Below are 125620 nucleotides of genomic sequence, written 5' to 3'. Positions count from 1 at the left end.
TTTTTAAAACAGATTCAGTGATTGATGTGCCACCATCACTACAATCCAGTTACAGAACCTTTCCATGAATTTCAAAAGGTCCCTCCTGTTTGTTGGCAGCCCAGCTCCCAGCTCTAGCCCTAGACAACCATCCATCTGCTTTTTTGTCTATAAATTTGCCTTTTCTGGGCATTTCTTATAAATGATATATGGTCTTTTGCTTCTGACTTTTTTCATTCAGAATAAAGCTTTTGAGGTTCGTCCATGCTGTAGCATGTTCTGGTAGTTTGCTCCTTTTTGCTGCTGAGCAGTATCCCATTGTATAGATATACCACATTTTGTTAATCTAGTCAATACTAGTTGATGGTCATTTGTTTACAGTTTTTAGCTATTTTGAATAAGGCTGCTATGAATGTTCATGTGTCTTTGTATGTACCTGTGTTGTAATTTCTCTAGGAGTAGAATTGCTAGGTTGCATGGTAAGTTTATGTTTAACTTCTTGAGAACTGACCAAACTGTTACTCCAAAATGCCCGTACCATTTTACATTCCCATCAGCAGTATATGAGGATTTGTTTACCCATATCCTTATCAACATTTATTGTCTGTCTCTGATTATAGCTATCTGGTGGGTGTGAGGTGGTATATCATCACCATAGTTTTAATTTGCATTTCTCTAATGACTACTGATGTTGAGCACCTTTTCATATGCTTATTAGCCATCCATCTCTCTTGTTTAGAAAAACATCTATTCAAATCTTTTGCCTTTTTTAAAAGGAGATTTTATTTATTCATTTGACAGAAAGCTAGAGAACACAAGCAGGGGGAGCAACAGAGGGAGAGGGAGAAGCAGGTTCCCCGCTGAGCACAGAAGCTGGAACACCTACGGGCTTCATCCCAGGTCTCTGGGATCATGACCTGAGTCGAGGGCAGACGCTTAACCAAATGAACCACCCAGGCACCCTTCTTTGCCCATTTTTATTTTATTTTATTTTATTATTTTATTTTTTTCTTTGCCCATTTTTAAACAAAGATTTATATATTTATTTGGGAGAGTGTGGGCACGTGTGAGAGTGTGAACAGGGGGAGGGGCTAAGGATGAGGGAAAGAATCTCAAGCAGACTCCCCACGGAGCACAGAGCCCACGTGGGACTCCATCTCACCACCTTTGCACGCCCCGGATCATGACCTGAACTGAAGCTAAGAGTCAGCCTCAGCCGCTCAACTGACTGAGCCTCCCAGGCGCCCCACTTTTGACCATTGTTAATTGGTTTGTTTCTTTATTACTGATTTGTAAGAGTTCTTTATATATTCTGGATACAAAGTCCCTAAGCAGATATATGATTTCCAAATGTTTCCTCCCCATCTTTACCAAGTTTTTTTTTTTTTTTTTTTTTTTTAAGATTTTATTTATCTATTCATGAGAGACACAGAGAGAGAGAGGCAGAGACACAGGCAGAGGGAGAAGCGGGCTCCCTGCAGGGAGCCTGATGTGGGACTGGATCCCAGGACTCCAGGATCAAGCCCTGGGCCAAAGGCAGATGCTCAACCACTGAGCTACCCAGGGATCCCCTTTAACAAGTTAGTGATGTCTTTTGAAAGTGCAAAAAATTTTAATTTTGATGACATCTAATTTGCTGAATTTTTTTCTTTTGTCACTTGTGCTTTTGCTGTTGTATCCAAGATCTCTGCCTAACTTAGGTCACAAAGATTTTTTTCCCCTTGGTTTCTTCAGAAGTTTTAGTTTAGCTTTTACATTTAAGTCTATGATTTATCTTGAGTTAATCTTTGTAGATTGTGTGAGATAAGGATCTAAATTCATCTTCTGGAATGTGGATAGTTGATTGTCTCAGAACCATTTATTGAAAAGACTAATCTTTCTGCCACTGAATTGTCTTGGTATCTCTGTAAAAAATCAATTGACCAGAAACGTCAGGGTTTATATTTGGACTTTTGAATCTATTCCATTGATCTATAAACCTATTTGTTGTTGTTGTTTTCTTTAAAAATTTCAGATATAACATACAGACAATAGAATTGGCCCTCTTCAGTGTACCCTTCTGTGAGTCCTACTTAACACACTGTTGTATATCTACCACCATGACCAAGATACGGAACAGCTCTACTACCTTCTCACAAGTCCCTGTGCCCTTTGTTGTCAATTCCTATACTCCTCCCTGCCCCTAGATCTGTTTTTTTGTTTTTTTTTTTTTTAAGATTTTATTTATTTGAGAGAGAGAGAGAATGAGCAGGGGTGAGGGGCAGAGGGAGAGGGAGAAGCAGGCTCCCCACTAAACAGGGAGCCCCATGCAGGGCTAGATCCCAGGACCCTGGGATCATGACCTGAGCCCAAGGCAGATGCTTAATGAACTGAGCCACACAGGTGCTCCTGCTTTCTGTCTTTATAGTTCCACTCCCTTCATTAAAAAAAAGAAAGAAAGAAAGAAAGAAAGAAAGAAAGAAAGAAAGAAAGAAAGAAAGAAAGAAAATATTTTATTTATTTGAGAGAGAGCAGAGAATACAAGCAGGGAGTGGAGGTGGGGAGAGGGGCAAAGGGAGAGGAAGAAACAGACTCCTCACTCAGGGGGGTAGTTCCACCCCTTTTAGAAAGCCATATAAATAGAATCCTATAGCACTCAGCCTTCTGAATCTGGCTTCCCTCTCTAACCCTATCCTTTAACATCTAGAGCGATCTTTTCAAAATAGAAATCTGCCTGCTTCTCTGCGCCTCTGCTTAAGCCCAGAGAGACACCACAGGGTCTGGCCTCAGCCCATAGTTCCTGCCTGTCTGGACAGACAGGATGGATGGCTCTCAAACCTGGTTTAACCACCTGAGGGCTTGTCAATACCACACATTCCTGTGTCTGGGCCCCAGAGACTTGAGATTCAGTAGGTGGGGAGGGGCCCAGGGATCTGTTTTTTCTACAAGCCTAAGGAGATATGGCAGCAGGTGGTCATAGGCCACACTCAGAAACATGGCTGAGTTCGAAGCACTTGGCTTTCTCCACACCTGCTTGAGTTTGCCTGTGTGGCCTCCTCTCCTTCCTCAACCCCACTCTGCCTCCCTCATGCCATGTCCCCTCTCGCTAAGGGCTTTGGCACTTATTTCCTCATCATGAAAGGTACCCCCCTCCCCACATTCCCACCCACCCATCTTTACTTTCTCCCTATTCCAGTTTCCCCTCTGCTTGCTCCTCACTTCTACCAAGAAAGTTTTCCCACCTCTCTGGGTGAGTCATTCTCCCAGATACTTGTCACCTGTCATTTCTTATTTTTGTGTGATTCTTTTTTTTTTTTTTTTTCTTTTGAGAGAGAGGAAGGGCAGAAGGGGAGAGAGAATGGGAGAATCTGAAGCAGGCTCCACCACCCAGCAGGGAGCCCAACACGGGGCTTGATCTCACAACCCTGAGATCATGACCTGAGCCAAAATCAAGAGTCCATCACTTAGCTGAGTGAGTCACCCAGGTGCTCCCCATGGGATTCTTTGATTAACATCAGTCTCCCCAACAGGGCTGCATGAGGATAATGGCAGGGTCGGTTTTTCCTGCTCTTCACTATTTCTCTAGTACCAAGCATGGGGCTGGCATATAGTAGGTACTTAACAAATATTATCGAATGAAGGAAGGAATAATTGAGTGCATTGTCTCCTGTGCTTTGCAAAAGCTGCTCCTTGGCCCAAGTGACCCCTTCCCACTTTTTTTTTTTTAAGATTTTATTTATTTATTATGAGACACACAAACACACACACACACACACACACACAGAGGCAGAGACACAGGCAGAGGGAGAAGCAGGTTCCGTGCAGGGAGCCCAATGTGGGACTCGATCCAGGGACTCCAGGATCACTCCCTGAGCCGAAGGCAGGCACTGAACCGCTGAGCCGCCCAGCTGTACCCCCTCTCCCACTTCTTTGCTTGGTCCACTCATACTGGTTTTTCGAGGAAAACCCCATTTGGAGAAAGTGGAGGCTAAAGCCACTTCTTGACGATCCCCCCAGGGCAGACCTCTTATCACCCTGAAGACTGTTTGTTTACCCACCTGTCACCCACTTTAGGTTGGGAGGTGGCCACTGCCTTGGATCTCTGGCCTTCCAGGCTTGACCCTTGGGTTTGCCTAATGTTGAAGCAGAGAGCTAAAGTGATCGCTCAAAGGGGAGTCTTCTGGCACCTGGCCAGATCTTTCCCCAGATCACTCCTCTCACCATAAGACTCTGCCAAACCCCTTCGATTTCAGATGAAGCTGAGACCCCTGGACTTTGCAAAGATCAGCAATCATACCCTGGGTGCCTCTGAGGGCCAGGGTGCAAGCTGGGTGGTAGCACTGTGGCTGGCAATCAAGGGGCAGACCCTGTTGCTGGACACCCTTCTGGCTGGCTTCCCTCTTTTGCTGAGTGTTCCTTGCCCCATCAGGTGGGATCCAGAGGCGCAAGCAGCCCCCCTCGTGTGGCCTAGGAGCAGACCCCATTTGGTGAGGAGCATGAGGAAGAGTGAGCGCCTTATCCCCTCACCTTCCAGCTCCCAGTCCCTCCCTCCCACGTCACGAGGGCTCTAGATCTTTGCTCTTGAGGCTTCTCAGCTCCGCTGTCTTCCCCGCCTCTCCCCTGGCACCTGCTGCCGGGCTGAGAAGGGCAAAAACAATCCCAGCCAGAGTCGAGTGTCAGGGAGTCCCCGCCCCTCCTCCTAGGGTTCCTCCTCCCATGCTTCTCCCCCAGGCCCCGCCCCCACCTGCCCAAGATAATTTTAGTCTCCTTGGGCCAGGAGCCTGGACACACAGGGCTCTCCCTCCCCCAACCCTCACTTCTACTCCAAAGTCGGGACACCCTCCTAGCACCTGTAGAGAAGAGGGAGTGGATTTGAAATCAAGCCCAGGTATCTGGGGTCCCTAGACAGAACCAGACTTCGGACCCCGTGTCCTGCTACTCCTCCTGGGGCTCCTCCAGGTAAGGTGACCAAGATCGGTCCCAGCCGACAGCCTGCCCCCACCCCCAGCCGCAACAGGGCCCCAGGCTGTGCCCGTGTCAGGGCCAGGGGCTGGCAGGTCGCCCAGGTGGGCGGACGGGCGGCCGCCTGGCTCCCCCTCCTGTTCCCCACCCCCCCAGTGATGTCAGGCCAAGGGCGGGCGCAGGAGGGGGACAGGTAGTTAAGGGCCTGGCGTCTCCCTCCCTAAACCAGTGGCCCCAGCCAAGTGTTCCTACGTCCAGGGTCCAGGTAAGGACCCAAAGGGGGTACTTCATCTTGAGGGTGGGGGGCAGCGGCAGGTCCCGGGGTCACTATGGAAAGACCCCGCCTCCTGCTGTGTTACTCTGGCCGCCTCGCCTCCTTTCTCCAGTCTCCCGCATCCCGCCCCTACCTCACCATCTGCCCTGCCTCTCCCTGTTTTCATTCCCTGTTCTCATTTCCTCCCCTTTGCCGGCCTCCCTCTGGCCCCCGGACAAAAAGCAGCTGATGGGGATGGGGAGGGAAGATCCGATCCTCTCCTCCGGGAGACGCGGCTTTCCCGCTGAAATTAGCCCCTCCCCACCTGCCCGGGAGGAGAGCTAGGAGGGGGGGCCGAAGCCCGAGGGCTGCCCCGAGTCATTCCTTGCTCAGCCTCCTGGTACCCGTTTCCCAAGGCTCCCAAGACTGCCGTCCCCGCGGGGGTGGGAGGGTGGGGGTAGGGGGCGCCCCCAGGGAGGAGGGCAGCAGAGGAGAGGCATCCATCCTCTAAACTGCTAGAGCTCGGCCTCGGGGTTGTTTGCCGGCTCAAAACACCGGGTCCCGCCCTAGGAAGGGAAGGTGGGGGCGGGGCAGGCCCGGGGGTCCCTCCTGGCGTCGGGATGAGGCTCGGAGGCTCCAAGGCTGGGGGGCCGCAGCGCCGGGGGGCCTAGGAAGGTGTGTGTGCGCGTGTGGGGGCGGGGGGCAGTGTTTGGAGAAAGCCCCGAGTCTCGGTCTCCCCGACGCCCGAAGGGGATGGAGAATGCACCTGTCCGCCCTTGGCGGCCCCCCCCCCCCCGCCAAGAATGGCCCCTCTGGGTGGGCGCGTCCTGGACTCTGCTCCCCCCTCCCGCCCCCGGTCCTGCTGGGGAGCCCTCCGTGCAGGCAAGCGCCTGTAATGATTAACTCCGCAGGCGCAATCTAGCATTCTTCCCAAATTAAACTTTAAGAAAGCTCACCCCCCCCTCCTTTTCCCATTGGGTGTTTTTTCCCCAGAGTGAGGGAGTGGGCGGGGCCTCGGGGCCCTGGGCCCTCCCCTCGGCTCCGGGTCACCTGGGGGTTTCCCGCCTCCTCGCTGGGGCCCTCCGGCACCCTCAGAACCCCGAAGGCTGAGCCCTCCCTCCCCACTATACATCCCGCCGGGGGCGGGGCGTGGAGTGCTGGGCCACGCGGGGGCTTCCCGCCACCTGCTGGTCCCCAGCCCAGGCCTCGGCCGCGCTGGCCCCTCCCCCTCCCGGTGAGCGACCGAGGTGGCCTTGTTTTCTCTGGGCCCTAATACTGGGCCCTGCCACCCGCCCTTGGGGCCCGCCAGGTGGGGCAGGATTCAGGAAGTAAACAAGGAGACTGCAGGCCGGGAGGGCGGGCCGGAGGGTGGGGCCGCAGCCGCGGGGCAGGAGAGGCCGTTGGGGAAGCCTCTGTTTGGAGTTGTAGTGGGGGGGCTGATAGATTTGGGGGGTCGGTTTCTTCAACAGAAGCCGCTGGGCCTAGGGCCGCAGTTTGAAAGGTTCAGGTCTCTTGGGAGGGGGATCCCGACCCCGACAGCTAGGATCTGGTTCTCTTCCCATCCCATCTATTTGGTCCTGACCGCCCCATTCTCTTGCCTTAGAAGGGTCTGGAGGGCAAGGTGGAGGGATCAGGAGGCCAAACCCAAGCCTTCAGCGGCCCTCCAGCTCTCTAAGGCCAGACTCCCATCCAATGTTGATTTAAATCTACTCCGGTCACCCTGCCCAAACACTGCCCTGATTCCTCTTCCTTCTGGGATGGAGTGGGACCCTACTTTGGTGTCTGGCTTCCCTGCAGCCTCCCCCCGCCAACCCGCAGTCTTCCTGGAGTGAAGTCATCAGGACTAGTTGCCAGAGGAGAGATGGGATGGGAGTGGGGACATTGTGGCTTGTCGATATTCTGGTGTCTGTTGACGCTCACTGGTGGATGTGTCTTGCCCTTCCCCAAAGGACCCTGAGCCCCCTCCCTGCCACTCCCTCCTGGCCTTTCCTTGTCTGCCTGTCTGTGTCTGTCCTCTCAGGTGTCTTGCTCCTCCTGTACCTGTAGTACCCCTCTGGCCAGGACACTGCAGAGTGTGTTAGGACCCTCATCCCCCAGGGTTGATGTAGATGAGTCTTCTGGGCCCCCTGAGTCCTGGGTGCCAGGGGTGGGGCAACGCAGCAGCAGAATGAAAACCTGGTAGGCCCCAGACGGGATAGGGAGCACTGTGTGGTTTCTTTGGGTGAGTGAGGGCATCACTGGGAGGTCGGCTCTAATCCAGATGGGCCTTTGAATCCAAGCCAGGCCTTTTTCTCTCCTTGGGAGAGGGGGCTCCTGGGCTGGGTGGAGACTGAGGGACCCCAGGGCAGGTTGCAGGTCCCACCCAGACTGGAGGCGGGCCAAGGGTGGGGAGGAGAAGATGATGTCAGAGGAGCTGCGGGGGCCCCACATCTCTACCCCCCCACCTGTCCCTGCCCTGAGCCTCCCCCATTCCTCCCAGGCTGTCAAGGTTGGGGGCGGGAGGGGCCGGAGGTGGGTTGAGGCAGGGCTGTTTGTGTTTCTCCTAAGCCAGGAAGTCGTGCAGATGAGTCAAGGTTGAATAGAGAGCCCCAGGCAGTGCTGTCCCGCCCCACCCTGACTCACCTGTCCCCCAGATCCCCTCACTTAAGGGTCAGGGGCCTGCTCCACCCTGGAGGGTCATTGCCAGGTGCTGCAGGCTGCCTCAAGGCACTGGCCTAGGTCTCAGGTTCTCCCAGGTCCTCCCAGGTTCTAGCCCTGCCAGAGGGGTCTGTGCTGCCTCTGTCCCCAGTGGGCATCTTTGCCTCTGCTCTCCTGTCCTCACTTGTCCTCCTCTGCAGCACCTGTGGGTGCTAGGACGTGGGTGAGACTCTGGCCCTGCCCAGGAGTGCTGGGTGGCTCCAGACCAGTGGGTGGACAAAACAGGTGCGCCTCATTGGCACAGAGTCCAGTGCAGAGAGGGAGCCCTTCAGTCTGAAGGCGGAAAATCCAGGAAGGCTGCTCACAGGAGGTGACTCTGGCATTGGGGCTTCAGGAAAGTTGGGCAGGAGGAGGAGTCTGGAGAGGGCACGCAAGGTTTAGGGGCTGCTGGGGCAAGGGTCCCCAGGCTAGTCCTATCTGAGTCTGCCTCCTGCCCTCCTGGTTCCTGTCCTTTTCCACCTCCTTCTCCCCTTCTGGCCATCACTCAGCACTTGGACAGGCGTTGCCACAACAGGCTCTGGCAACCAGATCTGGCAATAAAGCACTGGAAAAACCCAGGGCAAAGCCCAGAGGAGTGAGTGTCCCATGCTCGGGGCAAGCTCAGAGACAGAGTCAGCCTCGACCGTATGTGGGTCATGGAGTCTGTTGGTGCTGCCCAGCTGGTGTGTGCGGGGGTACCCTCTTAGCTCTTCCCCTGAGCAATGTGGGGCCAACAGAAGAGCACTAGATTTGGAGTCAAAACACCAAAGTTCCACTCATTGACTCACCTGTGATGGGGGCAAGGATGCTTCCTTCTTAGGGACTTGATATCCCCTTCTTGTAAATGGGCTCATGGTACCCTTCCCCAAAGGTTCCAGGGAAACTCCAGTTAGAGGGGGAGCAGTAAGGTGCTGTGTCAACTCGGAGGGGTACCTTGACAGCGGTGTGAAGTCTGGAGGTCTGGGTCCACTTGGCCCTTCTCTGCAGGACAAGGGCACACGAGCAGCTGCTTTCAGTCGCCTTTTCTCCCTTAGATGTTATGGAGCTGGGTCTGTCTCCACCTCATCTCAGCAGCTCCCCAGAAGACCTGTACTTGGCTCCTGGGACCCCTCCTGGGACTCCCCCACCTCCCGATGCTCCTCTGCCTGCGGAAGTGAAGAGGTCCCAGCCTCTGCCCATTCCGACCAGCAGGTACAATGGGGTGATGGAGCTGAGGAGGGGCTGGTGGGGGTGGGGGCAGTCAGTGTTGGGTAAGTCAACAAATTCTCTCCCCATCCCCCACCTTGGGCCACAGGAATCTTCTTCGAGAGGAGGAGCTGCGGTCAACCTCTCTGCCTTCCATCCCCAACCCCTTCCCTGAGCTCTGCAGTCCTCCTTCACAGACCCCCATTCTTGGGGGGTCCTCTGGTGCAAGGGGGCTGCTCCCTCGAGATGCCAGCTGCCCCCATGTGAGTTGTCTTGGGAGAGAGAAGGCAGGGATATGGGGGTGCTATGGGACTGAGGCGGGTAGGGTGCCCCCTCCCTGGAGGGGGGAGGGGAATTCAGTCAGGAGTCCCTGAGGATATAGCAGGCAGGGGAAGGGAAATAACCCCCCTTCACCCTTCCTCAAGTCACCTGCAATTCCTGGGGTGCAGGTAGTAAAGGTGTACAGTGAAGATGGGGCCTGCCGGTCTGTGGAGGTGGCGGCAGGTGCTACGGCCCGCTACGTGTGTGAAATGCTGGTGCAGCGAGCTCATGCCCTGAGTGATGAAAACTGGGGGCTGGTGGAGTGCCACCCCCATCTAGCACTGGGTGAGTTGGGGTGCCAGGGGCTGTCTGGGCAGGGAGGCAATGCTTCACACTTTGGGCTAGGCAGGTGGCCCTCCTGGGAGGCCTGTCTGGTGTCCGCTGACCACTGCTTTCGGCCCTTGACTCCAGAGCGGGGCTTGGAGGACCATGAGTCCGTGGTGGAAGTGCAGGCTGCCTGGCCCATTGGGGGAGACAGCCGCTTTGTCTTCCGGAAGAACTTCGCTAAGTACGAACTGTTCAAGAGCTCTCCGGTGAGTGTGTGTGAAGGGCGTCTGGGCACTGGGACACCCGGGCCCCCAGCCTGACTCCTGACTCTTCCCCCCAGCACTCCCTGTTCCCAGAAAAGATGGTCTCCAGCTGTGTGGACGCACACACAGGCCTATCCCACGAAGACCTTATCCAGGTAAGGGGACACCCCCATTCCATGGCATATTCATGATTCCCCAGGATCGCCTATTGCTTTTTTGGTCCTCAAGCATTGTGCCTCCCTCTATGTGGTGGGGAGCCTCGCACAGTCCCAGGTGACTGGACAAGTCCCTCCTTCCTGGCTGAGTGTCAGTTTCTTGGTCTGTGAAATGGGACAATAAATGCATGTGGAACACCTTCTCTTCTGAAGCTGTGTGTGTGTGTGTGTGTGTGTGTGTGTGTGTGTCTCTCCCTTGTCTCCCTCTTGGCCTCTCACCCTCTTCCTGCTCTCTTCTGGCCTCAGAACTTCCTGAATGCAGGCAGCTTCCCAGAGATCCAGGGCTTCCTGCAGCTTCGAGGGTCAGGACGGAAGCTTTGGAAACGCTTCTTCTGCTTCCTGCGCCGGTCTGGCCTCTATTACTCCACCAAGGGCACCTCCAAGGTGAGGTCTTGAGGGTTGACAGCCTCTGCCCCTAGAATATCCCCTTCCCGGTCCTTCTAGGAGTTATCTGTTGTCTCTTCCCTATTGGAACTCCTGGATCTTTCTCCCCTTGGGACCTGAGACCCTCAGCTGCTCCTCTTTCCCTCCTGACTCACCTACCCTAGGAAGGTAGTGGGAAAGGCAGGTGGAACTGAATTTGAGTCCTGGCTCTACTTCTATTTGCTGTGTGACTTGGGGCACTTCTCTGCTCCTCTCTGAAATCTCCTCACCTGGCTTATGGGGACAATAGTAAGGGGATAGGGTCTGCCTGTAACAAGTCCTGCCTACTTGTTCCACATAGGACCCGAGGCACCTGCAGTATGTAGCAGACGTGAATGAGTCCAACGTGTATGTGGTGACCGAGGGCCGCAAGCTCTATGGGATGCCCACAGACTTCGGCTTCTGTATCAAGGTAAAGACCATGGCTGGGCCTGGGAGGGAATGGCAGGTACTCAGGGCCCAGGATACTACCTAGGGCTTCTGATCTCCATCTGGGATACCCAGACTCCTCTCCCTGCACCTTGCCCTGCCCCACAGAGGCAGGCACCTGGTCCTAATGGAAGATATGGGACCAGCCGGTTTCCTCTCCCTACAGCCGAACAAGCTTCGAAATGGCCATAAGGGGCTGCGGGTCTTCTGCAGCGAGGATGAGCAGAGCCGCACCTGCTGGTTAGCAGCATTCCGCCTCTTCAAGGTGGGACTCTGGGAGGGGCATGGGGGGCTGGCCCCACCCCCGGGGTCCTCTGGCATGAAGGAGGAATTATAAGTCTCCTCTCAGGAATGAGGGGGCATTGTAGCCTTGCTCTCTCAGTATGCCTGGTCCAAGGCCAGAGTCCTGGCTTTGGCTCCAGAAAGCTCCTTATCCAAGGCAGAGATACAGTCTTGGTCTTGGGAAGTTCTGGCATATGGGGGTTTCACAGCAGTTGCTCGACCTCAGGCTCTCTTTCTCCCTCCACCTGCAGTATGGGGCGCAGCTGTATAAGAATTATCAGCAGGCACAGTCTCGCCACCTGCGTCCATCCTGTGTGGGCTCTCCACCTTTGGTGAGTGCACAGGGGCAGTAGCTGGGAGTGGGCACCCAGGCCCCATCCTGGGGATACATGGGCCCTGTTCTGACTCTTCCCCATCCTATGCCATCTACAGAGGAGTGTCTCTGATAACACCCTGGTGGCCATGGACTTCTCTGGCCATGCTGGGCGTGTCATTGAGAACCCCCGGGAAGCTCTGAGTGCAGCTCTGGAGGAGGCCCAGGCCTGGAGGGTGAGGGGCCTGCACCCATCTGCATGTTTGTACGGGGGACCTCCTCTCCATGTGGTTTGAAGGGGTGGGGGCTGAGGAAGAGGGAGAGAGAGAATCTTAGGCTCCCAGCCTGGGGCTCGATCTCATGACCCTGAGATCATGATCTGAGCCGAAATCAAGAGTCAGATGCTTAGCTTGCTGAGCCCCCCAGGTGCGCCTCTCCAAGATGTGGGTTTCCATGGTATGGGAGAAAGAGAGGAGTAAGGCAGGTCCCCAGGTGTGGAAAGGGGCTCTATATTCTTGAGGTGCCAGGTAGCCCTCCAGTCATGTCCTGATCCCCTGTGTTCCCCATTGTTCTACAGAAGAACCATCGTCTCAGCCTGCCCACCCCAGGCTCTGGTACGAGCCTTAGTGCAGGTAGGTGAGCACCCAGCGTCTCCAGGGGTGGGGGCTGCCATGGCTTCTCTGAGCATTCCTGGTAGGGGTGGCTAGTATGGGGGGGTCTCCTCCTCAGAGTGACCACCCTTCTGCCTCCCCCAATTCCAGCCATCCACCGCACCCAACCGTGGTTCCATGGACGCATTTCTCGAGAGGAGAGCCAGCGGCTCATCGGGCAGCAGGGCCTGGTGGACGGGTAAGGGGCCGGGCTGAGCAGGCCAACAGATCCAGAGATAGGAGACACCCTGTGTCAAGGTGGCAGCTGTGTGTCCTCGGGTAATGTTGCCCTGTCTCCCGGCAGCCTGTTCCTGGTCCGAGAAAGTCAAAGGAACCCACAGGGCTTTGTCCTCTCTTTGTGCCACCTGCAGAAGGTCAAGCATTATCTTATTCTCCCGGTGAGTAATCCCTGTCCTCCTCATCAAGAAGCTCTCCAGCCCCCACTGTGTCTGGGGTCTCTTGCTCTCTCTTTTGTCCCTGCATGACCACTGGGGACCTCAGTCCTCCGGCCTCTTCCTGACCTTCCATCCCCTGTGGCTCCCCCCCCCCCCCAGAGTGAGGAGGAGGGCCGCCTGTACTTCAGCATGGATGATGGCCAGACTCGCTTCACGGACCTGTTGCAGCTCGTGGAGTTCCACCAGCTGAACCGGGGCATCCTGCCGTGTTTGCTACGCCACTGCTGTACTCGTGTGGCCCTCTGACGGCATGTGTCTCAGCCCGTTCCAGGCTGGCCACTGGTCCCTGTGCTCATAAAGTGGACTTGGAGGGTACAGAAGGTACGGACAGGCCCATGAATAACTGGAGGACAACTCTACTCCAGAGAGTTTTCTACTCAATCCTTTGCCTCCCTCAGGCAGAAAGTGCTCCCCCACCCCCAATCTCTCTCCTTAAGAAAAAGTACTTGGGGTGGCCCTCCCCTCCATGGAGCTCCTGGGCACTGCTCTGGGGCAGGGCACTATAGGAGTAATGGGGGCAGCCCAGGTGGTCTTAAGCCCCACACTTTGTACAGACTGAGAGGCCAGTTGATCTGCTCTGTTTTATACTTGTTACAATAAAGACTATTTTTTGATACACCCATGAGTTCTGTCTGGCAAGAGCTGGCTAGCTGGGGTAGAGAAGGGGAGTGGGAGATGAGGGCACCAGGCCTTGGTGAATGTGTCAGGTAGGTCAGGGCCATATATCCTCCAGCCTGGATGTTTCTTGAAGGCAGGGTGGTCTTGGTCACCTGAGAGTCTCCAGTGTCCAGCAGGGAGCCTGGTCCATAGTGGCTGCCCAGTAACTTCTTGTTTAATGAATGCCACGTTTAAGGGATTGTCTTCCAGATGAGATCTCCTGACAGGGCCTAAAGCCATGGAGGTAACTCTAACAGGCCTGGGAGCAGGAGCTGAGTTCCACAGCAGGGGCCTTCTGCAAGTCCTGGCCCAACTGCTGGGATGAGTCCTGTAACCATGCTGTTATGCATCTACCATCCCCGGACACGTGGCCCACTACCTCTCCCAGGTCCCCATGACCTCCATTGTCAACCCCACTCCCTCCTGCTTTCTACTTCTATAGTTTCCTCCCTTCAGAAAGCCATATAAACGGAACCCTAGGGGATCCCTGGGTGGCTCAGCAGTTTCGTGCCTGCCTTTGGCCCAGGGCGCAATCCTGGGAGTCCCGGGATCGAGTCCCACGTCGGGCTCCCGGCATGGAGCCTGCTTTTCCCTCTGCCTGTGTCTCTGCCTCTCTCTCTCTCTCTCTCTGTCTATCATAAATAAATAATAATAAAAAAAATCTTAAAAACAACAACAAAAAAAACGGAACCCTGCAACACTCAGCCCTAGGAGTCTGGCTCCCTTCTCCAACCCATCTTCCAACATCCAGAGTGATCCTTCCAAAATACAAGCCCAGATGGGCCCTGCAGGGTCTGGCCTCTCCCCACTGCCCATGCTGGTCTGTTTTTGTCTAAAGAGGTTTTAATCATAGGCAGCCTGGGTAGCTCAGCGGTTTAGCATTGCCTTTAGCCCAGGGCATGATCCTGGAGACCCAGGATGGAGTCCTGCATTGGGCTCCCTGCATGGAGCCTGCTTCTCCCTCTGCCTGTGTCTCTACCTCTCTGTCTCTCTGTTTCTCATGAGTAAATAAATAAAATCTTAAAAAAAAAAAAGTTTTTAATCTAAGAATTTTACAGTTTTAGCTTAGGTGACAGGAGAGCTTTATAATAACTGTATCAAATTGGCAATACCTGGACCTGCCATATGATCTTTAAATAATGAAGAGATAAACCCTCTCTCCAGACACGTGAACTCCAATGAGGCATCATTTCTGCCAAGAAATAAAACCTCAGTTTCATCCCTTGGATCTAGCTGCTAGTTTATCAGAAGTACAGGGGACAGAGGAACATGTGAAATGACACATGCGTGGGGATACAATTACCCAGATCCAGACTAGGAAACTACAGAACAGATGACCCAGCTTCTTTGACAACAAAATTACGAGAAAAGATGAGGAATCTCTAGCTCTCAAGAAATTTAGATATATGTAATGTGCTGACTCATTTGATTAAAATCCAAACTACTAACTGTAAAAAATATTTATGAGCAATTGGGGGAAATTTGAGCACTGATGAGATATTCAATGATATTAAGGAATTATGGTTAACTTTTCAATGGGTGATAAATGGTACTTGTGTGTGTCTTTAAGTCCTCACCTTTGAGAGATTGATTCTGAAGTATTTATAGGTGAAATGATGTCTTAGCTTTGTTTTTAAAATAACCCCAAGGAAAAAAAAAAGAAAATAACCCCAAGGTTAGGGGAGAGAGTCTGAGCATGGTCATGGGTTGCCTATGAGTTGACAATGGTTGAAGCTGTGTAATGGGTATATAGGGATTCATTAAATTCTCTAAATTTGTGTAAGCTTGAAAATGCTATAGTAAAAAAAAATTTTTTAATGGAGAACCTCTCCCCAAATCTTTGGGATTGGGCACAAGGTAGTGGGATCCTGTTTGTCAGTGAGAAAACTGATGGTTCACTGAGACCTGGCCCAAACTACAGTTAGTGGGAGAGCCAAGATTTCAACCTAGGTCTGAATACAGGTCTGGGCTGTTCTGCTACCCCTACCTGGCTGGCTTCCAGGTGGAATTCCTAAGTGGCCTGTGGGGGTGGGGTGGAGTGGGTGGGGTGATGGGATGGAGGGGTGTGGGGTGTGGGTGTCTTCCCCTGAAGAGCCCCTCCCTTCTCTGCAGCCCTGGTTTCTGGCTTGGGGGTTGTCCTGAGGTGAACTTGAGAAGGACCAGCCACCATAGCCAGTCTTTGAGCCAGGCTTGTCACTCCCAACCTTGGGGCTGGGGAGCCAGGCCTGTCAGACACAGGTGGGCCGAGAGCCTCATCCATCTTCCAGCTAAGAACTGTCTGGGTATTTACCCTGAAAAAATTACTGCAGCCAGGCATGAGAGGGGTGCAGATTTTGTTTCTTTTTAGCAGGACTTGAGGAAGCAGGGACCAGAGCAACCTGCTGCCTGCCACTTGCCATGGTTTCCAGAGCCATCCTATCACTGACTTCTCCTGGGGCTGAGTGGACTGGTGCTGACAGTGTGACTGGCCAGGGATGCCCAGGGCCACTTCTACGGTGTGGGTGCTAGGGAATAAAGGGGCCAGAATGACTCACATCTTAAGCATGTCCAGGGATTTAGGCTGTTAAAAAACAGGACCCAGTGTCTCTTCATAGCCTGAGGTTATTATGATATACAAGGACAATGCCTTGTCAATCAGCTAATCAGAATATGTGGGACAGATGCCACTTTCACTTTACAAACAGGAAACTGAGGCTCAAAGAGACTGATCCACCTGAGGTCCTATATGGAGTTGGAGACAGATCAGACTGGGCCCAGCTAGTAGGTGGTAGAACATAGCCCTTCTTTGCCCTTTGTTCTCTGGCCCATCTGTTCTTAGTGGTGGCTATTATGAAGGACCTGGGCCTTTGAGGACCCTTTGAAGTGGCAGCTGGCTTGACCCTGAGCTGGATAATGGACATCAGCAGATGAACATCCTTGCTGGATAGCTGAGATCTCTGGCTTCTTGGAGGAAAGGCAGGAGCTGAGAATGTGGACACAGGGGCCCCTCAAGATCAGCTTGCGGGCAGACCCAGGGCAAGATTCCCCCACTCTCTAGACATGGGAAAGCTGCTGTTTTACTGCCAAAGAGGCTGAAGCATGATCCACAGAGGCCAGACAACAGAGGGGACCTCCAAGGATGGCTGCAGCGTGTGTGGCTAGTAGAGGCTTATGGTTATGATGAAATTTGGGCTACTGGGAGGGAGGCAGGGGCATTGTGGAGAAGGTAGAGGCTGGCACCTAACATACTATCTTTTCAGTATCAAGTTATTGGGTTTGATTTTAAAAAGCATACAGGCTTTTTTGTTTTTGTTTTTAAAGATTTTATTTATTTGAAAGAGAGAGAGAGAGAGAGAGAGAGCAGGAGGAGGGGCAGAGGGAGAGGCAGAGAACTCAGTGCTGAGAACTCAGAGCCTGATGCAGGGCTGTCTCACGACATTGAGATCATGACCTGAGCCAAAATCAAGAGTCAGCCACTTAACCGACTGAGCAACCCAGGTGCCCCAAAAGTATATGTGCTTATTAAAGAACATTTCAGAAATCAGAAGAAGACTTTGGAAAAGAAAAAAGAAAAATCCCTCTTATCTCCCTATGCTGAGGAGGACCCAGGCATTGAGAGGGTGACACAGGGCCCACATCCAGGGGGCTAGCCCTACATGTAGTAGTAGATCACAGACACCAGCTCCTAGGGCTAGCGTGACTGGTGGGAGCCTGGTGCCAGGGCACAGAGCTGTCCTTGGCAGCACCACAGGCCTGTAGGAGGATGGGGCCACAGGGTTCACCTCCCTTCCTGGTCATGTGGAGGGCAGGGATCCTGCTGCCAATTTTATGGACTTTGAGAACAGGTGGGAATGATTCTAGGGAAGCACCCCCCACCCCTGGCCCCCGCCACCTCAGGATGCCCTAGATGGGACATCCAGACAGACAAAGCTCTGGACAACTGACGTTCTCCCTGATTCCAAAATCCTGTTCAATGAAATCTACACAGCCTCCAAGTACCTGGGTGGAGGGCCTGCTGGTGCCAGCAGAGGGTTCAACATTGGGTCAGTGATCCTGCCTGGCTCCTTCCTTGTGCCCAGCGCCAGGCACCCTGAGGAGGGAGAGAGGGAAGAAGAAAAGAAGACAGGCAAGAGAGATCAAGGCCATTTAGAAGGATCCTTTCTTCTAAACTGTCTATATAAGCAGTTTTCTACTGGCATCCTGCAGTCCAAGGGTTCCCGCAGGAGTCAGGGGCAGGTTGCGCTGGGGTTGGGGAGAGCACTACTTTTATATCTGGGAGTTCGGCTTCATGGCACACTTGGAAAAAAGGCTTCCACTACTGTATGACTGAACTGGTCTAGCAGACAGAAGAGAGGGCCCAGAGACGTCAGGGGTTGGTTGGCCCAAGTGGCATCGGGCCTGTGGCAGAGTGTTTTCCTGTCCCGTGCTGTTGGCACAATCTTAGCTTTGGGGCTTGGGAGTGAGGTGCACAGTGTGGCCTCTTAGGACGGAGGATTCTGAGCTTCCTTCTGGGGTAGGGAGTGGAGAGAGTAGGGAAAAGACATATAAGGATCTTGGGGAAGTTGGCTATTGCTGAGGGATCTAGAGCCACGGGGGGGGGGGGGGGGGGGGGGCTGTGATCCATGGAGCTGAAGCTCCATGACCTCCATACAGGAAGGGGTGTAGGAAGTGGGGGTAATGTGTGAGCGAGATGGGTTGTGCTCTCCGGGGGCCGTTAATGAGCTCTGAAATCCAACCCCTTGTGGGGTGAGCTGCGATGGCTCTAGCGTCCTCTTGGCTGCTCCAAGGAAGAGGCGGTTTGGTTTTTTTTTGTTGTTGTTGTTTGTTTGTTTTTTTGCGGGGCACCTGGGGGGGGCAGTTTATTGGAGCTGCGTTTTCACGGGAGGCAGTCTGCTTTTACTAGGGCTGGGTTTATCTCGGAGTGGTTTAGGGGAGAATTAGGGAGACTCCACAGAGCTGGCGCCAAGGACGGATTCCTCCGCATTCACGGGCACACCCCGCGCCGCGATGAGATCCACGATGTAACACTAGTGGGGATCCTCACCGGCCAGCACCTCGACTTTCCGAAGGATTCCCAAAGTCCCACCTCTTGGTTCCCTTCTTCCAGGCCGAGCCAGCGCGTCCCACACGTCGCGGAGGCGCTGGGGGTGGGGAGGGAGGGACGGCGGCCCGCGTCCACGAGGAAGGCAGCAGTCGCGGCGAGGGTCCCGCGGTCGGGCGCGCGGCTGCGGGGCTGCAGGGCGCCGAGCCGTCGGGGTGTCGGCGCGGGAGAGGGTCGGCCCGCCTCGCCAGGGGGCGCGCTTCGCCTCGGGCCGCGGGGAGGAGGCGCGCGGCCTTCGCTCGAGCTGGTGGGCTGCGCGGGGCCTCCGGCGGCGAAGGCCACGGCCGGGCGGCGGCACCTCGCGGGCGCGGCGGGCGCGGCGCTCCTGCTCCCCGAGCCCCGCGCCCCCGCCTCCCGACGGCGCCCGCGCCTCCCAGCCGCGCGGCGGCACTGACACCCAGCGGCCGTGGCGGGGAGTGCAGGCGCCGCGGCGGCTCCGCCGGCAGGGTCGGCGCCTCTCGAGGTTCCCACTCGCGGCGACGGGCGGGCACCCCAGGCGAGGAGGCCGCGCTCTGCAGGCTGCCTCGCGGGGCACTTCCCCTTCCCCTTCCCCTCCCCCAGTTTCCTCCGGGCCAGGCGCCCGAGCGCTGGGAGATCCTGGAGGGCTGCGGTGCCCGGAAGGGCGGGGCGGGGCGCAGCGGCGGCGCTGGGCTGTGACCCCGAGCAGTTTCACTTCTGGAATCCTACCCGGGTGTGATGGGAGAGCATCTGGGGTGGGGGCCGGGGTGGGGGTGATGCTCCCAGGCGTGCCGCCCGCCGGCGCTCGGGACCCCGAGGGAGGAATGGCTTGCCACTCCCGGGGGGTCACGCGCCCCACGCTCCCTGCATTTTCCAACCGGCCCCCCGCCCCGCCACGGGTTCCACTCGCCGTCCCCGGAGCTGCCTCTCCTCCCCAGCCGCCGCCGCCTCCGCGGGGGCTGCCGACCCCCGGAGAGGCCCCGAGCGGCGTGGGCGGCAGGAGGCGCGAGCTGTGAAGCCGCAGGCAGGGGGTTAGGCTGCGGGCTGCTGAGACGCCGAGCAGTTTCTCAGAAGTGCAGCTGCCCCTCCCCTCACACCCCCCTCGGCTCCCACCTCGCTCTGCACCCCTTCCCCCTCCGCCCAGCCTTCGCTCTCTGGGCACCCCCAACCCGGGAATCTGGGGTCTGAGTCCACGCAGGATTAAGAGAGCCTGAGAGAGGACGGGGCCGGGGGTTCAGACAGCCTCGGTGCCGCGGTCACCTCCGCGTCCCCCATACTCCTGTGGGCCCCGATGGGAATTTCATGCAACGCTTTAGAAAGTGACCACTTAGGGGAATCACAGGCGGCTCTAGCCGTCGTTCCAGGCGCCCACCTCCTGTCAGTGCCTGAGTGTGGTGGGGAGAGAAGGATGAGGGCACAGTCTCTTTCTCTCCTCTTGGTCTGGAGTTCGAGGAAGGCCTGGCTTGGTCTTAGCCGGAAGGGACTTTATAGAGATCCAGTTCCAGGGAAACATGAAGGCCCAGAGAGGGAAATGAAAGTGCCCACGGTCACCCGGAGAGTGGCAGGGCTGCGACTGGAAGCCAAGAGTCCAAATGCTCAGCTGGAATCTGTACCAGCCTTTACTGAGACTTCAGAGCTTTGCCGGATTCATTGATTCTGTCACTGGCCCCCCACCCCCACCCCCCACTCCCCCCAGACTAGGGAGGGTGGGTAGGGTATGCGACAGGGAGGTAGAGGTGCTGGGACCAATTCCAGTGGGGGTGGGATGGGGATTGACCTCACCCCCAAGGACAAGCCTGGGGAGGAGGTGACATCTGCCCCCCTAGTTCCCACCAGCCGCCCCCAAGGCTGTGGTTTATTTGACTAGGCAGCTCTTCTAGGCCAGGGGGCCTGGGGGGGGGGGGGGGTGATGGGAAAAGACTGCTCTAGGGCTTCCTGCCCCATCAGTCCTGGGGAAGGGGGGCAGTTTACATCACCCACAGGCCCTCTAACCTCCATAGTTTCCACTGCAGTGCTCTTTCCTTGGGTATGTTCATGTTATTCTGGGGGAAGGCCTGTTATTGGGGGGGAAGGGAGGTAGCTGCCTACTTCACAGGTCAAGACAGAGTTAAAAAAAACCGCAGCAAATGCAACACCCCGTGTCCTTCAGGGACTTTCCATGACACCTTCCTTCCCCCTCTCCCCCAAGCCAGGGAGTACCTCCCCAGAGGGCCTCCCCACCCCAGGTGCAGTGGCTTTTGGCTTTTATGCAAACAACTGTCTGACCGGGAATGCTCTGCAGCCAGAACTTGTGTCCTGGGCCCAATGTGCTCTTCCACCATCCCTCAGCGTTCCTGGCCTTCCCAGAGCTCTCATCTCCACTTTTCCACAAACTCTGGGTGCTAGGGAATGGGAGGTGAGGGAAGGGAAACAGGTCCTTGTCCCCCTCCTTGCCTTTGGATGGCAGTTGCCTGCAGGTGGAGGTTCGGGCACACAGCCTGTGTGAATGGCCTGGTTGTGTTGAGTGCTGGGGGAGGGGGAGGAAGAGTGTGCAGGTGTGGGGTGGCCTCCCCTGCCAGGCCCACTACCCTCTAAAGTGTCACATTAGTTCCCAAGAATTAGGAAAAGAAAACTGTCCTTAGGCTGAAAGCCCATCCAGCCCCTCGCCCAGCTCCAGCCAGCCCCAGAGCTCTCTCCACTGCTCACTGGCAAATGGGATCAGGTCTCTGGTCTCCCTTTCTCTCTTAGTTGCTCCTACTTTGCGAAGGGACTGGGGCTGAGGAGGGCCACATACCACTCTCTCTAAGGCTGAGAATCAGCTACCCAGAAGCCACTTTTCAATGTAGTTAGTGTTATAATACAAAGGCAGGCTGCCACACAATTCCTCTCTCCCTGCCCTGAGTGCTGAGACTGCAAAGCCTGCTGGAGAGCCTCCAAATAATCTGATGCTGCAGGGAGGGAGTTGGTGCTGAGTAGAGAGCCAGAGGAAGTTGCCACCAACCAGGTCCCACCTTTGCTAATCCTAAACTTCAGAAATGGCTTTTTCCTGCCTCTCTCACAAAGGAGGGGAAAGGGAAGGTGTTCTGGAGGAGGCTGAGCAGAAGGTCAGATCACCTCCCAGACTCTGGTCTGACATGTTCTAAGAGAGAACAGAAGATACCAAGACAGGGAGAAAGCTAAATAATCTCTATGCCATTCTCCTAGGACTTTCTCCTCAGCACTTTAGGTTTGGGCCCCCAAGTATCTTAAGACTATATTTAAATGCAGCTGAGGCACCTGAGTAGCTCCATTGGTAGAGCATGTGGCTTTTTGAAAATAATTTATTTATTTAAAGATTTTATTTATTTATTCATGAGAGACACACACACAGACAGGCAGAGACATAGGCAGAGGGAGAAGCAGGCTCCTCGAGGGGAGCCCGATGTGGGACTCGATCCCAGTACTCTGGGACCATGCCCTGAGCCGAAAGCACTCAATAGCTGAGCCATCCAGGCACCCCTCTTTTTTTTTTTTTTTTAAAGATTTATGAGAGAGAGGCAGAGGGAAAAGCAGGCTCCATGCAGGGAGCCCAATGTGGGACTCGATCCTGGAACTCTGGGATCACGCCCTGAGCTGAAGGCAGACACTCAACTGCTGAGCCACCCAGGTGCCTCCAGAGCATGTGACTCTTGACCTTAGGGTTTAATTTTGAGCCCCACGTGCGGTGTAGAGATTACTTAAAATCTTAAAAAAAAAAAAAAAAGTAAAAAAGAAAAACGTGTGGCTGCGTTTAGTGACTGCACTTGATTTTTCCAAATTCCTAAGAAACTTGGATGTTTCTGAGACCCCAGACATGAAAAAGCCAGGACTTGCCTGTCTTCTAGAAAGAAGCTTTGGTGGGAGCAAGGGCAGAGCTGTGTCTTGGAATTGAGAGATACTGCAGGGTTGATCCTGCCAAATCCAGTCCCCAACTTTCTCTGGTCCCCTTAGTGAACTAAGGGCAAGTGGAACCAGAACCCGACTCTAGGAGTATGGGAGCAACAGCAGGATGCCAACGGCAGGCTCAGCAAGGCATCAGAACAGATGTCTTATTCAGTGATAATTTCATTTACCTTGGTACTTGGACTTTAAGAAATAGCCAGAGGGGCTAAATTAAGAAAATAGTCCTAGAGACAGAATTAAACTCTTCCATTTTCTGACAACTACAAAGGATAGGCATGCACAATGACTAATTTTAAACACACCAGTATTTTTTTTTATTTTTCAGTGTAAAAATCAAACATGATAAAGAAACCTCGAAAACTATTAGCAGGTTTTTTTTTTTTTTTTTTTTTTTTAATGTGACGACGCACTCATTATGGTTCTGGCAGGGTTATAGCATTGCTACATTTCAGAAGCTGACTTTCTTTAAAGAGTCTTTACAGAGGAGTAGGATACCTTACGGTACTCCAAATGGTTGGTGGACTGTGGGTAAAATTCAAGAGGAGTTAAGAGGGAAGGTCACTGCTGAGCAAGGAGGGCATTTCTGAGAAACCCAGATGAGAATGCTATGAGCATAGGCCATGTCAAAACCACTCGGTAAGGTCTCCCTCCCTTCCTCTTGGGGAGAAGGCCACCCTGAGCCCCTTTGAACCCCCAAACCAGGTTCCCTTCTTCCCCTATCAGTCTGCAGACAAGGGTCATCCACAGACCACACGTGTGGTGGCTTTGGCAACCAGAAATTAAAAATAAGCTATGGTTTTTCCAGTAGCCAAAATGATCCCTCACCAAAGCTCATAGATGAGAACCTGAGCATGCAAAACCACAGTCTGGGTGAAGGGATGTCTGCTTTTCAAATGATCTGCTAATTCTTTGCAACCCACAGTAATTTGGTTTCTGTGAACCCACAGAAGCAGGCCCACCTAAAAGGGTTTTGTCTGCTAACCTGGAAAAGTCCTTGTGTAAATGAGTCACTGGCAATTGGGATCATTTTTAAGGCTGCCCCATTTTCCTAATATGTTAAAATGTTTGTTCTCAGTCTTTTTAGGAGAGTAAGGAGCAAAGTAGCTTCAGAAGCTAGGCCTCACAGATGTGTGGCACAGGCTTGGGAGAAGGGGGTTGGTTGATATTATGGGACTGCACTCCGGGCTTTTTAGAGTAGGGTGGATAGGGAGATGGAGAGTGAGGACCATTTGAGGAAACTCTTAAATTACTTGGGGAGTTAATAATTGAGAGCTGATGAGACAAGGAGGGAGCAAAGCCATTCTACTTCCCTGGCTGCAATGCCGTGAAGGGTCTGTACCATGAGGTTCACTTGTATTGGTTCTAACAGTCAGCAATATTCTTTACTCTTACTCATTAAAATAGCATGATGGAGACTGTGTGTTAGAGATCAGACGCCTCCACTGCCTTCTGAATTACTGAACTGTGATCCTAGTACGGCCTTTGAATATTTCCATGTCTTTAAATCCACATACCATACATATAGTGGAAAATTTGTAACCATCCAAAATACACCTCCCCTCCCCGTCAAGTAACATCATCTCGTAGACAAAATTACATAAAATATCATAACATCCTTGGGAGGTAGATATTATGTCCTTACATTTTTTAAAATCAAACATTAACATTCCATTTTCAAATGATAACTCAATCGATATCAATGTACACGACACTCCAGTCTTGTAATATTCAGAGGAAACTTGCATTCAACTTTTTCAAAGTGCGAAGATCTGTTTATCATGTTGACAGCATGTTGGGGTACACACTATCTACAGGTTGGGTGAATGGAGCTACAGTCTTGTGTTCTGAGCTTAGGCAAGTCTAAAGGCTACTCTTTTCCTCTAGGCTCTTCTGAGTCCACACTTAGAGGCAGCAGTGCCCAGTCCTGGGTTCACTGATCATTCACAGAGCCATTCGGTCCTTCAGCTTTAGAGAACAGAATCTTTTTCCTAGGGTGTCCCAGGTCTAGCCTTTAGTTTCAGGCCAAAATTGTCTTCTTGCCAGGCATTTAAGTCCCAAATCCATTCTGTTTTTCTGAACTCTGTCTATAGGGAGAGATTCTCTGATCTATACTCTCTGAGCATAAAAATAACTTCCAATTCTTTAAAAGAGATTATCACTGTATATCTCTTCTCTTCTGCACAGCCTGATAGTATTTTCTAGGACAAAATTTTCCTCACTCTACTTTTTCTCTTCTTGAGCTCATAATATCAATTCCAAGTTTTTGTGAAAACGCTTGCCTGTTTCTGAGGATTCAAATCTTGAGTGGCCTGGAGTTTCCAAATCTCCACTAGAGATAAATGAACCTATTCTCTGTGGGGTACACTTTAAAGTTAGGACTCTAAGCATTTAAAACATTTCCATTACGGTCTTACTGCCTATGCTTGGATATGTATCAGCAGTAACGCTTTTTCCTTTAAAACATGCTAAATCTCACATTTAGCAGAGAGGAAAAAGCAGAGGAGGAGAATAAGAACAGTGATACAGAGACTACTTGGAAAAACTTTATGTTGGTGTGAGATTTGTTCATAACACAGTGTTTCAACTAAGCAAAATTTTGTGTTTTTCTTTGCAAAAGAAATCTGAGGTCATTTTATATCTGGGCCACTGTGAGTATGGACCTAGCAAAATGTTAAGCACTGCATTTAAAAGGTGAGAAACGTTGTCACTGACAAAGTCAGAAGCTGAGTCAGGAACAGCTCAGAATGGGTAACAGGGCATAAGAGTAGTTAGCTTATCTGTGTCAAGGCAAGTATCTCTTAGGGAGAATGACTTAAAGAACCTAAAAGCTAATGGGTTTATCAATATCTTTTTTGCCCTGGTGGTGGTGGTGGAGGGTAATGGGGAAGACACTTCTGTTTAGTTCTCTGCCAGTAGGAAATACCTGTGCAATGATTCAAGTGAGGTGATAAGGAATATCTGGAGAGCCAGTTCTCTTCCCTTTCTGCCTCACTCCAATTCTGTCACCTTGGCTGCAAGGAACTTCTCCTGGGGTTGGTTGTTCCTTGAATTGTGGCCTCCTGGTGTGTGGTGGGAAATGATGGAGAGCCCAGACCTATGAGGTGCATGTCAGAGGGACTCTGACTGAGAAAGGAAATGTGCTGCCTGAAGCTGCTGCAGGACCTCACTGTCCAACATGGCCGGATGTGAATCCTGACTCTCTCCTTCTTTCTAAGGGATTTTGCTAAGATTCTCCTTCCCCCTGTCCTCTCCTTCCCACCCTCCCACCCCCCCACCCAGCAAAGGCGAAGGGCTTTTGTATAAGGGGTACCTATAGAAGGAAATGTTTACCTGTGTGGTGGCAACCACTACATACTACTTGGTTTGACTTTAGGATTTAAAAACATGGAATTTGCACATACAAATTTTCTCTGGACTTGGTGTGCTGCGGTCTAGTCCCAGAATGCTACAGTGAAAGTAGCATTTGTGAGTGGTCACCCCACTTAGAAAACTGACCTCTGAAGAATGGAAATAATCTGTTAGTCACAGGGAAAATGAGGGTCATGTCTGCAAAAAAGTCCCTAGGTTAGCGGGATGGGCCTCTTTCATTATCTTAAGGTGCAAAAGTTGGTTTCTTCAGAAAGACTTTTCCACAGCTCTGTTGGAAATGTTCACTTTCCCTAGCTTTCTCTCCAACTAATACTTGCTTCCAAATTCTCTTTCTTTTGTCCTCTGAAGAGTCAACAGGATGCGTGGCATTTCAAGAGTATAATGAGCAGCTCCTTTGCCACAATGGGTGTCAGCAACCTGGCGTAGCTTGGAGTCTAGGATTACAGAAATACAGTGACATGCTGAAGACTATGCACTGAAATACATCTAGTCTTTTAGCTAAAATCTCAAACATGTTGGGACTGTTACCATGGAATTTCACAAAATCTTTTTTTCCTGAGACAGACACCATGTTACATGGAAGGATAAGCCATTTGTGCAGTGTGAGGTGGAACATTTTAATTACTGGCAGCACATAAATTAGTTGAGTTTGAGTCTAATGCCTAAGCCCTTTCAAAATATCAAGGCAGATACATAAAATGTGAATCTACCAGGAATTGGAGATTCTTATTCTTGGCCTTGGTAGAATTGTGCACAAAATTGACTCTTAATTTGTAAATAGGTTCCATGAAGTTGTCCCTGGAAGCAGAATTTATTTTCACTAACACCAGTTCTTAAAAAGGGGGAAAAAAAAAAAGGTTTTGGCAAGCAGCTGCAGGTGCCACTCTGTGTATGTACACTTTGGGGCAAGATCAAAATACCTTCCTGTTTTTTGTTCCTCCCACCATCCTCTTCACATTCACAACTCAGTGGTTAAAGGAAAAATTTAACACTACCATTTTCACACCAAAGAAATGTGAAACAGGTATTCATATACATATTCTCCTGCTTAATACCCATACATTAAAAGGCTTAAAAGATAATTAGGGTTATAGCATAATCACATAAATTTAAAGCTGGAAGGGACCTTAGAGAGTGTCTAAGCCCAACTCTTATTTTATGATTGAAGAAACTCAGTTTTAAGAGTTTAGTGATTTGCCCAAAGTCTTTCAGCTAATTAGCAGCCAATATGGAATGCATAAAGATTTTGGGACCCCTACTGCAGTACTAATTTTACAATTATCCCTGCACTTTTCCTTGATAGCATATCACATAATTTAATGATACAGCTGGCCAGTACATCTGCAGAACCAAGATCTGACTTTCAGGAATCTTTTTGGCATACAGCAGCTCCACTTAAAACAGGGAGAAAAACCCAGTTTGATCAAGGGAGAACCTGTCAGCAGAGGTGTGTCCCTCTTCACCCCATCAGAAAGCTCAGCACTGACCCAAACAACACTCATGATGTCTGTCCTTATGGGGAGGGGGAGACTAAGTTATGCTTTTTGGATTGTTTGGTGGTTTTCTGTAAAAAAAAAAAAAAAAAAAATCAGCAAGTTTGCTTTGGGTCTGTACACTAATGCTCCATGGAGACCAAAACCTTTCAAGTAGCTGCCCCCACCTCCGGGGTGCTGCTAAACCATTTCCCCTTCAGAGTCCAGTTCTGCCAATCTTGATCACAGGAAATGGATGCCACCATCCATAGCTGACAACTTCCTGGAGTTTCAATGATGCTCTATGTTTAAAACCATCAGTTCTTCTGGTACAGAATTTCTTCTATAGATGATTGGTTTAACCTAAAGCAGCTTTTAAATTGATATGGGAGGGTAAAGGGTAGAAGCAGAAGGATCATGAAATGGCTTGATTTTTTCCCCCTTCTGTGATACATGGGTCTGCTATTTGGAGACTGGAGTCTTCAGTTACTGGTAACAGATACTTATTTTATGGCTGTTCTTTTCCTTACTATTAGACTCTAATTTGGGATGAGGAGATTATGTCCTAGACTTTCAGTCTGTGTTGAAGAGTGTGGCTTCCCAGGGAGGTTAGCTGGTGAGCTCTTCTTTGTGGCCCCGGGACATATGACCAAAAGACTTTTCCACATATGGAGGATATATCTCAGGAAGAATGTCTCATTCAGCACAACTGGAGGGCTCTTTTGACTGGCAACAAACTCCAAGGACTGCTTGTTCCATTGCTGCAAAAGAGAACGACCAAATACTTCACTGGCTTTTAAATATTATAAAACTTCAAGTCCCTGATGAGAAAACAAATGTCTCACAAAAATGATAGCATGATATATCTGCAAACAATTTCTGAATGAAGACAGTGTTTCCCTGTTGCCCATGTGAACATGACCCTTTGGACACTAAAAATAGTATGGGAATGAGTTTGGAACTGAGTTTGGAGAATAATTCGTTATGTGGGGTGTCGGTTTTTACAAATGATGTCGAACACTCAGGCGTAAATCATCTCTGGGACCAGATGTTCACTTCAGCATGGCTCTGTGCTCTCCTCTGGCTATGTGAGATGAGAATTCATACCGATCATGGCTTCTATATCCACACATGTTACACTCAAAAGGGTCACGAAAGCCGTGGCAACCCATGTGAATAGTGAACATCACGTAATCCAGGAAGAGGACTCGACAGTGGTCACACCGATACACATCCATCACCTCCCCTTCTTTGTTGATCACTTTGATGGAGTCCCTTGGACAGATAGGTGGGGGCTTGAGGAGTTCATAAGAGCGGGGGATCTCCTTCAGAAGTGGCATCCCATTGCGGGCCCGAGGGGGGACCATGTGATTTTGCTGGTAGATGTGATTCTGGCGTTCTTCATGATTGCTATCAGTGTCCGTGGAGTCATGGCCACTATTGTTGGGGGAGAGGCCTCTTTCAGAAGGCAGGCTCTTCTCTGGCAAGTGGATATTCTTCTTTTCCAGGTCCTGGGGGTTACCATTTGGCATCTCTGCACGGGTGAGGGCTATGGGATACATGCTGCTGATAACTGGAACCATCTCTGATGTGGGAGCAGGTGGGGTCTGGACCAAGGGGCGCAGGGCTTCCGCACCAAGATAGCTGATGGCATTATTGATGGCTTGATCCATTATCCGGGTCTGTATTATCTCACTCTCTTTCTCATACATATAGCTGGGATTATAGTTGACATCAAAGCAATGGCGCTTCTCACCTAGAACAAGTGAAAGAAAGAATTACAAGAGGAAGAACACAAATGCAAAGAGTTTGTAAAAGGATTTTCCAGAGTCCCTGAAAAGGGAGGAAACACATGCCTGTTTAACACCCAGCCAAGGCAGGATGGTTCCAATCGGTGCTGGGGACAGTTGTAAGGGACAGTAACTGACAGCACACGCTTGGACAGTCAAAATAAATTAAGCCAGCAGGCAAAAGGGTGAGTCAGAGATGTCATTAAGTTGAGGCTACAATGTGAGCTGTTTCCACTGCACCCATCAGAGGGGAGTGCTGGAGAAAACAGAGAAAAAGAAGGAAGAGGACACCCGGTCAGGTTCACAGGGAGCCAGGGAGCTACCACTATGCAGGAGCATGGCCACTTCTGCACTTCAACTGCTCATGGACTCTCAACACTCAATGGATTCCTAAACTGTTATTTTGTTTGTTATTTTCTGCTCGTAATACTAGGGACCCTGGGGGACGGAAGTGCTGCAAGAAGTGAGGACCTCAGCAACTGGCCTCTGCAGCTCTTTAAATAGCTACAGAGGCAGAAAAAATAGCCCCAAACCTCCAATTTACCACTCCCCAAACACATTGTCTCCAGACTGAGATTTAAGTAAAAGAACTTCAAATGTAGAAAGTTTTAGAAAAGCTTTCTTGAAAGATCATGGTCTTTGTCTTTTTCATAAAGTATATTATTCTTTTGCTTGAAAAAACTGTATCATTGATACACATGTGATCATTAGGACCCATCTCACGTTTAACTGAAAAATTTATTTGTGGTCACCCTCTCATACTGCTCATGTCAAACTGCTGAGAAATTCTGAAAACAGAGTTTAGCCACCTTTTGGGTGTGTGGGTGTTGTGTGTTAGAAAACAGAGGCTCTCTGGCCACAGGGAAGCCAGGAGCAAGGGTCTGCAGTGATGGCAGGTGTGCTCCATGGTGAGTGGCTGGCAGAAGGAAGAGAAAGCAGGGAGGATGTGTCAAGTACTGAAAGTGAGGCTAAGGTATCGCTGATGTTTTTTCATTCTGTAGACACTAGATTCTGGAGAGATTTACTGAACCATATCCTCTCTTCCGAAACATTCCAAAATGTTATGGTTCCAAAATCTGTCACTGCCATGCACTAAAGGGTCTAATAAAGAAACAACACACACACACACACACACACACACACACACACACACACACACACACACACAAAAGGGATCAGAAGAACTAGTTCCTGTTCTTGAGGTGTCTCCAAACTAGTGGGAGAGAAACAAGTGGGAATTGGAAAAAAAAAATGTTAGAAATTGTGAAAGGGCTACTCTGCTTTGTGGGGACCTTTGATTTTATTATTTTATTTTAAGGATTTTATTTATTTATTTTGAGAGAAAGAGAGCATACAAGCAGGGGAAGGGGCAGAAAGAGAGGGAGAGTGAGAATCTCAAAGAGGTTCTGTGCTGAGTGCAAAGCCCCATGTGGGGGCTCAATCGCATGGCCCTGAGATCATGACCTGAGCTGAAATCAACAGTCAGACGCTCAATCAACTGAGCCACCTAGGCATCCCTGATTTTATTCTAAATGCCATATTTGAGGCACTTAAGCAGGGGAGTGATATGTCTTCTGTAAAAAGAATTATAAGACAAGAGTAAGGCAGTTTGGTACAAATTGTGTATTTAAGTGTTAAGGAAATCATAAAATTCAGGAGTACCTGGGGCAGGGAAAGCATTCTTGGAAAACCCAGATTTTGAGAAGGTTTTTTTTTTTTTTTTTTTTTTTTTTAAAGATTTTATTCAGGGCAGTCCCGGTGGCGCAGCGGTTTAGCGTCGCCTGCAGCCCAGGGTATGATCCTGGGGACCCAGGATTGAGTCCCATGTCAGGCTGCCTGCATGGAGCCTTCATGTCAGCCTCTCTCTCTAAATAAATAAATCTTTAAAAAAATAAAGATTTTATTTATTTGTTCATGAGAGACACACAGAGAGGCAGAGACATAGGCAGAGGGAGAAGCAGGCTACTCACAGGGAGTCCGATGTGGGACTCGATCCGGGGATCATGCCCCAAGCCAAAGGCAGACGCTCAACCACTGAGCCACCCAGGCATCCCAAGAAGGGTCTTGATGAACTGGGACAACTTAGATTTTTCCAAGAGGTAGATGAGACATCCTGATAAGAGGGAGGAGCAACCTGAAGGCAAAGCAGTGGGACTACTTCTACTACTACTACTACTACTACTACTACTACTACTACTACTACTGGACACAAACAGGGGAGAGTAAGAGAGTCTGGGTGTAGCTATATCAGGAAGTATGAAATATAGCATTTCTCAAACTTCACTCATCCTTCACATTCTGCAACACTGACATCTCAGGGTAGTGTCGTGGTTGAGTGCATGAGTTCTTGGATCAGATGGACTGATGCTGGCTCATCAGTTACTGTTTGCATGACCTTGGGCAAGTTACTTGACATGTCTATGGCTCCGAATCCTCATGTGTAACAGGGATTATAATTGTATCTACCTCCCAGGGTCATTGGGAAGTGCTTGGAACAATGCCTGGTACATAGAAAGCACCCAGTAAATGTTAGGGCTTTTTGTTTTGTTGGAATCAGCTCGAATTTTCTCTTTTTTTCCTCTCTCTTTTTATTTCTCTAAAATTAATTTGCTTTTTATTATTTTTAAAGATTTTATTTCTTTATTCATGAGAAATACACACAGAGAGAGAGAAAGAGAGAGAGACAGAGACATAGGCAGAGGGAGAAGCAGGCTCCATGCAGGTAGCCTGACATGGGACTCAATCCCGAGACTCCAGGATCACACCCTGTGCTGAAGGCGGCGCTAAACCACTGAGCCACCCAGGCTGCCCTGAATTTGCTTTTTAGGTAAACTTTCTATCACTAATATAAACAGAAGGCTAGACTCACGCACCACAAATAGAAGGTTAACTATGAAAAATAAAAACAAGGAAACAGAGCGATCAAGTTTTGATCAGATACTGTGACTACTTGGAAACAAAGATCCCCTCTCTTTGTCAAAAACAGAGATTACCAAATGTGAGATTTGTATGAAAGGAGACTAACATCAAATTAAATCTAAATCTTTTCCAAAAAAAAAAAAAAAAAACCAACCAAACAAAAAACTTTTCCCTTGGAATAATCAGCAAGAATGACAGAGAACTAAAAAATGAAATAATTTTCTTGCCCTATGGGTCTCTGGCACTTTGCATCCCACATTTGGGGGAGTTATTGAAAAAATGTTAATACATAGAGGAACCAAAAGATAGACATTCTGAATGACCAACCACAGGATTTTGGATTTGAACAAAGAGCAAACTGCTTCATCCCCTTGAACAAGGGAGGCTTGTGACAAAATGTTATTTTCAGGTTAATGGAACAGCAAAGTGTAAGACCAGAACAGCAAGGAACTGGAGCCTGAAAGACCAGCTAGAAGATCTAATTGAATAAGATGGATTTGTCTTGCATCCCTACTACCTTAAGGCCAACCTGATAGTTTCTAGACAAATACCTGAGAGAAAAAATCTGCAAACACCCTGCCTTAGCAACTCAATAAAAAGCAACAGGAAATTAGACATGTGCCAAAGTCATCAGTGGTTCTTATTTTAAACTTCCAGATTGGATAAATCTTTGATCAAAGCTATTTGAAGGGGAAAAAAAAAGCTATTTGAAAGAGTGAGGCTGAGAACATGAAAGTCAGCTAAGGTCACAAATTCATTCCTCTGAACATGACACAGAAATTATGAACTTTGGTTTCTTGACCTTTTCAAGGTCATTGATGATTTTCCAGTGTGGCTGGCTCTACTCCACTCCTCAAATACCAGGGGGTCCCTGAGAATCTTTTTATCTTTTTACAGAGAGGTTCCAGAAGGTTTCTGGGGGTAGGACAGGCACATCACAAATTCTGTTTTTATCTTTTCTCCCAAGAGTTTGCTTTACTGAACTAGGCCTATAGTTTCACAGTCTCTACCACCTGCAGCACATGTCAGAAGAGAGCTGAGTGCTAAAGTTGTAAGAGGCAAAACAGTAAGAGGAAAATACACCCCTGGATGAGTGGAAATATCTGACTGAGTTCTGTGGTTAAGGCAGACCATTGTTCATTGTGAAGACAGGAGAGCCTCAGATCTTCACGTGCACGCAACCTGCAATCATCAGATCCCCTCATCTCCGAGTTACGGTAACTTGAGTAGTACAGATGATTATCAGTCACCTGTAGACACGATGACTCAATGTGTATGAAACCCAGAAGGGGTTAGCTACAGTAATTGAAAAGCCAACAGCTCACGTTTCTTTAGTAACATACTCATAAAAAAGGTTAGTCAAACCACAAGCGTATAACTTCTCCCAAACCTGCACGGAGCCTCTAGTCCAGCTTGTAGTCAAAATCGTACCACACCTTTGAATGATTAATGATAGCAGCTTCAGGCTGATTAGAGGTTTCCTTCTGATGAAAGTACAACTGGCAAAAGCAAGTCCTGAGTTTAGGAACCAGGGCCATTCCTTACCTGTGCTTCTTTTTTAAAGGTGTCAATCCCTAGACTTTGGAAATTCTAAACTGAGCAGCCGCCTGACTTGAATTGCTGCAATGTGGTGAGGGTATATGTAAGTGTTGTCTTTTTTTTTTTTTCTTAAGATTTTATTTATTTATTCATGAGAGAAACACAGAGAGAGGCAGAGACATAGGCAGAGGGAGATGTAGGCTCCCCAAAGGGAACTTGATCCCAGGACCCTGGGGTCACAACCCGAGCCAAAGGCAGACTCCCAACCACTGAGCCACCCAGGTGCCCCTGATTGTTGTCTTCTAAGTGCCAACTTGAAAGTACAGAATCACCACTTAAGAGCTAAAAGGGACCTTAACTGAACACGTGGATTCAGACCTCTGCTTCTGGGGTCAAGTGACAAGATCCACCACTCTAATGTTTACCTCTGGTTTTTATACTTCACACTACCTAGCACTGTGCCTTATACATAATACTCATAAAAATAGCTCCTATTTATTGAGCCTTTATTATGTACTAACTGCTGTCCTAGCTACTTTTTGCATATTCTCTCATTTGCCTAAGATGAATTAGCACCTCTTACTCAGACGAAAAACCTAACCTACAAACAGGTTAACTTGTCAAGGCTGCTTAAGTTGGTAAATGGAGAACTAAGTTGTAATCTAAGGGCCCATATATATCTGCCTGTGTCTGAGCTTTTTTTTTTTTTTTTTTTTAAAGATTTCTTTCTTTCTTTCTTTCTTTCTTTCTTTCTTTCTTTCTTTCTTTCTTCTTTCTTTCTTTCTCTCTCTCTCTCTCTCTTCTTTTTCTTTCTTTCTTTCTTTCTTTCTTTTTCTTTCTTTCTTTCTTTCTTTCTTTCTTTTTCTTTCTTTCTTTCTTTCTTCTTTTGGAATAGGGAGGGAAAGGTGTAGAGAGAGAAGGAGAGAAAGGGTCTTAAGCAGACTCCACACTGGGTGGGGCTTGATCCCACATGGGGCTTGATTCCACAACTCTGAGATCATGACCTGAGCTGAAATCAAGAGTCAGATGCTTAACTGACTGGGCCACCCAGGCACCCCTGTGTTTGAGAATAAATTATTGTTTCCTGACCTTGCCCATGGCTGCACAATCCCACCACTGGCAGTGACTTCAGATTCTCTGCTGGGATGGTCCCCATAAGCAGTGGACAAGCAACTATGCTTTGTTCCATATGGACCAGCACCGTGCATTCAAGAAGTATTTATGATGCACAGAGTTGTGATGTCTGTAAGTGCTTAACAGAATGCCTGGCATATGTAAGCACTCAATAAGTGATAGATATATATATATTTTTAATTTACTTGAGAGAGAGGGAGAGTACAGAGGGAGAGTGAGAGTGAGAAGCAGATTCCCTCCTGAGCAGAGAGCCTCATGTGGAGCTTGATCCCACAACCCCAAGATTGTGAACTGAGCCAAAGGCAGATGCTTAACCGACTGAGCCACCCAAGTGCTCCTATATCTTTTATTATTATTATTAGCCTCAAATCATGTTAGGTACTTTGAGGAGTACAAATATAATTGCAGTCCAGGAGATGCAGCATTTATACAATTTCATTGCAAATTAGTACCCCAAACGCTATGTGGTAGAACAAAGTATAGAGTAGTCAAGAAAGTGAAGAGAGAAAAATATGGACAGCTTCTCAATATGCCATGTAATGCAGGACAAATATTAACTTTTTTTTTTTTTTAAAGTCTGCTTGTAAGTGATGGTGGTGAAGACAGTTCTATATATTACAAAAAAACTGTGACAGTGATGGTGGTGAAGACAGTTCTACATATCACAAAAAACTTAAACTTTTTTTTTAAGATTTTATTTATTTATTCATGAGAGACACAGAGAGAGAGACAGAGACAGAGACATAGGCAGAGGGAGAAGCAGGCTCCTTGCAGGGAGCCTGATGTGGGACTATATCCTGGAACCCAGGGATCACGCCCTGAGCCGAAGGCAGATGCTCAACCACTGAACCACTCAGGCATCCCAAAACCGTTAAACTTGCCTGAGTACAGGGGAAGAACAGAGCAGAGAGAGAATTCAGGAGATTATGGGAATGTAGACCACATACACTTTTTTTTAAAAAGATTTATTTATTGGGGTGCCTGCTGGCTCAGTCAGTTAGGCGTCTTTTGGGTCAGGTCATGATTTCAGGATCCTGGGATAGAGCCCCATGTTGGGCTTCCTGCTTAGCAGGGGGTCTGCTTCTTCCTCTCCCTCTGCCCCTCCCCCTACTCTTACTCTCTCCCTCTCTTTCTCAAATAAATAAAATCTCTTTAAAAATTTTAAAAATGTATTTATTTATTTGAGAGAGAGAGAGAGAGCACGGAGTTGCAGAGGGAGAAGGAGAGTCCCAAGCAGATTCCTTGCTGAACATGCAGCCCTACTCAGGGCTCCATCTTACAACCTGAGATCAGGTCCCAAGCTGCAACCAACAGGTGGATGCCTAATAGACTGTGCCACCTAGGCACCCTAACCATGTGTACTTTCTATTTTTTAAAAAATTTTTATTTATTTATGATAGTCACACACACAGAGAGAGAGAGGCAGAGACATAGGCAGAGGGAGAAGCAGGCTCCATGCACCGGGAGCCCGACGTGGGACTCAATCCGGGGTCTCCAGGATCGCGCCCTGGGCCAAAGGCAGGCGCCAAACCGCTGCGCCACCCAGGGATCCCCCATGTGTACTTTCAAAGGCAGATGTGAGGGAGGGCATTCCAGGCAGACAGCATGGACAGAACGATTACATACAAGAGGGAAAGTATTACATAGAAGTGTGAGTAGTTCACTGTGGCTGAATTAAAAGCTCAGTTGGCTGAAATGATAAAATTAGAAAAGGTAACTTGGAGACAGATTGTACAAGGCTCAGAACACCTGGGTGGTTCAGATTTTATTCCAATGGGAAGCCATTGAAAGGGTTTTTTGAAGGGGGGATGATTTGAACTTTAGAAAGATAACACATTTCCACTATTACAGGCATACAGGCATCATGAGGGGTGATGAGCAATGTTCAGGTTTTATGTTTCTGCAAGTCACTGAAATGTACTTGCCCTACCTTCCTACCATATCCCATGTGTATTATTGCTTACTCTTACTGCAAGCACATGTTCGATAAAAGGAGGGAGGGGCAAGTAAGGAGGTTAAATGAAATATCTGTGAGGTAATGGCTCTGATCTCAAGCTCAATGAGACTAAAGTGACTAACATTTCTTCCAGGAGGAGGAAAGTAGAAGGGAGCCATAGAACAGGCAGGAAGGGGAGCAAACACAGAGAGAGCCATGGGGTGGGGGGTGGAGGAGAGGAAAATTGAGTTGGAGACCGTGTTTTGTTGCTGCAGAAGCCCTGTCCTTTGTGAGAGGTGCTATTTGGATGTCATTGGTCCTGACGGAGTCACCAGGGGAAGACTTTTTTAAAAGATTTTATTTATTTATTCATGAGAAACAGAGAGAGAGAGAGAAAGAGAGAGAGAGAGGCGCAGAGACATAGGCAGAGGGAGAAGTAGACTCCCCATGGGGAGCCCGATGCGGGACTCGATCCCAAGACTCCAGGATCACACCCTGAGCTGAAGGCTGGTGCTCAGCCACTGAGCCACCCAGGTGCCCCAGGGGAAGACTTATTCTCTCAAGAAAACACACTCCTGAGGGAGAATAACTGCCCTTCTTCAGGGGCTTTTTCTTCCACCAGCTTACATTGACTACACTCCTCCCTATCCAAAGACCTGGTGCAGCACACATGACCCCACTGCTCAGGGGGACCTCCAGGGAAGGAGGCTTTGGCTCCACTATTGGACCTTGGATAGCAGTGCGTAACAAGGTCCCAGTCCTGACTCTGCTCTGTCACCCACTAGCTGTATCTCTTCATCTCTCCATCCTCCCTTCTTCCTTGGGACAAGAACTTTGCTGGGTATTCCTGATATCTCTTCAAGTTCTAATATGCTAGGATTCTGTAATACTTATAGGATTATAGATTTCAGCCCTTTGAGAAGGAGTGGGAGAAGATACGTTTTGCTGTTAGAAATGGGTATTCAAACTGCTTCCTGTAGTTCTGTTAACCAAAGCAGACAATTTCTCATTAGTTACTTCACAGAGAGAATTGATGGTGTTTGTTGAAGTGTCAAAACCTCACTAAACATGTTTACCACGGGTGAGTGAGATCTTTTTTCATGTTCTTTTCAACATAAAAACTTCCTTTAATAAAATAATACATAAAATTAAAAATAATAAGGAGATGCTATGGTAACCACTTTGGTTGAAATAACACATCTGTTTTTGGAGAAAGAATGAAAATCAGAAAAAGAAATATGCAGAAATGTAGTCATTTTCCTCCTCCCTCCAGGAGAGAAATCTGGCCTCTATTTTGAGCCAAGTATTTGAAGATGGCCTAGTTAGAAGTCTAGTCAAACAAGTTTATAACATAAGAATAAGATGCAGAAAAGGACAACTCTTAAAAGGCTAGGTGCTAAAAGTAAGCCGTTGTGTCCTTCGAAAAGAGCAACGAAGAACTATTTTGATGATGTAAAGATGCCGACATCTAATGAATGCATGTCAATTTATGTCCTAATACAGAGAACAAAACAAAATTTCTTGGAGAATTAGGAAAAATGGCTTTATTTTTCTTCTATGTGGGCAATTTAATTTTATTCTTACTTTTCAACAAAGGCATGTTTCTGTGTTTCTAAATGCACTTAGAGGGCACCTGGGTGACTCAGCCGGTTAAGAGGAAAACAGAAGCCAAAGGCAGAAGCCTTTGGCTCAGGTCATGATCTCAGAGTCCTGGGATCCGGCCCTACATAGGGCTTCCTGCTCAAAGGGAGAAGGCCTCTCCCTCTCCATCTATCTGCCTCTTGCCCAGCTCATGCTCTCTCTTGCATTCTCTCTCTCAAATAAATAACTAAATAAAATCTTAAAAAAAATAAGTGCAGTTAGACTTAACCCAATCTTGTCCCTCTTCCTCAATTCATCTCTAATTTGTGAAAAAAGCTACCTACTGGTAATTCTCTTTAGCCTTCTGGGAAAGTAACAGGTTGACCTGATGGTATAATTTCACCTTTACCCTCATAGTTCAAGAGGTCAGGGAAGCCAAGGTTGGTCTGAGTGCTGTGCAACTGTCAGCAAGGATTAAAGAGAGTGACTCATTCTTCCTTCACACTTTACCCTTTGCCATTTCCCTGGCAGCTGAATCTTTTCAGAAAAAGGTGCCTTGGAGAGGAAATATAGGAGACAGACGAGAAGAGGAGGGAAAACGTTAGCCCCGTATGTTTTGCAGCACTTTATCCCATACACTGCAGTGTCAAAATGTTCCTTTTTCTCTCCCCAGTATTGCTGTTTTCAATCAAAAAAGTTGACTCCATTAAATGACTCAAGGGGTTTCCTTTATTTAAAAACAAACTCTAAAAGGAAGGTTCGGGATATAAGCTAATGCTAGAAGTTTAGAACAGGGCTCAGGAACAAGATCATGGGCATGGCAGGGAGCGCTGTCCCCATTTCCCGACCAATTAACAGGGGAAAGAACAAATGAACAAGGAGTAACGCCCTCAGTAAAACAGATGAATGTTGGGTTAATGTAGCTGTTTTATAGATTCTCATTTAACCACACCTTCCTAAAACAATAACAACTAAAATATATGACATGGTTCATAACATAAACACCTTGTCTGTATAGTCTTGAGAAAACCGTTATATGAATTTACACATATGGGCTTAAAATCACAAAGTGGTATTCGTAATTGCAGCCTCTGCTAATTCATCTTGCAGACTTGTAGAATGATAGAGCTGGGAGGGACCTTCCCGATCACCTCATCACCTATTCAGTCTCCTCATTTCACAGATGAGTAAACAGAGGCCCAGAAAGGTTATGTGATTTGTCTAAACACACACGGTTAAGAAATGACTGAGCTAGAATCGGAACCTGGGTCATTTGGCTTCAAATCCAGTGTTCTTCCTACTGCGCTATACCACAATTTACCAAACAAAATTCCCCCAGTTATTCAGAGCCCTGAAGCCTCGAAGTTGCTACCTCAGCTCAAATCAAGAGCTAACTCTACTGGGTTTCCTGATTCCAGCATAGAATGAACATGATGGTTCAGAAGATGAGAGAAATCAGCACCTACAAGCATCTCTCCTCAGTCTGGAAATGGAGTAAAAATCCCCTGGTTACAAGGGTAGCAAATGGAACAGATCCCCAATGCACCAAGCAGAATGGCAAGGACTTGGACATAGGAAACATGTTTTCTGAAACCCACAAAAATACCAAAGCAAGTTTTATTATATTAAGGAGGGTTTTAGCTCAACTGTAGGTGTAGGGCAGCTACAAGGACCAAGCACCTTCTCTCATATGTAAGTTCTCTTAGACCAAAACGCCTTGACCATAATTGGATTGAAATTGAGTCATTTTACATTTTTTTCTTTGCCTGTTTCTCCCCATGTCCCTCTCCACACCAAGTACAACCATTTCTAGAGTCAAAACTTTCCCCAAATTAAATTACAAAGTAAATTACACTCATAGAATAACAAACTCTACTTTCCTTTGTTCTGACTCCAGTCAGAACTTCTTCACAGCAGTCAAGCTCAAAAGATAATATGAGCAATGTCTTAAAATCATGTCTTGGAATCACATTTGATCCACTGCTCCTAAACTCCACATGGAGGCCACTACATGCTCCCTGACATTTCTCACAAAGGAAGATGGTAACAGGGGTGGGGGGGTAGGAGGGGTGTATCTCTCTAAACTGAAATGCACCAACTTTATTTAGTCTGACACAATTCTTGAAGTGATTAAAAGGATATGAAAACTTTTCAGCTAATCAAAATAAAAAAAATAAGGCATAAGCACTTAAATAAACATAAATGCCAAGCTAGGTAATTTTGAAATATATGAGTTCTTTCAATATGTCTCTATAATTCACATAAAATACCTGCCTGTACAAAAATGATCTAGACCAGAATAAAATTTAACCAGGTTTAAAAACCAGGCAGGTATTTAATATCTGTACTGAAAAGAACCAAGCACAAAAGGACTATAGTAAGACATCCATAGCAAGTATCTTCGGAAAAACAGATTGGCCGTTTTTAAAAAATTCTGCTGGTGTTAAGGGAGGTCTATTTTCGTGTGATAACTATTTTTGTTCAATATCACCAAATTTCAATTTATAGCAAAACTGATGCATTCAATTCAACTGCCCCCTTCACAAATATAAATCTATTTTAAATACGATGGTCACATTTACGTAAACATCTGGAAGAGCTGGGCAAAACATCTCTGCCATTCAGCAATCCTAACACTTAACATAATTCTTCCTTAGCCATCTCATTCTGTTGCATTGTTTGACAATGTGAAAACCGATGGCATAAAAATTAACTCCCTTAAGACAAATGATTGAATCTAGCTTTGTTATTTAAATATCTAATTTTTCAACTTTCTCTTAAAGCCCATCCTCAATTAAATTCAAGAAAGTATGGCAATAAGTTTTAGAACATGAAAAAAGTTGGGGCATGATTACGGAACTAACTTGTAAAATGTAATTACAAAAGGTTACAAAAATGCTATCTCAAACATCTTACTGGTGTCAATTGCATAAACTCTCTCATGCAACATATGTCATTCAGAATAAAGAGGAAGGAACAGCATTTTTAACACCAACTCCATTTAGGAAATTGGATATCAAATACTCCCATCTTCAGGAGTTAAGATTATTCAGTTAAAAGATTTTATTCTATTTGCTCTAGCTATCAAAATGAAGCACAAAGAATAAAAGTGTACAATGGAAAACGAATTACCTAATTTTAACAGAGATTAAGGGCCTGTGTAATATATAAGCATCCTATGTTATCTCATTTAAACTATCTGCTAACAACAGCAGGAAAAAGGGTCGTATTCTTACCAATGAATTTCTGAGGCATTGAGCTTTTTCGTTTTGCCACATTGCTTGCTAATCTGTCCAGAACGAGAGCTCTTTCACTTCCCATCTCTGCTTTGATGTGTCTTGCCTCCGCACTTGCTGGTTTGGAAAAATGTAAAAAGAAGAGGGAAAAGAACATGGTGATAAATGAGGGAGGAAAGGAAATAAACTGGAAGGAAAAGTGTCAGAGGTCTGATGTACACTCTGTCGTTACCTGTTATTACTGCTCAGATTCTTGCCTGGGGTACCTGCTGTGGTCAGTGAAGCCAGCACCAGGGCACGTTCAAATCTTGCAGTCTTATGCTGAGATGGGAAAGCCCGACCCATCCCCAACCAGTATCTTCATTAGCAAGAGGAAGTATTAAATAAACAGCCTGGACGTGGTTGGTTGCAAAAAGATAGATAGATGGAGATCTTCTAACCCCCGATCAGCCTTCTTTCTGATTCTGAGTAACTGCGTGTGACACCTGCAGACTGATATAATTCTTCTTAACAACTTGAAAAAAAAAAAAAAGTATGGTGCCCCAGATTTACTGCTCTGTTTATGTTAATAGCACTTTTGAAAATAGATACACTTACCCAGACAGCAAGAAATCTACTCAGTGATTTGTGTATTGAAATTCTGAGTGGTTTTTTTCTTTTCTTTTTTCTTTTCTTTTCTTTTCTTTTCTTTTCTTTTCTTTTTTCTTCCAGCATGCTCCTTTCAGTTCCTATCTCTTAAATTCTATTTCTCTGGGCTCTGTATTATCTATTTCATATGTTCCTCACATTTCAAACTTGTCTCAGTTAAAATTTCCCTGAGCAACACTTCTGTCTTGAAATTAAAGAGCAATTTGTTTGTTTTTTTTTTTTTTTTTTTAAAGAGCAATTTGTATAATACATCTTTATATTTCTAATGAACAATGTGAATAAAAACTGCCTAAGAATATGGATTAGTTGTTAATCCACAAATAAACCTTTAAGTGGTGTAGGCCTGTAGTTCTCAGACCTGCCTGTACATTAGAATTAGCTGAAGTGAATGTAGGAAACACTTATGCCCGGGTTCTCCTTCAGATCCTGAAACCAGGATCTCTGGTACAGGTGCCCAGGCCACAGTATTTTTAAAGCTCTCCAGATGATTTTTTTTTTTTTAAAGATTTTATTTATTCATGAGAGACACACAGAGAGAGAGAGAGAGGCGCAGAGACACAGGCAGAGGGAGAAGCAGGCCCCATGCAGGGAGCCTGATGTGGGACTCGATCCCGGGACTCCAGGATCACCCCCTTGGGTGAAGGCAGGCACCAAACTGCTGAGCCACCCAGGGATCCCCTCTCCAGATGATTTTATTATTTATTTATTTATTTATTTAATTTTTTTTTAGTCTTTTTTTTAATTTTTATTTTTATGATAGTCACACACACACACAGAGAGAGAGAGGCAGAGACACAGGCAGAGGGAGAAGCAGGCTCCATGCACTGGGAGCCCGACGTGGGATTCAATCCCGGGTCTCCAGGATCGCGCCCTGGGCCAAAGGCAGGTGCTAAACCACTGCGCCACCCAGGGATCCCATCCAGATGATTTTAAAATGCAGCCAGAATTAAAAACCACTAGAATATATACTTAGGACTAACGTCTAGTCAACTAAACAGTACACTGGAATAAATAAAGTATAATTAACCCTGGTACAGTAGGCCGTCATCAATAAGAGTACAAGCCTAAAGATCAAAGAGATACCAACTGCTCTAAATGTAAGACTTTAAGCTTGAACACATGATGCTGACCCAAACTACAGATTAGCAAACTGTTCTGCAAAGGGCCAGATAGTTGATATTTTAAACTTTGTAGGACACATAGAGTCTCTGTCCCATATTCTTTGGTTTCTTCATCCAACCACCACCCTTTAAAAATGTAAAAACACCTGTGTACATACACAGTCTGCTGGCTATGTTTGGCCCAAGGGTCACAGTTTGCTCACTCCTGTCCCACACATTCATACTGTGTTACTACAAACATTGCTCTCTGTTTTATCACAAACATTTCAGGAGGTCCAAACTAAAATGATATATCCATATATTTCTAATGTCTCTAAGGAAGAAGAAACTGAAATTAGCTTAAGAGATTGAGTAAAAAGCAAGGGATGGCTGTAGAACAGATTTTTTCCCCCAAAATATATGCATAGATTTAGGGATGGTCAGTGCTCATTCTGTAAAGGAGTTTGCTGTATGAAGAGATTCTAATATACAGAAAGAATGACACAAATTCCATAGTCCTCTCAGACATTCGGTACCACAAATTGAAATACCCAGAGAGAAGAAAACTGGCCACTTCTGCAGGGAAATAAGAGAAAAACCTCCAGGACAAGACTGTCAAGTATGGTCAAGGCAAGAAAACCAAAGCCAAATTAGAAAAAGAGAATTCAAAATGTTAAATATGTTTCATTTTATTATTAGCATGTTTTTGTCTGTGTTTCCAGTCATTACACAATAAATTATAAAGCTCAAGGCTTTTAAAATTCAGGAATAAAATGAAATCTAGCTCCAAAAAGGATTAAGAGGACAATGACTGTATTTACTAGACTTTGGGAGTTTCTTGTCAAACATAATTATATGCTCCAAAGAAACAAGTCCCAGCCTTCAGTTTCAGTTATTAATAATACTATTTGTGTAAATGAAAACAATAAGGGTCAGAATAAGGGGCTTGGGCAGCTTTGGGGCTGGTGGTAAAGCACTATCACTGGTTGACCAGCTGTTGTAAATAATGGGCATGTTAGCGACAGGACACTTTGCTATTGAGTGAAGTGGGTCAAATTCTGTCCAGCACAGGGATAGGTTTAAGTGACCAAACAGGAAACTATTATATATATTATTTCCTTTCACACAAACCACCGCCAGATGTGGCACTACCCGGAGCCCCAAGAGCAGAGAGATGAAAGACAAAGCTCTGGGATTTGAAATCAGTACCTGAGGCTGTTACAAGGAGGCTTTTTCTTAGAAGCATCTGAGGGGGAGTTAATCGGTACTTTCATTGGGGACAGTCATTCTGGTTTGAGCAACTTTGAGAGGATTAAATCCAGGTAAACAGCTGCTTCCCCCACCCCCCAGCCTCCCCACCCCCAACATTGTATTATTATCAGAAAGATTTACAGCAAAACGAGAATGCAAAACAGTCCAGGGGGAATTTTTAACTCCAGCCCCATTTTACCACTATTCATTCATATTGGCCTCTTCAGTCACTCCTCTAGTGGGCCAATCATCCCCCAGAGATCTATCCCTTCAGCCCCAGGACTCACCCCAGGCATTATGTCACCAGCCTACTTTCCTGTTCAGCTCTCCACAGTTACTGTCTACATTTTACCAACTCACTATCAGTTACCACTAGCAGCTTTCTGAGGATACGTACTCAATATCCTCTATATTTGGGAGGATGCTAGAGCGGGGATACATGACCTAAATAATGTAATGAGGGCATGTCACTAAATGGCAACCTTCCGAGATAATATCACCTTTTATCCCTGGTTACTCACCAAGCCGGTCTTGACAGTCATTTCTAGATAAATCTTACTCTGTAAAACAGTGGCTAAATGCCTGACATTTAAAAAAGATAACATTCTGAAGTGTTTGGCTGGACAGATAATTGGGGGCATGGATGGAAACTTTCCCATCTCCACAACTCTGGTTAGAGCCTACAAAATCCTCTGAAGGTTTCCCCCCACTCTCACTCCCCATCCCTGTCTTGTTCACTCAAAATATCAACTCCAAGATCCCAACCATCAATGGACATGTAAACACACTCTAGAGATTAAGCTCATCTTTACTGAGTTAACCAATTTCTAATGGGCAAGTTAGGCAAAAGCTCCAACTTCAATAGAATGTGCTGTATGTACTCCTTTTCCCCCCAAACTGTTGGTCTTTTGCCTAACTTGTTGGACAGTTTGCTGCATAATACCGCTACATGGGGACCCTTTAAAACACAAAGAAATGCTCTGGGGTTAGAGGATCTCTTCAGGATTACAGGTTCAGGTACTCTAAAAAGCTAACAAAGAGGACCACTGCTTTTTGGTCCTCTGCTTCAACTTGAAGACCCAACTGTCTGTTTATATAGTCTAGACTTGTTATCTTGCCACATCATGTCTCAAAAATGTAAGTGGGGGGAAACCAGTTTGGCAAGATAGTAAGGGGACAAGATAATGGGTTTAAATGATGAAATAGGAAATCCGTTCCTGGGTGGTGTTTGGCAGTTTAATGTTGCAAGGGGTGGGTGTGGGGGAATATGGGATAGTGGTAAAGAGCAATTTTATACACTTGGTTCCTGAGTGAGCACAGGAGGGCTGTAATTCTGGATCAATTCCCCTTCATGTCACTTGCCTGCTACATAGTGGGTGTACCAATTTTCATTAGCAAAATGATTTTAAAGAAATGTTGAAGATATAAATAATAAAACTAATATGAAGTCATAATTACAGAACAAGTTTCAACCTTTAATCTCCATACAAGTCTTAATTGTCTGGTTTTCAGTTAACTATTTCCATGATGCAATTTCTTTCTCAAAGTAACTGCAGATTTAACTATGTAATTGGTTGTGTTTTTGTTTGTTCAGAATCTTTCATGAAGTGTTAAATGGAGCTCAACTAAGAGGCATTGCTTCCTGTCTCTTCTCTGGTGTGGTCAGTGGTAGCTAATGGACAGTGGAACATAGAGGTGTTATTGTGTAACAAGAATTGTCTAACAAAAGATTGCTATCAAAGACTGAGGCAGCTTCTAACAAAAAAGTTACATAAAACTGTTGCCTTTTGGAGCAAGGAGAATAAATACTACCTGTAAGATAGTATCACTTTTTAAGAAGAAAAATCAGTTGGAAAGATCAACTTTTAAAACACTTTAAACTTTTTTGTTGGTCTGCTACTTGGCAAAAATGTAAGTTCATTCAAAAATTCTCATGCTTGTATTGGCTCAGCTGAAACAATCAGTGTGAAGATAACAAGTTGAGACTTGAAGATTCATAAATAAATATAATTATCCAATTACTTTAAAAATCTTGTTATTGCTAGAACTTGTCATACAAAAATACGTCCCATTCCAAGTACTCATAATTTGTATGAAATGAGGCTAAATGAATCTCCATGCCAGGTATTAGTCCCTTTCTGGAATAAAGATCAAGCTAATGAGAAAACAAAATCCGTGTTCTTCTCTATTTCTTCTTCTTCTTTGTTTTTGTTTTTTTTTTTTTAAGATTTTATTTATTTATTCATGAGAGAGAGAGATAGAAATAGAGAGAGAGAGAGAGAGAGGGAGGCAGAGACACAGGCAGAGGGAGAAGCAGGCTCCATGCAGGGAGCCTGACATGGGACTCAATCTTGGGACTCCAGGATCACGCCCTGGGCCGAAGGCAGGAGCTAAACCACTGAGCCACCCAGGGATCCCCCTTTATTCTTCTTTTCATATACACACCATTAAGACAGCAGAATTGGAGTATCTTGATGACATCATTTATGAGGTCTGGTATAGAAACTTGGACTGAAGCAACAATATCACATGTGTCTCTCTTAGACCTTGGTAATATATTAGCAGATCAAGTGCCCATTGCCTTGTTGGACTATTAGTTCTCCAAGGGTAGGGGCTAAACTCTCTCATTTTTACAAATGGCTCTGGCACATAGAGAATCCAACAAATGCTATCTGACTAAAAGAAAAGTGACTAGTAAGGCTATATGTAAGTCCTGTTACCCAATATGGCACTCTTTTGTAGACTGGTGTCTAGTCCAAGCCTTTTTTTCTGTCCTGCTTCCATGAAGATCCGCTTACTCAAAGCTTGGGTCTTATGTTAGGCTGCACTTCAATTTATAATAAGCACTTGATGAATAAAGGGCCACATCCGTAGTAGCAATGGCGTACCATCACTTTAAAAGCTAGGGATGAAGGAATAAGATGTACCACTGGTGATACTATGTTGGTCAGGTTCAGAGTGGAACATGATATCTAGACTGGGACTCCCAATTTTAAGAAAGAAACAAATGAAAACCATATAGGGAGCAGTGACAAAAATTAAAGGATTGGCTTGTGTGGATTTTTTTTTTTTTTTTTCATGATAGTCACACAGAGAAAGAGAGAGAGGTAGAGACACAGGCAGAGGGAGAAGCAGGCTCCATGCACCAGGAGCCCGAAGTGGGATTCGATCCCAGGTCTCCAGGATCACGCCCTGGGCCAAAGGCAGGCGCCAAACCGCTGCGCCACCCAGGGATCCCTGGCTTGTGTGGATTAAATATTTACATTTTGGGGGCACCTGGCTGGCTCACTTGTAAGAACCCGTGGCTTTTGGTCTCAGGTTGTAAGTTAGAGACCCATATTGGCTGTAGAGTTACTAAAAAAGAAATAACAAACTAAAACCCACATTCTTTACATTTTAGATTTCAGGAAAAATCATGGAAGCTATTTGAAATACAAAACTAATATATTGACTGATATGCAGTTTTTATTACACTTGATTAAACTGTGACTTTATACATTTTATAACACGAAACCACCATTACAAAATATTTTTTGTAAAATGTTTTAAACAAAAAAAATAAAAACTTGCTGACTTAGTTAACCCTTTATTTTTTCGCTGAGACTTCAAGTATGTTGTTGAATGCATCCATCAAACCACCCTATGAAATGCAAATTAACTCAGTCTCTGTATTTCAGCATTTCCTGAATCACCTGAAACCACTGAAGATAGCTAAAATATTTCTTTGATACTTTCCTAATTTGAAATTCCTTAAAAAGGTTATGCAGATGGGAAATAAGGTGGTAACTTTACTTTAAAATCAATAATTTTGAATTTACTACTCACAGAGGATAGTGTACTGATTTTTCCCCTACTTCCAAGAGAATCAAGACATACATATATGCATATGTGTGTGTCTACTAGTATGTGTGCTACTATACTTCTTTGGCTGACCAGATAATATATAACCTTTAAAAAATAGCTGATCAAGCCATATTTTCTCAAAGTGGAAAAAACCCAAATGTCTATTAACAATGAACAGATTTGTTTTAAAAGTAGCAAATCCATATAATGGAATATTATTTGGTCATAAAAAGGAATGAAGTCCTGATACATGTATAACAAGGATGAACCCTGAAAACATTACGCTAAGTGAAAGAAGTCAGACATAAAAGGCCACATATTGCATGATTCTATTTATGTGAAATGTTCAGAATAGGCGAATCCATAGAAACAGAGAATAGATCCGTGGCTGCCAGGGGCTGAAGAGAAGAGGAACAGGAGATGACTGCTAATGGTGATGAAAATCTAATGGAATTAGTGGTGATGGTTGTATAACTTTATGAATGTATTAAAAACTATTGAATTGTATACTTTAAAAAGTAAATTTTGTGGTAAGTGAATTATATTGCAATGAATTTTTGAAAAAAAAAGAAATATAGCTAATCATGAAAACAACAAAAATTCTAGTGATTTTTAAGTAAGTCACTGAATTTTTTAGAGTTTCAATTTCCTCACCTCTAAAATGGGGTGGTAGGATTAGATGCTCTCTTTAACCTTCTAGCTTTAAATATTAATAATTCTATTTGGAATATAATAGATTTTCATAACCTGGGAATGTCTCACAGCAAGAGCTCTGTCTGTTGTAAACATTTCTCTTTAGAAATAAGGAGGAAATCCAACTCCTTGATAAAACAAAAGATGCCATCAGGATAAAAAGCAGAAGCAGTGCAAACCAACGGAATTCAGTTGGCCAGCTCCTAACACCATAAAATAGGCTTTATCTAAAACAAAAGTTTCCTCTCGCTCAAAATAGGTACAGTTAAGCTACTAATGATTTCCACTCCATTTTTCCTGAATTTCACATTATTTCGGTCATACTTTTGTAATCTTTCTGTTTTAGAACGTTCAAATCATTCAATTCCACCTACTGCTGGCAAACACCAAATCCTCTGAGGATTTGATACTCTGAATATGCAATTGGTTCAATTAACCAAATAAAAATGTCGGACAACCCAAACTGAAGAACCAGGATGACGGTCAACAGGATGGGACAGAGTAGAGTACAACTGCAAAGATGTGACACAAAGAGGTTTCATGCTGTTTTAACTGAAGAATGTGAAGGAAATAAAATCACGATTGATATATGGAAAGGCATTTAGTGTTTCAACCAATTGCCCTTAGGCATATAATTCAAAACACTGAATAAAATATGAAATTCTCAAAGCCAAAGATAAGCATCACAATAAATCATATGAGTAGATAAGTATATGATTTGGGGCCCCTGGGCAAATAAAATCCTTGTAGTTTTAACTGATTCTGCCTTAAGCCACCCCTCAACCTGCTCTGCTCTCAATTGATCTTTCAGGGAATGGCAACTGCATTCTTCATCAAATCCCATGTCGATCTGTTACGAAATCCTTGGCTCTACCTTTAAGACACAATTTTTTCCCACTTGAGTTATTGTGATGGTTTTCTAACTGGACTCTCCAATTCCCAATCTTGCTGCAAATTCAATCTCTTCTCAATAGGAAATGATTTAAAAGAGTGATTGTTTTAGAATGAGAAGTCTAATCATGTCACCTCAGTTCAAAACCCTTTGAAGATCTTCAGTTTCACTAAGAGTTAAAGCCAGCCTTATAATGGCCAACAAGGCTTGATAAGATCTGGTTTCCCATTTCCTTTCTGGTGTCATATTCCCTTACCTACTATGCTCCAACCACATAGGACAATTTATACTTCTTCAAACTCAAGCCCCAGGGCTTTTGCCCTTGTTTCCTAATTATCTGTAAGTCTGTTAAAATGTCACCTCTCTGACTCACCTTCTGCCCTCAATACCTGCTTCATTTTGCTTAATGGTACTTACTACCTTCTAATACACTGTATATGTTACTTATTTACTTTGCTTATGGTCTATCTTTCCCCATTAAAATGTTAACTGTGAGGGCAGATTTTTTTTTTTTAATTTTACTACTACTGAATCCCACCACCTAGAAGAGTAGATACTCACTACATGTGTGTAGAATGAGTGTTGCATGAACTCACCAGTCTCACCGAGGTCTGTGCTCTGAAGAAATGTACGACAGCGTTCCTTGTGCTCCTCGAGGGAGCTTCTCTGCTTATAACTTCTTCCACAAAACTCACATTTATAGGGTTTCTCAACTATAAGGAGAACACAAGAGGGGCATTCAATGACCCTCAGTGGTTACAGAACAAATGGTGTCTTAGGGCTCTGTGCAAACTGTCCTTTAGGAATGAGGCTGCTAAGAGAAGCCAGGATATATGGATCCTTTTGCATCTATATTACTTTTAAATTTAATAAACTGAAATAAGATAATAGTCTTAAATTGATTGTTATGTTAGAGTTTTCTTTGAAAGAACAGTCTCCTTTCACATATGAAAGGATTTGGATTGGGGCGCCCAGATGGCTCAGTCAGTTAAGTGACTCTTGATTTCAACTCAGATCATGATCTCATGATCATGTTGTGGGATCAAGCCCTGAGTCAGGCTCCACCCTCAGTAAGGAGTTTGCTTGAGATTCTCTCTCTCCCTCTTCCTCTACTCTCCCCCTTGAAAATAAATACATAAATCTTAAAAAAAAGAAAGAAAGAAAGAAAAAGAAAAAGAAAAAGAAAGAAAGAAAGGATTTGGATTTAATGACTATCATTGAGCAGAGTATTTTGGTTCCAGATCCACTGTAGTTTCTTTCTTTCTTTCGTTTCTTTCTTTCTTTCTTTCTTTCTTTCTTTTTCTTTCTTTTTTTTTTATTATGTATTCATTTATTCATGAGAGACGTAGAGAGAGAGGAAGAGACATAGGCAAAGGGAGAAGTAGGCCCCCTGCGGGGAGCCTGATGTGGGACTCAATCCCAGGACCCTGGGAACACGACCTGAGCCAAATGCAGAGCTCAACCACTTAGCCACCCCGGAGCCTCCACTGTTGTTTCTTTAGGAAAAAATATAGGGCCATTTCATTCTTCAAGGAGGTTAGTGTGGCTTAAAAATGAAATAGAAAGAGATCCCTTATTTTGTGACATCTATCTAGTTGTAAGTAAAGAATGCTGGGACTTAAGCCATTCAGCCAGAAACTGATGGCCTTTCAGAGCATTGACATATGTGGATACATTTAGCATATCCTTGCCAAGTGGCTATAGCAAAGTCTGGACTAAATCAATAAAAATGGAGCTAATTAAAGTAATAATTTCAATTTTGTGGGTAGGGCTGATCTTTCTGATTTGTTGATAGAATGTACCCTATGAATATGTCAGAATTTTAGGAACTGAGGCTTTTATTTTCTGATCCTGTTGCTCTGTTTAAAACAGAGTTTTGGGACTTAAAGCACTAAAAGATCTTACTGGAATCTCAAATTAAAATAAATGCAGGTTTGCTAGGGCTAAAATTATTAGGTTTTCTGCATAAATTTGGGGTCCTCTAGAATCTATCTAACAAATTATCACTATGTTTGGATCTTACTTGAAAAAAAGCAGCAGAAGAGAACTAATTTTTTGGGCCAAAATCATCCTTAATTCATTACTTTGAACAATGAGCTGTAAAAGAAACCCTTCTCTTACCACCTATGATCTCTCATGGTGGGTTTCGCTGGGGCTGACTTGTTTAATCCTTAGTCTCTGAATTGTGACCAGTTGTGGGTTTGGGGCTGGGTTTTAGTCAAAGCAGTACATGGATTGACATAAAAACAAACCTTTTTTTTTTCTTCAATTAAAAGTTTGTGAGATAACATCAAGAACATGAGGTCCCAAATTTGAAAATAAACTCAGTTTTATTTTTCTAGGAGGGAAATTCTAAATGTTGAAAAAAGTTTTATTATCTTCCTTGGCTAAATAAAGAGTGAAAACATCAAGATCGAACATAGTTTTTTTTTTTTTTTAAATGAATTCTTTTGCTGCTCATCTCCTAGAGATTAAAAATAAATAGGCTGATCAAGAAGAAAGTCAGGTTTAAGAAATTTAGTCATGTTACACCTAAAACCAATACAATGTTATATTGTCAATTATATCTCAATTTAAAAAAAGTTTTAGCCCAAAATGGCCAAAAAGGAACCCCCTGTAATGATTTATACTCAGTTTACACTTTTACGTAACTTACTATGCATCATTTGCTCGTCCAGACTTCTGAATGAAAAGTGTGTCCATGTGTTTTTTAGGAAAGTAATCTCTTAATAAAGCTTACCATAAGAAAATACTGATGATTATAATTTTTTTACAAAAATTTAAAAGGCATTTTTATAGGGCAAGCTCTTTCAGTCTGTCTGGTTCTCTAGGGGAGCAAGGATGGTAAGGAGATGATCATCCCCATTGAGCCAGACGGAGAGCAATTAATGCCTTAATGGAAGTGTAATTAGCCCTAGAGGTCTCTGCTGTTGTAACCCTTCAGAACAGGAATGACAGATTAAAACCTCCATACTTAACTCTTTCTAGTTTCCTCAATGGGCACCGAGGAACACACATTTACTAGATATGGAATGTTCATTGCTCTCACTTACCAGAATGTGTCCTAAGGTGACCTGTGAGTGCGTCTCTTCTCTGGCATGCATAGTTGCAGAGGTGACACTTAAAAGGTTTTTCCCCTGTGTGCAGTTTAATGTGGCGGAGGAGGTTACCTTTCTGAGTAAAAGATGCCCCACACTGATTACACTGGAATGGGCGTTCACCTTTAAAAAGGACAAAAAGGAGATTTCTGATCACCCAGCAAGTGGCAAAGTATATGCACAGATTAGATGCCTATGGCAAAAGCTCATCTTTTAGACAGTATCTGTTCATATATTGGGATCAGCTGGGGGCTGTATTTGAAGGCAAGTGTATGACTTACTTCTGGAATCTTCCCTGTAGAAGAGAAAAAACATTCATCTGGCAAGGCCATTTTAGGTATCGTTTTGGATCAGAGGAAAACAAAACAAAACAAAACAAAAACCCAAACGAGAGTAGCTCTAGGAGTGTTCCAGATGTAAGTTTGTAAAATTATTTAGCATTCTTTTTGAATATAACCTCAATGTGAGAAAAAAAAGAATCACAGACTCAAATCCTATTAAGGCACGGAGGGGCCAGAAATGCTTCTTTTTTAAAGTTTTCATATCAGATGTCAGATGGAATCTATTGGTCTCAGTGGAACTGTTGTGTTTGTATGCATTTCTATAGACTGTTTATCGTCTGAAGATAAAATTTTTAAATTGGTAATAAAAACTATATCCTTTTACCTATTAAATTTGAACCCAATATAATAAGAAGGTCTGCTTTTTAAAAAGTTATGTAAAAATGTATGAATGATGCTTAAGAAGCATATCACACAATTCAACTCCTACTTATTAACTGAAGAAAAATATTTGATTGACCTAGAACATGGCCCTTACGACAGTGTTTTTATTCATGGCATTTTCAATGTTTGCCAAGTGCATAGAAAAGCAGGAATAAAAATCACTGGGTAAATGAAAATGCAGAGAGGGAGAGATACATCAGAATTATAGCAAAAATCAATGAAAGTAATCAAAAGTCATCCAAATTCTACCATTTCATTTCTCACATGGCTGCATTAGAACAGTTTTCAGAAGAATGGATAAAGGAAACTATTTACCAGTATGGCTCCGCTTATGAACCATTAAGACATTGAAGCTAATGCAGGATAATCCACACACATCGCAATTCATCTTGCCACTGGTTGGCCTGCTACTGTCATATGAGACAACATGTCTTTCCAGCTTAACATTTTCATATTCATTATATTCTCTTGAATAGCTATATGGAATTTCAGGCTCTTCTGCATTTCCCATGGGCTCTGGCTTTAAAATATTCTCATCCCTTTCACTGTATTCATCTTTCACTTTCATTGAATCATCTGCAGGGAAGAAAATGAAAGAAATGAACAATGATTGTATTTGGAGCTATCAAAACAGCTCAGAGAGAGAGACTCACAACTGAAATTAAATATCAAATGAAGCTAACATAATATTGTACATCTACAAAACAAGAAAACACCATTAGGATGAGCACTCATTATTTGAATTCAGAACCACAGTCAGTGGAAACACACACACACACACACACACACACACACACACAAATAGATGACAGTGTTTTAGACCATTCAGAAAATGAGAGAGAATGGATTTAGCAGTGACTGATCAAAGCAACCATGAAAGAAAAAACATTTTGAGCAAGTCTTCTCCAGTACTGGGGGAGAAGATAGGTGCTCAGATTTAGTACCTTTTTTGGTGGCTGCAGTTAAAAGGCAAGATGGTGGAGTTCTTCAGTTTCAAGAAGAAAATACTGTTTTAATCCTTCAAATGCATTCAATTTAAGCCACTAAGAGTGGGAGTTGAATAGTTAACATGGTTTTTCTGATTTTAAGCCATGCTTTGCCTCTTCCCCTTCCATGTATATGCACTGCTAAAATGAGTCTTATCTCTATTTCTCTTGGAACTGATAATGAGACAACATTGTATAGAGAGGAAGCTGGCCGTACTAGTGAAATACTGTTGAGAAAGATAAAAGGAGAAGTAATTCTTTAACATAATCTTCTAAGGAGTCACTTTCATTGACACAGGTAAATGGAGTTCAACCTAAGCAAGGGGAAGCACACCTATACCTATGTTAGGGAGGGTGAAACTCAAGATCCTAGAACCATAGGACTAGACAGGAGAGGAGGGACTGATCCAATTGAGTTCGCTGACCAGGTACTATCTTAAAAAGAGTTGCAACACTCTTAAGCTGAAGAACATAAACAGTGAAGAAGGCAAATTTACATAGTGACACTAATAACATCTAAATATTTGCCTGATAAAATCATGACAGATATTGCAAGGGATTTTTTATATATAAAATAAACTGTATAAATGCATATTTTCCCCAACATTCATTCTTAGAAATTGGAAGTTATGTTTCCTCATAAGGAATCATAAATCAGTGGAATTTTAGGGCTTGAAGGGATCATCTAATTCAACCCTTTGGTTTTTCAGATAAGAAAAATCTACCACCAGAGATCTTTTTGGTGATAGTCCAAGGTTACACAGCCAATTAATAGCAGATGTATGATTAGAATACTGAACTTGGATCTGACCTCACAAATTAGATGCAGAAAGCCTAGGTGGCTTCTTACTAACATATTCCACTCTCCCATCAGTGGTGTAGACATTAAAAACCAAAACACACTGAAGAAAAGATATTTAAAAAAATTGTATCCCTTCCAAAAAATACCAGTAAGTGCAGCTCCTGTTGCCACATAGGAGGAAGTACAACTGCAGCTGTGCCTGGCTTGCTACCTTCAACTCAAGTTTCAATTTTCACTTCTATCAAGGTTACCTTTTATCTATATTAACTGTGTTTGCTTAATAGAGCAAGACAGGGCCTAACCACCAACCGAGGAGCCATTGCTGCAACACTGTTCCTCTGCTTCTCACCACGGTTCATGGTTCATAGCCTTTCACTGTTTGATTAGAAGAGATGTAGGGCTGCAGGATCAGTCCAACATGTCTCAAATTTGCCAATTCAATGTATCTGGGTCACATATGAATCCATATCCATTTCCTATATGGAAAGAGGTTCATTCCCCTCGTTCTTTGGATAGATTCTCACCTACTTTCAGATGGAATTTGTTTGCTTAAGTGGTTTTGTTTAAAAAATTTAAGAGAAGGATGCACCTGAGGTTTGTACCCTCCTTCCTCCAGCACTCCAGCTGTGGGTGATATCCCACCAAAGCTTGAGTGCTCTTCAGTTTGCATGTAGGCGTTTAAAAGAACCTCAACGGAAAACTTCAGCTACTAAAAACCAAAAACAGCAGACAGGGGCCAGTAGAAAAAAGATCCTTTTCATTTTGGTTATAAAATGTTAACATGAATAGATTCGGGCCATTCCATGGACAATGACAATAAAAACTAGGAAGATCAGTATGTTGGGTCTTTCTGAAAACACAGAGCAAAAGAGAGTTGCTCCTTCCCTCAGGACTTTGGCTTTAATGGGCTTGACCTAGAACTCAAATGCTATACCAACCTGACTCAAGAGAAAAATCTTGGTTTTTGTCCCTTAGGATTTAGCTGTAGAACATGGTAGATGGTATTTGAGATACAGAACCCTAAGGGAAAGCATAAGAGACATATGGACAGAATATTAGGAAAGTCCTTTGGTATTAATGGACCAAGAATTCCTCAGACAGTCGGTTTTGTCTTTGGAGTCTTACTCCTTTTTTCATTTTTAAAATATTTTATTTATTCATGAGAGACAGAGAGAGAGAGAGAGAGAGAGGCAGAGACAGAAGCAGAGGGAGAAAGACGCAGGCTCCATGCAGGGAGCCCAACGTGGGACTCGATTCCGGATCTCCAGGATCACACCCTGGCCTGAAGGCGGCGCTAAACCGCTGAGCCACCCAGGCTGCCCTAAGACTTTGTTATATTTCCAAGTATCTTCCTTCTTCCAGTTCCAAGTCTTAAAAATGGAATCTTTTTCCTTTCAATCTCTACATCAAATTAATCTTCAATACCTACAGATTCTATGTCCTCAGGCTCTCTGGATGCCAACTCCTCTTTTCTATTTCCTATTGCAATTTGGTTTAGCCTCTCATCCCATCACACCTAAAACTCATCCTCTCTCAACACTCCTTTCTAGACAGATTTACTACAAAAGTAAGCTACATTTTCTGCCTCTGTATACTCAAAACTAATGTAAAATTCCCTGTAACTGGGCTTCTACTTCCTAATTCACTGAATCTTCTCCCTTGAAGATCATCAATCATCTCCTGATTCCTAAATCTAATGGCCTTTTGTGTGCTATTCTCCGAACTTCTCTGTAGCCCTTAACACTACTGACCACCATTCCTTCTTCTTCTATACTATTTGTTCAGTGATACTGCAACTTCTTTCCTTACCTCTCTGATTGTTTTCTTCTAGTTCCTTTTCCTCCCTATGCCTCCTAAACACTACCCATAATGCTCTTTATCTTTCCCTCAACATCCCCTCCCCTGTGGCAATTTCATCGACTTTTCAGGCTTCAACCAGCATTTTATATGATTAATTCCCAAAAACATAGATCTCGAGATGTAATCTCCCTCCTCTTACTCTCCCTTCCATTCCCAAAGGCCTCCTAGGCAGCTTCCTGGTTACTCAGGCTAGATTTCTTACAAGCATCTTTTCTTCCTCTTGTTTGGGCCCCACATTTAATCCCATTGGTTCTATTTTTGTATCCTCTCTCCAAGCTGTTTCTCCTCTCTACCATTTTGCATTAGCAGTATCCTGAATCTTAGGCCCTGATTCCTGTCCACATTGTTCTCCCTGCCTCCCTTCTCTCTCCTTCCCAGTTCATCCTATACATAACCACCACACTGTTCTTCCTCAGCTATAGCTCTGGTCATATCATGGCCCTGTCTAAAGTCTTCAATACTCTCTATTGCCAACAAAATAAAGTCCAAACTCAGAAAGAAGGAATTTAAAAGGTCTGTTGGTATCTGGCCCCAATCTGTCTTTTATAATGTTGATTTTGAATACTTATATCTTTAACCAAACTAAACAACTGTTATGTATTCTTGCTTTTATTATTTCCATTGCCTACAAGGTCTTTCCCCAGTGTTGGCACAGGTGGATCCAAAACATACCAATCCTTCACAGCCAAGGTTAGTATGCATTTCATCCTCCCAAACATACACACTGATTCCCCCAGCTGCAAAATAATCTGTTCCTTCTTTCTCTGAGTTACTTATAAATTCACCTCATCTCCCATATGGTCATGTAAGCTATCTGAGGTCAGAAGCTACACAGGTTTTTTTTTTTTTTTTTTTTTTTGTTTGTTTGACTCAGTATTCCAGTGACACAGCTTGATCTGTATCTGTAGAGACCAGAGGCTATGTGGTTTTAAAATATAAATGTGGGGGTCCTGTGGGATGCCTGGGTGGCTCAGTGGTTGAGTGTCTGCCTTTGGCTTGGGCTGTAATCCTGGGTCCTAGGATTGAGTCCTGAATTGGGCTCCCTGCAAGGAGCCTGCTGCTTCTCCCCCTGCCTATGTCTCTGCCTCTCTTTCTCTGTCTCTCTCATGGATAAATAAAATCTTTAAAAAAAAAAAAAAAAAGAAATGTTGGGGGTCTTATCATAGACCTACTAATTTGGGTGTAGAGACTAGAAATATGCATTAAAAATATGTTCTGTAGGTAAATATTGAACACAATGGAGTTTAAGAACTGCCACTTTAGGGCAGTCGGGTGTGCGTGTGTGTGGGAAGAACCGCTACTCTACAGTTTGACACAGTGCTCTTCATGAAGTACATACACAATAAATACTTAGTACATGACTGGTAGCATTGCATTAGTCTCCTAATTGGCCCACAGTGTATGAGATCTCTATTTTATACTATATTATTTCCAGATCAATCATCCTGTAGCACTAAAACTCTTTTTCAGAAATTTTGAGTGATTTCATTTTGCTTATAGGACAAAGTCCAAACTCCTTAGCAAGACCTTCAAGGGCCTGCTCTGAACCTACCTAATCACCTCATTCCTCCTGAATCAACCTTTTCTCTAGACTAGAACCCTGCTACACAAAATGGGGTCCTTGGATCAGCAGTTCCAGAATCTCTTGGGAGTTTGTTTGAAACACAGACTCTCAAGTCTCAACCCAGACCTACTGGATCAGAATTTGCATTTTAACAAGATTCTCAAGGATTGCTTTGCATATTAAAGTTTGAGAAATTACAGCAGCAATCTGACTAGTCGCAGTTTCCCAAGCCTCTTCTCCAGTCTTTCCACCACCCAAAATGTCCTTCTCCCACATCAATATTCTATTCAAACTTTCAGATGTTATTGAAATGCCATTTCTTCCATGCAGTCTTCCTCGATATCCTAAAGTAGAAAAAAAATTCTCACTTCTGTGCTTTTTCATATACCTACCTCACTCAACTTTCTATTTAGTATATCATTAACTTCTACAGATTCACCTTAATATAGTTGATGTGTTCATAAAATGTTACATGTAAAATCAATAATATTGTCCCACCGATTTACATTATAAACTCAGAAAATATTTTTCTTCATTTTTCTCTGATTTTTAGTTGTCAGTGACTGGTAACATTTGAACTGTTAATAAAGGCCAAAAATCTTAAAGATCTGGCAAGGAATAGTTGAATATAGTGAAGAACTGCCCCATAATGTCCTCAAATTTTTATAAAGTGAATAAAACTTTTGAAATGTGAAGAATACTCCATTTTAATTCTGTAAATTCCAGTTTCCTATAATATGTGTCAGGTTTCTTAGACGTACAACTTAAATTGCCACTTAAAATACTATCAAGAATCTTCACAGGAAAAAAAAAAAAAAAGAATCTTCACAGGCATTAGCAATATTTTATTTCTTAAGCCAGGTGGTGGGTCCATGGATGCTTGTTTTGTCGTTATTCTTTAAGCTATCCATGTAATTATATTTGCCTTTTTTGTATATATGATATATTTCATACTAAAAAATGTTAAAAGCTTCCTGAATAAATTTTTTATAAGTGAACTTGTGGAGAAAAGAACATACCAAACCACAAATTGCTGATAAAGGTAATTGCTAAACATTCCCAGAGGGGGGAAAAAGATGTCTAAATTGAATCTAACCCATAGGAAATTAGATTAAACTGAACTTCTTCCTAAAGGAGCTACTCTGGGGTACAATTGCTCCCATCTTTGTCTATATTCTGGAGGCCTCTTAGGAAGATGACATACACTAACACACACACCCCCCAGAGAGAATTTTGTAGGCTGAAGAGAACAAAGGCTTGGCTCACTGGGGCTGATGCACATGGTTTCATTTCCTGGGGTGATGGTTATCACATGAAAGGCTTGCACTCCAGAGTAGACATTTTTGGTTTCACCTGAGACATTGCAAAAACAATGGGTCTTGGAAAGGATCCAACAGCTAAATCCTTCAGGGGCAATAGCAGTCTCAGCCAACTGTGCCTCAGTTTGTTTTTACAGGCACATAAAATGCTCAGTTGGAGAGAAGAACCTATCAAAGATGGCAAATGGAACAGGCAACTTGGGTATCTTGGATAGCATGTTAGTAGGAATTTCCCCGTGCAAAAAGGGGATTATGAATTTCCACTCTGAATTATGAGCTCTCAGAATCCAACTCAAAGAAGGACAAAGTTCGGAGTTATAGCCTTAAGTTTGCCAGAGATATTGTGAGAGGGGGCAAAACAAGATAGAGGCTGCTAGACAGGGAAGACACAAAAGGGTGATGTTGTTTAAGTGTTTTACAAGGATTAGGGGTCATAACCATGAAATCCTCAGCACATGCAAAAGTCAACTGGATAACAAAGAAGCTTAATCATCTTAATGTGGCATTTTAATGATGCCACTGATTTGCTATGCCAATTCAGAGATAATGAGGCCCTAATGCTACAGATGTTCAGCCAGGCTAAAAGAAAGGGGGGGAGAGTGGGTGGGCTTTTCTAGCATGCCATTTTCTAACTATCCAATTAAACAAATTGTGAAAGCATCTAAATAGTTTACCAGGTTTTGACAGCTGTTAATAGGATTTAGAAGCTTGAAGCACTAAAGAGCAAAATGGGAGATATATGTATGGTAGGTATTTAGTCTACAGAATTTGTTGCTATCATCCAATACTGCAGAAATAGATCAACTAAAATAGTCTTCCTTATAAAATTAATATCTTTACTCCTTTCCCACAATGGCCTCTTTGTATTAGGAACAAGAACGCTAAAATCATGGGTCATTTTCATTTCCTAATTTACATTTTTATTTGTAAAGTGAGGAGGGAGGAAAACCAATGATATTTTGCCAAGTAAAGAATACAAAGTTTTAGTATTTGCTAACCAGTCAAATTATAAAGCTTCAACAAAAGCAAAACTTCTAGTCATTAATTTATAGGATCCATTGTGTTGTCATGTTTCTCTTCATTTAAAGCCTAAAATAATAGGCATCTATTAATTTTTAAAACACTTATTTAAAAATTAGGGGAAAAAACTGGAGAAGGTGAATCAGACCACTAGGAGATAAAGTATTAATATCTCGTTAGCAGCGAAATAAGAGATAGCAGTTTGGATAATATTTGGTTTGGTTAAAGTTTTCATTAAAACATATTCTCATCAGCCTTTCATATTTGTCCTTAAAAAAATCTAAACTGGTAATTACTAAATCATGTCACTTCAAATTCAAGAACATTAGCATGAAAACATGAAGAAAGTTTCAGCTGCAAAGAAACCACCCTCCATTTTACTAATGACGTTAATCTTTGTCTTATTATCTGACAATCAAATAGCTCATTCGTTGCCATAATAATAAAAATAATTTTGCTTAATAATTTCAGTGTAATGTTTTGCTTCCCCAATAGAACAAAAGGAGATTTGTTACTTTAAACAACAGGAATATACTACATATCAGTAATAGGTGAGGTTCCAGTTACTCGGTTGAGTTAAATTTACTCTTCAGATATCATGGGACCAGGTGAATTCTTCATCCACAGTTGTGAGGATTGAAGAACATGATGTGTGGAAGTTATTTCTAAACTATAAAGCAGCATACAACTATAGTGACTTTTTCATTTCTTTTTTTGTTAAATAAAGATTTTATTTATTTATTTGAGAGAGAGAGAGAGGAGCACAAGTAGGGAGGAGCGGCAGAGGGCAAGGGAGAAGGAGATCCCCTGCTGCGGAAGGGAGCCCCATGCAGGGCTGATCTCCAGACCCTGGGATCATGACCTAGCCAAAGGCAGATGCTTAACTGACTCAGCCACCAGGTGTGTCATGACATTTTCTTTTTTTTTTTTTTTTTTTGACATTTTCATGTCTATCCATTGTAACTATGAACTTTTTCTATTGATCATTTAATATATATATACACATATATATATATATATATACATTTTAAAAAGATTTTATTTATTCATTTGAGACAGAGAGAGAGAGCATATGCAAGCTCACACATGAGCGGGGGGAGGGGCAGAGGGAGAAGGACAAGCAGACTCCCTGCTGAGCAGGAAGCCAGATGTGCAGCTTAATCCCAGGACCCTGAGATCATGACATGAGCAAAAGGCAGACACTTAACCGACTGAGCCACCCAGGTGCCCCAACCTATATATTATTTTATATTTGTATTTCTTAGAAATAATAGCCATCCATTGAAAAATAATGAATGAAAATACATCTAAAGAAGATGTGGTTTTAGATGTTGCCCAAACTTACTAGAGATAGATTATTTACCTAGTAGACATTTCATTTATAAGTCCAGAAGAAAAATCTTTCTTTTCTTTTATAATTCCTTTGTACAGAATATCCATCCTATTTTTGAAAGAGTTCAAAACATTTAAAGCACATTAAAATATACCACTTGGAAAAACTAAAAAATTATCAAAATACAGTTAAATTGGCTAAAAACATTCTGATTGTCACAACACCAAACTCAGTCACAGGTAAGGGAAGGAATGAAAATCCCTCTGTCTCCATAACATAAGTTCCTGGTATGCATAGTATGTGTTGTGTTATATGACAGTTAACATGTTTATTTCCCATACAGATAAGGATTATCTTCAAGGCAGGGGCCAGTTTTATTTTTGTCACCAGAGCATTTCAGAGAGCTCATTTACTGTATGTATTGAATGAATGAATGAATGAATGAATGAATGAATGAATGAATTTCTTTGGGTAGCTTGAACCAATTTAAGAAGGTAGCCAGGCAGGGAAGAAGGAATAAGCCACCTTGATGTACCACTTCCTAACTTGTCTACAACATTCTGAAGTTGAGATGTGGTATGCAGAATTTCTCCTCATAATGCACCACAAAAAGCCCCACAAGTGATAACCAGTCCTCTAGTTTACTTCTTTGCCCTTGGTGGTCAGTCTTTTGTTTTCCCTAATCCCCCACTTTGGAACAGGATGCCATCCTTTGAAATAGGATGACTAGTTCCTGCTTCTTGAACTCCTTCCCTGAGTTCTATTCCTGTCTGATTCTATTCCTACCTTACTTATTTATTTTCTCTGTCTACTCCTCTTTCTCTGTCTCCTAGCTGTCAATGGTCACCTCAGGTCTGTTTCTTCAACTTTTTCTTTTCTCACTTTACATATTTTACTGATCCAACCTTCTACGGTTGATGACTCCCTACATCTATATTTCCAGCCTAGTCCTCCCTGCTAGCTCAACAGCTATTGACAATCATTTCTTATATTTCTTATACTTGTTTCATACTCAACAAGTTGCAACCTAGCTAATTATTTCTCTTCCTTCGATTTCTCTTCCAAATCTGCTTCTTCTATAATAGTCCCTGTTTTCCCTTCTACCTAGTGGCTGCTTGATGTCAATGTCTGTATATTATTCCACTCACACTCTTAACATGTAGCACAGGACTAGGCACACAGTTTAGCAACAGGAAGGAAGGAAGGAAGGAAGGAAGGAAGGAAGGAAGGAAGGAAGGAAAGGGTGAGTGATTATCCTGTTTTTTTGCTTCAAGTACAAAATTAAGGTTGGAAATGTTTTGTTTTGTTTTGTTTTAATTGCACAGATTGTAATTTTGCCTAAGGCTAGATATTAGGCTACAGCTATAACAAATTGTATTTCTAACGTAAGGTATACCAACCAGACCCAAAAGGTACATAAAAGATTCTTGAAAGAGAGGAAAATGAATATGAGGATCAAGAATTAGAAGATTCTTGGTCTTTTTAACATTTAATTGATTAAAACAGAATATATACAAAATAATATAAAATTTACTATCTGCCACATATTATTTGGACTTTTCTTCCTCTCTGCTTCCTCCAATCTCTTCTCTGTGGCTAAGAAACATGGAAGAACTCAGTACTGACTTGTCCTAGGTGAATGTATAACATTAAAAGTGCATAAGGGAGTAAACTATCTTGTCACTGGAACATGGTTGTCCCTGGGGGTAAAGTATAACAACTGCTTAACAGCTGCCCAGGAACACACTTCAAGGCTGCAAGCAAAGATGCATCCTTGCTCCACTAGAAAGAGTGGAGAGAATATTGTCTGGCAGGATAAAACTAGGATGGAATCTAGCCAACAAACTGGAGTATAATTTTTTTTTTCTGTTTCAAAAGGCAACTTCCAACAATCATGAATAGAAAGGTTTCTACTACCAGTATTCAAATAGCACCAGAATGGGTATTGATAATTATAAGGAAAAGACAATATGGTATTTCATTCTTATTTTGCCCAAAAATGGATTTGAATATCTTTTTTTTTTTTTTTTAAGTTCTGATGTAAGAGCACAGGCTTTGGAGTAAGATGACATCTAGGTTCAAGTTGTACTCTACTTGTATGATCTTAGCAAGTCACTTGATTTCTGTGAATTTTCTCACTTGTGCAATGATGATATTATCTACACCTAACAGGATTGTTACTGTAATTACGTTAGGCAAAATAATGTACAGAATGCCTAGCATAGTAGCTGACACATATTATCTTTGTGACCTTGAGTTAGGCAAAGATTTCTTAGATATGATACCAAGAGATGATTCATAAATGAAAACATCTTATAATTCAATAGTAAGTCAAACAATCCAGTGAAAAACATGAAAAATATTTGAATTGACATTTCACCAAAGAAATTATACAAATGAGCAACTGGCTAATGAAATGATGTTCAACATCATTAGTAATTAGAGAAATGCAAGCTAAAACCACAATGAAATGCCATTCACACCCACTGGAATGGCTATCTTCAAAAAGACAGAAAACAATGAGTGTTGGTAAGGATGTGGAGAAAATGGAACTGTAATCTTCTGCTGGCAGGTATGTAAAACGGTATAGCCATTTGGAAAAAAAAAAATTTCCTGTGTAATGGAATGGATAGCCTTCTGAAACGGTTCCCAACAATCCCTGACTCCTAGTGTTCATGTCCTTGTACAAACTGCACCCTTTAAATGTGGGTTGGACCTGGGTCATTTGTTTCTAATTAAAAGAACACAGCAAAAATGATGGGAAATCACTTCTGTTGTTAGATTGTAAAAAACCATGACTTCCATCTTGTTCTCACTCTTTCCCTGGTGCTTCTCATGCACTTCTCTGATGAAGTAAGCTAGAGAGCCCACATGGCAAAGAACGGAAGGCTGTTTCTGGTCAGCCTACAGTGAGGAAATGAGGCCCAGTCCAATAACCCTCAGGGAACTGAATCGTGACAATGACACAGTGAATTTGGAATTTGATCCTTCCCTAGTCAAATGTTCAGATGAGACCACAGTCTGAGTCAATACCTTGATTGTGGCTTCATAAGAAGCAGAGGACCCAAATAGGTTGTACCTATATTCCTGAGATAATAAATTTGTAATGTTCTAAGCTGCTAAGGTTTATTATACAGCAATTGATAAATAATATAGACATTTCTTATAAAATTAAACATAAATTACCATACAACCCAGCAATTTTACTCCTAGGTATCTACCCAAAAGAAAACATATATCCACACAAACACTTGTACATAAATGTTCATAGCAGGATCATAAAAGCCAAAAAAATGGAAACAGTAAGAAGGTCTACCAATTGGTGAATTAATAAACAAAATGTATTTTATTGATTCAATAGAATGCTATTCAGAAATAAAGAGAAACAAAGTACTGAAACATGCAACAACAGGGATAAAGTTTAAAAAAAAAGGAAACGTCATGCTAAGTGAAAGGGGCTAGAAGCAAAAGATTACATACTATATTATTCCTTTATACAAGATGTCCAGAAACAGTAAATCTGTAGAGACAGAAGTCAGATAAGTGGTTGCCTGGGGCTGGGAATAAGAATGGGGATTCATTGCAAACAGGTACCAGGGATTTTTTTAGGATGATAGAAATGTTCCGAAACATGGTGCTAGTTGCACAAGTCTGTAAATTTACTAAAAATAAATTGACTTCAACACTTAAAGGTATGTGAATTAAAGCTGTTAGGGAAAAAAAATAACTCTGTAAGGATTAAAACAAAAACTAACCCAATAACTGATATTTAGCTACGCTGATACTCTGTCTCAAGAGGGTAGAGTTTAGCTACTCATATACCAACTATTACAAGAAGCATTGTGACAAGTGTCATTTTTGACCTATGATTAATCTGATAACGACAAATCCTCATGAGACTATCTTTAACTCCTTTTGTTCCTGTATAACCAATGTCATGCCCTTTTCACAGAAATTATAAGTGTTGTATTAAAAAACACAAGGTACATCTGTTACTTGGTAGTAGAGAAGAAAACTAAATCAAATGTTAAGAGTTGGCCTCATAGGACATTTCCCATACTTAATTATTTTGTTATTAACTTCAGACTGATATTATTTTATTATCAATTTCAGAGAATACCTAAGTAACCACTGATTTTGCTATCTTTCTAAGTTGTGCTAAAATCCATAAAGACCCAGATTTTCTAACTATATTATTTGTCATATTTTGTGCTTTTATGTCTTTTTATGTTCTCATGTCTTTCTATTCTGTTAATAATTTAGTGTCCCTTACTAGGCTATGGTTATTAATTAATTAATGAGCACTATTCCTGCCCTACAAGTCAGCAATAATATAAGATCACAAGGGGAAGCTCTCTGAGGGTTTACTCAGTGATATGAGAGTTTAGTTCCCCCATGAGAAAAGAAAATACAGAAGTACCTTTTTCATATAGTCTCAGAGACAGAACTAGTGCAACTACTACAGCCTGAAGAACTAGTACAATCTGAAGGAACATAACAAAATCTGAAGTTCATAACAAAACGCCAGAAACAGTCCTGGGCTCCAAGCAATGAAGAGAGGTAATACACGTATAGTAAATTGTGTCCAAATTTTGGTGGAGAAGTATGGCCATAAGCTTAGACGGACTTAAGAGAAGTTAATAAACAGCCTTTCCTGTTTTCTCTAGGGCTGCTATGAACTTCCTGGAGGGTGACAAAGGGTAACAAAGGCATAACTGGGATTTCTGCTTCTGTAGACGCAGGTGCAAGAAAGCCTGGTTCTAACAAATCTTGTCAATGTTTTTAATGCCACCAGACTGACTAATATAGTGAAATATCTACCACAACCCCATTTTTACTTATTCAGTTGACATAATTAACAAATCTATTAAGGGTAAGGTCACAAATTATTTTTAATTATTAAACCATCAGTCTCCATATGTTACTGTTTAGACAGCATCACCCCCTGCAGAATAGAGTTTTCAAGACTGTCGTTTCTACAACCTCAAATCTAGATCCAATTGCAGTCAGTTAAGAAGCAGATTTCAACCAGACAGCTGAATGAGAAAACATCTGGACCTAACCAGTAAGAATGAGAAAGGTCACATGTTAAATCCAGATAATCTTGTTTATTGGTGTTTGAAGGTTATACACCAAGGGCAGGATTACCAGGGTCCTCCTTTAGGCTTGGCTCTGACATCTTTACTCATCTGCTATGTGTGTGACACTTTAAAATCCAAACCTTTCAAACTCCTGTGCTGCCAGTCACCTCCAATGTAATCTTCCCAATTCTAAGCCTGAATACTACATCAGTATCACTAGACTGCTGAGTATTAGGTGCTAAATTAGATGCTGCATAACAGAATTGTCAGGGATAAATGATGTCTATCTATTCCTTTAAAAACTGTTTTCAAAATTTCCATCCAGCATTTTTCTAGATCCATTTTCTGTGGACAAAGCAACTGTAACTTTATCAAAATTAAGAAAAAGGAAAGGCCTTTGAATCAGCCAGGAATAAAATTAAAAGATTGCCTACGATAGGTTTCAGGTTGGTAAAGAAAGGAGAATTATGCTTACTTCATGATTTTTATAATTACTATATGTTATTTTCTATACATACAGAGCTGACCCAAAATTGTTTATGTTAGAAGCCATTCTATAGACCATTACATATGGAACTATTATAAAAACAACAGAGTCAAGAAGCTGTAAGATCTTAAATGTTTGGTCAGAAGTGTACTCTTGGCTCAGATAAAATGTACACATGCCCATAAACACAAAATTTTACATAAAGCCTTCCCAAACTTTGAGATTTCAGGTTAAGAATCTTTGTCTTAGACCTTTAAGTAGGCTGAGGCTTAAATTGAAGGCTCTTCTGTGCTACATTGTATATACTTTATTTTTATTTTTCCCCCTGCCACCCCTCCCCTTGTATATACTTCATATGACAGTGGTTGGCCTTCAAATTATTTGCTCAAGTACCCTCAAAAGAATTTTGAAAAGTTATGTTTCTCCCCTATACACAGTAGACATTAAGTGGAAATTAAGTTGACATCTACAATTTTTCATCATCATTTAAAAATTTTCTAAACAAATATACATTTTGTTTATTGTAAATAATAATGATTAAACTGTTAGTGCACCCTTCCAAATGTATCCGATGGAGTATAAATATTAATGACTGGATTTACTCCATCATAAATTTTAAAATAGGGACGCCTGGGTGGTTCAGTGGTTGAACTTCTGCCTTTAGCTCAGGGCATGATCCAGGGGTCCCGGGATCGAGTCCCACATCGGGCTTCCTGCATTAAGCCTGCTTCTCCCTCTGCCTATGTCTCTGCTTCTCTCTGTGTGTCTCTCATGAATAAATTAATAAAATCTTTTAAAAAAAACCCTTTAAAATACATACGCTTTTTTAAAAAATCAGAAATTTTCTCCCTGAACTTCTATTTCCATTTCACTTTACCCATAGAACTTCATCCTTAGGAACTGTTCTTTAAAGATTTATTTATTTATGAGAGAGAGAGAGAGAGAGAGCGCACTTCCATGCACACACATACACAGCTGCCCATGCGTGCATGCAACTGGAGGGAGGGTGACGGAGAGAATCTCAAGCGGACTCCCTGCAGAGCACCCAGCCCTACATAGGGCTCCATCTCATGACCCTGAAACCATGACCTGAGCCAAAATCAAGAGTTGGATGCTTAACTGATTGAGCCACCTGGGCGCCCCCTTATGTTCTGTTCTTTTATGCTTGGATATTTACTACTTGTCCTATCATATATCTCTATAGCAACAACAATATATATGTATAAATAAAAATATTTTTGTTACCATGAAGTGCGAGGGGTAAAAATTTTTCTTCTGTATTATTAAAATTATTAGCATACAATTGATTAAAACCCTACAAGAATGTTGCAAATCTTGACCAATAATTATTAAATATAAAAAAAATTTGTTGGGAATGTATCTTTTAATGAGATGGATGGAGGGGATGCATTTACAAAAGTCTGTTTAAAGAAATTATCTAACTGACCCTTTATGTGGCATCCTGGAAGTACTTGTACCATAGGGCAAAGAGTAAGATTTGGGATGGGTGAGCAATGTGTCTTTTTTATAAAGTGGAGAAGGATCCCTGTGAGAGGGGAGATGGGACAGAAGAACCTTAACTACAGCAGTCTTATAGGGCATATCAGATTTAGGAAAGAGAACATATTGAAGTTTAAACCCTGGAAATTGATTGTCTTAAAATTATCCACACCCATGTAATCTTTACAAAGTCTTCCCATATTTGAAGAGCAGTTTGAAGAACACAGCTAAAGGACACCCATTGCCAAAATGTATTCACATGCTCGTCTTCACTTTACTTAACTGACAGTTATTTAATGAGCACATGGAACAATGCAGGGGATGAATGGATAAATGGATGGCTGGATGGAAAGGCAGAGAGAAAAATGGATAAATACTGAGTGTTTACTATATACCCCAAATTCTGGCATAAAAGAAGAGTGACACTAAGAAAACTCTGCCCTTGCCATGATATAACAGGATTGGTGATCATCTCCAATTCTGTCCACTCTTCCTTTCACTTACAGGAGCAAGTTAAAATTCTTGTGTTATGGGATTCAGAAGGAAGTTACTGACTCATGATTATTTAGGACATTTTTTTTTTAATTTTTTTTTTATTTTTTTTATTTATGATAGTCATACAGAGAGAGAGAGAGAGAGGCAGAGACACAGGCAGAGGAGAAGCAGGCTCCATGCACCGGGAGCCTGACGTGGGATTCGATCCCAGGTCTCCAGGATCGCGCCCTGGGCCAAAGGCAGGCGCCAAACCGCTGCGCCACCCAGGGATCCCTATTTAGGACATTTTAAGTTTAATGTATGGTCAGTTGGGTCTCGTCTAAACTTCACTGTTGTTGCTTTGTGCTTTTTGTAATAGAAAACTCCCTATTATTTCATTAATTTTACAATAATGTGATCCTCATATTTTAAACATAAAATTTGTGGATCCTACCTACCATGTTGTGGAAAGGTCTTATGTACTCTTCTCATCTCCAACACTATTTCCCTTCATGCAAATTACAAAAAAAAAAAAGAAAAGAAAAAGGTCCCTCTGACAAATTATGAAAAATGATGACCTAGTGAGCCAGAACAGGATTTCATTCAGTCCTCAGTCCAATGGTGTGCTGGTAAGTGCTTAAAAACCAACTCAGAGTGGGGGAAGGGCTTATTTGTAGCATTCGCTGATGTCAGGGGTATGAATACCATGGCCCAATTCAAGCTACCAATGCGAAGTAAGCCGGCTGACAAAATTCCTGAAAGTTTAATAAGCGATTATGAGCTAACTCTGGCACACCACTGGGATTTCTCACTTATTCCTCAGCAGGGTGCCTTTATGTAGTTACCAAACTGCACCAGGGTACACAATGGCCCAGGTCACCATACTGGTGCCAAACTTAGTTTGAGCAGCTGAATTTGCTTGGCAAGATCAGATATTATGAGAATTAGCAGGCACACATGGGTGTTTCACGTGCACAGCTAACCAACTGGACTGGAATTTATGTTTTATTTCACACTCATCTTGTTTCTGCTCCAAGGAGGCACAAACACTATTGCTCCCCAGTAAAAAAAAAAAAAAAAAAAGAAAAAGAAAAGGGGAAAGAGTCTTTGAGGACCCACTAAGGACAGTGAGCAGATCCATTTTTCTGTCAACTGATACAGCCATCCATTCTTCTTTTGCAGATGCCAAATAGTTTCCTAATAAGTTCCTTTTAGTTCACTGTGCCATGCAGCTTGGTTAAAAAAAAAAAAAATCCAGAGACGTTTTTTTGTTAAAAAGATTCAAGGAGAGGTGTTCTGTCACCAACAGAACATACCGGTTTGACACAGTAGAAACGGTAAAGCCTCTGCCCATTGCGAACACTTACAGAAATCCCCTGTGAGTGAACTTCTGCAGCAAAGCACTGCTGATTTTGTAAGATAACCCCTGCATCCCATGAGCGACAGGTCTTGATCTGGGCTTGAGAGATGTAATATTTTGATAAAAAACGGCACTTCCTTTTGAAGCATATATTTGCGTGTGCTGAGCAGTACCACTGGAACCTCAGTGAGCGCCTAGGCGAGGCTGACTTGGTCTCTCCCAGCTCGCTCCAGCCATAAACCCCTCCTTCACACATCTAAATGTAGCAGTAATTAGCATCCATAAACCGCAAATGTGGCTTGGGTTTCTTCCCCCCCTTTCAGAAGCATCAACGTAGTTTGTATTTTTCATGAGCACAAATATGTTGTACACCTCTTTGACTGAGGCTCTGACATGGATGGAAAGCTACTGAAGATAGGAGCTGTATTTCCTGAGGTGGAAAGAATTTTTTTTTCAGCAGACTTTCTAATTAATTTTTTTATCTTTGATCTAAGGTATCACAATAGAGAAAATTTAAGGCCTATCAAAAAATTGTCAAATTCAACTTTCCTCATGGAATCAGGCACAATTCTAACTCTTACAGAAGTAATTAAAAACTGATTAATCACCACTGTACAAATAATTAAAAAGGAATCCATTTCATCTATTTTATTTCAGGTGTATTTGATAGTTGTAAAGATTAGAGAGAGAAAGAGTATAGTCCATTGAAATGTCTCCTCAAAATTTATGTTTGCCAGGAACTTCAGAATGACTTTTGTAGATATTATTAGTTAAGATGCAATCACACTGGATTAGGATGGGTTCTTAATCCAATAACTGTATAAGAAAAAGAGAAGACATACAGAGATATACACGTCAGGGGAAGGCCATATGAAGGAGGCAGAAGTTGGAGTCATGTTGACACAAGCCAAGGAACACCAAGGTTGCTGGGAGCAAGCAGAAGCTAGACAGAAGCAAGGGAAGATCCTTTCATAGAGCCTTTAAAGGGAGCATGGCCATGCTGACACCCCGATTTGAGACTTTTGACCACTAGCCCTGGTGTCCAGAGGCTTTTATTTTATTGTGTTTCTTGGGGAACACAGGGCCCATGCAAGCAATAGGATAGTCTAATGGTATGTTATAAATGTTTCTTTAACTTCTGCTTTTTTTTTTTAAGATTTTATTTATTTATTCATGAGAGACATAGAGAGAGAGGCAGAAACACAGGCAGAGGGAGAAGTAGGCTCCTTCGGGGAACCTGATGCAGCACTAGATCCAAGGACCCCAGGATCATGATCTGAGTCAAAGGTAGACACTCAACCACTGAGTCACCCAGGTGCCCTAACTTCTGCTTTTGACATTACGGTAATTCAAAGACATTTTAGTTCCAACAGGAAGGTCCCAATGTCCTTTGTATTCAGTGAAGTGCCTATGGCACCCTTGCACATATCAAACACTAAACAAAAATAAAAGATTTGGAGCTCCCTGGTTATTTCCTACTGCTCAAGATTAGTCTGACAAGGATTGTAGTTTATCACCACTGACAAGAGAAATAATGACAATTCATAGAAATCAATGACCAGGCTTGAAAAAGAACTCTGAAATCTCCATTTCTTGTGTTTTTTGATCCAGTTGGATTATATCACTTATAGGTAGGTATTTTTACCAATATATAAATGTAGGCTACTAGGGCTCTTTTTTTTTTTTTTTTTTCAAAAAGCTTATAATGTAATAAGGTGAAAGTCTGTCATTTGCACACACAAATCCAAATACACTATAATTAGGTGCTTAAACAAGTACTAATTAAACAGACTCCAAAAACTCAGCCCTAAGACTACACTTGAGAGAGCTGGGATAGTACAAGTAGATCTTATGGAGGAAACAAACTTGAATTGATGTAAATTAGTCTGTTAGATTAATAGATTAGTGCATTAGCCTATTAGATTTAAATTTTCAAAACAAATTTTTTTCTATACTCACTATGTATGTGTGAGATAAACAAAGCTGTTAGTGATATATATTTTTCTAATTTAAAAAATTGTAGTGTTAGGCTCCCCACTGATGTCCTTTTGAAATATTTACATAAATATTGTTCTTTCAAGGAGCAAAACCATTCTTTTTTTAATTTTTTTTTATTTTTTATTTTTAGCAAAACCATTCTTAACTCATCATACAATAAATGTATACATCAGGCCAGGAGTCAGCAAACTATGAGCTATAGGCCAAATCTGACTCACTGCCTATTTCTGTAAATAAAGTTACTGGTATACGGCTATGCACATTCATTTATATATCTTCTATGGCAGCTTTACACTACAACAGCAGAGTTGAGATGTTGCAACAGAAATCATTTGGCCACAAAGTCCACGATATTTACTATCTGGCACTTTACAGAAAAAAATTGCCAACTAGGCTTGTAGGAATATATAATTTAAAAAAAACAAACACAAAAAATCATCTTTGGGTTGCAAGGTCAAGCCCCATATTGGACTGGAGATTATTTAAATACACACACACACACACACACACACGCACACACCAAAAACTCTTAAAAAATGATAAAAAATATCTGGAGGGGAGGAAACAAATGAATTTATGTTAAATGTTAAGATCTTTTAAAAGTTTTTTTCCAAATATTTTATTTTGTTTCTCACACAATAATTCTAGTTGAGTAAATACTTCCCCCCCAAAAAAATTTAGTTTTATTTCCATAAGAGAAAAATAAAGTGAGCATTTCTAATCTTCTATAAATAATTTTCTAAGAGCTGGAAACTTAGAAAGCTACATATGACATTTCATTTTCTTTAAAATATAAATCAGATATGATTATAATTATTGTGAATTTAAAACATTCTAGGACAGATCTTAGTTTCTAAAACTTTTTAGAGAACATAAAAAAAATGCTTCCATTAAACTTAAATAGTTTAGGATTAAACTATTTAATCCATTTAATCCATCCATTAAACTTTAGGATCCTCTAAAGCATGCTTTTAAAGTTGTTTATAACCATTATTATATAATAGCTAAATTTCCTTTAAAAGTTTAATTCTAATTACTTTTTTTTTTTTTAAGATTTTTATTTATTTATTCATGAGAGACACACAGAGAGAGAGGCAGAGACACAGGCAGAGGGAGAAGCAGGCTCCATGTAGGGAGCCTTATGTGGGACTCAATCCTGGGACTCTAGGATCACACCCTGGGCCGAAGGCAGGGGCTAAACCACTGAGCCACCCAGGAATCCCCTCTAATTATCTTTAAAAGTATAATTCTAGCTAGTCTTAACGTTTCCCTATGCTGAATATGATAAAAAAGTACCTTATTATGCAATAGGCATATCTTCTTTCAGGCAATGCTACTTTTCAATTCTTTTACAATTTAGCATGTATAATTTGTATCTACTGGTCATATTTTATCTCTTTAAAAGGCAGAGGCCTAAAAAAAAAAAAAAAAAAAAAGGCAGAGGCCTGGTAATAACGTTGTCCAAAGGTATATGACCCAGATTAAGTGCCAACGTTAACAGTACAGTAATCAGTTTGGAGTTTAATCATGAAATAAAGGGTTAATCTTTTAATGCTAAAGTTAGCCTGCCCATTTCTTTTTTTTTTTTTTAAGATTTTTTTTATTTAAGAAAAATAAGATTTTTTTATTTGAGAGAGAGAGACTGAGTGCAAGTGAGGGAGAGGGCAGAGGGAGAGAATATCAAGCTGTCTCCCCACTGAGCACAGAGCCCAGTGCAGAGTTTGATCTCACAATTCTGAGATCAAAACCTGAGTGGAAATCAAGAATTGGACTCTTAACCAACTGAGCCACCTAGACACCCCTCATTTCTTTTTAAATCAGGCTTAGAGGAAAGAGCCATTTCTTCTGTCTTTCCCAAATTATTTAGAATGACTGTTCATATTTTCTAGTCTCTATCAAGAAATGTTATGACACTTCTAGATCCCTAACAATTGAGAAAAATACACTGATACCCCATTCATCTACTCACATGGAATTGGACATAAGGAGATAGAAATTACACTGGAACTTGACCTAAAGTGAGTGGTCCACAGAGACTGAATCTCTTTCTTTCTCCTTGGATGTACTTCAGGAACAGGGTCAAAATGTAGAGGCCTGGAATCTACTGTATGGATTCCTACAGAAATGCTGTACCACATGAGTGTTTACAATATTTGTTTTAAATTCCTATAGTTGAATGGAATTGTTTTTTGTTTGTTTGTTTGTTTGTTTGTTTATATTTGGGTATTTAATCTGGTACTCACTTTGGCAGCACATATACTAAAATGGGAATGATCAAGTATCTATCTGTTGTGTTTTTTTCTGACCACCTGAAAACATAAAACTCATAGGCTATTTCTGAATCCAGAGGGAATTCTAACATAAATGATAAATTTCCAGACCAAAAATCCAGACACAAACTTAATGCCATCACCTACCAACACTCAGAAACCCTAACTCAGAAAAATGCAAGCCCAGTTATTATCTGCCTCATTTTGAATGTGACTCCATGGATAGCATCTTTAAGACGTTGCATGAAGCTGGTAGAACACTGTATGCCTTTCCTCAGCACAAATGACCACATCCTGTGCCAGGCAGCATTTTTCGTCTCTGTGGTTAAGAACTGGTACAAATTAATGTATAGCTAGGCAGAGCTGGAATGTTAGTTGAAGCTGTGATTTGAATCTCAGAAGCTTTAGAGATAGAACTCTAATTGTTGGTCCCTTAAGAATCTAAGACAAAAGAATCATCTCAAAAACTGATTTTCTTTTTTTTCTTTTCTTCCTCTAAGAAACACATGGATGCACACATGTAATTAATCTAATGTATTCATTTGGCCCCTTATTTAACAAATCTTTATTTTATATCCTACTATGGGCCAAGTACTATTCTATGTGCTGCAAATGCCTAGCCTGAAAAAGACAGCCCAAGATCCTGGCTCATACAAGGTAAAGAGATAAAGACAATAGAGAAATAAATAAAACTCCAAAATTATCCGTGGTAAGTGCCATGCAGAGAATTAAAATAAGGAATGTGTTAAAATAGTTACTGGGTTGTCAGGGAAAATCTCTCTGAAGAAATGACATCTAAGATGAGATCTGAGTGACATTCATAAAGTAATAGTGATCAGATTTATCAACATGAATATTAGCATAAAATGTGTGCAATGTTTATATAAATACAGTGCTCAGAATTCACAAAAAAGCCTGGAAGTATTCCACAGTGCTGACAAAGATCTTTGGGTGGTAGGGAGAGAGGTGAGTTTTTCTTTTTTCTTTCTATCAACTTTCCAAAATGTGGTAAAATATAAAAACATATTTAGTCTTTGTTCCCTGTTCCTGACAGAGTTCCTAAAACCCTTGAATTTCCTAAGGGACAAGAGTGTCTTTTGTTATTCAATAATAAGCTCCTTTCAATTACACCTGAGTTTATGCTAATGAATTTAGGGTGGGACCCCTATATAATAATCTCAGGAAGGGATGGTCATCAGGAAGACCAAGTGATTAAGGGGAAAGGAGTATGGGGACTGGAGATTGAGCTTTATGAAAATTCTTGAACAATGAAATTCAGAGAGTTTCTGGGTTGATGGTCACATCAAGATGATGGGAAGGTGGTGTGCCCAAAGAGGGCATGGAGTTTCCATGAAGTTGTGTCCTTTATAATAAACTAGTAATAGTAAGTAAAGTGTTTTCCTAGATTCTGTGAGTCATTCTAGCAACCTGTCAAACCTGAGGAGGATGGTTGTGGAAACCCTGTATTTGTAGCCAAGCAGGACAAAAGTGTTGGTAAGGCAGAGACCGGGTAGCTTCAACTGGTGTCTAAAGTGAATTTTTGGATGCCCAGTTGGTGTCTGGAGAAATTGTTGTCGGTGTTGGAAAAAACCCGGAATTGGTGTCAGGAGTGGGATTTGCTAGAACAATCTGGGCTCATGGAAACATGTGGTTTGGGAAGAGAAAAGAAGAAAGAGCAAGAAATGAGGAACCTCTGATTCCTTGCCACATGGTCACCCATGTTATGGAAAAACAGCTGTGTTGTGATCAGTGATGAGGTAAAGTTACCAAGGGTTTTCAGAGATGGATCCACCATCTGTGAGCTGGTTCATGGGTACATAAGGAAATGCAAACTAACAGGAAAAAAGTGAAATTAGTTACTGTTACCTGAATTAACTAAAATGAAATGAACAGAAAGTGTTGACCAAACCTTGATGTTGGACCAAGCTCAGACTTCAGTTGCTTTAAGCTTCAGATGTTAAGTTCAAAGGTTGCCCTAAAAGGTAAAATTTTGAGGGAACAACAGAGAAGACCTCTAAAACCTCTGTTCACCAAAAAGATAGTTCACATGGTGAGAGGGCAAAACCAAGAAACTACTGAAACCAGGAGGTATAGTACGAAGGCATTGCCTCATTTTGTGAATCAGTATCATCAGCTTCCTGAAGAGCCATTACTAAAATGGACAGTAATAGTGACTAACTTAGGGGGAGTGTATTTGGTTTTGAATTCTACAGAGAAGAAGAGCATGTTTGGGTTGATACTCAACCCACAGCTAACTATGCAATAATCAGATGGCTATACATGATCCAGATACACAGCAGTGTGGTGGACTAGATGAAAGCCACTGTAGGTTTTATTTACCCTGAGAAGAGGACTATCCGATTCCATCTATAAATGCTAGTGGAACACCCAGATTAAGATTAAACAGTTGATATACTTTGTATGTAAGCTATGTGGGACTGGCTTTATGATAACAGACATATTTACTCCTTAAATATGCCAGTTATCCAGGTCATGATAAATGCTGTGGTTTAAGGGGGTGTTCTAAGAATGTGCATATTGGATATGGTATGGTGAAGTTAGTAAAGCCACAGGAGGAGATAAGAACAAAGATTGGAAGAAAGAAATTTTTTATATTCACGAGACCCATAGAGGGGGTATTGCCACATGCCACACAGGGCCACAGGGGAAAACACCAGTGTCAGTCGGGAGGCAGAAAAGAACAGTGAAGGAAATCCTCCTAGGCCAGAGTTTTTATTGGAGTTTCTGAGAAAAGGCAAGGCAGGCAGAGTAAACAGTTTAGGATTGGTTGGTTTGAATAATCCTGACAGATTCTAGAACACAGAATGGTCTCTAGTTATCTGATATACTTGGCTGTGGGATGATTTGGAGCAGAGGAAATATTACCTTGGTGTATGAGAATTAGGTAAGGAGATGGTTGGGAGGCACAGGTTCTGGACTGGTTGGTTTGTATATGAAAAGAATGATCCTGGCTAACTCCTCTGCTATCCATAAGAACTGGCTATCCCGGGATCCCTGGGTGGTGCAGTGGTTTGGTGCCTGCCTTTGGCCCAGGGTGCGATCCTGGAGACCTGGGATCGAATCCCACATCGGGCTCCCAGTGCATGGAGCCTGCTTCTCCCTCTGCCTATGTCTCTGCCTATGTCTCTTTCTCTCTCTGTGACTATCATAAAAAAAAAAAAAACTTTAAAAAAAAAACTTAAAAAAAAAAAAAAAAGAATTGGCCATCCCTGGGAAAAGCAGGGATATCCCTGGGTCTGTAAGGACCCCAAATATCAAAGCGTCCAAGATACAGAAAGTAAGACAGTACAGTTAATAAAACTGGTCCTGTGATGAGTGGATGCCAAAGAGACAAATACAGAATCTAAGAAAACAAAGTCAGAACAGGGAACCCCTTTGGCCTGGGCATGCCATGTAATCTTCCTGCTGCAAAATCAAGCAACAGTAAAAGAAACCAGAGTGAATCTGCTATTTTACCCTCCCCTCTTGGGTCTTAGAGATGCTAATAAAAACATTAGGTAATTAACAAGAAAATGAGGAGAGGCAGAAGGGAGAGTCAAGGGACTTGTCGGAGCAAGGTGGAAAATTGTAAATGGTTATTAAGAAAAAAAAGAATAAAGGGAACACTGGTAAGGCCAAAACAAAGAAGAAAAAAGAAAGGGGGAGAGTCAAAGGACTCATCTGACCGAAAATCTTTAGATTGTTATAAAGAAACAGAATAAAGAAACAGACATTGAGGGGTTTGAAACAAAGGTCTTAAGACAGCACTATGGAAGGTTGGGTGGACCAAAGGGACTTTCTCCATTAAAGGGCCCCAAACAAGTTTGCTCTATTGCTCCAGAGTAAAGGAACTTACAAAGCCAGAAGGCAAAGATTATAAACAGAAACTTGATCTGAAATCAGCTGGGGCAATAGTCGGGCAGATTAATCTTTGTCATGCAAAAGAACAGGGCTCAGCCTCTCACTAGGGACCCAAAACCTTATGCACATGAAAGGGTGAAATGGTCAGGGGGCACAGAAGTTTCTGGGACACCCCACACCCCAACATGGGAGCCTCACTCACTGTAGTAACCAAAACTTGTTAGTGAAGCCCTACAGGGGGCTTCAATTTGATTGAGAGAATACAGAAATGTTTATAAGGGTTGATAGGATTAAGGTGGAGGCTTAGATGGAAAGGAACGTTTAAATAAGCTATTTGTGAATAAATTGTGTCTCCTTCGCCTGAAACTGTTATGAGAATGGATATTATGTCTGACTGGGGAACTTCTCCCTCACCTCATTTTATAAAACCAAAACCTGTTGATAGGTCACAGTTAGGAATGGAAGGGTTGAAGGATTAAGGTAAAAGTCTGAAAGAAACCTGGCATGTCTGAAGTGGCTGCATCTCTTTTATTTGAATGTATTATGGGCATGGACATTGTCTGTGACTGGGTATTAATTGTCTGTAAAACAGAAAGCATGTAAATCTGTCCTATTAATTGGACATGCTGAATGGGGATGGATAAGATTGCCCCAGTCCACAGTGTAGATGAGAAGTGGCAGTGCTAATGGGAACAGTTTCTGTGTGGTAGCTCTATGTGGAGCATAGATTGAAGTTTATGGCAAAAGCCTGTGACTGCTTCCCATCAACAACTATTGGGATTATGGAATGGAGATTTCCATTTGAGAAGCAATTAATAGCCTGCTATTGGATATTAATTGAAACTGCCCCTATGACTGCAGTACAAAAGCAATCTTAACATCTAAAATGCCCATGTCTTAGGTAATGTCACAGAAATGCTTAAGGTTTCTGGGAGGGCAATGCCCAGGAGAGTTCCATAATAAGACGGAAATGGTTTATACAGGATTATGCTACCTGAGGAATGCAAGCAGGAGGTACTCACAAGCAGTGAGCCTCTTTTCCTTAGGACTGACTTTGGAATCATATGAGTCTGTATCATTACTTGGACAGTGCCCCAAAAGCAGATCTAGACTGAACAACATAGAGCTGCTTGGTTTATGGGTGGCAATTCCAAGGTAAATGAACAATATCCTGTTTGGAGGACCACCACTCTGACTGAAGATGCAAAAACAAATTAACTCAGTAGATGAATTTCATGCTGTTTTCCTAGTAGTGATGGAAGGATGGATCAATGACAAAAGTCTCTATCTACATTTTGTTTTTTACCTAACTCTAGTGATGGCCAGTGGCCTGGCCACAGGGATAGGCAGAAGGAAAACTGGTCTTTTAAAGGGATGCCCATATAGGCCATGACCATACAGAAATCACTAGGGATTTTGAAATAAGATTTTATTTATTTATATTTGACAGAGAGAGAGAGTGTGTGTGTGTGTGAGCACGCATACAAACAGGGGAAGCTGCAGAGGGAGAGGGAGAAGCAGGCTCCCTGCTCAGCAGGGAGCCCAATGTGGGGCTTGATCCTAGGGACCTGGGATCATGACCTGAGCTGTCGGTAGGCACTAAACCCACTGAGCCTCCCAGGTGCCCCCACTATAGGAATTTGAGGGGTACATTAAAGTAAGTATGTCAATGTCCAACAGAATTCCCTTCCTGGTTTGGAAGGTGACTGGAAACAAGTGGAGATCGCAGTGTACTTACTTGAAGTGGCCACCTGGGTCCATGGAAGGAGTAGATATGTGGGGACCACAGCAATACAGAGGACTGAATCTGGACATACTCCTTTTGCACCCTCTGAGGCTCAAAATGCCAACAAGAACTGTTCTATTTGCCAGCAAGAGAGACAGAGGCTACCTATGGCTATGGGGAAAATTCCTCAGAGGGACAGCCCCACACATAGCTGGTAAGTAAATTATATTGAACCGGTGCCAGTAGCTGGGTGAGGGGTGCTACAAATGTGTTTCGACAGAATAGACATTGACTCTGGACTGTGCGTTGCTTACTTGGTGGTAAATGCAAATGGTAAGAGAGCCAAAACAAAACAAAACAAAACAAAACAAAAAACAAACAAAACAAAACCCCCAAAACACAACAACAACAAAAACAAACAAGTTTGGAAGATATTGCACCAATTTCTTCAGGACAAGAAACATTACAGCCCATAAAGTCAAATGGGCAGAGAGATATTGTCCTCAGAAGAACAGTTTCATAGAGATTTGGAATAGGCAACTTAACGGTGGTTGTTTAAAAGAGGGGAACTTGTAGGCAGGAAGGGCTGTTATACGTATATTTAAGAATGTGTGTTCACACTCAGCATGAGCAGGGATAAGGGAGTGTCCTCATTGAAAAACAGATTCCTGTTTTTCTGGTGGATCTGGGGAAGAAGAATGGGGGAGGACGCTATTAACTTTTTCTGTACGAGGAAAATATTGGTATGACTATAATTCTTCCCAAGAGAAGACACTAGTTTGATGACAATACTTTTTTTTTTCTTTCCCTCAACTTTTCTTTTTTCTTTATCACTTCAACTTTCTCTTTCCTACTTGATGCAGTAGTCATGGGACTAGGGCTTCAACAAGTGTTGGAAACAGACATGATCCCTAGCTAGACAAGAAATGTAATCATAGTTTTACGTTTGTTTTTTTTTTAAGATTTTATTTATTTATTCATGAGACACACACACAAAGAGAGAGAGAGGCAGAGACACAGGCTGAGGGAGAAGCAGGCTCCATGCAGGGAGCCCAACACAGGACTCTATTCTGGGTCTCCAGGATCACGCCCTGGGCTGAAGGTGGCACTAAACTGCTGAGCCACCCAGGCTGCCCAGTAACTATAGTTTTAAACCTTTATGTCAGAATTTTTAAAGGTTTGATAGGGCAGGTTGTGCCTTCACTCCATTTCCCCAACTGGAGTTAACAGTGAATGAAGCTCTATTGTTAGTGGCAAAAAGAGCCTGCTGGTTCTGTACCTAAGTAACTCTACCCTATAGGATCAGGAGTGGATTGATGGGGAGGCACTTGCTCGACTAGTATTGTTGCTTGCAATCTAGACCAGCATAGTAGTTTGTTCGTTTTTAAAGATTTTATTTATTTATTCATAAGAGACACAGAGAGAGGCAGAGAGAGGCAGAGACATAGGCAGACTCCATGCAGGGAGCCCGACGTGGGACTCGATCCCAGGTCTCCAGGATCATGCCCTGGGCTGAAGGTGGCGCTAAACCGCTGAGCCACCCAGGCTGCCTAGTTTGTTTGTTTTTAAAGATTTTATTTATTTATTCATGAGAGACACAGAGAGAGAGGCAGAGACATACGCAGAAGCAGGCTTCCTGTGGAGAGCCCGAAGTGGGACTCAATCCCAGGACCCCGGGATCACGACCTGAGCCAAAGACAGACACTCAACCACTGAGCCATCCATCCTCTAGACCAGCACAGTAGTTTAACCTAATGTTCCTTCCAAAAGTGCAAAGGTTCAGGTAGAAATGAAAAGAAGGAATGGTAGCTGAGGGTAAAGAAATGAATCAATGGGTTATATAATGAAGGAAATTCAGTATTATATTAAAATCTCAAGAAAGGCTCAGAGCAAGAGAATAATAAATATTGCTTCTCAGCTCAATTATACTAGATGCTGAAAAGCTGAAGCCATATATTGCTGAGACCACTCCTGCTTTTGGAACCTGACAAAATCAAAACCTGCAAGCTTGAATGGCCTCACCCTGGGAAACATTTTCATATGATATGATGATGGACTGGAATAATTATTAATGACTGACTGTGACTGTAGTAATGTGCCAGTATCTTGACTTTTTTTAAAAAAATATTTTATTTATTTATTTAAAGCCTGTGAGTGGGTGGGGGGTGGTGTTGAAGGAGAGGGAGGGACAGAATCTCAAGAAAACTCCTCATTGAGCATGGAGCCACACACGGAGCTCGATGAGGGGTTGGGCTCGATCTCATTACCCTGATATCATGACCTGAGCCGAAATCAAGAGTCAGATGCTTAATCAACTGAGACACGCAAGTGCCCCACCAGTATCTTGACTTTTATAATTCTTGTGCTATAAGAGATTCATGGTCAAAGATCAGTGAGTGGCCTATGGTAAAGTACAAAAATATATTTGGTCCTTGTCCCAGGTTCCTGGCACAAGAATTCCCAAAACTCTTGAATTTCCTGAGTGATAGGAGTATCTTTTGTTATTTATAACAAGCTCCTTTCAATCATGGCTAAATTTATGCTAATGAGGTGACTTAGGGTAAGGCCCCTAGGTAACCTCAGGATGGAATGGTCACCAGAAAGACAAAGTGATGGCGGCAGGGGGTGGGGGTGGTGGGGGTGGTGACTAAAGATTGATCTCTATAAAAACTCTTGGATAATGAGATTCAGAGTTTCTGGGTTGGTGAACACATCAAGATGATGGCAGGGTGGTGTGCCCAAAGAGGGCATGGAAGCTCCATGCCCTCCCACCCTATACCCTGCCCTATGCATCTCTTCCATGTGACTGTTCTTGAGCTCTATCCTTTGTAATAAACTATTAATAGTAAAGTAAAGTGCTTTCCTAGATTCTGGGAGTCATTCTAGCAACTTGTCAAAACTGAGGGGAGGGGTTGTGAAAAACCCTGCATTGTAGCCAAGCTGGACAAAAGTGCAGGTGACATGGAGACCTGGTAGTTTCAACTGGTGTCTAAAGATTTTATTCATTGATTCATGAGAGACACACAGAGAGAGGCAGAGACATAGGCAGAGGGAGAGGCAGGCTCCCTGAGGGGAGCCTGAAGTGGGACTCAATCTCAGGACTCTGGGATCACTCCCTGAGCTGAAGGCTCAACCACTGAGCCACCCAGGTGCCCCCTCAACTGATATCTAAAGTGAAGGCAGTCTTGTGGGACTGAGCCCTTAACCTGTGGGTTCTGTGCTAACTCCAGGAGTTAGTATGAGAATTGAATTGAATTGTTGGATGCCCACTTACTGTCTGAAGAATTGGAGAATTGGTTGTTGGTGGGGAAATACTCCATAATGAACAGTTATTATTTTTATAATGAAAAAGAGTCAAATAAACATTTTAAAAATGAAGTGGTATACCTTAAACACTGAATAAACACCTTAAATTCTCAAAGTTTGCTGATATCCTTCAGCAAATTTTTAAATATTGTTTGTAAAATGAACAAAACTTAATTATTCCCAACTCGACCCACAAATGCAAGTTTTTCTTGAAGAGTTCCTGATTTCTTCCATATATTAAACTTCAACCATATCTATAACCATTTTTAGTCAGTCGCAGTGGCTTACCTCCTAGATCTTCATCTTCATTGGTTGGGCCTTCTGCACTGTCCACATTTTCTGTTTCATGTGGTTTGGTTAAGTCGTAGTCATTCAAAATCACTGGACATTCTAGGAGATAAAAAGAATTTTAATCATACAGGCCAGTTTTAAAGGATTTTTATAAACATGTATTAAGTAGACTTCCATTTCAGCATAATCTCTTCATGATAGTGCCCCTTTCATACATACTCCAAGTGGAATACATGTGAAAACTCCTGAGATTCAGAAATATGCCCAGGGTACACCAGAGTTAAAATGCATTCATGTTCCTTCCTGACAGGAATTCTCTCTCCTTTGGTATGTCTCACAACATTCAGTAGGATGCTATCGCTATTTATTTATTTGTTTGTTTGTTTATTTATTCATTTAAAGACTTTATTTATTCATGAGAGACAGAGAGAGAGAGAGAGAGAGAGAGAGAGAGAGAGAGGCAGAGGGAGAAGCAGGCTCCACACAGGGAGCCTGATGCAGGACTCGATCCCGGGACTCCAGGGTCATGTTCTGGGCCAAAGGCAGGTGCTCAACCACTGAGCCACCCAGGCTTCCCACTATTGCTATTTATGACCAAGAAGCATTTATGTAGTGATGAGAAATACTGAGATAAAAAATACCGGCATAACCCAATTAAGGAAATATGTTTTCCTGAGAGAAAACCCATAAGCAACTGTATATGAAATCCTATTTTCCTTTTCTGTTCACATTATAAATGTGATTCTGTGGAAGACATATTGGCCCTCGAGTTCCTTTATTTCTTTGGACATTTACTAAATGCTAACAAGGCTACAGATATGAGTAAGTCATAATTCCTGTCCTCAAGGAGCTTATAATTTGCAGATGTAGATAAGTCTGAATGCAAGACATTACAGGTCTATAATGTAGACTCAGACAAAGTATTACAGGAGCAGGAATTCATTTGTGAAAGAGAGCAGATATAATAAAAGCATGCTTAAATAAACAGCAAACTTGTTAAAAAATTAAGTCTAAAAGAAATATACTTTTGTATATTTGTATATTATATAAATACTGATAATATTAGATGTTAGAAGAAAAGGAACAATGTAGCAGGTATTATTTCATGTACAAGCATGTAGCTTAAAAAGATGTTACAAAAGAAATCAACTAAAAACTTATTTACTTTATATCAAACTGGTTATGTCCTTCCTAATGTTTTTTTTTAAATTTTTTTATTTATTTATGATACTCACAGAGAGAGAGAGAGAGAGAGAGAGAGAGAGAGGCAGAGACACAGGCGGAGGGAGAAGCAGGCTCCATGCACCGCGAGCCCGACGTGGGATTCGATCCCGGGCCTCCAGGATCGCGCCCTGGGCCAAAGGCAGGCGCCAAACTGCTGCGCCACCCAGGGATCCCTGTCCTTCCTAATGTTTAATAAAATATTACTGAGTAGCTACTACATACAAAAAATAGTCAAAGATATTGAATCCTGTGGCATTTAAGCTAGGTAAAGTAGGAGAAGTGACTAGAAACTCTGCAGTGGCATTCCTTCCAGCTGCATCCATGACTGAACACATGGAGCAGGACTTTTGCTGGAATGCAGGAATAAAATGGAAACATATTTCACAAAATCCATGATGAAAAGGTGCTAAAAACATGGTTATTGTGGACTCATGTTTTGATTTATAAACAGGTTAAATTTCTCATTTCTACATATTGTAACATATACTCTATGAACTCTAAGACACTATTCTAAATAGTAGCTCACTTTTCTCAAGCTCAAAATGACTAAAATAAAGTGCACACCTAAACAACTAACATGATGTACAGGTTCAATTAAAATATAAGGTTATAATCAACAATAACAAAAAGGTATTTAAGTGATAAATTTTGTAATATAGCATAAATTTTGATCCAAAGGGAGTTAATCCAGAAAACACAGAAGTTATTTCTAAGAAATCTGAAATGTTTATAGTTTATTCTAGAGCAGGAATCTGCAAACCATGGCCTGAGAGCCAAAACTAGCCATGGCTTGTTTCTGTATGGGCCCAGGTAGTAGGAGTGGTTTTTACATTTTCAAAGGATTGTTTAAAAAGGAATATACAACAGAGACCATATATGGCCCACAAAGTCTAAAAATTTACTTATCTTGCCCTTCACACACAAAAATTTGTTGACCACTATCTACAGTGAAAAGCACAAGTTGATAAAACATAAGCTACTACATTGTTCAACAAGAACTGTCTTCATTTAAACCAGTAAGTTAAAAACAATTTTTTAAGGGAGAAAACCACAGTGATCAAAATTAGGTGGGGTGTGATTTGGCCCTATGATGCCGAAGAATTTATATAATTGAAATGGACAAGTTGTTTTTATATCAGAAAGACCACATTTTTTTCTAACACATTTCTATTGCATTTTTACTGTGATCAGAATATTATTCTTCCTTTGGTTATTTCAGTAAAGGTATATTTCTAGGGAGGAAAGACTTGATGTTACCTGTGGGCATAGACTCTTCCTGACTGCTTTTCAGTTCCACATTTGGTTTTATATCTGAAAAGAAAAGGATTATAAATATTAGCTACTTAGAGTAAATTTTTTTCAGATTTGGAGCATTCTAAATTTAATAAGGATACCATTTTGGGAACTTTAGCAGATTTCCTCTTCAGAGCCGGGCTGTTCTTTACCTCTAGCCTCCCTTTTTTAGGAGGATAAAAGGAATTATCTACACAGTCATTGTATTTTAGAGATTAAGAGGAAAACATTAGTACTTTGTACTTAACATTTCTTAACTTTTCATTTTGTATCATGTCTCTTCAGCCAAAAGCGCTTCCATTAGCATTTTTTTAAAAGATTTTATTTATTTACTCATGAGACACACACAGAGAAAGGCAGAGACATAGGAAGCGGGAGGAGAAGCAGGCTCCATGCAGAGAGTACGATGTGGCCCAGGGACTCTGGGATCACGCCCTGAGCCAAAGGCAGATGCTCAACTGCTGAGCCACCCAGGCATCCCTCCATTAGCATTTCGAGTAATGCAACTATGTGAGTGATAATTTTTCCTAGTTTTCGTTATTTGTAAATATCTTTATGCCTTCAATTTTAAAGATTTTTATTTATTTATTTGAGAGTGAGAGAGAGAGAGACAGGGATCCCTGGGTGGCGCAGCGGTTTGGCGCCTGCCTTTGGCCCAGGGCGCGATCCTGGAGACCAGGGATCAGATCCCACGTCGGGCTCCCAGTGCATGGAGCCTGCTTCTCCCTCTGCCTGTGTCTCTGCCTCTCTCTCTCTGTGTGTGACTATCATAAATAAATAAATAAATAAATAAATAAATAAATAAATAAATCTTAAAAAAAAAAGAGAGAGAGAGACAGTGAGTGAGTGGGGGGAGGGGGTTAAGGTGGAGGGAGAGGGGCAAGCAGACTCCATACTGAGTGTGGAGCCCAAAGCAGAGCTCAGTCTTAGAACCTTGAGATCATGATCTGAGCTGAAATGAAGAGTTGGACACTCAATCAACTGAGCCACCCAGGCAACCATCCTGTCCCTTTTGAAAGATTTTAATTTTGCCTTCAATTTTATTTATTTATTTATTTATTTATTTATTTATTTATTTATTATTTTATTTTTTTGGTATATATTTTTTTATTGGAGTTCGATATGCCAACATACAGCATAACACCCTGCCTTTAATTTTAAAGGATATTTTTACCTGATAAGAATTCTGGGTTGACAGTTTTCTTCCAGCACTTTAAAGATAGCATTCTACTACCTTCAAGGCTCTATTGTTTCTGATAAGAAATCGGTGATATTTGTATTATTGTTTTCCCACACATAATGTATTCTTTTTCTCTGCATGCTTTCAAGATTTTCTCTTTATCTTTGGTTTTCAGTAGTTTGACTATGATATATCTAGGTGTGATTTTATTTGAACTTATCCCACTTGGGATTGCTGAACTTCTGTAAATTTATATTTTTCACTAAACTTGAAATTTTCAGCCATTATTTCTTCAAATACTTTTTCTCCTCCATCTTCTTGCTCCTTTCCTTCTAGAACTTCAACTGCAAATATGTTAGACTTTTTAATATTTTCCCACAATTCCCAGGCTCTGTTCTCCCCCTGCCCCAATGTATCTTTTTCCTCTGTGCTGTTAGATTGAATAGTTTCACTGATATATCTTCAAGTGCATTCACCTTCTTCTGTCATCTTAATTTGTTAAGTTTATCCAGTGAGTTTTCTATTTCAGATATTATAATTTTTAGTTCTAGAATTTCCATTTTGTTCTTTTGTCATAGTTTTTCTGTCAAGATTTTCTATTTGCTAATTCATTACAAGCATATTTTCCCTTCTGATTCCAATATCTATGTCATCCTGGGGTTAGCCACCATTGATTCTCTTTTATCTTGAGTATGGATCACATTTTCCTGCTTCTTCAAATGACTTAATAATTTTGGAGTGTACCTTGGACATTATAAATGATATATTACAGAAATTCCGGATTATGTTATGTTCCTCTGAAGAGTATAGAAATTTTGTTTCTTTTTAAAGCATGCAGTTAACTTGCCTAGACTCAAACTTGAATTCTGTATCACTGTAGTGAGCAGCAACTAGGGTAACCAAATGTCCCAGCATGACTGAAACTGAGGGTTTTTCCAGATCAGAGAACTTTTCTAGTTCCAGGGAAATTGGGACAAGTTGGTCTCTTGAAGAGGCATAAATCTCTGTTCAATATTTTAGTCTCAGATAGGCTGCTCAGAGCATGACCCATATATGTGTGGTTCAAGGATCAGCTAGAGATCTGGAACAGCCAGGGAATTTATGATATAAATCATACCAAGATTTCCCTCTTTACTTCCCAGCCTGCTGCAGATACTATGGCTTTTTAAGCCAGTGTAACTGTGGACTATCTACCCAAGTTTTGGTCACCTTGAGGCCAAAATTGGTGCCTACCCGTGGGTTAAAACAAATATAAAAACAAGTTGGTTTTTACATTTTCCAATGCTTTCAGGTAATAGATTTTTTTCATATTTTGTCCAGAATCTATCATTGTTATCGGTTCGAAGGCTCATTCAATAGGAGGTACCCCTCTATTGCCAGAAAATCTTCTTTGTTCTTTTTTTTTTAAGATTTATTTATTTATTTATGATAGACATAGAGAGAGACAGAGAGACAGAGAGACAGAGACACAGGAGGAGGGAGAAGCAGGCTCCATGCCGGGAGCCCGACGTGGGGACTCGATCCGGGGACTCGATCCAGGGACTCGATCCAGGGACTCCAGGATCATGCCCTGGGCCAAAGGCAGGCACTAAACCGCTGAGCCACCCAGGGATCCCCTTCTTTGTTCTTTATTTTAATGAAGATCAGGGGATCCCTCGGTGGCTCAGCGGTTCAGCACCTGCCTTTGGACCAGGGTGTGATCCTGGAGTCCCGGGATCCAGTCCCGTGTCGGGATTCTGGCATGGAGGTCCCAGGGATCAAGTCCCGTGTCGGGCTTCTCCCTCTGCCAGTGTCTCTGCCTCTCTCTCTCTATGTCTATCATGAATAAATAAAATCTTAAAAAAAAACTCAAATTTGGTAAGTTAAAAAAAAATAATGAAGGTCATATACCCAAAACTGTTCAAAACAGTACTAATTTCAAATATCCAATACCATTATCTAGTCACGTTTCAATTTTTGTTTTGTAAAATAGAGTCACTACATTTATATTCTGTTCTAATTTTAAAATTTTAATGTATTATCCATTAGACGATGGCAGCAAAGCATGTTTTTAAAATAAGCAAAGGGGCCCCCTGGCATAGGGTGTAAAAACCCAAGATAGGTGAGAATAAATCTATACAAGGAAGGGAGGCAACCCAGGGCAGGCTGCTGGAGACCAGCCAGCCTGAAGAGTATGACATATGGAGTAGGCAGTATGAATGAGATAAGCAGGAATTCTATATGGAGGGCAGACAACATAGGAAATCAGAGCCTGAGTCAGCTAAAGAGAGCATTCAGGCAGGAAAACTGCCCAACTTGGAATGCTGGAGTCCAAGAGGGATAAAAAGGGTATCCAAGATAAGAGACAGCTTAGCATAAGTCAGAGCCTGAGCATGGTGAATAAGACATCCATGCATAGAGGTGGTCTGGTGTGGGTTTTCCGAGCCTAAATGGGGTGAGTAAGGCACTCATATGGGGACAGTGGAGGAAGCTTCCATACATAGGAATGCTCCAGTCTAAAGTGTCAAAACTTGAGTGGGGTAGAGGGCATCGATATACTAGGGACAGCCTTGCATGGAGGTGTCAGAGCCGGAGAAAGCGTAAAGAGTGTCCACATAGCACAGTAGCTATTGTGCAGGATGTCAGAACCCAAATGAGGCACGAAAAGCATTCTGTGCTGAGGAAGGGATGGTAGTGGCAATGGCTGATTGATTACATAAAGGTGAATTCATCAAATAAGTAAATATAACAAGAATAAGAGTCAGATTTTTCTGTCAGAAAAGGGAGTTACAAATGTAAAACAAAACAAAACAAAAAGACTCCAAAAAACCCTGTGGTACTGTATTGGAAATGAAGGTACTGGCTTGCACATGTGATTTCTACTCTATATAAACAGATATAAAATACAGATGTAAATATGTATATATGTGTATGTATATATGTATAGATATGTATGGATATACATACATATAGTCCCTAGCCCTGTCCACTGAGAGTCCCTGGGAGCAGTGACACTACAACAACTTCTAGCATCCAGATATTAACTTCTACGTATCATTTTCCACTTAAAGAAACCAGGCTCCTTGGAGAAATGGCTGATTCCACAGTTGGGGCAGGAAAAAGTACAAGATGGGTCTGGAACATTCACGAAGCAAGAAAGTGTGCACAGAATGAAGAGTATATGTTAAAGGATATAGAAATTATCTTGAAGAGGTTTCCACTGCCAAATCTGAGACAGGGAAGTATCAAAATAATAATGATAGTATGGGATTATAACCCATTAAAAAAAACAAATTCATGAGTCTATGTTGACATTAATAAGTAAATAAACTGAAAGTCAGATGATTAATGGAATATCTATAAAGTTTCAAAGTGCTTCTCTCAAAATACTTATCATTACAAACATGAAAAGAGCAGTACATAGTGAAGAACTTGGTAGACACCACTGTAACTGAACAAAGTGATCATCATCAGTAATGGGACAAATGAAAATTATGTGCCATCTGATAATAAAAAGAACACAGCATCACTTCTGTGATATTGCTGCCAAATAAGCATAATATGAATCTAACCATGAGAAAATGAATTCTAATTGAGGGATAGTTGACAAAATAACTGGCTTTGTAATCCTCAAAAGTGTCCAAGTCATGAGAGATTAAGGAACTTTAGAAACTGTTCCAGACTGAAGGAGAGTAAAGAGACTTGACAACTAAACACAATGTGTGATTCTGAGCTGACTCCTCCTGCAGTAGATAACACTGTAAAAACAACTGAGAAATCTGGATGGAGTCTGAGGATTAAATGGTAGTAATGTATCAATATTTATTTCCTGACTTGGACATTGTTTTGTGGTTATCTAGGAGAAATACCCTTTAGCACATTAAAGTATTCAAGGGTGATAAGGCATCATATTAGCAACTTAGTCTCAAAATTTCTGAAAAAAAAAATTTGTACTGTATCGCAACTTTTCTGTAAGTTTGATAGTGTTTTTAAAAAGCTAAATGTGAAACTTTTAACTGCACACTAAAGGGATTCTTAACAGGAAAAAAAGAAAACTAGCTCAAAGGTTTCACATAAACAACCTTCATGTGAAAATATCTTTTAGTTACTACAAAGCAAGATGGCTTTTGATTTGGTGACCTAAAGGAAAAAGGTCCCAGCCCCCTGAACCTTTTAAACCCTCTGACAATGGCATTTAAATAGCTCTCAATATTCTTTCAAGCAACCTTTGTGTGTTGTAGAGAACACCAGAAACAATTTAGCACAGTTTCTAAGAGAAAAAGGAGATTCTGATACCTTAGTGTTCAGAACTTAAAGGAGACATTAAAACCATCCATGATCAGGCTACATGGAGGAGCTCCTAAAATATATATATAAAATACAAGACAGAAGAGATTGAAATACATTTTTTCCACCTAAACTTAAAGGTCCTCGTAAAAACATGATACCCAGTAGTGGATAGAGTGTGAAGGAATTTCCGAGAGACCAGAAACCTGTTAAATATTTCTAAGTACAGTAAAAACTTTTCAGTTTTTAATGGATCATTTTGTAATTTCTTTAACTTCAGTCAAAAAAAAAAACCCTCAAAAATGTTCCATTTGATGGGGTCTTCTGGGGTCTTTTTAATATATTGGCAGATAATATAGCTTTAAATATTTTCCAAAAGAATGCTCTAGAAAGCTAAGAATGAAGGGTCCCTATATTGCTTTTGAAATAGTTTCCTATACTTATGTTTATACATAACTAGTGCTAATGATGGAAGAATTCCAAAATGGGTTAATTTTAAGTATAAATCTCCTCTATTTTCTACATCCCTTCGGTTACTTGAATAGGTAAATCATACTCTTGCCTCAAGACCTTTGCATTTTCCTTTCCTTCTAACCAGAATGCTCTTTCCCCAGATCACCATGTGGCTCACTTCCTCTCTCATTCAGACGTGTGTTCAAAAGTCACCTTACCAAACAAGCTTTACCTAACTACCCCATATAAAGCATCATCTTCTGTGGGTAGGTGAAACAAGTGATGGGGATTAAAGAATACTCTTATCGTGATAAGCACTGAGCAATGTGTAGAATTGTTGAATCACTACACTGTACACCTAAAACTAATATAATACTATATGATAACTCAAGTGGAATTAAAATTAAAAACTTAACTAAAAATTAAAAAAATTAAATGTCATCCTCCATTGTCACTTTCTTTTCTCTTACCCTGCTTTATTTCTCTTCATAAAATCTCTTCATTGTCACTACCTGACATATATACACATACATTTTTGGGGGTGGGGGGGCAGAGAGACAGGGAGAGAGAGAATCCCATGCAGGCTCCACACCCAGCACAGAGCCCAAGGAGGGCCTTGATATTAAAATTCTGAGATAAGGACCTTAGCTGAAACCAAGAGTAAGACACATAATTGACTGAGCCACCCAGACACCCATTGTCTGTATTTTTTATTGCTCTTTTGCTGTATCTTCAGATCCCAAAATAGTGCTCACTCATGATGGACACTCAAAAAATACTTATTGAATGAACACATGAATTTTTACATCGATCTAGATGAAGGTTCTGTAAAGTGTAACTTACCACCTGTTTCTGTATGTCATGTGAAGTAAGAATAGTTTTTATATTTTTTCCCTCCTCTGCTGGTTTTTACATTTTTTTAATACATAAAAAAATTAGAATACTGTTTTGTGTCACTTGAAAATATATGAAATTCAAATTTCAGTATCCAAAAATAAAGTGTTATTGGAATACAGCCAAACTTCTTCATTTATGTGTTGTCTATAGCTGCTTCTATATTCCAGTGGCAGAGTCAAACAGTTGTAACAGAGACTATATGATTTACAAAGCCTAAAACAGTCACTATCTGTCTGGTCCTTTACATAAAAAGTTTGCCAAGCCCTGCTCTAGATCTGTTACTAATACTAATACTGTATTGTCCAATACAGTAGCCACTAGCCATGTATGGCAATTTAACTTTAAATGTAAATTAATTAAAATTAAAAATTTAGTTTCTCAATCATACCTGCCACATTTCAAGTATGCAATAGAACATGTAGCTAGTGGTTACCTAATTGGCCAACACAGATAAGGAACATTTCTTTTTTTTTTTTAAAGATTTATTTTTATTTACTTATTTATGATAGAGAGAGAGAGGCAGAGACACAGGCAGAGGGAGAAGCAGGCTCCATGCAGGGAGCCTGATGTAGGACTCGATTCCCGGATCCAGGATCACAGCCCCGGGCGGGAGGCAGGCGCTAAACCGCTGAGCCACCCAGGAATCCCGATAAGGAACATTTCTATCATCACAGAATGTTTTTTTGAACAGCACTGCTCTAGATTTTAGGATAGCTTGCTGTTGCTGGGATACCACTTAAAAGTTATTTCTTTAAAACAAACATTAAAACTCTGGATCAGAAAAAAAGACGTAAATCAAACTACATATAAAAATTAAATATCAAGCAAAATTTTAAAGGTATCATACCAGGAAACAACAATAACCATGTTCTACCAATATTTCCAAAATTCTAGCAATTGGAATTTCAAAAAAAGTTGTGGTTTCCAGTAATGCAGTAGTCAAAGATATATAGTATCTACGCAGCACCTTTCATACCAATTGAAACATTAATGTGACCTTTTGGAGGGTAAGAAAACAAAAGCAAAACAAAAACAAAACACTGCATGATGCCAAACATCCAGATACAATATCTTTAAAATATGCTTAATGTATGTGTACAAATATATACTTAGCATCATATTACCATTAGGATTTTTTGGTATCATTAGATAAAACTATTCTTCTTATTTCATTTAAAAGCTAAAGTTATGGGCAGCCTGGGGGGCTCAGCGGTTTAGCGCCACATTCAGCCCAGGGTGTGATCCTGGAGACCTGGGATCGAGTCCCACATCGGGCTCCCTGCATGGAGCCTGCTTCGCCCTCTGTCTGTGTCTCTGCCTCTCTGTGTCTCTCATGAATAAATAAATAAAATCTTTTTAAAAAGCTAAAATTATAATCTAGCAGAAAACCCTAGCACACACTCATTTCCTATCATTTGTCTTTTTGCCCTTCCCACAACTAAATAGCCATCTCCTGATATGTTTTAAGTAAATCATTAGTGTTTTCTATTGACACATCTTAAGTAACAAATCTTATAAAAGGTATAACTATTTATTACTGAGATAGCTGACAATGTATTGGACTGGAAAAATTAAAGGTTATTTCTTCTGTGGCTTTCCAAGTACTCCAGAATTTCAAAGCTTTACTAGCAATCTCAAATTGTTTTCTACCAGTATTGAAAACAAGCCTTCATTATATGCTTACTGAGAGATGACAATTTCAAATTTGTTTTTACTCCTTCAGATTCTCTTTTCACTGACAAAGATGCCTTTTAAAACAATTTCACTAGAGTTTTTTATTAAGATACTGATATTTTTCTCAGAAATTCTAGCATTTTATACACTGCTAAATGAAAGGGGGTAGATTACAAATAAAATTTAAACTTGGAAATGGCAGCAGTCTGGTTGAGAGTTCATTAAGTTCATGGGTGAAGGTTTTAACCTCTTAGCTCTAAAATAAATGATCTATGAACAAAACCAAATATTTACATTAGCAGAAAATTTGCAACCATATTTTTAACTCAAATGATTATAAATTTGCCTTTATTTTAATACCATTAAGTAATTATCATTCATTTAAAAAATACCAGCTAACAAAATTCTGTTCATAGTTTCAGAAATCAGATTTCTAGCCTCTGTCTGTTTTCCTGGTAGAAAGTATAGGTGCTAAAGGAGAGCAAAATGTTAAATCTTAGAAAAAATCCTAGAGTGAGTTTGCCATCTGCCAGCGTCATTGGTGCCTGACAGCTGCCAGAAAGCTGTCTCTCAGTGTTGACACTCCTTTTTATCTTCATAATGGTAAACTGACTCTCCTATCTCCATGCTTCTTATTTTTTTTTTCATGCTTCTTTTTAAAAAAAATATTTTCTCTTACTTAAATTGTTCACTTTTACTTTTTCACTAAAACCTTTGGAAACTGAGTCACTGACTACAAAAATGTGTTCAACAATCCCAACAGCAACAGTACTTACTATATATGTGAAAGCAGAAGCGTGAGCTACTATTTCTGAAAGGTCTTTCACCAGTTCTCTTAATACTACCATGTATAACCATTCCTGGAATCTTATCACCACAAGAATAACATAATGTGTAACATTTGGTATAATGTATAATGAAAAATGACCTCTATAACCAATGAAATTAGAATATCAGAATTGGAGTGGATATTTTAGCTATCTTATCTTTCTTTCCCCTGAATTTCCTCCAATATTCCCGAACTTGGGTTGCACAGCCTCTGCTTAGGCACTTCCAATAATACAGAATGTTATTCTTTTCCATTTCAGAAAAACTCTGGTGGTTAAAAAAGTTCCTCCTTAAAATAGCTGAACTCAAATTTCTTAATGTTTTGATTTCGGGTCCTAGTTCAGCTCTCTGGAAACATGTAGGATAAGTTCTAATTCAGATGCTACCACTCAGTTCATAGCCATGATGAGAGCTTTCTTCTGAACCTGTTTTATTTGCTTGTGGCTCTCCAAAAATGTGACATCAAGCACTTAGTCCAGTAATGCAAATGACATTTCATATTATCTCATAGCATTTCTGCAAGATAAACAGGTACAGTGGCATATATTATTTTCCCAATTATACAGACAAAATTCATGACACAAAGAAAGACAAAAAATACAAAGTCATGTAATTGTTTTAAGGGTACAACATCAGAGACACATTAAGAAGAGAAGCAGGATTCATGCCTTGAATTACACCTTTGTTTCAAAGAATTTAATGTTTTAAAGTGCTCTTCTATATAGATTATAAATTTTAGAGGAAGGTCAGAACTAAAAAGGATCCAATTATTTCAAACACTTCAGTTGACTATGATTGAGGGGAAAGGAAGATATAAAATGAGAGTAATTCCTCTAACCATGAAATACTTCATTCCTTTCTACCTTGGACTAAAGTAAAGATTAAGAAATATTAATATTACTTCTCTAGGGATGCCAGATCAAATACAGCCCATATCACCACTCCAGTTTTTCCTACCTTATTCTTTCTAAATAAAATATCCTATTTTCCCCCCTAGATTAAATATCTAATGAGGAAATTATATACTGTTGGGCACAGGTCTAAAACAACAAATGCAACATCTAGTGTTATTTTCTTTGAAAGATCAATTATTCTAAAATTGTAGAAAAATAATTTTTTTAAAAAGATTTTATTTATTTATTCATGAAAGACCCACAGAGAGAGAGAGAGAGGGAGAGAGAGAGAGGCAGAGACACAGGCAGAGGGAGAAGCAGGCTCCATGCAAGGAACCCAATGCGGGACTCAATCCTGAGACTCCAGGACCATACCCTGGGCCAAAGGCAGACGCTCAACCACTGAGCCACCCAGGGATCCCTCAAAATAAATATTTTTATTGTACCATGGATATCATGCCACCAAATGAACATGTGGAGAGAAAAGGAAGAATGGGCATTTCATGTTATTGCTACTTCAAAAATATGTGCTAAGTGCCTGAATCCAACATGTTCCAACTAAGATCTTCATTTTATAAATGTAAAATATCTAGTTTCTGTTATAAAATAACTGGGGTCAAAAACAGAACCATTATTTTGAAGTGGGTAATAAACCTAAATGTGGCGGTGCCTGGGTGGCTCAGTCTGTTAAATATCTGCTTTCAGTTCAGGTCATGATCCCAGGGTCCTAGAATGGAGCCCCACAGTCCTGCATCGCACTCCCTGTTCAATGGGGAACCTGCTTCTCCCTCCCCCGCCCTCACCTCATGCTCTCTAGCTCTCTCACGCTCTGTCAAATAAATTAATTAAATTTTTAAAAACTTAAATGTGAAAGTTAAAATAATTAAATTTCTGGAGGAGGTTATTTTTATGGCTTTAGAGTAGGCAAAGTTTTCTTAAATAGGGCATAAAAGGCACTTAATCCCAAAAGAAAAAAATTGATATATTTGTCTTAACTAAAGTTAAGAATCTTATTTATCAAATAGATGAAGAAAACAAGCAATTTACAAACTGGGAGAAAAAATTTGCAGTACACATCTGACAAAGTACATGTTTCTTTTTTTTTTTTTTAAGATTTTATTTATTTATTCATGAGTGACACCACAGAGAGAGGCAGAGGCATAGGCAGAGGGACAAGCTCCCTGTGGAGAGCCTGATGTGGGACTTGATCCCAGGACCTCGAGATCACAACCTGAGCCAAAGGCAGATGCTCAACCACTGAGCCACCCAGGCATCCCAAAGTACATATTTCTAAAATATTTTTTAAATGTCTATAAAATCAACAAGAAAAAATACAAACAACCTAACTTAAAAAAAAAGTAAAGAAGACTTACAGAACTTCAGGAAAGAGGATATCCAAATGGTCAATAAACAAAGGAAAAGGTATTCAACATCATTATTCATCAGGAAAATGCAAATTAAAACCACAACGAAATATCCACACACCCGTCGGAATGGCTAAAATTTTAAAAACCGAAGACAATAACAAGTGTTGACAAGATGCCAACTGGAACTCTCCAACATTGCTAGTGGGGTGGTAAACTAGTCCAACCACTTTGGAAACTATCTGGCAGTATATATCAAAGCTAAATATACACCTAACCTATGACCCAGAAATGCTAGCCCTACATCTATATCCAAGAGAAATGAATGAATGTATGTCTACTAAAAGACATGAATATGAATGTTCATAATACAAACACTGGAAACAATCAAATGTCCATCAACAGTAGAATGAGTATACAAATTGCGGGATATTCATATCTTTTAATAATAAAAAAATAAACTACTAACAAATGTAACAATGTGGGTAAATCTCAAAAGTATGTTGAGGGAAAGAAGCCAGACACCAAAAAAGTACATATTGTATGATTTCATTTATATAGAACTCAAGAACAGGGAAACTGATCTATGATGATAGAAGTCTGAATAATGTTTAACTCAGGGCAAAGGGGGCATACCAATTATAAATGCGCATGAGGGGGATGCCTGGGTAGCTCAGCAGTTGAGCGTCTCCCTTTGGCTCAGGGCGTGATCCCCGAGTCCCAGGAGTCCCAGGATCGACTCCCACATCGGGCTCCCTGCATGGAGCCTGCTTCTCCCTCTGCCTGTGTCTCTGCCTCTCTCTCTCTCTCTCTCTCATGAATAAATAATAAAGCCTTTTAAAAAAATAAAATAAAATAAATGTGCATGAGGGAACCTTGTGGGGTGATGCAAATGTTCCATATCTTGATCAGAAAGATGTGTATAAAGGTAAAAATTAATCAAGCTATATAACTTAAGATATGTGTACTGCATAAGTTATTCCTTAATTTCAAAAAAATCTGTTGAATACTCAAATATATTCAAATATCTAAAATCATAAACCTTAGAAACGCCATTATATCCCTATCTTCCCACTTTTGAGAAAAGTGCATTTCAAGGTTTTCTCATGATTCTTTGTAGAAGAGTACAGATTATATCTATACCAATCATCTACTAAATGGGCAGTATATATCTTAAAAATTCTCACAGTGAAGAAATGTATTTACATGGCATATGTCAAGTAGATATGAAGATATTTTCAGTGATAGTTAATACTCTGAGAACTTCTCTGAGAATTGAGATTTCAAGATGTTTCAATTTTGTTCCTGGAGGTTTTTTAGTTTTGGGTTTTTTTTTAAGATTTTATTTATTTATTCACGAGAGATAAAGAGAGAGGCAGAGACATAGGCAGAAGGAGAAAGAAGCAGGCTCCATGCAGGGAGCCCTCTGTGGGACTCGATCCAGGGACTTCGGGATCAGGCCCTGAGCCAAAGGCAGATGCTCAACTGCTGAGCCACCCAGGTGTCCCAGTTTTTTTTTTTTTTTTTAAATAAAGTTAGGCTACAGATAGTGTAAGTGTCTTTGCCTTTGGAAAACAAAAACAAAATAAATCTCTTGATCCATATTTCTCTCCACCAACAACCCCACTTATTTCTCTGCTTCTCTCCTAGCTAAACTTCTGGGGAAAATGATCTGTATCCACATTTCTACTTCCTCTATTCCCATCCCTCCTTTAACCACTTCAATTTGGTATCCATTCCCACCACTCCACAGAAACCACTTTTGTTAAGGTCAATAGCAAGTTTTATGTTGCCAAAACCTACTCATATTTTTCTGCTCACTTTACTTGATTTTTCAGCAACATTCAACTGACCACCTACTTCTTCATGAAACAGTCCTATTTCTTGAATTCTATTACACCACAGTCTGTGGGCTTTCTTCCTATCTTGCTGGCTGCTCCTCTTTTGCTGGCTCTTCCTCCTCTAGCTGACCACCTAAATTAGATGTTTCTCAGGGTTCAATCCTGAGTCCTCTTCTTACACTACCTCCTCTCTTTAGGTGATCCCATCCATTCTCAGGGCATTAAATATCATCTATGTGCCGAAAATGACCAAATTTCTATCTCTAACCAAACCTTTTAGAGGTTTAGAGGAGAGGTTCACCAACCATGTCCCTGATCATTAATCTCCAAATTAGCACTCTTTTTATTTCCTTCATAGCACTTACATAATTTTGTTACTTACTTGGTTTCTTTTTTTTTTTTTTTTTTTTTTTTTTGGTGTGAGGGAGTATTTCTTACCTGACTGTAAATTCAATGGCAGCAAAAGCATTGCCTATTTTGTTTACCACTATATTGCCAATACTTTGCATACATGGCATATACTAGGCATCAATACATATTTTTTAAATGAATAATGAAGATTTCTGATTTTTGGGTTAGGTTGTGTTATAAATGTAACAAGACAATTGAAAAATAAATATTATAAAGCTTTTTGTTATTCAACTATCTTTTAAAATCAGTATCTAAATAAAAAATATATTCTAGGAAAGCCCGGGTGGCTCAGCGGTTGAGTGCCTGCCTTCAGCTGGGGTTGTGATCCTGGAGTCCTGGGATCGAGTCCCACATCAAGCTCCCTGTATGGAGACTGCTTTTCCCTCTGCCTATGTCTCTGCCTCTCCCTCTCTGTGAGGCAGAGAACAAATAAAGTAAAATAAATGAATAAATAAGTAAATAAATAAGTAAAATGAAAAATAAGTAAAATATTTTAATTATATATATTCTAAATACACATATAAAGATGATCCAACACTACTAATCCAACATGTGCTATGAGAGTGAGGATAAGCTGCACTGATACTTTTCAAACTGTGGGCAATGCTTATAAGACTTTAATGTGCACAAGAATTCCCTAGGAACCTTGTTAAAATGCAGATTCTAATTCAGCATGTCTGGCCCAAAATTCTGCATTTGTAACATTTGCCAGATGTTGCTGATGCTGCTGGTCCACAGACTAATTTTAAATTAGTATAGGGTCTAAAGGGTCTAATTTTAAATTAGCAAGGGTCTAAAGGATCCTTGTAAATGATTTATGAACTAAAACAAACATTTGCTGGGCCTCAACTTTGTGTCTAGTACTTTGCAAAGTGATTTTCATACACATTATCTTATTTAGGCTGTAGCTGTTCTCTTTTTTTTTTTTAATTAATTTTTATTGGTGTTCAATTTACCAACATACAGAAAAACACCCAGTGCTCATCCCGTCAAGTGTCCGCCTCAGTGCCCATCACCCATTCCCCTCCAACACCCGCCCTCCTCCCCTTCCACCACCCCTAGTTCGTTTCCCAGAGTTAGGAGTCTTTATGTTCTGTCTCCCTTCCTGATATTTCCCAACATTTCTTTTCCCTTCCTTTATATTCCCTTTCACTATTATTTATATTCCCCAAATGAATGAGAACATACACTGTTTGTCCTTCTCCAACTGACTTACTTCACTCAGCTGTAGCTGTTCTCTTGTAGTACAGTAAACTCAGAGACATTTTCAACCTTACCAAGGCCAAGTGTCCCCTTTTTATTTTTTTATTTTACTTATTTTATTTTTTTGCACCTTGTCATTATATTTATTCATGTCACAAAGGAAACAACATGTCTAGCAAGTGTACAGCAATGCTCCATCTAACAGAGCTTCTGAGATTTACAGCCAGACTCATGTGCCATCTGATATGTACTCCAAGTAAAGCTGTTTAATGATGACCATGAACAGGTGCAGCATTCCTGATTTTATAAATGATGAAGCCCATCAACTCCATTCATACCCAAATCTCCTGGTAAACTTGAGTAGAGTAGGGCTTTATGAGGACCCAAACTTTTTAAACAAGGCTTTGAAGCATCTTGGCGCAAGACATCCAGCTCAGGCCACCCCAACTCACATTTAACGATCTGGAAAGAAGCATCCCCCTTTTAGAAAAATATGTTATAATACCTCTTTTATCATCAGAATTAAATATAGCCTATCCATACATGTAAGCTTTTTTCTTCTTTTAAAGACTGATTTATTTACTTGAGAGAGAGAGAGAGAGAGAACGAGTGGGAAGGGCAAAGGCGGAGAGAGAGAGAGAGAATACCAAACAGACTCTGCCCTGAGTACAGAGCCCAATGCAGGGCTTGATCCCAGGATCCTGAGATCATGACCTGAGCCAACACCAAGAGTTGGAGGCTCAACCAACTCTGCCACCCAGGCACTCCTGCAAGCTTTTAATAAAGCCACATCTGTCATATAAAAGTGAAAATGATAATAAAATAATTTGTATCTCAATATATAAGTATACTAGCACAATTATTCTAAAAAACATAATAATAAAGTAGTCAGATGTATTTGTAGAATCACCATGAATGCAAGAGCTAAAAATATAGAACGATACAGGTTGCATCAATAATGCCAAAAGAGCTTAGCTCTGAACAGAACAAAGAATCATTGCTTCCTCATTTATACAGTAGTTGCATTCTTAGACAATTTAGATTGTATTGAAACCATGCAAAAATACTTCATGTTTATAAATAAAATGGAGTTGGGTTCTGGCAGTTATTGGACATAAAATGCCACTGATTTTCTGAATAACAGAAAAATTCCAACGTGGAATGAAGAATGGCTTCCTAAAAGGGATGGCATTTGCAATAGAATATGGCAAATGAATAAAGATTTCAATGGGATTGTAGTACTAACACTGTTGGGAAGTCAGAAGTTGATTTGGGTTGGAGAGACGAATTCATTTTTGGACTTGCTGGGTTTGAACAGCATTAGAAAATGGGAAGTTAGGAAAAGTAATGCAGGTTCAGGGAACACTAAGCAATCAGAATACATTAGAGGACAGAGGATATCACTGGCAAAGGTATACTGAAGCTACATTGCGGATTATCTTAAATGCCCTACTAAGAAATTCTTAAAATGGTTTTTCAGTAGAGGAATAACTTGATAATATTTTAGGAAGATCATTCTGGCAGCAATTCTTAAAATGACTGAAGAAAGGAAGTCTAGATACAGGGTTACCAATAGAAAAGAACATGTAACAGTCTGAATCTATAGTTTTCAAAATGTGTTCTATGGAATTCCAGGGTTCCAGAGGGCTGCCACATGTGCCAATCTGTGTCAGAAGGAAAGGGCCAACAGTTAGGCAAGCCTAGCAGTAGTCTGTTGCTCTCTTCCTCCTCTCAACTGGAACATCACACTTGCATCTACCCCACATAAGATTTTTGTATAAAAGGGTATTCTGTTAATAAAAACAAATTTTTGTCTTTTTGTATGTGTCTCAACAAAATTCTTGTTGAACTGTGAGATGGACCATGGACTACCTCAAGGAGTCTTCATATAATATCAGTGTCATTGTATAGAGTTCTAACCACAAGATCCATAAGCATTACATTCATTCTTACTATCAACTTTTTAAGTCATTATTTGTCCCATTTTAGAGAGTATGTCTCCATCCCTAAATTAGATTATGTGTAAAAATTCCCTAGGTTTGCTTAAGTTTGGAGCAAATAGGACCATATTAAGTCACGATGTTTGCAATGGAAAACTGTGGAGTCCTTTGAGAATCTCCAATTTTATAAATAAAATAAAAGAGATTATTTATTTATTTATTTATTTATTTATTTATTTATCTATCTCTCTCTCTCTCTCACACACACACACACACACAGAAGCAGAGACATAGGCTGCAGGAGAAGCAGGCTCCCTGCAGGGATCTCGATGTGGGAACTCGACCCTGGACCCCTGGATCACACCCTGAGCCAAAGACAGATATTCAACCACTGAGTCATCCCAGGCATCCCTCCAAATTCCTTTTATTAATGTGTGCATGGATGCCGTTGGCTAGGCTAATATAAAAGCTATATACTTGTGTACTTTGGTTTCTCAGTGCTACTAATTCAAATTTGAGGTAGGACTTCTATATACATTATCCTATTTAAATCTTTACAAGAACCATAACATTTAGAAATTTCCATGTATTATTGTATTCCTTAGGGTCACTCGTAAAGAGTCAAAACAGCTGGTTACATTCATAAATACCAAGGGCCTATCTTATACTGAAGTATTGTTTACCAAACAAGTTCACAGTCTTATTTCTAGAATACATGATAAATGTTAAAATGGTGACTCATCCTAATTCTTTTACTGATTAATTCTGGGGGAATTTTGTCTTTATAGTCGCAAGAAGTGTATTGGTCAGGATGGTCCATAAAGTCTTTTGTCTTACTGAAATGATTCTTAAACCAAGAGAAGTCAAGAATCAGTGGTTTATACCAGTTATGAATAATCTCTCTCACCTTGTCCCCTTAAATCCACTGGCACACAACTGCTTTAGACAAATATTTCTTGTAGGCCAATGGGCCAGCTATTTCTCAAGGTTTGAATGGTACAGCATAACATCTATGGTATCAAAATGAAGTTAGGAAGCTTAGTCTTAAAAAAGGAAGTTGTAGAGCCAAAGGGAACAGGGATTAATTTCTAATAGTCATAATTGCTACAGAACTTGCTGAATCTTAGACAATACTGGCTTCTAGAGACAACTTGGTTAGAAATGCATCTTCTTCTATTCCATAGTTTTAAAATATTTTTTTGAAGAAGCACTTCATTTTTCAAATGAAATCTTACATAGATTGCCATACATAAAACAGATAAAAAGGTATCTTAGTAGTATACAATACAGTAAGTTCAAATACATAATTACTGATGAAAGGTCAAACAATGAGGACAGTAAGCCTGTTTTAATAAACAAAAACTAAAAATCTATAGATACAGATGAAACTTACAGCTTTACATCAGCTTCAAACAAATACATTATTTCTGTATTTTGTCATATTTGTCAATATGAAAAGAAATTAAAATGCATATATATATATAAACTGTTACCACTTGCAAGTGTTTTTCACCTTTTCAGAATAATTTTTTTTAAGATTTTTAAAAAATTTATTCATCAGAGACACACAGAGAGGCAGAGACACAGGCAGAGGGAGGAGAAGCAGGCTCCATGCAGGGAGCCCCATGTGGGACTCGATCCCAGGGCTTGGGGATCACAACCTGAGCTGAAGGCAAACGCTCAACTGTTGAGCCATCCAAGCATCCCTTCAGAATAGTTTTTAATTTATTCCCTGAAATTTGGAAGAAGATGGTAAGTAATCTTTGTTTCAAAGCTGAATCACTAAAAATATCTAACAAATCTTCACATTCTTTAATTCTAAACACAAAAATCAGACAAGTAACCAAACCTTACAATAAGTACTCTAAAAATTTATAATATATAATCATGAGGTACCATGCTGCACGTTCTTGTTACTGAGCAGTTCATTACTACACTGTGGCAAAAGCATGTTCCAAGCACCTTAGCTTGAGCCTTTATGAGCACTTAGTTAAATAGAGGAAATAGAAGAGTTAATGATGTTCTTACTTAAATAATTTTACATGAGCAAAACATGCATGGGGAAAAAAATACGAGTACAGAACCACAATCTTACTTGTCACATTTATAAAATGTTAGTATTTCAAAGAGTTTCAAAGAGTTAAAAAAGTTTTATTTTGAGGTCAGAGTATGAATTTATACATTGAATAATCCTCAATGCACCAACACTTGGTAAAATGATACTCAAAAAAGTCAAATGAAATTTAAATCAAGTTAGCCTCTGATGCACATCTGTGGTACTATCTACATGTATGCAAACATAAAATCAACTATTAATGAATATTAGTGAGTGAATTCATAATTACAGAGATAAAGGCAAATTATAGCAAAAATGATTAATTGTTAAATATAAAAATTAGTAACTTTCAGTTTTAAGACTGGACCTATGATATATCAACTATGATGTAACTCCACATCTACAAAAAGGCTTGTGAGCATGATTTTTTTTCATATACACAGACTCTACATGACTAGTACAGGAAACTATTCTGATATGCCAAATATTCTGATAAATTAATAGTCTTTCAAATAGATATTACTCTGCAAGTGAACTGATAGTGCTGTGAACTAGAACTCTAAGTGAAGTATGTTGTCAACTTTAAAAACCAAAACATTTGTTATAAAGAAATGGTTTATCGTGGAAAGTGTAGTGCTTCCCTGAAATAAAGAATGTAGCAAAAATATTAAACAAATCCAAAAGTTAGAAGGCACTATATTATTTTGCTCGAGTAGAGCCAATATTGGATTAGAAAAAGTTGGTAGTATTCATATTGTTGGAGTTGGCCAACACCCCAAACTCTTCTACCAAACCTTTAACGGCACCTCTGACAAATTAACTAGCAAAATTAACCATTTTCTTTTTTATTTTATTTTATTTATTTATTCATGAGAGACACAGAGACATAGGCAAAGGGAGAGGCAGCCCCCAAGAGGAAGCCTGATGTGGGATTCAATCCCAGAATTCTGCGATCACAACCTGAGAGCAGATGCTCAACCACTGAGCCACCCAGGTGCCCCAAATTAACTAGTTTCAATGTCACTATTACCTTACTCTTTACCCTTAAAGCTGAACAAACAAACAAAGAAGTAAAATAAAATGACCAAATACACAAGAAACTCCTTCATTAATTTATTCAATTAATATGACTAGTTTTACTATGTGCTGAGGAGTGGGCTGATGATAAAAAGATGCCTACATTTTGTAACCTAACAGTCTAGAAGGGGCTACAGGTATATTAACTAAAATAAGCAAGAAAGCAGAGCCCAGCTGTCCATCGACAAATGAATGGATAAAGATGTGGTATATATGTATACGCTGGACTCAGCCACCAAGAAAAAAAAAAGAAATCTTGCCGTTTGCAACGACATGGTTGGAAATAGAGGATATTATGTTACGTGAAATAATCAATCAGAGAAAGACAATTATCATATGATCTCACTCATGTGGAATTTAAGAAAGAAAACAGGCTAACAGATATTATATAAGACTGATGAATCACTGACCTCTACCTCTGAAACCAATAACACATTATATGTTAATTAATTGAATTTAAATAAAATTTACAAAATAAGCAAGAAATCTAGTTACCTTTAGATTATTAAGAGCTACAAGTAGAAAATATAGTTTTGTATTGTTTCATTGGTGATGTTATTGAAATATTTTCAATTTCTCTTATTTTAAAAAAGTTACCTGTATAAACCCACAGATAATCTGATGTGCCAAAAAATTTCATCTCTAAGAACATATATTAACAAATATAATTTTGGGTACATTGCCAATTCTTTCGACATAAAAAGTCAGGAGGTAAGCTGGTTTTGAATTTTTGACAATGAGTAAAGAGTATTGTTCCATAAATGCATTTTATTCTGTTTCATATCCATTATTAAATACCTAATTTTTTATATCTCCTAAGTGGAACACATATCCAATATAATACGGGTTAAACTCCATATTACTTTGATTTACTCTATACCACTTTGGACTCTAAGAACTTTAATTTTGGATGCAGAAAACAGATCTCAATTAAGGCTGAAAAATACCCCATTCAAAATCACTGGGGACTAAAGTGTTTTGATAATTATATAGTAATAATAACTAATAGTTATGCATAGGTAATATCTCAAATAATCTACATATAATAGAAATATAATTTGTTTCATTATTTTATCTTTTTTTAGTGATTAAAAGACCTTAGGGTCATCCTTAAGTTTTTAATTATTATAAATATACAGTTAGTAAAGAGTTGTATTTTTAAAAGGCTAGATAGCAGAGTAATCTCTATGTCCTTGTGATGTTTAGGATCTCTTTTCACAATAATTAATGAATCCTTAGCATTTAAAAATCATTTATTGAGCACCTACTACAGGCAGGTTTCTGTATTAATCTCTCAGCTCTTCTCATACAGCTTGAGTCAGGAGCCAATTAAAATTGGATGTCTGATAAAAGATCTATGAATGATATTTTAGGGGGACACCTGAGTAACTCAGTGGTTGAGCATCTGCCTTTGGCTCAGGGCATGATCCCAGAGTCCCAGGATCAAGTCCCACATTGGGCTCCCTGCATGGAGCCTGCTTCTCCTCCCTCTGCCTATGTCTCTGCCTCTCTCTGTGTCTCTCTTGAATAAATAAATAAAATATTTGGGAAAAAAAAGAATAATCATTTAGTCCTACATAAGCAGTATATATAGTTAATATAATGAGAACTTTATAATAACGTATTAAAAAGGTATCAGTGGAAAGTTGTATGCTAATTTTATGGCATCATCTATATCTTACTGATTGAGAAAGCAAATTTCTGCTCATATTTGATCCATATTTTAATGAACTAATATGTGATCCTAAAATCTGCTGATATAAATTTAATAGGAATTATTTGACTTTAGGGATAGTTTAGCCAAAAAAAACCAATTACACTTTTGTTTTCTTGGCTTTCTTTTTCTGTTATACCATTTAATTAAGTACTTTTAAAATTTTCTGAGTTCTATCAAAGAATTGCTAGCACCAATTTCCTACTCATAAAAATTAATTAAATAAAAGGCACAATAATAAACATAAGAAAAATTGTTTTTCAGCACTATTTTCTTAATTGAATGTAGCAAACTCTAAGAGTCTTTTATGAACCAGGAATTATTCCTGGCACTGAGCACACAAAAATAACACAGATTCTCTGCCCTCTAGAAGCTTAAAGACCAGTGTGAGAATAAACATTTAAATCAATAAATAATTTCAATACAATTGGTAGAAATATGCACATAAAGGAAAGACTCTTAGCCTTTAGGTGGAGGGAGGTAAGGGACCAGTAAGGTGACCACCAGAAGTCATCAGAGAAGTTCATCAGAAGGTCTGCAGAGCCTTCAGGGTGATGATGCTCTGAGCAGACTTCTTGGATGAATAGGCTTAACCATGTAAAGAATGGAAAAATTTAGTGAAGACATGGAAGTGTGAAATAGCATGTTGGATCATAGGAAGCACAAACAGGAATTTTCTAAATTATGTTCTATCAAGATCCTGTGGTCCTTCTGTAGCTTTTGTTCCTTTGAACTTTACCATTTCATCCCTTATGCTCATAATGGAGGGCTACTAAACTCCACCATCTGAGTCTATATCTCTGTAAAACTCAACCATCCAAAGCATAGAAAGGAATTTAGAAATGAAAAATGGCTTCCACAAAAGCCATGTGGTAAGAAGCAGAAGCTGACATCAAGAAGGAGACAAAATTTGTTTAATAACCCTGGAATATTTAGCGTAGGGGCATTCAGCTCTGTAAAGTTAAAAACCCCTGTGAGAATATATTATAGAATAATAATACATTACCAGATGGTCAGAATTGTGACCCAGGGTCACCAAGATAAAGTTATCTCTTGTGTATCTTGTTTATAAGACAGAGGGTTGTGTAATAAATACAATTTGAAAGATCTCTATCCAATATTGTTTAAATAGAAAGGTTTTATAATAAATAAGAAATATGTCAATACCTATGAAATTCATATTTGTGAACCACCTCATTTCTCAACCATAACAGATAGAAGAAATACTGTTATTACAACACAAATAACAAAATTTAGCAACATCAAGAGTCTTTGGATAGAAAATATTTAGGATCACAGATTGTGAGAAAAGAAAAAAGTTATAGCTTCTGATTTATTATATGTATCAACTTTTCATTTTTACATGACAAAATTTCAATTTCAAAAGCTTATTTCATCTGACATCTTCACACATGGAAAGTCTCAATAAATGTCTGTTGAAGAATAAACTTAAAAAAGATTTTATATGCTGTCGGAATGCCTAACTAAACAGCCTCACATTTAACAATAAACTGTAGCAAGTTAATTTGACCACCATATTAAGGCAGAAAATAAAGGTATTCCATAAAATATTCTACTTTCTTATACTGCCAAGAAATGAGAGGTACACACTATTGGTCAAATCTCTGTATATTGAGGCCAAAATGTCAAGATAATATAAATATATTTTAAATATTAAACACACAGGCCAGATGAGTCAATCTCAGGTGGCTATAATGAACTAGATATTTTACTACTTCAACTACTCTGTCCTCAAGGACCTGGTGTTAGAACAGCCAAAGTCACATCATTAACCTTTTTTTTTTTAATTTAATTTTTTCATTTAAGTGTTGAAGTTTTTGCATTAACTATCCTATATACCATCCATCTCTATGGACCTATAAATTTAATCTAGACATCTAAAATCACAACTGATCACTGCCTATATTCTATATTCCATTTCTTTCCATTTATAGTTTGAACATTCTAAATCAAATTCTCTACAAGTTTTCATTCCTTTCTTTGATTCAGAGAGTCTTTATTCAGGCTTATCTAAAAGTCTTTGTTAGGGGCATTATTATCCCAAATTATGCTATTTAGTTAATAATTTATTTCACATTAAATAAGTGAATTTAGGAGTATTAATATTTACAGGGAAACACTCTAGCTTCCACAGATTTACAGTATTCTGTATGTTAGTCTGGAGAAGTGAAATGATTAATAATAAGAAAAAATAGGGATCCCTGGGTGGCGCAGTAGTTTAGCGCCTGCCTTTGACCCAGGGTGTGATCCTAGAGTCCTGGGATCGAGTCCCACATTGGGCTCCTTGCATGGAGTCTGCTTCTCCCTCTGCCTGTGTCTCTGCCTCTTCTCTGTGTCTCTCATGAATAAATAAATAAAAATCTTAAAAAAAAAAGAAAAAATAGTGTTGGATATTAATTTATAACCACAAAAACAAATTCAGTAACTTATAATAATCAAAGCATGAGTTTTTTAAATTATTTTTTCATAGTGTACAGTGACCTAATTTTTTTCCTGTTCTTGGCCAACAAAACTTTTACATGTTAACAATTACACTTCATAAACTTCATTTTTAAATATTCACAATGTCAATTTTTAAGAGCTATTTTTAAGCCCCAATAATTAAAGAATTTAAAAGCATAGTTTTCCATAAAAGAAAACACCTGAGGGATTATTTATAATGGCCATTTTAAAGTTTCCATATCCATACTAAACACATACTGTTCATTGACTTGTTTGGCATTCTATCTAAAAGGAAAAAATTTATATGGGCCACGGCAGTTAGAAAGATTGTAAGCACACCCATGTACAAACTGAGGATCCAGGATCACAAAATTGCACTCAATTATACTGCGGGGGGTGTCTGCCACCTGTATCTTGTGTTCCAGAATATTTAATAAAATTTAAATGACTTCATATACTCCAGACTTAGAGTTGCCAAAGATCAAGGTTCATTGACAACAGAAGATCCTTTTATTTTTATGAAAAAAAAAAAAAGCCTATGCTATTCATAATATGTATCAAATTAACGTTTTCATTAGGTGTCAGTATCTCATTAAGGGAATGAATAGGTTTTGCACAAATTCTGATCTTCAAAATATCACCACCTTCCCCAATTTGAAATGCAGCTGCCATTTTCAAGGTTTTACAAACACTTGTTGAAAAGACCATTGAGAAGTTTACAACTGTAGTGTGAAATTTTAGTTTTCCTAAGTAAGTATCTACTGGAAAGTTTCTGAGAAGTTAGGATAGTTTCATGACTTTAAAAATTAATTCACATGAAACTTTTTAATTGAGCCTGATTTTTGCTTTGGGTAAAGAAGGATCATTAGAAGACAGAGTTCCAAGGGAACCACCAGTGCCAACCACTTAAAAATATTTACCTTTCCCATATGACAGCATTTACTCTTACAAGAAAAAAAGAAAAACTTTCACATTTTATTCTAAATAAGTCACTCAGATTAGCATAATTCCAACGGACACTTGAGGCCATGGATGAAAAAAGCATCCAAAAAGATCAGTGACTCCAACCTAGGTCTGCTGCCATTTCAGGGATGCCCCTTAAGTACTCTTCCTCTGCATACTTCTAGTCGACCCCTCATGTCTGACAACCCCTAAGACACAAAATTGAGGAGAAGTTATCACTTCTCAAAGTTAGGTGGGGGCTGGAAGAGGGCAATATAAAGAGACGTATGAGAACCAACACCCATTGCCTTCTGAAATTCCTCTTATTTACTCTTGACAAAAGAAATAAATAGAAGCAAAACTGAGATTCAGAAAGAACTCTCCCTGCTGCGTGCACTGGTTGAGCTTTTCAAAGACCCTTTAGAAAAGAAGCGGGCTGGAGGCTCACCTTCCATCTCGCCGGCGGGTTGGGCTGGGTTGGAGCTGCGCTCTGGCTACCCGGCCGCTCCACGTGCTCCTGCCGTCGCCGGGACGCAGCGCGCAGCTGGCGGGAGATTCCCGGCGCGGGGACTCCCCGGGATCCGGCCGCCGCGTCGGCGCAGATTGAAAGGGGCAGGAGCCGGCGACCGGCCGGTGCGCGGGGTTACAGCGGCGCTGGCTGGCGGCGGCTTTAAAGCACGATCGTCGCGGAGCGCCCGAGGTTCCGCACCTCCAACCCCCTTTTGAATGTGAAACCCAAGAACCAGATAGGATAGAAATGGCGCATCAGTAAATTGTCCCAGTGTCTATCTAATAAGGATAATAGGTGGGAGAGTAATACGGTGGGAGGAGGGGAAATCTGGATCGTTTTCTTACAAGTTTAAGTTCAAAGAGGTTTGTCTTAAATTTAACAAGATCTGGAACTTTTGGTCTAGATTAGGGGATGATAGCCATGAATACCGTCAAAGAGAACTCACTTCCTTCGAAGTATTATATTTTTCCTCCTCTGGGTTTTTATTTTCACATGATAATTCCTGGTTCACGTTTTCAGAAAATTCTAAAACAGCTCAAAAGAATTTGGGCACTTTTATCAATTTAACTTTTTCATTTCGGGAAGCAAAAATTCTCTACTTTTGTTTTTCCTTCTGAGAGCTACTTGCCACCACTCACAAAATACTATGCACATAGTACAATTTACATGTTTGTTTTCTACTCTCCGCCTTCTAAATGGGATCTGAGCTTACAAAAATACATATACATACATATAATGTATCAGAAAAGTAAGTAAAGAGAATTAAGGTGTGTGTGTGATAAGATAGTTAATTAACAAAGATGTTACTGCACAGAAACATACCAGTCAACATCTTTCCCTAACATCCTTCCCGCTTTTAGAGGTAAAAGCATAAGTTTGACTGTAGGAAAAGGAAAGAGGAAGTGCCTATATAACATTTTTTCAAAAGCAGAATTTTTCTTTACATTGAAGTCCAAGGGACATTGTTCTGGTGAATCCTTATAAAGGATTCAAATATAAAATCCTTATAAAGATATTGTGTTGAATTGGACAACATGTGAATGATTCTCAAAAAGGCAACTTCCAACCTTGTTAGAAAATTATATTGTTACTGTATAAAAATATATTTCAGGCTTGAGGTTGGGGGATGTGCATCAGCAGAAACCCCACACTTACAAGTTAAAGTGTACATGTTGTGATTTTATGAATTTTAGTTTATTTTTAATATGCCTTGGTATAGAAGGTCAACATACATATATATGTGTGTGTATGTGTGTGTGTGTGTGTGGTGGGTGATTTTTTTTTTAATGAGTAAATAAACACATTGGCTTTGTTTTAAGATTATGACACCATGGTAGTATCTTGGTAGATTGCATGGGTTGGAGTTCCACAGGATGATATCAATTTTGGAGAAATACTCTAAACACCAGGTCTAATTATAGTATTGAAAGGGGAAATTTGTTGTTTGTTAGTTTCTAAAAGCAAAAATAGCACATCAAAAGTAGCAGAAGAGGAACTGTAAAATTTCACAGGGATGGTTTAAGGATGAATAGTTATTTGGTTATTAAAAGGATGTAAAAACTGTTATTATACTTAAGCAGTGGGACGTGTTACTACTCTATAAGTAATTAGTTCAAAATGGAGAATTTCAGACTCCAGAGAATGGTACTTAAGGGAATAGATAAAAAGTAGATGGATGAAATAATTTATGTAGCTACTCCACCGTTAAGGAGGTGGAGCATAAATCCCCACTCCTTAAATATGGGCTTCCTATAGTGACTTCCTTCCAAAGAATACAGTATAAAAGGGACGGAAAGAGTAATTTTCAAGTAGAGAAACCTGACAAACACTACCTTAGCCAGGTGATCAGCGTAACATCAACAGTGATAAAATGTGTTGATAGTATGTACCCTTAATGTGATATAATGGGTATGGCACTTTATAGTCTTCCACCCCAAAATCTATAGCCTTAGTATAATAAGAGAAAACATCAGTCAAATTTTAATAGAGAGGCATTCTACAAAGTATCTAACCAGTTAAAGTCAAGTAATGTCATCAAAATTGTCATTAACTTTCAAGGTTATCAAAAACAAGAAATGTCTGAGAAACTGTCACAGCCAAGAAGAACCTAAGGAGACCTGAGGACTTAATGTAGTGTGGGAATCTGGATGAGATTCTGGAACATGAAAAGGACATTAAGTAAAAATTAAGAAATCTAAATAAAATGTATACCTGACATTTGACAGTAATGTATCAACTCTGGTTCATTAATTTTGAGAAATGTACTAATGTTAGATGTCAAGAGTAGGGAAAACTAGGTGGAAGTGCACAAGAACTCTGTACTCACACTTTTTCTGTAGATCTAAAATGGTTCTACGATTAAAAGTTTATTTTAAAAGAATGCACGAGTCCTTTCAACAAATAGCTACTACTTATTTGGTTAAGTCTCTTCTCACACTATTCAAAGTTTATTACATGGGATTTATAAGGATCTATTAGGATTTATAATGTACTTTGACTAAAGCTGGAATGGCGAACTGCTAGGGAATTAAAGATAATGCCTAAATTTGTCTTCATTATCACTCCCTCAAGAAGGAAGGGAACAGTTGAGACTAAACCATGAATCTAGACACAGTAACTGCCATTGGGTGGATCTGACTCACCGAATCACATCTCATGGTTTAAGCTATGTAGGTATAATTAACAGTGACTAAAAATGAAATTACTGACAAAGGTTGCTCCTGGACTATCTGAGATAGTCCAAGTACTGACTTGGCTCAAAGGAAATAAAACTGAAAACTCTTGATCTCACCCAAAATAATCATTCTGCACCCTGTCTGAACCTTGGTCTCTTTACCCATCAGCCTACTCAAAACCACCCCAGAGGGTGTCCCGCTGGTAAGAAATAGACAACAAACAGGCCACTAAACTGGTATCCAAGAAGGAACCATGAGCTCTGTGATCTTGACTCATCTACCATCCATCCCTACGGGAAAAGCAGACTTGGCAGATCTTGCCTTTCAGCTGGGCCCGTTTTCTTTTTTCTTTTTTAAAAGATTTTATTTATTCATGAGAGACAGAGAGAGAGAGAGAGAGAGGCAGAGACATAGGCAGAGGGAGAAGCGGGCTTCTTGTGGGGAGCCTGATGTGGGACTTGATTCCAGGCTCAGGACCACGACCTCAGCCAAAAAAGCAGAGGCTCAACCATTGAGCCACCCATCTGCCCCTTGATTGGGCCCATTTTCAAAAGCAAGTTTAGTTCACAACCCTAGGTAAATTTGCATGGGGGTCTCCCAACACCCTTCGATATTTGATGTGAAAAATAGAGGTGAGGGCAGCCCAGGTGGCTCAGCGGTTTAGAGCCGCCCTCAGTCCAGGCCGGGATCCTGGAGACCAGGGACCAAGTCCCACGTCGGGCTCCCTGCATGGAGCCTGCTTCTCCCTCTGCCTGTGTCTCTGCCTCTCTCTGTGTGTCTCTCATGAATAAATAAATAAAATCTTAAAAAAAAAAAAAAAAAAAAAAAGAAAGAAAGAAAAGAAAGGTGAAATGTTCCTCTAGTGTGGGAAGGGCTGGAAACGCCTTCTTGGCACATGAGTGGTTCTTCGTTTTGGGGGGGAGGGGTACAAAATGCGGCTAGGTAAAAATAGGGTGGAAGAGTTTGGAAAAGATGCCACACACAACTTCAGGCAGAATTCATGAGGAGCAAGGAACGGGAAATTCGCACAAGCTCTTTGCTTCCTACTAGGAGGAAATTCTCACATGCGTCTCCCTCCCTCCGATTCTAATGTAACTGCATCCTTATTCGCCTTACCCCATCGTCCCACTTGGGATCCAGTGTTCCTCTGGTGGATCGCTTCAGCTTCCAGAAAAGGAAGTAACTGAAACGCGAAGGCTTGGCTTCTTTAACATTACCCGTTCCTTAACTTGGGAAGGGGCGTGGCTACTCAGAGAGCTCGGTCACACAGAGCGCGGGAAAATGGTGCCAGGCGCGAGGCGCTCACACGAGGGTAGTCGCGTGCGCACGCGGGGTTGAGGCGTTCGCCTCCCACGCTCGGGCCCAGCATGCGCCCACTCCCTCCTGCGCACGCGCGCGCGCACGCGCGTGAGAGGCCCCAGAGCGCGCATGCGCTCTCCTGCGCGTCCGCTCCCACTGTAGCTAGGGACCGGTAGGGGAGCTGACCCCGGCGGTTTGCTCCGCTCTGTGGAGGAGAGATGGGGAGGCGCTGGGCCTGGGCTGAGGTAGGAAGGAGCCCGCCCCTCGACGCCTCCCTCGACGCTAGCCCCTGAGCCGTGATGCGAGCGTGGGTCCTACTCTCCGCGGTGCTCTGGTACCTCACTGGAGGTGGGGCTCCTCCCTCTGCCCCCCTCTCCCCTGTCCCCCACCCTCAGTCTGGCCCCTCTTCCCAGTCCTGCCCGTTCCGCTTCACTTTGCCCTGCCCCACTCTGAGCTCCCACTCTTCTTCTACCTAAAGTCACTGGTTTCTTTCTTCCACAGTTGGATGGCAGCGTTCTTCTGAACGCACCGGGAAAGGCTTCATTTATGGCAGACCCGGACACCCAGGTACTGAGGACCTCTTCACCTGAAGAGTCTATCAGAAGAGCCTGGTGTGCAGTGGACCTACTAAAGGCTCTTCCAGCGGAGGGAAAGGGAGAGAAAGTTCATTGAACGTCCACCTGGTGCTTGGCACTCGCGTCATTTCATCCTTACAGCGATGCCTGAGTGTGTATCATCTGGCCTAAAGCCACGCAGCTCGGATTCATTCCAAGATTTTCTCGATGCCACCTCACTGCCAGGCGTCTCCGCTGCTTTGCAACCTGCGAGGCCCACTCAGAGTCATTTCCAGGGCTGCAAGTCCCTCTATTTGGAGCTCCTACAGTCCTTTTTTTCTTTCCGAAAGATTTTATTTATTTATTCACGAGAGATACAGAGAGAGAGGCAGAGACATAGGCAGAGGGAGAAGCAGGCTCCCCGCGGGGAGCCTGATGTAGGACTCGATCCCGGGATCCCGGAACGGGATCATGCAAGGCAGCTGTTCAACCAATGAGCCACCCAGCAGTCCCTCCTACACCTCCTTTAAGGCTCAGCTCCAATGTCCTTTATCACTGTGATGACTCTTTCCCACACTCTCCGAGGAAAATTAGTCACGTAGCTGACTTTTAGATAATTTGGGGCCAGTTCACGGCATTTGTCTTATTTTGGGATCTCTCCGTGTTTGGAGCCCCTCTTTTCTCCAACACCCAAATTGTGGTTTGGTGTCTTCTTTTAAGGTTTAGGACCTGGCATTCAGTAGACTTTCTTTTCTTTTTTAAGATTTTATTTATTCATGAGAGAGGCAGAGACAGGCAGAAGGAGAAGCAGGCTGCTTGCCTTGAGCCTGATGTTGGACTCTATCCCAGGACCCTGGGATCACGCCCCGAGCCAAAGCAGACACTAAACCACTGAGCCACCCACGCATCCCTCAGTAGACTTTCAAATCAATATCTTGTGGGACTGCATTGGTTCTAAGTAGAGTTTTGCTGCCTCTACTAGATTTGAAACAGAATAGGTAATTACAGAAAACCTCTCTAGTATGCCCCCATATAAGTTTAATTATTGTCCCCCAAAGAGGGCATTTGTAGATAAATATCAAGTTCCTTTTAGGGATGACAATGATCATCTTGAGAATAGTTTCACAACCAATTTCAAATCATTTTCTGACCTGTAAATTGATTCCACTAACCCTTCAAAAAATTGTGATTTAAGTGAGTTCTGAATCTGTGCATTAAGATGAACCAAATATATCATGTACATTTTTATAATAAAACTATAATATCACAAAAAAGAATATGGACTATCAGTCTAGAGTTTTAAAAACTTAAGAAGGAATTTATGTTAGCATTCTCAATGTTATAATCATACGCGGATTTTCAAAATACTGAAATTCAAAAAGAACTAATCAGTGTGTCTTTGGGGCCAAAATGTTAGGAACTATATTTCTTAATTTAATTTTGCTTTATATTATTTTATTTTGTCATAGTGAAAATATATGTAAAATTACATCACAATAGCCCAATCCTTGCCTGTATGGATTTTAGACGTGCTAAAAAAGAAACAGTGGACCCCACCTACTTATGGATTGGGCCTAATGAAAAGCCATTAACAGGTAATTTATTTGATCTAGTATCTTCTTTTTAAATGATGGGGACTTTTTTTTTAAAGAGAAAAGCACTGTCACTTATTGGATTGAACAAACTGAAATTTAATTTCAACTGCAGTTTCACTTGCTCCATATTTAGATATAACAAATCATATCTTCATCTGTGCTTTATTTTCTCTTTATGAAAAAACTGAAGCAGTAATTTTTGTATCCTACTTCCCAGAGCTATATTAGTTCAAAAGTTTTTATAAAACCTAAAAATTATCTTTATAGCATCTATGTTGGAGATAAAGTATTGAATATGTAATTCTTCATGATGTTAGAAGAGTGTCTTGGAATATTAGCATTATTAATTTCTGTCTTATGTGAGGAAATTGTGTAGTATGACAGAGCAGTGTGATCTCATTTACTAAATTATCAACATAAACCAATTGAAATTAAAGGCCAAGAAATGAGCTAAAGTAAACCAAAAAATATATACCTATATATATATATATGTATATTTTAAGATTTTATTTATTTACGCATGAGAGACACACACACAGAGAGAGGCAGAGACACAGGCAGAAGGAGAAGCAGGCTCCATGCAGGGAGCCCAATGTGGGACTCGATCCCGGGTCTCCAGATCACGCCCTGGGCGGAAGGCAGCACTAAATTGCTGAGCAACCCGGGCTGCCCCCAAAATATATTTTAAAACTGTACTTATGTGGTTTTCCAGAGAGTAATAACAGAATTAAGATTTTTTTGAATTCTTGAGGTTAAATAGTCCATTTTTTCATTTTTGTATTCATTTGTAACCCCAAGTTTACTAAATAATATTTGAATTGTTATATGTTAAATAACTAATTTACTATTTCTGTTTAGTAAATGATCGAATAAATATAACTAAAACAGGAAAGCTGAAGGTGAAAGATTTTCTGGAGGCTTTGTCTGGACTTTACACGTGTACTCTTTCTTATAAGACTGTCAGAGCAGAAACCCAAGAAGAAAGTATAGTAAAGCAAAGATATGACTTTCTGATCTTTGGTAAGAATATGGGCACATTTTAACTTACACATTTAGCTTGGATAAGAATTAAGTGAATGGTCTCTTCATTTAGTGAAAATGAGTCTGTTGTATATAATCATCATGACTTGCGGAGTATTTTAGCATATTTGACCACACAAACTCTTAAATTGACATCTGGATAGTGTGTGTCCTAAATAATCCTCTTTCAGCCTCCTGCTTTCTACCATCTAGGTGTGCATGCACAATCTACTTTATCACAATTTGCCAGGTAATTTAAAACTGATGTTTAATTCTATAAAAGCAAATTGATAATCCTTTTCACTGGCCTATGTTGACAACAGTGACACTTTCTGCAAATTAAGACATTTCTCCATCTTATTTTTTTTTTGATACTGTTAACTTATCTATACATTCAGCCATTTCTTCTCTTGTACTGAGTAGATAACATACCAGATGAAAACAACCTTTTTTCATTAAATTTACTAGTTTTGTGTATTTTTTGAGGACAAACTGATAAAACATTTTATTAGATAAGTTTCTATGTTGATTTGCAAGATTAATGTGATTTAATATTACATGTTATTTGCAAATTGTTTGGTAGAGGAAATTAATGGTAAGCACAATTGTTTTTATTCTCATCTTTTTCTTAAAGCCTATCGGGAACCTGATTATTCATATCAGATGGCTGTACGTTTTACCACAAAGTCTTGTGAAGGAAGATATAATGACCTGCTTTTTAGAGTGCTGAAGAAAATCTTGGATAATTTAATCTCTGATTTGTCATGCCATATCATAGAACCATCATATAAATGCCATTTTGTTAAAATTCCAAAACATGGCCTCCTACATGAGCTATTTATAGCTTTTCAAGGTAAGAAAAAAAATTTAACACTTCTTTAATTTGAGATGTCTTGCAAATAGTAGGCATTACAATATTTGTTAAGCACTAAAGTGTACTGTTGATTCTAGCCTGGTTAAGGTTTAAAAATGAACAATTAATTATTTACCTTAACAGTAATATATTGTTGCTTATCTTTTATTTTTTATTCATTTTATTTTTTAAAATAGGGTCCAAACCCAATGTGGGGCTTGAATTCACAACCCTGAGATCAAGAGTTGCATGCTCTATAGACTGAGCCAATCAGGCACCCCAATATTGTTACTCATCTTTTAGAAGTTGATATCATTTTATACATACTATGCAGCTAATATTTAATTTATAAATTCTTATAAAATTTAATTTGTATTTTTTAGAAGAACTTAATAAAAGGGCGGAACAAAACCAAATTGATTTCCATTAATTTTAAAGCCTTGTAGTTACTTTGATTAGCCCCCAGATGGAGTGAAATCATAATGTATAAATTATTCAAATTGTACACTTTATTACTAGGATTAGATAGTTTAAACACATGCTTGCATGCATACTGAATTCAGCATTTAAAGCTTTATTGGAATGTTTGGAATTTTTTAGAATTCTTTTGTGAAGATATCATTTTTTTCCTCTCCAGTCAATCCTTTTGCACCAGGGTGGAAAGGTGCATGCAAGGATTCTGTTGATTGTGAAGATACCACTAATCATAATATCCTCCAGGTGAGAATTTCAACGTAGGGGGAAAGTATTTGAATAGTTAGGAAAGCTATGTAAAAATTTTTGTAAATATTTCATTTTATTAATTTAAAAGTTTCTTCAAAAATCGATTTTTCCATGTTGTATTTATTAATAATAGGCATTCTAGCAAATAGATTTAAATTATTATTTTAAAAAATGTGAAGCATTATTGATTTTTGTTTCAGTTTTTTAAGCAGAGATTGTGAGAGTCTTGCCTATTTCAAGATGTTTTGTTTTGGAATAATACACTTAGAATAATACATAGCTCCCCAGGTTAATAGTACGTATTTTTTCTCTGATGGAAGAATGGATCCCTGGTTTTTGTTTCTCAAGTGGTAACTAAGCAGCAACTTGAAGAACAGCCCCACAATCATGTAATCCTAGGTTAAACCAGTAGTTCTTCCAAAATTGTATCTATGTTGGTCATAATAGTTGCTTTCCCCTCTGCCATTCTCAGAGGCTAAGGACATAGTCTAAAAAATTACTCTCCTGATCTAATCCTGAGCCCATACCCTTAATATTGTGCATGGCTTATGGAAAGCATTCAGTTAATATTAGTTATTATTAAGCTCTGTTTTCAGGGACACCTGGGTGGCTTAGTGGTTGAGCATATACCTTTGGCTCAGGACATGATCCTAAGGTCCGGGGATCGAGTTCTGCATCAGGCTCCCCACAGGGAGCCTGCTTCTCCCTCTTCCTATGTCTCTGCCTCTCTCTGTCTCTCATGAATAAATAAATAAAATCTTTAAAAATAAATAAATAAATAAAGCCTGTGTTCAAAAAAATAAAATAAAATTTACATCATTGGTTTCTAATACTGATTAGAGAACAGTTTTGGTTTCTATTTTGTTTGGCTCTTTGGAATTAGAAATAATGAACTCTCATGGAGTAGACATGCTGCAAATAATTTAAACCTCAATTTAATTTTTCTTAAATATTGTACATATGAACTGACAATTGAATAAGGTCAAGGCTAGATTAATTTTAGTATTAACACAACTTTTTAGGAATTCATCTGTTGGATATAGCATGACATGCTTATACTATGTTTCATTGCCTCTGATACAGGGGGATAAATTTGGTTCACAGTTTAGTAATTGTACTTCTTTCTGGTATTTTAAAATCTTAGGCAAGAGATCGGATAGAAGAATTTTTCCGGAGCCAAGCATACATTTACTACCACGACTTTAATAAAACTATACCTGCTATGCACTTTGTGGACCACAGTTTTCAAGTAGTACGTTTGGATAGCTGTCGTCCAGGCTTTGGAAAAAATGATGGTCTACACAGTAATTGCGCTAGCTGTTGCGGTAATTATAAAATATAACTATCTAAATATTTAGGTTATGTAGTCAGAAGAATAGATGAATAATTACCTTAGGATTATTGAATATAGTGGTTCTTTCACAAAATGTTCTATTTAGTTAAAGGGAAGTAAAAATTCAAAGTCTAAATTTCTAAGTATCGTTATGTATATTAATTCTTCCTAATGCATTCTTCTGTGTTATAAAACATTTCCATAGTGTTCTGAGTTAAGCTGCTATGCTATGAAGGAAAACAACAGAATGGTCCTACCTAGGAAACAGAATTGGAAATAGAAAGTAGAAAATTAGAAATAGGAACTCATAAGTGGGGCACTGCAGAAGATACTGTAAAATGCTGATTTTAAAGGGAAAAATAGGATCCTAACTTTCTCCTACCTTTAAGATCATGAAATTACAATGTTTCAAACTCATAAATAATCTTCCACAACTTAATTGGTGAACATTACTCAGTATAATAAAGGTATAGAAACACTGTGATACTGAAAGCAGATTTATATTACTGGTATAAAATACCTCTAACTGAAATGATGGTAATCTACTCCGTGTTTTTTCCTCTGCAGTGGTTTGTAGTCCTGGGACTTTTAGTCCTGATGTTGATGTTACTTGTCAGAACTGCGTTTCCGTCCGTATTTATGGAGCTAAATCTTGTGCATAAACTTCAAACAAAAATTGTAATATGAAGACTAGAGGTGAAAGTATGTTCCTTGCTTGTGGAGGTGGGGAACATAAGATAATTTGTTCACATCCCGGAGCATCAAAGATCCATTAAGTAAGATCAGTAAGACCAAAACATTGGAAAACATACATTTTAGAAACTTTAAAAAATAGTTGACTTGGCATTTCTAAGAAGGAATTTAATATCTCCAGTGTACAAAGGAAAGTATTAGCGGATGTTTTTCAATGAAATATGTTTTGCTGTTTAGAAACTGAATCTGTTGCTCTGTACTTAAGACTATATTAAGGTCAAGAAGAGTAGCAAAGGATAACATAATAAAAACTTTATACTTTCTATATATTAATTTGTTTGAAATCACTCTGATATGATATAAAGGCATGTATATTACCTTTGTAATTAGAACCAAAAAACTTATTTCCTTTGGTCCCTTTGCTTTTAGTTTGTTTTTAAAATAATTTGTTTTGAAAATACAGTTTCAGATTTATAGATAACTGAGCAGATATTAAATAGAGTTCTATATACCTACTCCAGCTCATGTCCCTCCCCCTTCCCCAATTTCCCCTACTGTTAACCTCTTGCATCAGTGTGATACATTTGTTACAATTAATGAACCAACATTGATACTATTATTAACTATAGTTCATAGTTTACATTAAGGTTCATTCTTTGTATTATACAGTTCTATGGGTTTTGACAAATGCATAGTACCTTGTGTTTACCATTACAGTTTCATACAGAATAGTTGCACCACCCTAAAAATCCCCTGTGCTTTACCTATTCATCTTGCTCTTGCTCCAGAACTCTTGACACGACTGACTTTTTTATTGTCTCTATAGTTCTGCCTTTGCTAAAATGTCATGTACTTGGAATTATGCAGTATGTAGGCTTTTCAGGCTGGCTTCTTTCACTTAGCAACATGCATTTAAGGTTCCTACATGTCTTTTTTGTGACTTGATTATTTTTTATTGCTGAACAATATCTCATTGTATGGATGTATGAAGGACATACAATGGAAGGTTGCTTCCAGTTTTTGGAGATTATGAATAAAGCTGCTGTAAACATTTGTGTGCAGGTTTTTGTGTGGACTTAAGTTTTCAACTCAATTGCACAAATACCCTAGGAACATGATAGCTAGATTGTATGGTAAGATTATGTTTAGTTTTATAAGAAACTGCCAAACCATCTCCCAAATTAATTTACCATTTTTCATTCTCACCAGCAATGAGTATGTTCTTGATGCTTCTCATCCTCACCAACTTTTGGTATTTTCAGTTGTTCGGATTTTGCCATTCTAATAGGTATATAGTAATATTTCATTGTTGTTTTAATCTGAAATTCTCTAATTACATCTGATGCTGAGCATCTATTCATATTCTTATTTTGTATATCTTCTTTGGTTAGATGTCTATTCAGATCTTTGTTCTTTTTTTTTTTTTTTTTTTTGGATTGTTTATTCTCATTGCTGAGTTCTAGTAGTTCTTTGTATATTTTAGCTACAAGATCCTTCTCCGATACGTTTTGCAAATATTTTCTCCCATTCTTTTAACAGTCTTTCATTAAGCAGAAGCTTTTAATTTTAGTAAAGTCCAACTTACCATTTTTTTCTTTCATGGATCATGCTTTTGGCATCATACCTGGAAACTCTTCATCAAACCCATAGTCATCTAGATTTTTCTCCAATTATATTCTAGAAGTTACATAGTTTCATGTTTTACATTTAGGTCTAGCATTAATTAATTTTTGTGAAGAGTATAACTTGTGTGTCTAGATTCATTTATTTGCATATGGATGTCTAGCTCCAGCATCATTGTTGAAAAGACTATCCTTTGCTCCTTCGTCAATGATCCATTGACTACATTTGTGTGGGTCTATGTCTGGGTTCTGTATGTCTGGGTTCTAAATTCCATTTATCAATTTTTCTATCCTTTCATCAATACCATGCTG

General features: G+C 40.9%; 3 protein-coding genes across 8 annotated transcripts; 2 read left to right on the top strand and 1 right to left on the bottom strand.

Moving 5' to 3' along the window:
- The first annotated feature begins 4708 nt into the window (after positions 1 to 4708).
- GRB7 (growth factor receptor bound protein 7) lies at positions 4709 to 13270 on the top strand. Of its 4 annotated transcripts, none has more exons than XM_072747322.1 (15): positions 4709 to 4917; positions 8884 to 9040; positions 9144 to 9297; positions 9484 to 9640; positions 9767 to 9888; positions 9963 to 10040; positions 10347 to 10484; positions 10825 to 10935; positions 11119 to 11217; positions 11486 to 11566; positions 11667 to 11783; positions 12125 to 12179; positions 12309 to 12396; positions 12502 to 12595; positions 12752 to 13270. In XM_072747322.1, exons 2-15 carry the CDS (start codon positions 8889 to 8891, stop codon positions 12896 to 12898), a joined length of 1593 nt encoding a protein of 530 aa, XP_072603423.1. In that variant the 5' UTR covers positions 4709 to 4917; positions 8884 to 8888; the 3' UTR covers positions 12899 to 13270. The 4 variants fall into 4 exon arrangements, with proteins under 4 accessions (XP_072603423.1, XP_072603422.1, XP_072603424.1 ...); XM_072747321.1 differs by lacking the exon at positions 4709 to 4917 and adding an exon at positions 5075 to 5185; XM_072747323.1 differs by lacking the exon at positions 4709 to 4917 and adding an exon at positions 5110 to 5185 and having other exon boundaries at positions 11667 to 11812.
- A 9264-nt stretch (positions 13271 to 22534) lies between these two features.
- IKZF3 (IKAROS family zinc finger 3) lies at positions 22535 to 113171 on the bottom strand. 2 transcript variants are annotated; one of them, XM_072747320.1, is made up of 8 exons: positions 112879 to 113171; positions 87193 to 87246; positions 84709 to 84810; positions 53789 to 54049; positions 52704 to 52871; positions 50247 to 50363; positions 41224 to 41340; positions 22535 to 28844 (listed from the first exon to the last, which is right to left on the bottom strand). In XM_072747320.1, the coding sequence occupies exons 1-8, from the start codon at positions 112883 to 112885 to the stop codon at positions 28141 to 28143; spliced, it is 1530 nt and encodes a 509-aa protein (XP_072603421.1). In that variant the 5' UTR covers positions 112886 to 113171; the 3' UTR covers positions 22535 to 28140. The 2 variants fall into 2 exon arrangements, with proteins under 2 accessions (XP_072603421.1, XP_025852003.1); XM_025996218.2 differs by lacking the exons at positions 50247 to 50363; positions 52704 to 52871; positions 53789 to 54049; ... (1 more) ...; positions 87193 to 87246; positions 112879 to 113171 and adding an exon at positions 41456 to 41808.
- Positions 113172 to 117073: 3902 nt separating this feature from the next.
- Positions 117074 to 124739, top strand: ZPBP2 (zona pellucida binding protein 2). 2 transcript variants are annotated; one of them, XM_025996217.2, is made up of 8 exons: positions 117113 to 117263; positions 117417 to 117482; positions 118939 to 119064; positions 119923 to 120084; positions 120719 to 120937; positions 121575 to 121657; positions 122805 to 122985; positions 123561 to 124739. In XM_025996217.2, the coding sequence occupies exons 1-8, from the start codon at positions 117215 to 117217 to the stop codon at positions 123653 to 123655; spliced, it is 981 nt and encodes a 326-aa protein (XP_025852002.1). In that variant the 5' UTR covers positions 117113 to 117214; the 3' UTR covers positions 123656 to 124739. The 2 variants fall into 2 exon arrangements, with proteins under 2 accessions (XP_072598949.1, XP_025852002.1); XM_072742848.1 differs by lacking the exon at positions 119923 to 120084 and having other exon boundaries at positions 117074 to 117263.
- The last annotated feature ends 881 nt before the right edge of the window (positions 124740 to 125620 follow it).

This window comes from Vulpes vulpes, chromosome 2 (genome assembly GCF_048418805.1).
Source record: "Vulpes vulpes isolate BD-2025 chromosome 2, VulVul3, whole genome shotgun sequence".
NCBI classification, from domain to species: domain Eukaryota; kingdom Metazoa; phylum Chordata; class Mammalia; order Carnivora; family Canidae; genus Vulpes; species Vulpes vulpes.
The sequence above is the reverse complement of the archived record's forward strand: the minus strand, read 5'-3'. Positions and strand labels throughout refer to the sequence as shown.

Excerpts from the sequence above, each read along its gene's own strand:
- IKZF3 (XM_072747320.1), bottom strand. Across the intron at positions 84,811-87,192 it reads GGAAGAGTCTATGCCCACAG|AATGTCCAGTGATTTTGAAT; the intron begins GTAACATCAAGT and ends TTTATCTCCTAG. Across the intron at positions 50,364-52,703 it reads TCACCTTAGGACACATTCTG|TTGAGAAACCCTATAAATGT; the intron begins GTAAGTGAGAGC and ends TTCTCCTTATAG.
- GRB7 (XM_072747322.1), top strand. The coding sequence starts at position 8,889 with ATGGAGCTGGGTCTGTCTCCACCTCATCTCAGCAGCTCCCCAGAAGAC. Across the intron at positions 9,298-9,483 it reads GAGATGCCAGCTGCCCCCAT|GTAGTAAAGGTGTACAGTGA; the intron begins GTGAGTTGTCTT and ends CCTGGGGTGCAG. Across the intron at positions 12,397-12,501 it reads CAGCAGGGCCTGGTGGACGG|CCTGTTCCTGGTCCGAGAAA; the intron begins GTAAGGGGCCGG and ends GTCTCCCGGCAG.
- ZPBP2 (XM_025996217.2), top strand. The coding sequence starts at position 117,215 with ATGCGAGCGTGGGTCCTACTCTCCGCGGTGCTCTGGTACCTCACTGGA. Across the intron at positions 117,483-118,938 it reads TGGCAGACCCGGACACCCAG|TGAAAATATATGTAAAATTA; the intron begins GTACTGAGGACC and ends ATTTTGTCATAG. Across the intron at positions 122,986-123,560 it reads TAATTGCGCTAGCTGTTGCG|TGGTTTGTAGTCCTGGGACT; the intron begins GTAATTATAAAA and ends TTTCCTCTGCAG.